Here is a 144,179-nt window from a genome sequence, read left to right on the forward strand (position 1 = left end):
ATCTCTCTGCGATCCCTATGATCTAAGCCGTCGCATTGCCTCGGCAGATGCGGGACCTGAACCGCGGGGAGAACGCATTTGGCCATCTTCACTGAATAAAGCCAAACGAGAACGCAGCACTCTTACTGAGAGAGACTCATAATGAGAGCAAGCAACCCCCTCGAGAGCTGCTTGAGCGTGCTGCCGTCCCAAACAAGATACACACAATTCGTGTGTGTCCCCAGCCGTGAGATAGCGTGGGCATGGGAACACACATTTTTTAAACTGTTCACTTCCCATAATGAGTACGTTTCGAAAGACAGGACAAACAACACCAAATATAACTCACAGTTTCAACCCAGAGCGCTTGCTGAATAGCAAAAAGCTGACATTTCTGTGTGCCGGCGTGCTTTTGTATACATCCGCTTATGCCGTCACACGCTACGTCATCACGCAACGCCAATAGGATTGGATTTGGTTTCATTCATAAATTCAGACGCGCTACGCTGAAGGGCGTTCCCCTAGTGTCGTAACCGACGCAGTTCGAGTTCCCTCGAAAGGGAACTAGTTTTTTAATAGTTTATTGTTTCGTTATCATTTGTGTCTGTGTAATATTTTTTTTATATTTTCTCCAACAGCTCAAACATATCTATACACCTATAGAACAGAGCAAAAAAAAAAAAAGTAATTAATGAAACAGCTCATATCAGATTCCAAGTAATCAAGGCCTTAGGGCATCATTTCATTTTGCATGGGTTCCGCAAAATTGTCAGGTCATACTGTTTAAATAAACGGTACTCATTCTAGAGACCAAAGCTCATCTGTGAACACATTCTGTACTGTAACTGTAATAAAATGCAAACAATGGAATCAGACATCTATTATATAGATTTTGATAAAAGTGATACTGAGGATACAACTGGACCTCAAACACCAAATAACCACCAAGATGAAGGAAAAGCTCAAAAGTGCAGTAAGTACAAAGTTTATTCTGAAGCCGTGATGGTGGTGATAATGTTTGAGGAACTGAGAAATGTTGCATACAATTTAAATTATTGTTCTCTAAGAACAGTACGTTAATGTTAATATTTGAAATGTATTAAAACAGAATCTTTTTTTTTCTTTTTACTTTTTCAGCATATGTTATTGTTTGCATATGTTACCATATTTATATCTGATGATTGTCATTTCTAAAACTCTTTAAAAAATCCCTTTTGAAGGTTTCCATTTAGTTATATCTTATAATATAGAGTGAATTGTTATTCACTGATATGTGTGTGTGTGTTTTGTCTCTGTTTGTCAGGAGGAAGCAGGTGTTTGGTGCTGATGACAGTGTGTCTCGGGTTCATTTGTGTTCTTCTGCTGGTCTTCATCACACTGCAGCACATCACCATCACAGCAGAGAGAGACCTGTTAAAGAGTTACAAGAACACAGTTGAAGAGTTCAATCACACTATCAACAGCTTACAGGACAATTACACTGATCTAATGACTGAAAAAGACCAACTGAAGAACAACTTCAACTCTTTGAATCAGAAGAAACTGGAGCTGGAGACCAGAGTCAATGATCTCAGCGTTGAGAAAAGCCAGTTACAGAGAAGTTTTGATGCTTTAAACCAGAAGAAACTGGAGTTAGAGACCAGAGTCAATGCTCTCACTGCTGAGAAAAGTCAGTTACAGGGAAGTTTTAATGCTTTGAGTCAGAGGAACCTGCAGTTAGAGACTGAACTAAGGAAGTTATCTGAACGAGGTTTGTGCAAATGGATGTATATGTTTATTTGCACTTTACAACACAAATAACAAGTGAAGTGTTTGTGTTTATTTAAAGGAAATGGCTGGTTTTTCATGTCCAGTGAGTCAATGAGCTGGTCTGACAGCAGGAAGTTCTGCAGAGATCGAGGAGCGGATCTGATCATTATCAACACTGAAGAGAAGCAGGTGAGATTAGTTTGTGTGAGTGACTGTTAGTTAATGAGAGGAATCACACTTACTCCTGTTTTTATTAACACAGAGGTTCATAACTTCATTAGCCAAGGAGAGAGTGTGGATTGGTTTGTCAGACTCTGAGACTGAGGGGTGGATGAAATGGGTGAATAATTCACCACTAAATCAAGGGTAAGTGATAAAAAACGCACAGTAACACACTTCTGATTCATTTGCTAAGTTCAATTATTTCAATTCTTTTAAATTCTCATTAAAAAAATGACATAATCACAAGCGTTATAAATTACACAAATTTCCACAACAAAAATCACGACAACAACCAATAAAAAAACTTCCCATAAATAAATTGTATGGATAAATTCTTCTCTAATTTGCTTTTCTGCACTTTAACTTCTGAACTACCCTGGTGTTGTCCCAGCTAACAATTTTGTGTTCTAAGAACGTTTTCCAAACATTCTGTTTTGGTTATGGATCAAGCTTCCTTAATGTTAATAGAACGTCATTTAAATGTTAGTTTGATGTTTCTGAAACATTCTTTTAAACATTTGAACTTCTGCTGTAAACAAGCAGAATCACTGAAGGAAAGAGAAACAAGAACAGAAAAAACTACAACTGACTTCAGCCACAGTCTTAGATGAAATCAACTGAAGATAAAATACATTAAATCTCTGAAGATCTCAGCAGAGGAGGATTAAACAACTCCACGAACAACATTACCAGCTTCACTTATTACTAACCTGTGGTGCATTTCCCAAAGTCAACTATGGTCATAAGTTCCGTCGTTGCCAATGGAAACTGTGGTCATAGTTGGCCAACTATGCTTTTGGGAAATGCACCCCAGATTGACTTTATTTATGTCATTCAACTACAGAAGTTCTTATTGAGAATAAATAGAGGTTTAGATGTTGATGTTTGGTTGAAAAGGTTTCATTTATAGTCACCATTATTGTGATCAGTGTTTGCTTTATTTGAGCTCTTGACCCTTCACAATCCTTATTTTACTTCAACAATTGTGGGTGTTATAAGAAAATGTTTCTGCTCTGATATAGAATCAGTGATCAGACAGATGTGATAAGTAAACCAGACCATTTCGTGATGACGTCAACATTAACAGTCATCATTATCTGAATTTATTTTGTCTCACGTTCTTCTGACTCGGTAAATGTGTTTTCTGACCACACTTATACTGCAGCCAGGGAAAACTAATAATATTATCAATGTTCAAGAGCCCAACTACAGGAAACACTAATCAGCACAATGGTGACTTGTTGTGTGTTCCTCTTTCCTCTTGTGATTTTATACATGAACTTCAGGTGTCAATACTAATGATCACGCTGAGTGCTGTTAATGAAACACAGGGAATTTTACTGTGTAGCGTCTGACTTTAATCCAGATATGTATTGATCCTTAATATTTAAAGGACCTTCGAAGAATGTTGTTCAAAGAATGTTTTCTGCCAACATTATGAGAACATTCATCAAATACTTATGACAATATGTGGTGATTTCATGAACACTCTTTTGAAAGTGTTAAACTCTTACACTTGCAAAACTTTACATACATTTAAGAGAAAAGTTAGGAACAATAACGGACAGGCTATACAATTTACCATGTTCTTTTAAAAGAGCAACTCAACCTTATTAATTTTAAGTGTATAGTCATTCTAATGTTTAAAGAAAGGTTTTCTCCCAACATTATGAGAATATATAAAAAAAAAAAATGTATAAATAATGTTTTTGTGTGAACCTTTTGAGAACATTAATAGTGACCAGATAACACTGAAGAAACACTCTATTAACGTTACTGGAAGAACGTTTGTTCATAAGTTTGAGATAACCTTCACAGTACGTTAGCCAAAGTTATGAGATTGTTCCCTGTTAGCTGGGCTGGTGCTGTGAATATTGTTGGCTCTTTTATGATGAATAGCTTGTTAAGCTCCTCATTTGTTGTTTTTCTGAATGGATACAAACTTTTATTGATAATCTGGGATCTTGAATAACTGAAAATCTGACACACTTTATTCAGGTTTTGGTCCATAGGTGAGCCGAATAGCTATCAAGGAACAAATGAGGACTGCATTGAACTGAATCCTGGAAGAGGCCCTGTGAACAACTGGAATGATCAACCATGCTCTGATAAGAGAAAATGTATTTGTGAGAAATAAGTTTCATCTAGTCTTGTTGTGCTTTTTGAATTATTCTTATTGTGAATGTATAATTTCTAATTGAGGTTTCTGTCTTTTTTTAAATAACTGCCATCTGATCTTCATTTGAATTTGTTAGAAGGAAAGTAAATTGTCATAATTTTCTCATTGCTATAATAAACTCAAAAAATGTTTATCACGATGTGAATGAGGGTGATCTGGGACACCTAACCTCTGATGTGTTCATTATGAGTATATTTGTAAGTCTGGAATTTTCCTTGTACTTAAGTACAAATTAAGTTAAGTAATGTACTTCGCTACTTTAAAAATCACATTCATTACTAAGTAGGCTACTTGTACAATTTGAATTAAATTAATATTCAAATCTTTGACCAGCATTTGGGTATCCAATAGAAATAACTGATCGTAGGCGGGCCAATAAAAACTCTTGTATTTGGAACGGGAAAAAAGCCCGGTTTCTGGAGAGCTATTCGTCCTCGCACGTCCTTCACTCTGAAGGTGTATTTAAGTGTTATCAAAGAACTTTGGCGTTATGGACATGGAGATTCGAGACACTGAATTCATTGAAAATTCCGAAGAAATACTGGATGACAAGTGCCCATGGTCGCACCTGGAGGAGTTGTTCACATACAGAGGAAGGAAAGGAGACAGCGTGCAAATGCAATGCATACTTTGTTTGCCATCTGCAGTGATTTCGGCTTACGAGACTTCAGCCTCTAATCTCAAAAAATGCATTATGGTATGAAGACTTATAACTATATTTATGTGATAAGTTGTTTTCGTTTTTAATGTTGGGTAGACCTCACGATAATTTGACTAAAAACATCACTTGAAACATGAGCTTCAGCATTACCAAGGTGACCGTAAAAAAAAAAAAAAGATTTAGCATTGTAAAGTGGCGCTCAAAGTTAAAATTTATGTCATTGTCAACAAATTGTTTTATTCATATTGAATCCGTGTTTTAAGCTTATAATAAACGGTCTAATAATTACTCTTTCATAAAAAAAACAGTGTCTTGCCGCGACCCACTGGCGTAACAGCTTAACTGCACTGATTGACATTCTGTCTAGATTGCGCATGTGTCAGTGCTAAATGCTGATAACTTTTGAAATATTAGTAGGGTACTTTTGGAAAGCTTTCTTGTCCAGTCAGCACCACAAACATTATTTGCACTCGCACAAATGCTCCCAAATATATTTTTAGGTCGCACAGATTAAATTTCAGGAGCATATGCGACCAAAATGGTCGCAATTTCTAGCCTTGACAAATAATAATATTAGACCATTTTTATAACTTGATTCCCATAAAAATTATATGAAGAAATAAATAATATGAAATAATATAGAGTTTCCTTTGTATACTTCCTCTGTTATATTTTCAGAGGAAACATCCCAGATAGCAGACCAACATTGAATCTACATTGAATCAATGTTAATGCATTAACCAAAAGATCATTGAATCAATGTTGAAAATTAACATTGATTTTTCATCAGGTTTGCACCCTGAAATAATGTTATTTCAACGATGAAAAATCAATAAAAAATCAAATCATTATGGTCATAAAATCAATATTAATTCAACCATAATTAAATCACTTATTTAACATTTAATCAACATAAAAACAATCTAAAATCAATCTTGCTTTATGTACAGCAAGATTCTATGCTAGTTTATTAGGCTTGTACTATTCTTGAATTTTTAAATGACTCCTTTCAGTCAGAGACCATGTAGGTTTGCAATTAAATATGGGTTTAAAATCAAAATGTCATTCGAAGTAAACTACATCTTTCAATTCACAAGCAAATGTATTTATTTATGCCCCCAAAACTGAGCAGGAAATACATTCAGAAACAAAAATGGCATTCCGTGGTGACAAAGACAAAAACAGCGCAGGACTAAGGTAAGAAAGAATGAAACATTACTCTGATAAATATTTAAAGTTCAATTTTATTTATGTAGCACATTTACAACAGACCAAAGTGCTTCACAGAAGAACAACATCAAAAGATATAGCATGCATTAAAAAATAAAACAAGATATAACAAGCATTATAAAATAAAATAAGAGCAACATAACTAAGAGTAATCATAAAACAGGAGAACCAAAATAGAAATCAGAACTCAGATATAAATTAATAAAACCAACCAAAGAAAATAATCAATCAACTAAATAATATAGGTAAGTATTTAAAAGAATTGAAAGTAGGTAGAGAAGGGGCTGCTCTAATAGGCAAATGCTAGGCAAATGCACTTACCTCTACTCCTGGGTAGAATAGCGTACCGTAATTCTAAATGAACTCAGGGGTTTCCTCCACGAGCAATACCCCCAAGCCGCTCAGGGGCGTAACGGAGCCATTTTTGTACAGACACAGAAAAAACAAACTCAGAGGCCTCCTTTTTCTCCGCTTTTCCTTGCTGCTGTAAGGCATCTAGACAAAAAAACAATTGAAAATGTGACTAATTATAAAATTCAAATGTGTTAAAAAATTAAGTGAAACTTGAAATTGTATATAATGTTTAAGTTAAAACACGCGGAATTCAAAATCAAGACTATTTAATGAATTTTAGTATAGAGTAGACATTTCGCTTTAAAGCACCTGCATACACACAGGAGGACTAAATGGAAAAGCAAGTTGAAAAGATTGAAATAGTTTGTGAAAAAAGTAAAGGAAGATATTAACTAAAATTAACAGGGTTTAACAATGTAAGCATTTTACTCACATTTTACACACACACACACACAAAAAATGTGTGTAAAATATATATTTGGGAGTATGTGTAAATAAGAAGTAGGTCCCCTTTAGCACATTATAGTCATATAAAGTCTAAAATATCTTAAAATGTTATAACAAAAGCTTTAACGTTAAGAGGTCCTAAATTTTAGGCCTTAAAACATAATTTGCAGAATTCAATAGCCAATTTAATTTGATAAAACTGAAATTAAGACTTTTAATGACCCACTGGGGACCTGACCCTTACCAAACATGCACATCTTGAGCCTAGTCTCTTTAAAAGCTGTTTTCCTTTTTTGCTCATTTTTTATTTTCTTCCCAGCCCAGTTCATCTGAGAGGCCAGCTCATTAGTTACACTACAGGCCAGCATCCTCCTGATGCGTGCATCCACTGATGCTCCTCCCACTACAGCAAAACGGCCAACCTAGTAAGGTGTCAGGAAAATATTTGCATAGAAAATGGATAGGTTACAAAAACAAAATGTCCTGTTAGAAAACATTTTTTTTAAATGTGCATGGTAGATATGCGTCTTGAATGAAAAAAAACTTGCTTACCATCGCATGTCTGGCATCTTCACTTTCAAGAATCTGCTCAGCTGCTTCGAACTCAGTCAAGTCTTTTAGAGGGAGTGAAAGAGGTAGTGGAGAAGAAATTGGCAGTTGCCGTCTCAGGAAACCCTGGACCTCTAGACGGAGGGCTTTTACTTCTGACACTAGCTCTGCCAGTGTTTCTGCCATTTTAGAATTTGCGATGTCTTGAAAGGGAAAGCAGTTTAAAAAGTAAGATGTTTTCAAGCATGGCAGCTGGTTTGAGCTGGTCCTGAGCTAGAGCTAGTTGCTTAGGACCAGCACTTCACCAGCCTAAACCAGCTGCCATGCTTCAAAACATACCTCACCAGCATGTGTCTTTTTCAGCAGCATCCATTTACAAAATCTAAGACTGTATTAACTTTAATATGCTTTAAGATATACATTTAGTAAATTCCTTAATTACTTGCCTTTAATCATCTGCCTTGGATCAGGAGATTCCATTCTCTGACCTATAATTAGAAAACAAACAAAAATGTAAAAGAATAAGAATATTCAACACATGTATCAGGTACCAATTGGCAGAAATTAATTCTTACCATATGGGAGCAGACTTGGGAAATGTCCCTCTGATGGGCCTACAATAAGGGGAAAATAATGAGGGAAAAACATAGCCATTAGGTTTTGAACCAAACATTGTAATTTTGGTAATACAAAAGTAACTAATCCATAACAGACAGATACAGGCAAAATTCTCAAAAGTCTGTAGATTTTCTTTTTAACTTACCAAAGGCACTCTGGTTTTCATACAGTGGGTCTAAAAATACAACAAATAATGGTTCTACAATATACTGCTTATGTATGTGCATTCAACATTGTTTTTGCAAATAGTTAACATTGTACATACTATAGTAATCTCCCATGCTGTGTGAAGGTGCTGCTGAAAAGAAGCACACAGAGTTGATCAAAATAAGAATACCAGCACTTTGTAAAAGCTGAAAAATGAAATTTCTTTTTTTTTGTATCCCTGTAAAGCTACAATCTGTATTGTATAAAACTCAATATTAATAACGGCGTGTTGACTACACTGCTGTACATACAATTTCGTCCATTTTGTTGCATCTCATTGAAAGGCCAGCAATCAACTTGCTCATCTGCTGAAAGGAGACATGTTAAGTGACACAAGGTCAGGTATTTATTAGCAATATTGCTTAATATTTGTTTAGTCAAGACAAATTTATACATAAAAGCACATTTAAAAACAACAGTTGACCAAAGTGCTGTACTTGCAAAAAAGCAAAAACCATATCAGGCATGCAATTGGGACTGTGAGCTGATTGTATCGTTACGCCCTTAGTAGTTGCACCCCTTATTCACATACAACAAAGTCAGTGGCTAGCCATTTGCTAAAAAATTCAGGATGCTTACACAATGTAGCTTTCCACATCTTGGTAAAGTAGCCCAAAATGGATTACTGAATATATGGTGATCTATAATGTTTTACATAAAGACCATATGCACTTTTTATCTAATGTTATCTAACAAATAGAATCTTATTGTAAAGTGTTTTTAATACTACAATTTCCATTTTTTCTAACAGTCATTTACACTTTAATATATGTAAATTTAATCTAAATTAAGCTTTGGTACCAAAATTGGCAGAGAACCATGGATTTTCACTGGTATTGGTACTGAATAATTACCAATGAAATTTTGGTACCATGACAACACTAAGTAGTACTATCCACTTTAGTAGTATATTTATCGGTAGTTTAGATTTTGGTAAGGTACCAGTGGGTAAAAGTTGATGAACACTGGGCTCATGGTGATGCACATGGGCAGCTTTCACCTCAGAATGAAGAGGGTCACATTGGGCACCAGCAGCAGAGAGTCCCTGGACTAAGAGTAATCACAGTGAAAAAACACAAAATGCAATAATTAGAAAAATTGATTAATTTAGTCAAGGCAGTCAAGATTTTTGCTTGACTATTTACTTTACTGGTTTTGCCTTAAAATAAACAAGCACAAATGGAAGTGTTATTTTAATGTACGCAGGACACATTATTATATGAAACAATCTCATCCTGAAGTTACAATAGGTAGCCTACTGTTTCTTAAGGATTTCCCCATTCCACTGCTCGCACCAACAATTCCAGGTCCTGCTGTAGAGGAAGGAGTTAATTATTGGTGCCAACTAAAGCCTGGGACAGACACTGTATAGTCTATAGTCCTTGATTAACATCAGACTTGTGAAGAAGGAAAAACATATCATCATTAGAATGCTGAAAAGGTATTTAGGATTTTTAGACTTGGCCACACATTACATTAAGTGTGTGATTTTTAGGGTTGTCCCCTAATAGTTGACTAGAAGTGGCTTAGCCGACCAAAATTGTATTAGCCGATTAGTTGCAGAAAAAAAACACCCTTGTGGCGAAGTCACGCAGTCAGTGAGTGACATATCGTTAATGTCGGTTCTTTGTGGTAATGACAGTGTTTCGGGGCAAGAAATCCAAACGTTCGCTTATCATCCATACCTCAAATAAATATAAATAAAATATAAACATGCAATTAGTCAACCAATATATACATATATATATATATTCCTGAATATACAGACTACAATAACCATAAATAAATAACTAAACAAACACGATACCTGGTATCTCAATTCTTGGAGCTTTAGTAAATTTCTTCCTTTTAACCTCGGTGCCTTCCTCCTCTGAGTCAACATCCTGGTCATATATAGGGTTTGGTCTGAAATAAAGAATCAGACAGCATGATGGGCAGAATCGTAAATACAATTTTATCACTTTCTTTATTATTTGTCCATTTAAATAACATTACTTCGACTTTCGTCTTTGTCGACCATCAAACTCCTCATCTGACTGAATATCAGTTGTGTCACAGTTGTCATTTAAATATCTCTGCAGGCTTCTTTGTGCTTTGACATAAATATCTGAAAGCATTCAAAAGACACCCTTAAGAGGGAGGAGGGGGGGGGGGGGGGCTTCAAACTGTACCTCTCTTTAACTCCTGCTACTGCTTCTACTACTACTACTACAAGTACTGTTAGACCTACCTGAAAATTGTTTTTTTATATCTATCTTTGTTCTTTGGTATTTATGTTGGCTTGTTGAATGTATGTAGGCCTATTGTTATATTGGAATAATTCTGTAGTGCTAGGGAACTGTGTCAGCTTGTGTAAAAGTTGAATGAGAACAAAGATGAACAAAAATTGTATGGGTTTGAAACGACATGCGGATGAGAAATTACTCTACTTACCACGACTAATTAAACGTCTCACTGGCTCATAAAATTCATCCGTCATCTGGCTGGAGGTAATTTTTTACTGCAGCATGAGTTTTGGATCTCTCTTTGGTGGAGAATGGTGGCCATGTTAATTTGTCACCATGAAGCCAGTTGTGGGGGACTATTTCAGTGCCACCATTTTTAAATTGAAAAAGACACCATTGCTGCTTGTTCTCCATTTTGATACCTTGAGAAAAAAAAAGCAAAGATGGCAAATGAAAAAAAAAGAAAAAAAGAATGTACAAAAAACCTCTACATCATACGAAGCATAGGCATTGCAATGAAGCCATTTTTGTCAGGATAGAGGACACATTTATTTTGGATGTATGCCAGTCTGCTTACACCAAGATTGTCATGCATCTCCCAGACCTTGTAACACCCTATGAATGAAGACATGCAGGGATATGAAAAGTATGACTCCTGGTGTTTGAAATTTTGATACAGAACAAATATCTGTTCTTCCACCTTAACTATAATTTTAGCAAGAGCAATTGCATCTTTGACCTGTATGCAGTTATCTCCTTCCTGTGTGGATATTGTATATTTATATGTAGTAACTTTTTTGTATTGTTCAGCTAAGCTAAACTGAGGAGGCAATGGGCCATCAAAATGGAGGCTATGTAAAATGCACTCTTTGAATGGGACTGGGATGTGCACACATGGGATTTCAGATATCCTTTTTACTACTTGCTGCAATGGTAAATGTGGCTTACGTAAAATATGCTTGACCTGTCCGAGATAATTCTCAAATGGAAAACCAGACACATTATCCAGAGACCCAAAACGCCTGTACTCATCTGCAAGGTGTATTACTTGGTGTATGGTGAACACAATTTCATTCCTGCCATAAAGCTCTCCAAAATGGTTCACAAAGGAGACAAGCATTTTATGAGACAAGTCAACCATGGCATCAGAGGTGCCAGGAGAGAGAAGAAAACACATCCCAACGGAAAACAACATGAAATTATCATACAGCTCACTTGGAATGCTGTTTCTGAGTACAATGGGCCCTGTATACAACATGAATGAGCGAAGCTCAGTGGCTTTCCATCGATCAATCTCTGTCAGTGACCTGGGCTTACGGTTAAATTCAACAGGTGTGTAGGAACGGAGCATCATAAGTTTCGTAGAAATTTCATTTATGGTCTGAGTAGATAATCGTGTGGGCAGTGAACGTCCTCTTGTCCATATATACAGTAGCTTCCTAGTGACACCTAAACAGCAAAGGTGCATATAGTCTAATGGGAACATTGAGACCATTTTTACAATGCCACTTAAAGGAGAAAGCTTCTGTCTTAGGTGATGTTCATCATCAAGCATTGCATCAAAGTCTTCATCAGTTTGTGGTTTTGAATTTGTTTCAGGGTATGTCATCTTGTTTTTCCACTCCCCTACTTGGCAGCATTTGTCACACCCAGCATAACCATTGTGAGCCTTAGTGTTCTTGACAAATGCACGAGCAGGTGCATCACACACAAATGAAGAGACAATGACTTGAATTAAATTATGCCATTAGTCAGCAAGTGTGTCAAATCTTTAACAAAAGTGCTTAAGTATTCAAACACACTTTTTGGCTTGCTAATTCCACAAAACAGACCAACAATAAACGGGGACATACTGTAATCACAATTGATTAAAGCTAGAATTGGCCAAAACTGAACCTTGGAGCTTCTAAAAAGAGGAAGCCCGTCAATATTGAATTGTAGCTTTAGTGAATGCAAATTTGCTGGCAAGGTCAAAAATTTCAAACGGGACAGCAGTCCCTTTGCCAAGCCAAAGTGGTAGTATTCTCCTCCCTCCATTTTGGTAGTAGGCACATCAACTTGACTCCTAAGGACTGTCCTTGCATCCTTTGGGAGTTGGGGGTGAAAAACCCTCAAAATACTCAGAAGTGCTGTTAATGAAACAAGTGACACAGAGAAAGTTGTGGCCCAATATCTTAAACTCCATAAGAGAAAATCATCTGTTGGAGTATCATTGCCTTCAGTTTTGCAGTCATCTGACTCCCTAGCTGCTGAATTGTGAGGACTGTCAACTAGAAATTAATCTAAACCTGTGCAATTAATGACCTGGGATCCTGGCATTTCAGCAAACTCATCAGAAACGGGACCAGCAAACTCGTCAGAAACGGGACCAGCAAACTCTGAGTTATCACATACATAACCAGACTCCTCGGCAACCAAAACAGACTGCTCGCTCACAATAGGATATTCAACAACATCTTGTTTCTGTCTGACAGCCTCCTGAAACTCCCGCAAAATGTCAGACTCTGTTGACTGTACTATTCTTCTCAAGTGTCGCCTCTTAGACCAACGAGAGGACATTGTTCTGCAAATGGTGCGTTGTTTAGTAAAAAAATGGCAGGCTTACTACAAAGAGAACCTTTTGTCTGGAAAAGAAATCAGCTTTAGAACACTGTAAGAGAAAAAAAAGGATCATTAAAGAAATAATTATGAGTGGTGTTTCGAACACTTCGAAACCATGAATCATTTTGTGAAGCAAATAGTTAAATTGATTCAAAGCTTTGTTACTCCCATCACTATAGGCTTATTGGACTTGAAGCGTCGCTGCACAGACCGATCAGTGTATGACATCAAAGTACAGCAAGAGTGATTACAGAGCAGAGGGGTGTACTGTACTTTGCTGTCATACACTGATATGATTGATGACATGTAGTAAAAAAAAACATCTATTACATGGTAAAAACTGCATTTTCGGGACAAAAGTCCCCTGGTTAAATACTTTACAAAATAAAAATACATACCGGTAGGCGGTAGTCCTTTTAAAGGATTAGTTCACTTTCAAAAAAATAAAATAAATTCCTGATAATTTACTCACCCCCATGTCATCCAAGATGTCCAAGTCTTTCTTTCTTCAGTTGAAAAGAAATTAAGGTTTTTGAGGAAAACATTCCAGGATTTTTCTCCATAATGGACTTCAATAGCAACCAAAATATCCCAATGTTCAAAGAAGGTTCAAATTTAGTGATGGCAATTTCAAAACACTGCTTCATGAAGCTTCGAAGCCTTTACAAATCGTTTGTTCTGAATCCATAGTTCGGAGCGTGTATCAAACTGCCAGAGTCACGTGATTTCAGTAAACGAGGCTTCATTACGTCATAACTGTTTCGAAACGTTTCGGAGCACTTTGGAATTTCCGAGGTTTACAAAATAAAAATACATACCGGTAGGCGGTAGTCCTTTTAAAGGATTAGTTCACTTTCATAAAAAAAAAAAAAAAAAACATTTCCTGATCGACTGGGATCGTGTAGAGACTTTGAAGCTGACATTTGAACTTTCTTTGAACATTTGATTGTCATTGAAGTCCATTATGGAAAAAAAAATCCTGGAATGTTTTCCTCAAAAACCTTAATTTCTTTTCGCCTGAATAAAAAAAAAAGAAAGACATGGACATCTTGGAGAGTAAATTATCAGGAACATTTTATTTGAAAGTGAACTAATCCTTATATTTAGCAATGCCAACACTTATTTGAAAATGTCATGCAAACAAATATTTTTAACTTGGTATTTTATGTTTAATTTAAAGATGTATCTAACACGTTAATGGCAAAATCAAAGTAATACAGGAATGACATTTTTACACTTTGGAACATTATTTTTCCAATATTTTGACATTTTATTTTATGAGAGAGTTTAACGTTACTTTGTATATACCATAGACTTGTATACATACATAACATGATAAATGCAATTACTTTTGTAAATTATTGTAAGGGTGTGGCCAAGAACAGGCAGGACAGGGAGTGAGCAAATGAAAAAATTTATTCTTCCAAAATAACATACAGGGGCAGATATAATGAAAATAATTCCCAAAGTAAAGTCTCTATAAAAATCAAAGACTTAAGATGGAAGTTAACTGAAACTAACAAAAATTAACCAGGCCTAAAAATAAATCTCCCCTGTTAACAAAAAAAAATAAAAATAACTACAAACAAAACAACTAAGGTCAGCAGATCATGATGTTACTGTAACTAGACCAGCACCTGACTACATTGATACCTTCACCACTGCTAGATATACTGCTTAGCCTGTACCAAACAAAAATAGAGGTAAATATCAAAATAAACTTTTCCCCAATCAACAATAATATTTACCTCAAAATATACACTGTATCGTACCTAACATAATTCAATCAACTACTTAAAGCACAATACAACAACAATTCCAAACAATCAAAACAAAATTAAACTGAATGAAATAAAATAAAAAGATCCCCCTCCGAGCTGGATCATGATGGTACAGTTCAATTTCCTCTGGAACAGCACAAGTTTGGAGGCTGAAGCCCCGCCTCTTCCTTTGTTTGCCGACTCCTGGAATGCGGCCGTTCACTCCATGGACCAGAGAAATCCAGGACCCAGGTAGAGTTAAACAGCAAAGAAGAATATAAGTAGTGTGCACCCTTCTATACATTCAAACTTTAATAAACTGTTAACTTGTTAACCTGTCCTGTGTTTGTTTTTTCATACTAAGGGGATTAAATAAAACAAACCATGTTAAACTAAACTTCAAAATAACCAAATTAAATCATGATAGAATTAAAGATGTGAGGAGAGCTACGCACCCGCCACAATTATATTTGACCAAAATATAGTGACGTCTCGTCTTTGACCCTATAGAGCTTCACAGTCCCGCCCGTAGCCCGAGAGAGCTTTGGTGCCGGTGTTCTGACGATTTGTGCTGCCTTGTCGAAAAATGCTACCGTAGCGCGAATCGATAGCAGAATCTGTCGATTTGTGCGGCCTTCTCAAAAAATGCTACCCAAGCGCGAATCGATCACAGAGAATGTCAATTCATTCTCTATTGTTTCCATAATGGTGTAAATCTCACAATATTATGACATCGTTATTTCATTTAAATCAGGGTAAGTGTATGGGGAGCATAATTTGTTATTTTAAAAGAACTAGCAATTAAAGCATTTGATATAACAAGTAAAAATGACATTATTATATGAAATAGAATTATAATAAAATTTGAAGTTATGAGTACTGTATACTGTACTGTTTTTAATTTTAAAACGGTGTGAAAAGTAAAAATTATCATCAAATATTCATCTTTGACCTGTCAAGGTTTCAGTACAAGTCTCCACAGCAAGGATGCATAGATTTATGGGCGTGGTGAGCAGAAGAAAAATGAGTCTGCACATGCGCATAACCAGTAAGTAGCACATATCGATGGGTAGCATGAATCGTCAGAACACCGGAAGTAAATTTCCCATTCATTTCACCCATTGACGCTTTGGAAAATCCGTATCTAAAGAGTTTTACAGCATGTCTGAGGATAACCAGCTACGGCTGAACTCATAAGCATACAACATATCATTTCGAGTGAAAAAACAAAGAGAAAATCCAAAAAAAGTCAAAGGTACAAGACTGTGTACATATTTTCATTTCCGAGCGAAGGAACTACTCATCCCATAAACCAACCTCACTGAAGTCGACTGAAGCCACAACCGCGAAAGAGCCTTTTGAGCACTTCCAAATCTGACGACGGCCACGTGAACTTTTTCCTCCAGTGAATTATATAGTAAATGTGCAGGGAAACTCCTTTTCCTCGATTTACTGAAGCGTATGTAAAACCCATTTGCAGCTGCACAGCTAACACATTGAGCATCTGGCTCGCTCATAAGCTGTGCTGCGACAACTGCACATCCGATGGCGTGGGCGCCTCTGACGTGCGAACAATGAACTAGCCCTACGTCATTAACAAGCCCGCTAAAAGTTTTGAAAACTCCGCCTACTTTGCTCTGGCTTTAGTGCAGCGCAAATCGCAGTGTATCTGAAGGGCAACGCTGGACCCAGTGGCCAGATCCGCGCATTCCGCGTCCTGTCTGAAAAGCGGGCTTGAGGGAACCCTCTGATGGTCTTCGGGGTCCACTGGACCCCAAATGACTTTTGCTTGAATTTAAAAAAATGTTCTCTTTTTGCAAATGGTATGAAACTTCCTACGGCTCTCAACACTTTCTAGATCTACAAAAAAAAAAAAATGAAAATGGAATGTTATCTGTTTTTATGTAGGCGTGACAAAAATAGTCACACTAGTGGTCTTCGGGGTCCATTGGACCCCAAAAAATAAAATGTAATTTTGTAACAGAACAAAAGTTTTTTTTTTTTACAAATATAATTTTACTCTGTTTATTAATGTTTTTACTCAACATTTGTGCAGTTTTTGGAGGATTTATGATATTTTTTAAATATCTATAAATAAATAAATACATATTTATTTATCATTGGACTCAAAATAGACAAAATTCATCATCAACATCAGAAATAACGCAGAACACATAGACAGAAATGAGAGAAATAAAGTGGCACACTTCCAACAATGCAAAAAACATCCACAATCCAAAATTATCATGCTCACACACGCGCACACACAAACACACACATGTAGAGGAATACAATATACAGGAATACATACAGACTATAAAAACTGTTCTCTTATCATTTGTAAAATAAAATAATCTAAAATGCAGAACCACCGCAAAAATAAATTGGTAACACTAAGACATTCAAAATTTACACACACACACACACACACACACACACACACACACCTGTACGGCTATAAAAAAGTCTTATAATTTGTCAAATAAAATCATACAAAATGCAGAACCACCACAAATATAAATTGGTTACACTGACACATGTGCATGTGCCCATGCATACACACACACACACACACACACACACACACACACACACACACACACACACACACACACACACACACACACACACACACACACACACACACACACACACACACACACACACACACACACACACACACACACAGTTCAGATACCAGGATCAAAGAGTTTGAGGCAGATGACCTTTTCTGCTATCAGACTATTTTGTCTGGTTTTGCACATTTGTTTCGAAAACAAAGTCACGTGACTGCAGCTCAGGTATAACTGTGACTTGCTGCAGCTCACAGTTCATTCTGTTACAACATGGCGAAACGGTTCAGTCTGCAGGAGACCCTGGATTTTGTTTTCGACTCTGGCGATGAAGATGTGCAAGATACTGCATCAGAGGACACTTCTGAAACAGATGAAGCTCCTGAAACAGAAGAGCAGGACCAAGATCCCATTGGAACAGATGATGAAACGTCAGATGAAGAGAATGCTGATGAGGAGCCAGGCACTTACCTCTTAAAAAATGGAAACATTTGCTGGACATCATCACCACCCCCTGCAAAGTATTCTAAGACAGCACTACAGATGAGACCAGGGATAACCAGGTATGCATGTTCTCATGCCGAGGACATAAAATCTACCTTTGAGTTATTTTTGACATCAGAAATCCAAGAAATTGTGCTTAGAATGACAAATGTGGAGGGGAGACGAGTGTATTCAAATGAGTGGACGGATCTGGATTTTTGTCATCTGGCAGACATCCAGATTTTTGTCATCTGGCAGACATCCAGGCCTATATATCGGTGTGGTCATACTTGCTGGGGTTTACCGTTCAAACAATGAAAACATGGAAAGTTTATGGCATCCAGATTCTGGAAGGGCGATTTTTGGTGCCGTCATGCCATTGAAAACCTTCCGAAAAATCTCAAGGGTCATCAGATTTGATGACAAGGAAACAAGAATTGCACGACGTGCTAATGACAAATTGGCAGCAATCAGGGTGATATGGAACAAATGGGTTGAACAGCTGCCAATGATGTTCAATCCCGGCCCAAATGTCACAGTGGATGAGTGCCTGGTGCCGTTTAGAGGGCGCTGTCAATTCAAACAGTACATGCCCAGTAAGCCAGCGAAATACGGCATAAAAATTTGGGCAGCATGCGACTCTCAAACAAGCTACGCCTGGCAAATGCAGGTCTACACGAGCAAGTCTGTGAGTGGACAGCCGGAAAAGAACCAGGGGATAAGAGTTGTCCTTAATGTCACTGAAGGCCTGTGGGGTCACACAATATTCTGTGACAATTTTTTTACTTCTCATGCCCTATCCCAGGAGCTACTGAAAAGAAAAATGACAATGGTCGGGACAATTCGAAGAAATAAGCCGGAGCTCCCACCTGCCCTGCTTGCAACCAAGGACAGAGCTCGCTTTTCGTCCATGTTTGCCTTCACGGAGACACAGTCCCTTGTGTCGTACTGTCCTAAAACAAGAAAAAATGTGCTTTTGCTGAGCACACTGCATAGGGACACCTCGGTGAGCAGCAGAGATGACAAAAAGCCACAGATTATCCTGGATTACAACAAATCCAAAGGAGGAGTGGACAACCTGGATAAGGTATTTTATTTTTAATTTTATTTTTAATTTCTATTTATATTGAAATGTGAATAGTAGTTATAAAATGAGTGGCATATTTATTTAGCAGTCAAACAGCTGTTGAACTAAGTGTGTGTGTGTTTGTCTGTGTTTGTAATATTGCAGATGGTAGCCACTTACACATGCAAAAGGAAGACAGCTCGTTGGCCACTGGTGCTGTTTTACAACATGCTTGACATTTCTGGAGTAAATGGCCGCGTGCTTTGGTCCAAAATCTCTCCAGAATGGCACGCAGGGAAAAGCTGCAGGAGAAGGCTATTCCTGGAGGAGCTTGGGAAAGCTCTGGTGGCTCCCCTAATGGAGAAACGTCAGCACTTTCCACGCACCCCAGCCTCTCTCTGCTTCCTAAAAAAAGCTAAAAGATCTCTGGAGGTGGAAAATGAAGCTTCCACCTCACATCAACCAAGCAACCCACAGGAAAAAGATGAGCTGCTTCCTCTGTTCCCGTGAAAAGGATCGAAAAACATTACATACGTGCCATGCCTGCTCCAACCCGGTCTGCGGAAGCCGTTCAGTTTACCTTTGCCTGCAGTGCACTGATGCATAAAAACCTGCAGTGCACTGTAAACGAGACTGAGATGAGACCAACTATTGTTCTATTGTTCCAAACTATTGTTCCTAGTTGTTCGATTTTCTTCCCCATTTACTGTTTTGTTTTGTTTAAAAAAAAAAAATAATACTGCTGTATTTGCTAATTTGTTATTGTTGTTAAGTTGAAATAAAGGAAATCTTAAAATCTTAAGACTCCAACATTTCTCTTTGTAACATGTTGTTCAGGTTTGATTCTAATCATAATGTAACATTATTGTAAAACTGTTGTTTTTTCAGTACAAAAAATGCTAAACTTTGACAAAAAAGTATTTTATTTTTGTTATAGTTGTGATTTTATAATATTTAGATATGAATCCAACTGAATCCAACTTTAGAAACTATATCTTTCAGTAATTCAAATAGCATATAGGCCTAGTGGAGCTCTATAGCCATCTAGTGGTTAAAGTGATTTATTACAAATTTTAACCTGTATTTTCAAAAAAAATGGGCAAAAATCTTACATTAAACCTTGTAAAATTATCCATGGTATCCCCAGGAATGAAAGTTAGAAATCTGGGTCTTTTATAAAGTTTATTTAACATAAAATGCTGTTTTTTTGTAAAAATCCTATTTAAATAAATATTTATTTATTTATTTATAGAAATTAAAAAGAAATCATAAATCCTCCAAAAACTGCACAAATGTTGAGTAAAAACATTAATAAACAGAGTAAAATTATATTTGTTAAAAAAAAAAAATTCTGTTACAAAATGAAATGTTATTGTCTGGGGTCCAATAGACCCCGAAGACCACGAGTGTGACTTTTTTTTTAAGACCATCAGAGCTGACCAAAAATCAACATTGATTCAATGTTTGTCTTTTCAACACTGAAAAACATTGAATTATCAACATTGATTCAATATTATTTTAGCATTTAATTTTCAACCTCAACCAAAATGATGATTCTGATGGAATTTCAACATTTAATCAATGTCACCTTGCTATCTGGGTATCCATCAAAGATTGATCAGTACGATGACATTGCTTTCAAAGAATTAATTACCACACTGCAACCTCAAGCCAAAGTCATCTCCAGATCCACCGTCCGTACCAGAATATGTGATGCTGCTGATGACATGAAGAAGACTTTGATTGCAGAATTGGGTAAAGCCAAATTTGTTGCAACCACCACAGATTGTTGGTCAGCTCATCAGAAAAGTTACCTTGGTGTAACTTGCCACTGGATTGATGAGGAGACCTTAGAAAGAAGATCTGCAGCACTAGCATGCAAACGATTAAGGGGGTCAAACACATTTGACGTGATTGCTGGTGCTCTTGATGATGTCCATTGTCAATACAAGATTAGAGAAAAATTTGTAAGGACCACAACCGATAGTGGATCCAACTTCCTCAAAGCTTTCCATGTGTTTGGAATGCAGAAAGATGCAGAGGTAGATGACGGTGAAGAAGAAATGGATGCTCTTGACGTAAGTGACCATATTGAGTATCATGATGCAAGTACAATCCTTCACAGCAAAATCCCACAGTGTTAAAATGAACACTCCTGGTGTACATATAGGTCCAACTACAGGGTGTTAAAAATGAACACTGAAATAGTGTTGAAGTTAATGAGATAATTAAGCGATGATTGGCCATTAGTGGTGACACCTAATGTTAATAAGAAGAATCATTGAAGGAAAGAGAAACAACAAGAACAGAAAAAAAAGAGAAACACAACCACCACCAAGACAGTTCCTTCCTCTCCATCCTCTCCATTCAAAAATATAATATATGGCCATATATGTACTTATATTTTAAATAGAATGACATATATCTATACATATATTTGATTTATCTGAGAACACAATATACAGGTCCTTCTCAAAAAATTAGCATATTGTGATAAAGTTCATTATTTTCCATAATGTAATGATACAAATTAAACTTTCATATATTTTAGATTCATTGCACACCAACTAAAATATTTCAGGTCTTTTATTGTTTTAATACTGATGATTTTGGCATACAGCTCATGAAAACCCAAAATTCCTATCTCAAAAAATTAGCATATCATGAAAAGGGTCTCTAAACGAGCTATTAACCTAATCATCTGAATCAACTAATTAACTCTAAACACCTGCAAAAGACTCCTGAGGCTTTTAAAAACTCCCAGCCTCTTTCATTACTCAAAACCGCAATCATGGGTAAGACTGCCGACCTGACTGCTGTCCAGAAGGCCATCATTGACACCCTCAAGCAAGAGGGTAAGACACAGAAAGAAATTTCTGAACAAATAGGCTGTTCCCAGAGTGCTGTATCAAGGCACCTCAGTGAGAAGTCTGTGGGAAGGAAAAAGTGTGGCAAAAAACGCTGTACAACGAGAAGAGGTGACCGGACCCTGAGGAAGATTGTGGAGAAGGACCGATTCCAGACCTTGGGGGACCTGCGGAAGCAGTGGACTGAGTCTGGAGTAGAAACATCCAGAGCCACCGTGCACAGGCGTGTGCAGGAAATGGGCTACAGGTGCCGCATTCCCCAGGTCAAGCCACTTTTGAACCAGAAACAGCGGCAGAAGCGCCTGACCTGGGCTACAGAGAAGCAGCACTGGACTGTTGCTCAGTGGTCCAAAGTACTTTTTTCGGATGAAAGCAAATTCTGCATGTCATTCGGAAATCAAGGTGCCAGAGTCTGGAGGAAGACTGGGGAGAAGGAAATGCCAAAATGCCTGAAGTCCAGTGTCAAGTACCCACAGTCAGTGATGGTCTGGGGTGCCATGTCAGCAGCTGGTGTTGGTCCAATGTGTTTTATCAAGGGCAGGGTCAATGCAGCTAGCTATCAGGAGATTTTGGAGCACTTCATGCTTCCATCTGCTGAAAAGCTTTATGGAGATGAAGATTTCATTTTTCAGCACGACCTGGCACCTGCTCACAGTGCCAAAACCACTGGTAAATGGTTTACTGACCATGGTATTACTGTGCTCAATTGGCCCGCCAACTCTCCTGACCTGAACCCCATAGAGAATCTGTGGGATATTGTGAAGAGAAAGTTGAGAGACGCAAGACCCAACACTCTGGATGAGCTTAAGGCCGCTATCGAAGCATCCTGGGCCTCCATAACACCTCAGCAGTGCCACAGGCTGATTGCCTCCATCCCACGCCGCATTGAAGCAGTCATTTCTGCAAAAGGATTCCCGACCAAGTATTGAGTGCATAACTGAACATAATTATTTGAAGGTTGACTTTTTTGTATTAAAAACACTTCTTTTATTGGTCGGATGAAATATGCTAATTTTTTGAGATAGGAATCTTGGGTTTTCATGAGCTGTATGCCAAAATCATCAGTATTAAAACAATAAAAGACCTGAAATATTTCAGTTGGTGTGTAATGAATCTAAAATATATGAAAGTTTAATTTTTATCATTACATTATGGAAAATAATGAATGTTATCACAATATGCAAATTTTTTGAGAAGGACCTGTATTTCATATCATAGAAAAAACATGAAAATATCTTGAGCTTGTGTTCACCACAGAACTTTTATCAAGCATTTAACCAAAAACCCATTTTAAAAAAAAAAAAACATTGACTTGAGGACGATGCACCCGGAAGTGCTAACATGTCTACAAAAATACGTCATCCCTGCATTCTGCAGCTGTGTGTAAAAAAACTGTTAACCACACTTCACACATTTTAAAGTCCTTCACTGTAAAGCTAAAAGTGCTTGTGTTAATACAGTACAGTCATTTGGTTGCTGTTGATCTGATGAGCAACAACACGGTAAGACAAACACACTTATATTTGAATGAAAACTGTTGATAATTTATATAGATGAAGCTCATAAAACACATGATTAATAATCTTCAGATGTGCAAAGATCTTATTAACACTAAGAGCTGTTTAGGGTGATGAACATACACTGTTTATGAGCATATAAGTGATGTTTAATGCTGTATTATAGATATATTTTATGATGTCGGTCAGAATGGCTCCTCCTCTTCCTCTGATCTTTCTGCTCATGATTCACGGTGAGTTAATGTTACATTACTATTTTTTATTTTATTTCTATTTTTATTTTCAAAGACCGCATAATGAGTTTTTAATGGGCAGTTTTCTATGGTATGTTTATGTATTTCCTTTTGAAGCATGGGATTTGGGTGAGGCATGTCAATGGGCTTGTCTATTTTATAATAGTTATGTCACAGTCTTGAACATGAATTGCTAATTTGCTACTTGCTAGTCATTGTCAGGTGGTTTAGGGGAGGGATTTCTCACTCATCACAGCATTTGATTGGACAAACAGATTTTTTTGTTCATTTTCTCAGAAGACATTGTGGAGATATGATAGAGCACTGCCAATCATGTTCCTGGAGATCTACCTTCCTGCAAAGTTCAGCTTCAACCCTGATCAAACACAACTGGACCAGCGAATGAAGATCTGCAGAAGCACGTGATCATTGCAGACAGTGTGTGTGATCAGGGTGGGATCTGAACTTTGCAGGAAGGTAGATCTCCAGGAACAGGATTTGGCTTCCTTGAGGAAAAGGTTTGTGTGTCAAATGATTTTGTCAGCATATAAACATTTTTCTTAAACTTAATTATCATGTTTTTGATTATTTTAGAGGGCAGCTTGTTGTTCATGGCTGATTTATTTGCTCTGGTTTCACTTCTGTTTATTTCTGCAACATCCTCCATCAAAACTGATAAAGAAATTCACACTTAGATCATTTATCACTCAAACGATTCTGAGAAGATTCACTTATAATATTCCATGTAATGAGTCCCTGTTTACAAGTATTCTAAAGTTTTTGTGATCTGTTGGAACTGATTAAAACAATATTTTCATCATGATGAATTCTGTGTTTCAGGGGTTTCTAGTGCTGGTTGGAGTGTGAGTTACAGTCCTTCACACATCTGTGCACTAAAGGACTCAACAGTGATAATGAGATGCACTTATAAATACCCTACTGGACATCAGATCATGAAAGCGTTCTGGACCAATACAAAAGATAAAGAGAAAAATGAAGAGTTTCCAGATCTGTTTAAGGACACCGAATACAGTCAGAGGCTTCAGTATCTGGGAGATAAACAGCAGAACTGCACCATCAGACTGAGTCATGTGACACTGAAGGATTCACACATGTACTATTTCAGATTCATCACTGATAAAGAAAAATGGATTGGTAAATCAGGAGTGTCTCTTACTGTCACAGGTGACTTTGGTGAGGTTTATCTCTTCTTCTGTGCATTATGTTGAATAATAATCAGTGTATGACAGCAGCACTAGATATAATGTGTGTGTTGTGTTCAGATCTTCAGGTGGAGTCTCCTGAGAGAGTGACAGAGGGAGATTCAGTCAGTCTGACATGTAAAAGCAGCTGCACTCTGACTGACAGAGCAACATTCATCTGGTACAGAAACTCACTGAAGATATTAACTGAGATTAAATTCAGTAACAAACTCTCCATCAATCCAGTCAGAAGAGAGGATTCAGGCAGATATCGCTGTGCTGTAGACGGACACACTCACATCTCTCCTGATGTTCAGCTCAATGTCATGTGTGAGTAGAGTCATTTTTTTATTTTTAAAAAACAGAGAATGTGTTTAAATTATATGATTTAAGGGTTTAATTTATGTCTGTTTTAGACCGTCCCATGCGCGTCTCAGTGTTGATGAGTGGATCTGGTGTAATAGTGGAGGGAGATTCGGTGACTCTGAAGTGCATCAGTGACTCAAACCCTCCTGCTCTGAACTTCAGCTGGTTTAAGGAGAATGAAACCTCAGCTGTTGGATCTGGACAGAGTTTCAGTGCACTACAGAGTGGACGCTTCTACTGTCAGGCTCACAATCAACATGGATCTCAGAGATCAGATGCTGTAACTGTCACAGGTGAAGCTTTTATTAACACACTCCTGTATCTTCACATCATTCATCAGTTTGGAGAGTTAATCATGATGATCTTCCTCTTTCAGTTCATCATGTTGCTGGTAGAAATGTGATTGTGATCACAGCGGCATCTGGAGGATTATTCATCATCATCATCCTCATCATCATCATAGTATTTATAATGTAAATTAAATAATAAAGAGTATAAATATAATTTACTTAAAAACAAATGCAGAAGGATATGTCATTATTGTCTATATATGAATTATATGTTTCCTTTTTTGACAGTACGAGAAAAGGAATTAACAGACAATCTGCAATACAAAAGTGTGAGGTGAGCTGATCAAAGAACTACACAATACATATATATATATATATATATATATATATATATATATATATTGTAAAGGTTTGAAATATTGAGAAGTGCAATGGCTTAACTATCTAACATTATTACAAGCAATTAGTTCCATTTGCAGTGTCCATTGTAAGCTCAGCTACACAGTTCAATAAATCCACGTCAGAAACGTTTTGAAATAAAAGATGACAATCTCCGGGTTTTATTCCTTGGTTTCCGATTTACAAAAGAAAACGTGAGATGAATAATACAATTACTTTGATTGCTAATAAAATAAAAGATTCTTAATAGAAATAGCTATAAGTTAACAGTCAGCAGGTAAGAAAACCGTTCGCTTCCACAGCTCTCAATATCTGAGTCACATAATACGAATCAACGTAATGTAGTCGGAGTTGGCCTGTTCTTAGTAGTAGGCTACTCTGTTTTTACCAAATCTACAAGCACATGAATTATTGTATGCTTTTAACCTTTTAGGTATTATTTAACATGTTTTACCATTACATGAACTTCTAAATGAAATTATTTACCTGTTTAACATTAATTCTTATTCACATTACTATGAATTATACTTTGGCCTCTACATATATATATATATATATAGGGCTGGGTACCGAGTTCGGTAGGCCTACTTTTTAGGTACCGACCGAATTGCCTCGATACTACCGAGTATCGAAACATGTCTTGTTTTTCGGTACCAATTTTCGGTACCTAAGTGGTTAATCTCGTCAACGTCAGTGAAACAATAAACATGCAGCATGATTGGCTGTGGCGGAAAAACACTAGTTTATGCGGCTGCCCAGAGACGTGGCTCGTCGCACGTGAGGCTGTAGTGTGTGTGTGTGTGTAAGCATCCAACCCAGATAGATAGAAAATATGTGGAAATGGTCAAAAGTGTACCTATGTACCCGACTCGATGCCATAAGCACACGATGCAATATTTGCATGCAATGATTTCGACAAGATAATTGCTGCCAAGACCGTTAACATGGTAAATCTGATATAAAGGCACTTAAAAGCGCACAGAATACAGAGAGTAGAAAGTTTATAAGCCGTCGACTACAAGAACTGGAGCGCGTCACATATAAACCAAAACTCAGCGTATAGGATACTTGCCTCACAGACATGAGAAATAGTTCTATATATGTTCAAAATATGTCTACTTTTAAACGAAACAATTAGAAATAAATAGTTTGATTACCTAATCCATATAGCACGTGCGTTCACTACTGCAGGGATGACGAGTCAGCATCGCAAATTCGCAATAATCATCTTTGCAGCCAACAAGTTTAGCAAACACTTGTTCATATACATATAATAAACAATTAAAATATCTCCTTGCTATCGTTTCCCGACACATCCATAATCATTAGGCTACTTTTGCCAGTGCTTTGCGCAAGCTTCATGTGTGCTGAGCGCGAGGCATATATCCCGCACCCCAGTAGCCTATATTTAATTCAATTCACATTTATTTGTATAGCATTTTTCACAATACATATCGTTTCAAATGAGCTTTACAGAAAATGCATGTGTCTAAATTACAATTTAGAGTGATCTGTTATCAGAGGTGACTGTGTGTAATGCATTTCAATTAATTTTCATTCAGTTTCATTGTTAAACAATGCATTAAGTTAAGGCAGAAACAATGAGCTCATTGAAGTAAAGAATACATGTTGTTAAATGATTAGGAAACATAGAAAACTTTAGCATTGGTGCTTTTTTACAGACTCAAAATATGAGTGTAAAAAAGTCAACAAACTGAAAAAATAAAAGTTTTTTTTTTTAGGTAATGTTATATTGATAAAATTGGTATCGAAAAAAGTATTGTTCAGGAATCGGTATCGAAGTCAAGGTATCGGTATCGGTATCGAAAATTTTTGTTACGATACCCAGCCCTATATATATATATATATATATATATATATATATGTATATATATATATATATATATATATATATATATATATATATATATATTTTTTTTTTTTTTCTCTGTTTCCCTATAGGACGATGATGGCTCATATGCAGCTCCTGGCCTCAAGTCCAGATCATCTGACCTCTACGACACACTCACAGTAAATGAAATATCAAAAACTACACATGCAAAAGAGTTTGTTTATTCAAAACTCTGGTAATAAATAATCAATGTGTTTTTCCCATAGACTGCCCACCCCAGACCTGATGTTCACCAGTCAGACTCTTCTGAATATGAGAATCTGCCCATAAGCGGGAGATCCTCAGATATTCTCCATATCACCAATAAAGAAGGAAATTTCCTCACAGCTAGTCAATAGATTCAAGTCAGTGTAATCCCTCACGGAACGAAAATATATTTCCCATATTTGAAAGATCAGTATATTCAAATTTAACAGTATATTTAAAAATGTATAGAATAATATATTGTATTAATATGTTACAGTAAATTGAATAATACATGAGGAATTGCCACTTTTCATGTATTAAAAATTATGTGACAATATAATTACTGATATATCATAATGTATGTTATATTCAGTAATACACTTCATAATATATATGGATATGTAAAATATTGCAGATATATTTACTCATGCTCTATAAACACATGTAGAAAAATATATAATGCAATTTATTACAGATGATTTTTAACTATTTACATTTTAAGTTTAATATTTTTGACCTGATTAACAAAACGCACACCTGCAAGTACTTAAATATTTAACCAATGTGCTATTACTGGTCTGAAAAGTGCATAGTTAATACTTTCAATATTCCAGCAATGTGAGTCATAATAATATTTGGCCAATCATCAACCAAACCACAGGTTCTACTATTCAGCACAATGGTGACCCCAAAAACTCACACATACCAGAGAACTCTACACACTAATAGATCTCCCCCACCCCTATATTAATATCGAGCAAAACACATTAAATATCACTTTATTTTAACATTTGCTTTAACAGTCCCTTAACAGAAGCAAAGCATGCTGGAAACTACACATCTGTTGTAACTCATTCTGTGAATGTGTGTGTATCAGTGATGCGTGGGTCAATGTATAAACAACCCGCACCAGACCGACGTTTTCATACGACCTGCCCCTCCCATACGTATAATATAATATTACGTTTATTTTACCCTATAATATCCATTAGGAGAGAAATGTTTCAGGCCGTGACGTGGTGCGCTCAGAGGTGCAGCGGTGAGAGCAGGCAGTTGTGTTGGTCGTGCAAGTTTTGTGGCTATCAAATGTGTAAATAGCATCGCAAGAAGTACACATGACAAAGCCAGCACTTTGGTCATCATCTTTCATTATTTCGGCAAATGTCTCCCACACTTTGCTCTTTCTATTTGTGTATTTGTGGAGCTTCCACTCCCCAGTCTTCACCTTTTCTCTTGCCATCTCTACCTGCATACTGAGCTCGTGCGTAATCTTCCCACCAGTTATTCAGCCAATAAAAGTGATGGCCTATGTATTTCATAGAAAATTGTGTCTAGTACTATATAAATTACAAAGGTTTAATAGGCATCTTTATCTCAAACGACCCGACCGACCGCGAACCGAATATCATTAATATATTTTTGGACGACTCGTAACCGCAGATGACCACGGGCATCACTGGTGTGTATATATGTGTCAACATACATACACATTTATATGGGAACATGTATGTGCAATATATTTACACAATAAAGGATGAAACTTTGTGAATATTAAATGTAATGCTATTTTTGTCTTCATTTATAAATATCTTATATTCATTAATAGCCATACATGGTCAAAGCATTGCAGTTATTGAAAAATATAAGCACCCATATATGGAAATTTATTATGTAATATATCACATTATATTTTGCAGTATATTCTCTTATATTTTTGTTCCGTAAGGGATGATTAATCTATAAACAAGTTTTCCACTGAAAGCTTTTGCTGTAATAAAAAAACGTATAAATTATTAAAAATATACAGACCGATTTCTGCCCATTGTTTCATATTGGTGCTTTGGAGCTCGTATCAACCTGTCACATGATTTCATTAACATAATCATTTCACAATAATTTGACCTAAATCACAGAACTCACATAGAACCTAAATTTGGAGTTAAGTTTAACTTATGGATTATAGCAGCACTTTCATTGTAGAGCATTGCATTTTTACCCTTTTCAATAAAACCCAAATAATCAAATCAATAAATAAACAAAAAGAACTTCAAAATAATGGTTTCAGTGGGCACACACAGACATCAAGAATCAGCCTATGAATCTGAACGATGGGGACAATTATAAAGCATGTTGCAATGCATTCTGGGTGCAACCAATCAAAACTCATTCATGGCTCCCATCATGCATTGCTGCATGAATAAATAATGAGCTTATGTTCAGAGGTGATCTGTTTTTCACCATTGCTGAGATTCATACGCTAATTATTGATGTCCGTGTGTGCCTAAAGTAGTTCTGTTACAACTACAAACACTAGTGAATCATGAATCAGTTATTTTGTCACAGTTAAATTCATCAATACAATCTAATTTAATTTCCTAGCGTTTTAGAGAGAAATGTAGTAGCATGTTTATCTGCCAGTTGTGGGTCTTTCATGCGGAGACTCTCCTCATGTGTTTGCAATTTGAATATAATGATGCATTTAAAAGTTAATCCTAAACGTATCTTTACAAAAGTTCACAATGCTGTTGTAGATGGAATATAATGTAGACAACGTTGAATAAATACCTTTTTGTCCAGTTAGATACTGATAATTAGTGATGGGCAGATCGAGGCTTCGTGAAGCAATGAAACAGTTGAACCAAATGGTCCATATTGTTTCGAGGCTTCGAATCAATCCGACACCCGTCTCAACGGTGACACCTAGTGGTCACTTGCAGGTGTTGATCTGAAACAACCTTGACGGGCCATGAAAATTTGTTGTTTTTTTATTATTGTACTTTTCTAATATGTGAATCATGTAACCTATGGGCTCCTCCCTGTGCATAATGTTATTGGTCCTGCAAAATGAATATTAATAAAAGAAATCAAGCCACAATGTCTCACTTTTTTACATATTTTTATTCAAAAATATTAATTTTTCTGCTGTGGAAGGACTTCGCCTACTTCTTTTTTTACAGATAATTTCTCCAGCTTTTGAAAAAATCCTCTCACAAGGGACACTTGTTGCTGGCATGCAAAGATATTTTTTAGCTAGGACATACAAATGAGGAAAGATTAATGCTCTCTCTTTCCAGTAAGTTAGTGGATCATGAGTTCTGGGCAAATACGCATCGTTGATGTATTTTTTCACTTCCACTGTGGCATCAGCTGTAGCATTGTGTATCATCTGGGTTTGATGGATACGAGTATCAAAAAGTTCCCATAAAATGCCCTGTGTTTCTACTGGTATTGGTGGTGATTGTGATGGTGATGATGTTGATGGTGATGGTGATGTTGATGATCTTGATGGTGATGGATACATCTATGCATACCTTGCTTAGATGGCCCAGCAGTGTCAGTAGCAGGCCTAGGTACAGGGGGAATGCCATCCTCTGCACCCTGCAAAATGGCAGGATGAGTGCTCCTCAAATGGCGCATCATGGATGATGTATTGTTGCAGTAGGCGAGCTGCCGATCACAATACACACATCTCACTTTATTTGGGGTTTCTAAATGGAAATGCTCCCACACCACAGATGTACGGCATCTCTTCTGGGGAGCCTCCATTTTATCTATCTATCCAAATCTATCTAGATATGTATCTCTAATCTATCTATGTAATTAGATATATGTATCTACAATCTATCATTTAGATATGTATATATATAATATGTATCTATAATATATATATTTAGACATGTATCTATAAATGTATCTATAATCTATGTATTTATATAGCCTATGTAGGCTATCTTTAATCTATCTATCTATCTATCTATCTATCTATCTATCTATCTATCTATCTATCTATCTATCTATCTATCTATCTATTAATCTAGATGTCTATATATATTTATATCTATGTATCTATTAATGTGTTACTATATGTATACTCTGTGTCTCTAGCCTATCAGTCAATGTGTTGTGTAAATTTAAATGTAAGCCTAAATATAACTAAACAAATCGCACTATAAATGTCAATATATCACCAAAAATCCGCTATCTCAAAATCAAACTCCTCTCACAAAAACCCACGAGGTCAATATTAGTTGATTTCACTTTTATACAGATGTGCGATTGTGTGGTCTGTTTCCGACCGTGTCAATCAAACGCTGATTCGGCGGATCACACCTGATGAAACATGTAGTGAAAGACTTCGAGGCTTCGTTTGGCCATAATCACGTGACATGGGTGTTTTAAATCACGCTTCGAATCAGTGTTTCGAAACATCTGCGCTTCGGGATCTCGCAAAGCTTCGGAACGACTGTTTCGCGTCAGCCATCCCTACTGATAATTAATCACTCAAATCACCTTTATCTAAAACTCTCTACATAACCGCCGGTCTCGCATATTAGCCGTTAGAGTGTGCATCGATCTACACTTCGGATTCTGACCCGGAAATAGTAGACCATCCGGGTATCTATGGAACACTCATTTCAACATACTACGGTTTGGGATGTACTAATTCACTTATTAAATAGTATTAATTAATTAATTAATTAATTAATTAATTATATAATAATTATAAACTCGTTAGGAAAGAGTTCTATAAACTGAACTGAGTGTGTCAGATAAAAGAGACATACAAACTGTGCAGAGATATGGGTCTCCAGGACCAGGATTGAAAACCACTGGTTTAGTCAATATATTCGAGTCAGTGTAATGATTAATCAATAAACAAGTTTACCACTGTAAGGTCTTGCTATAATGAAGAACCTTATAAATTATCAAAAAATAAACAAACCGATTTCAGCCCATTGTTTCATATTGGTGCTTTGGAGCTCGCATCAACCTGTCACGTGATTTCATTAAACAAGACTTTAGTATGTCACTGTTTCAAACCATTTTTTAAAATTGTGATGATTTGGCGCTAGAGGGCGATGATCCCACAGCAAACACCTGGACTGAAAATGCTGTGTTTTTTTTGTCAGTTGTGTAGAAGCTTGAACAAATGAATGTACAGATTTTCTTGTTTATATGAATACTATAAGATATAAACTTAAATAATTTGACTACAACACATAAAAAACCCCCATTGTACTCTGAACACAATCTTTATTGTTGTAAATCTGTTTTTGATTAAGTTGTTTTTAAAATACAGTGTTCAGAGTCAGTGATGTTAGGGGAGTATATGTATTATATGTATTTTATTGTACTTGTTGTTATTTTATTGTACTAATTGTGCCCTGTAACTTCTTGAAAGTTGAGGCTAACAAGCACCAATTTAATTTAAAGCCTGCAGATTTAAGAAGACTAACCCTGTAACTGTCACCGTTATGTTCAGTTACTTTCATTATCATGGACTTTTAGTTTGTTTTCATGTTCATCATGTGTTCCTTTGTTCAGTTTTCCCGCTCCTCATTATTGGTTCATATGTGTCAGCTGTGATCAATAAAGTTCCTCATTTGTGTTGGCTATATAAGTTGGTCCCTCACATTCATTCTCTGTCCGATCACTGTTTACCCTAAGTGTGTGTTGCCCAGCCTGTTTGCCTGCCTTTTGGATATTTGTCATTAAACTTAATGTTAGAGCTTCTTGTGACCACACATGACAGATGATCGGACTACCCAAAATGGATAAAGTTTGTCGTCCTAGCCATACCTTTTTTTCTTTAGTCAAGGATTTTCTTTATTTGGCCGTCACCAGCTGCCAGGATGGCGATACCCTAAAGACCATATTCCGGATCAGAGGCAATGTTACACCAGCATATCGACCTCCCAGACACCACAGGGCTGGACTGGAGGGAAATCATCTGTGGCGAACAAGACGAGGCCGAGGGACGTGAGAGAACGGTGCGAGGCTGGTGGTGTGAGTTGAACGTCACCTGTGAGACGCACCGGTCTCGCATTTCTTACGGAGGAGCGGAAGCATTAAAGAAGGAGCGACGATACTGAAGATGGAGAGAGGAACAGGCCTGGTTTTATGTTGTGTTTTGTTTCTCTTTTGTGCAGTCGTTCGTGAGGGCTGCTGACGGATCCTTTTGTTTTTGTTTTATATGGAAGCCCTGAACCGCAACGTAAAAAAAAAAAAAAAGTTTAAGATATTTTGAGATTAAAGTCAAAATATTTCGAGATTAAAGTTGAAGATCCCCGCACTTTTTACTATGGAGCCCGGGAAGTCACCTGTGGGAGAAAAAAAAAATCTGTGGCGACGGTTTTGCAATGCAGTTTATAAACCATACTCACAAATTCTCAAACTGTTTCCCTCATTTTAACAAATCATGCCCACTGATTAATAAACCGTACCCACGAGTTTCTAATCCGCGCTCTCAGATTTGTAAACCATGCCTTCAGTTTTTCCAATCTGTACCCATAAATTCATAAACTGTGCCCACGCTTTCGCAATCACATGGATTTGTGGTCCCTCACTCAGTCTGTGCTGGCTGATTCAACCAGGCCTCCTGTTTAGTTGCAGGATGCTTTAAACTTTATTTTTCAAAATGGATAATTTCCTGAAGTTTCTAAAAAAAACTATTTACGTATACCTATTTAGGCTACATATTTAAAAAACGCTTTTATCCAAACCGACTTACAAAAAAGGAACAAAGCACTTCGTCAAATGTCAGTCATAATACAGGTTAGACAATAATAATAAAGGGCGAAGATTATCGCAAATAAACACAAGATTTTGATGCAAATCATTCATATTAAATCGTCTACTCTATTCCAACATATTCCACCATTATTGTGGAGCGCGCAGTGCATGACATGGAGGCGCCGGAGCGATCACTTGCATTTTTCTATCAACAACAGTGGAAACAATTTAAAATAATCCATAATTTCTGGTCATACAGAAAAGAATAATACATCATCCACATCCACTTTTATTTGTGTAAACTCACAATAACAAGAAAACGTTGTGCTTTTGTTAAAATAAAAGAAAACAATCAGGGCGCGCTTTCATGGTCTCCATGAACTGAAGCGCATCTCATAAATGAACCAAAAACAACGTATACTAGCCTCACATACATGAGAAATATAACTATATAAAGCTTGAAATGTCCACTTTTAAACGAACAAATTCGAATCGAAAGCAAATACCGTCTGATTATGTAGTAACCCGTATGAAAGGTGCATTTCTCTCTAAAGGAGCATCCGCTTTACAGCGGAGATGATCTGTTTGCAGTCGACACTGATTTAGAAAACATTAGTTTATTAATAAACATTTTAAATGCCTCATTATTTTTTCAGACACATTTCTAATCATTATCATCTAATCACCTGCTTTTGCGGCCAGATTTATGCGAGTGCTTGAGCGCGGGATTGGCTATATTCCTCCATGCACCCAGTATTTAAGCAGAAATTAATATAAATGTGTGATTAGTCGACCAATTACTTGAATGTCTACTCGTCGACTAGAAAAATATTTAGTTTATGGCAACTCTAATTAATACATTTAGCTTACATTATTTACTTAATAATTAGTATCCAGCTCTTTATATTACAGTAGTTGACTGTTTTTAAGGTGACAATCCTTTATACACGTGAAGATTGTACTGTATCTTTGAGATTCTTGTATTGTATCTGGGTCATTCTATGGAAATGTCCATTTTTCTGTCCCTAGCCTTTACAGAAATATTACACTTGAAAAACACTTTAGGGTTACAATTTATTTATATTTTAAAATAAAACAATGTTATTTGAACAATTTCACCTTTGTGAGCCATCAATGTGGCAATATTTGTTTTTTTTTAAAAATTATAAATAATATTCCAAGCACCACAGAAGTGCTCGTCCCCACAGTCATGTACAGAGGGAAAATGCTTTATTTTGAGGTCAATCTACTTTATTGATAGGGAATTGTAAAAAAAACAAAAAAAAAAACTAGTATGCAAATGGATTAAACTACTTAATGTAGTTAGTATACCACGATTGACAACATGTGCTTTGATACCTTGCAGCAGCCATTTTGTAAAATGAGTTTTTCATGACAATTGTCATTGATGTTACTGTCACTGCGTTATAAGAAAAGTGACTCCCATATATAGATACACTCTAAATTAATAACTTTGAATAGAGTTTATGCCAAATGTAACAATTTAGTCTCATCTACTTAATTATAGTTGAAGAAAATGCTCTTTGGTCTTATGTATGTCATTGGTGATTCATTGTGTCTTTTTTTTTTCTTCTGTCACATTAAATACAATTTCACATGTGGCATGATAATAATTTTACATCCATTTTATTCTGCTACACTCAAAAGTTAAGATTTAAAGGATTGCATCATTACTTGATTTTAACTGTTTTTTCAAATAGTTTCATTGTTCTAGCAAATACATAGTTGTGCAAATGAACTAACATCATTCAAGGACACTTATAACAATCCTGATTAAAATAAATAAAAAAATCTCCTTATTTGTTGCAATATTATTATTTTTCTGTTACTCTGAATACATGTGCTGAGAATAAGATAAATCAAATTTCATAAAAAGCTTTATTATTGCCAAAGAAGTAAGGTAACACCAGTGACAAAAAAAATGGTACATGCAGTCTTTAAATAAATGCACAACACATATAAAAAAAATCATTAAGCTGTCATTTATGTGTATTCATAAAGTTGTTGGAAACTTTTCCTTCAGAGACCAGGAGACGTTGGGATATCTTTCAAGCAGAAGTTACTCTTTATTGAGGACTTTGCTGTTGCAACGCTGTAGTCATCCATGTCTAAACTACATCAGCCCAGTAGAGTTATACCTTTCAAGGGGGAGGGATTACATGGTGGAGGTGGAGACAATCTGAAACATCAGCATGTGAATGAAGTACAGGAATCAGCACATTACCGGAAATTCCCCAGCCCTGATCCCCTCAGTATAACTGTGTAATTCAAATGCAAAGGTGATAATCCAATCAGCCTAACTATTCAATGACTTGGGCAGGCGGCTCCAAGAGCCATTAACGACAAAGAGTGATAGTCTCAGTAGTCTGACTCATTTAACTTACAATAGAGAGAACAGGACTGGCAGGAATCTACTGCTGGAAACTCTGCATTTATACCTAAAATGCTAAATTCAGTATGCAAAACTGTCTCAGTTTATATACTATTGTATTGGAACCTAAATTAAACATTTCATAAATTTGTAATACAACAAAGTCAAAGGGTAATCTAATAATGTGGTCTAAGTTTAAATGTTAGAAAAATAAATCAATTTTAAAATATCTTGCCTGAGCAAAAGTGGACCCATCTTCTGTTATAAAGATGAACATTGACATTGTTAATAAAAAAATTAAAAAAGCACAAAAAATGTTGACCTCTGCTGAAGTCATTTTTTTGTTATTTTGATCTATTTGATGTAAATCTCGAAACACCTGTCGGCGAGTGAAAATCGGGCCTAAAATCGTGCAGTTTCAACTCGGCATACGTTTTGTTTTCTCACTGCTCTCACTACAGAGGAAACTGCATTCATGGCCATATTTAGAGTTTCACTAGAAGTGACACAATATGGTCACTGTAATAATGAAAAGCATAGAAGATTGTTTATTATAAAACCTTCATGAAGATGAAATAGTATTATATTACTCTGTTAATTATTACTGATAAGTGTTTGTTTTATTACCAAAATGCTATTGATTAGTCAAGATTTATCAAATGCACAATTAATCAATTGTTTTCTTGGTTCTTTAGAATGCGGACATCATCAGTATTTTAAACAAGTCACAGGTGTAACTATCGGTAAGCAGGGTACGTGGTTGCTTACAGGCCCGGACCAATCAGGGGCCCGTGTGACTGGAAGATATTGATTGACAGCCAGGGCCCCCTATCGCATTTTACTATTATCACAAATTTATTTGAATAAATAATGACAACAACATATTTTACTGATCATTGAATACATGTGTGAAACGAACAATGATGGATTTTGGTGTAATTTGTTTTGAATTGGGACTGGTGAATTACCGGGTCGGTAAGTGAACATGAATATTCTCACAGAGGAAAGCCCAAAAAATGCAGCTATAATGTAATTGAGCATCTTTTTTTATGTATATGGACCTAGGTCTATGTTTGTGTAGTCATAGCAGTGAGTAACAATGTGTTATGGTGCGCCATCAGCAGTGGTGTTTTTTTGTTTTTTCATGTGTTATGGTGTGCATTCACCAGTGTTTTTTGTGGTGCGCGTAGGCTACTCCTGATTTTGTCAGTCATCTCATCTCTTATGCTGTGTCTCTGTAATCCTATCCTGTCCTCTTCATGGTAGTCTACTCGTGGTCATTGCATCATCAGGTGCTGTAGGCCCCGCCTTGATAATCCTGCATACACTCTCAGAAAAAAAGGTACAAAAGCTGTCACTGGGGCTGTACCTTTTCAAAAGGTACACTTTAGTACCTAAAGGGTGCATATCGGTACCTTAATGGTAGGGCTGGGCGATATATCGCACGATATTGTTATGCGCATCTCGTCAGTAAAGCCGGTTCCTTGATTAGTAGTAAATCGCCTTCACCTGCTTTCAGATGGAGCGGCATTTACTACACAGCACAAACTCCAGTGTTAAATTAAAAGTTAATGAGATAATTAAGTGATTAATTTAGTGATGTTTGAGCATTATTGAAGACACCTGATGTTAACAAGCAGAATCACTGAAGGAGAAAATCACAAATTGTAAGCAACCGTTATGGCGATAAGTGTTTGCTTTAGTTGGGCTCTTAACCTTTATACATTCACTTTAAATTTGTTTGTTTGCTGTCATTTAATTATAACAGTCAAATGAACAAAAGAAAGTGTGATCTGATAGTGTTGGTTATGTTCTGGCATAATCATGCTGTGATCTGAAAATGAATCTAATTGAGATAGTTTAGTTTAATTTATTGGCAACAACTTAGTGATTTTAGAGCATATGTGAGTATTGGTATGTTTCTTACAATCCAAAATATTTAATAAACATTGTTCTGATCAAAACTCCTTCAAATAAATTTATTTAGAAACACAGACATCAATTATCAGCCTGTGAATCTCAACAATGGTGACAATAATAAAGCATGTTGCAGTGGCTGCCCCCAATTACTACTCATTAACGGCTCCCATCATGCATTGCTATATGAATAAATTATGATCTGAATTTTCTATGTAATTTACTTTTCCTAATTGAATATTCTGCTCGTCACCATTGTAGAGATGCATTGACTGAATCTTGAAGTCTGTGTGTGCCTAAAAGAAAGGTTTTTTTTTTTTTACAAAACAACTTTTAAGAAATCCTTTACATTATATCTAAAATTCTGCATATTTATGCAGAATCACAGTTATGCTGTAACAAACAACATAAATCAAAAACATAAAGTTCAAATGATGATTGTCATAATATAACTAACACCATCAGATCACTTTTTTTCTTTGTTCACCTGACAGCTATAACTCAGATAAAGCAGCCAAACAAAATCCAAATTTAATAATATAAGGGTCAAGAGCCCAACTAAAGTAAACAATGATCGCCATAACGGTGGCTTACAATTTGAGATTTTCTCCTTCAGTGATTCTTCAGGTGTCTTCAATAATGCTCAATAATCACTAAATTAATCACTTAATTATCTCATTAACTTCAACACTCTTGAGTGTGGACTCATATATACTCCCAGGAGTGTTAATTTAACACTGGAGTTTTTGCTGTGTACAAAGAGCCGTAGTTAACTGACAAGCTGAGCCATATCGCATTAATTATCGCTGGCGATACGTCCGCGATATTGATGCGATATGGCTCAGCTTGTCAGTTAACTACGGCTCTTTGTAGTAAATGCCGCTCCATCTGAAAGCAGGTGAAGGCGATTTACTACTAATCAAGGAACCGGCTTTACTGACGAGATGCACATAACAATATCGTGCGATATATCGCCCAGTCCTACTTAATGGTACATATTAGCACCTAAAATCAGAGGTGGGTAATTCAGGGGTCAAAGAGTAAAAGCCCTGCCATATGTTTATTCCACCCATGAACTCAGTCAGCTGATTTCACTAATTAGTTATGTCTCCTGTCTGAATTAGCAAATCCAGGCGATTGGAACAAAATACTGAGGAGGACTTTTACTTTCTGAACCTGGACTTTACACCTCTGCATAGCAATGCCACATGTCAGCCAAGAGCAAAGAAATAAACCAGAACTGGACCTTATTGTAGCCAATAATAAACAACTCCACAAACAGCATTACCAGCTTCACTTATTACTAACCAGACTGACTTTATTTCTGTCAGACGTCTACAGAAGTTTTATTGAGAATTAACAGGGTTTTAACTCTGTTTTCCATTTTAAGTCACCATAACAGTGATTCGTGTTTCCATTAGTTGGGCTCTTAACTCTTATTATATATTTTGTTTTTTTAGCTGCTGCGACAGTGTGTTTGTCAAACACAAATTTGGAGCAGCAATGAAAGCTAAAGTGAAATGAGATCAAGTTATGATGGTTATTTGTTGATGGTTTTATAATCCTCATGAAACAGAATGATTCACTGAAGTATTTTAATCTAACAATTATGTTGTTACATTTTTTCACATCACATATCTTGTGTTACTACAGGATGAGATCAAGCAATATTATAACAATAAGTTAGAAAGACCTTAACGAACATGAGCACAAAAAAGTCAGTTTATAATGACACACACAGACATCAACAATCAGCGTATGAGTCTCAACAATGGTGACAATCAAAAGTACTAGTGTGCTGCAATGCATGCTGGATACCACCATAGTACAAAACTCCCAGCATGCATTGCAACATGAATAAATTATGCTGAATTGTCCTATAATTTTGTTTGATTCTAAATATTTGCTATTATTTTTTTCTGTTGTTTTTGTTGTGATTTAGTAGCTTTTCAGTGATGTTCTGAATTAATCTGTTTATCTAACTATTTGTGATTGTCACCATTGTTGAGATTCATGTGCTGATTGTTGATATCTGTGTGTGTCAGCGTTGGCTAATTTTTTTTATTCATTTTTGGTAATATGTCTAAACTGATTGTTACATTGCTGGATCTCATGCTGCAGTAATACAGGGTTTGTGATGTGAATATATTAGTGGAACAAGATAATTGTTAGATTATAAAAACCTCAGTAAATCAGTCTACTTCATGATGATTATAAAACCATCAACAGTTAACCATCATCACCTGAACTTATATCACTTTAGCTGCCTTTGCTGATGCTGATGTGTTTAACAAACACACTGTCACAGCAGCTAAAGAAGACAAAATATATATGAAAAGAGTTAAGAGGCCAACTAATGGAAACACGAATCACTGTTATGGTGACTTAAAATGAAACAGAGTTAAACCTCTGTTAATTCTCAATAAAACTTTTTTATTCAGTTTTATTCGTCTGAAAGAAATAAAGTCAGTCTGGTTAGTAATAAGTGAAGCTGGTAATGCTGCTTGTGGAGTTGTTTATTCTCCTCTGTTGAGATCTTCACAGATTTAATGTTTCTTTTCTCTTCCAGTTGATTTCATTTAAGGCTGTTGCTGAAATTACTCCATATTTAATATAAACATATGTTTTGACTACGATAAGGTCCAGTTCTGGTTTATTTCTTTGCTCTTTGCTGACATGTGGCATTGCTATGCAGAGGTGTAAAGTCCAGGTTCAGAAAGTAAAAGTCCTCCTCAGTATTTTGTTCCAATCACCTGGGTTTGATAATTCACACAGGAGATAGAACTAATTAGTGAAATCAGCTGACTGAGTTCATGGGTGGAATAAACATATGGCAGGACTTTTACTCTTTGACCCCTGAATTACCCACCTCTGATTTTAGGTGCTAATATGTACCATTAAGGTACCAATATGCACCCTTTAGGTACTAAAGTGTACCTTTTGAAAAGGTACAGCCCCAGTGACAGCTTTCGTACCTTTTTTTCTGAGAGTGTAGGGCTGGGCGATATATCGCATCACATTGTTATGCGCATCTCGTCAGTAAAGCCGGTTCCTTGATTAGTAGTAAATCGCGTTCACCTGCTTTTAGATGGAGCGGCATTTACTGTGTTCTGCATAAATATCCAGAATTTTAGATATAATATAAAGGATTTCTTAAAAGTTGTTTAAAAAAAAAAATCTTTCTATCTTTTAGGCACACACTGACGTCAAGATTTAGTCTTGGAAAAGTTAGGGGAGGTGAAAGTAGGGGTTGTGATGGCACAGTGGATAAGACACATGCCTTTGGTGTGAGAGACCCAGGTTTGAATCCACTGTGAGACACCAATGTGTCCCTGAGCAAGACACTTAACCTCTAGTTGCTCCAGAGGCGTGTGACCTCTGACATATATAGCAATTGTAAGTGGCTTTGGATAAAAGCGTCAGCTAAAGTAATAAATCTAAATGTAAGATTCAGTCAATGCATCTCAACAATGGTGACGAGCAGAATATACAATTAGGAAAAGTAAATTACATAGACAATTCAGATTATAATTTATTCATAACGCAATGCATGATGGGAGCCATTACTGAGTTGTGATTGGTGGGAGCCACTGCAACATGCATTATTATTGTCACCATTGTTGAGATTCACAGGCTGATTATTGATGTCTGTGTTTCTAAATAAATTCAAGTGAGAGAGGTTTGATCAGAACAATGTTTATTAAATATTTTGGATTATAATATAAATATGATAATCATATGCTGTAGAATCACAAAGTTGTTGCCAACAAGTTAAACCAAATTATATCAATAAGTTTCATTTTTCAGATCACAGCATGATTATGCCAAAACATAACCACCACTATCAGATCACACTTTTCCTTGCTCATTTGACTGTTATAAATCAATAACAGCAAACTTACAAAATTTAAATTGAAAGTATAAGGGTCAAGAGTCCAACAAAAGCAAACAATGATCACCATAACGGTAGCTTACAATTTGTGATTTTCTCCTTCAGTGATTCTGCTTGTTAACATCAGGTGTCTTCAATAATGCTCAATCATCACTAAATTAATCACTTAATTATCTCATTAACTTTAACACTCTTGAGTGTAAATTTAACACTCATATCTGCATCATATCTTCCATCTGAAAGCAGCTGAAGGTGATTTACTACTAATCAAGGAACCGGCTTTACTGACGAGATGCGCATAACAATGTCATGCGATATATCGCCCAGCCCTAATCTTGCATAAGGTCCCGGAGTCGGCTCATTACGCCATTGAAACAAGTTATGACACAATAGTTAAAAAGAGAAATTTGATAACATTAACCAAATTAAACTTTTCCTTGCACATACTGTATCTCCTCTAAAAAGCTCCCTCACTCCACGTCTCTTGCCTCCTCGCAGTGCATTAAAGGACAAGTTCGGTATTTATTTTACACTTAAAGGACTGTTTTAAGATCGTTGCTGATGGAATAGAACGGTTAAGATTGAAATTTGGACAAATGCTGCTGTCCCGAGAATTTTAGGTGTCTGTGTTAGCACCCCCCCACCTCCACAATGGTTTCATAGGGGCACGAAGAATTATTTATAAAACTCATTAAACTTTAGTTTACAAAGATGTGAAACTCACCGAATGGTCTGGGGTGTTCACTGATATGCTCACGCAAAAATCGCTACAAAAGATGCTTTCCAACAGGTGTTTTACCATTCGTTTGTAAAACTGTGGACCTATTTTTCCAAGCGCCTCACAACCGGACATTCTTCCGTTGAGAGCTTGAATAATAGACACTCCAGCCCTTTGCCAATGTTTGGATAGCGTAGCCTACGATACCGCGACTGTATAACTACAGAAAGAATACAAACAACCCAATTTCCATTTCCGGCGTCGGAGTAATACCGTTACCGCACAGAACATCCAATACAAGTCAATGAAGTTGGACAAAAACTACTATAAAACCTGTTGGAAAGCATCTTTTGCAGCGATTTTTGTGTGAGCATATCAGTGAACACCCCAGACCACTCGGTGAGTTTCACATCTTTGTAAACTAAAGTTTAATGCGTTTTATGACTGATTGTTCCAGTGCCCCTATGAAACCATTGTGTTGGTGAGGGGGCGGGGGGGTTTGGGTGCTATCACAGAAACCTAAAATTCTCTGGACAGCAGCATTTGTCCAAATTTCAATCTTAACCTTTCGATTTCATCAGAAATAATCTTAAAACAGGGTTTTAAGTGTAAAATACCGAACTTGTCCTTTAAATATAGACATAAGTTTGAAAAACATTATAATGATTGAGTTTCACCAGTTTAACTTTTATCACTTTCGTCTAATGTTGTCTCTGATGTTGTCATGTTTAAACTTTGCTTCTTCTATCAGCACTGGTTGAAGTGTCATATCCACGTGTTAAATATAACGTGTTGACCACCAACACTGGTTTCATTCAGTTCATTTGTCACCGGTTATGAGTGTCTGTGAAACGGGTAAGAGCATTATTTACTAATCGATCTTTAGATTCAAAAGTGCATGTGTTAATGCAGTCAGTCATTTGGTTTCTGTTGATCTGATGAGCTTCAACACCATTAGTAACTAAATGAAAACTGTTGATTATTTCTATAGATGAAGCTCATATAACACATGATTCCTGACATGAGAAATATCTTCTGTTCATCTAATGATCAGTTCATTTACACACATTGATGTTGTGCATTAATAATCTTCAGATGTGCAAAGATCTTATTAACACTAAGAGCTGTTTAGGGTGATGAACATACACTGTTTATGAGCATATAAGTGATGTTTAATGCTGTATTATAGATAAATTTTACGCTGATGTCGGTCAGAATGGCTCCTCCTCTTCCTCTGATCTTTCTGCTCATGATTCACGGTGAGCCTCTCTTACATTTCAACTTCTGAGGCGCTAAAGCAACTAGTTGCTGCTCAATTTTTCCTTTTATTCTGATGTTTATAGTGAAGTTTGATGATGATGATGATGATTAATGAGCAGTTTTCTGTGGTATGTTGATGTATTTTCTTTTGAAACAGGAAGTTTGGGTGAGGCATGTCAATGGGCTTGTCTATTTTATAAATATCGTTTAGTTAGGTCACAGTCTTAAACATGAATTGCTAATTTGCTACTTGCTAGTCAGTGTCAGGTGGTTTAGGGGAGGGACTTTCTCACTCATCAGAGCATTAGTTTGGACAAACATCAGATCATGATTATTTTTGGCTCGTTTTCTCAGAAGACAATGTGGAGATATGTTTTTGGTTTCTGTGTCAAAGGACTTTGTTAGCAGAAGATCTCAGAGTGGATAGACATGAACTCAAAGCCATAAAACTCTCATTTTAATATCACTCAGTTTTTAAATCATCAGTGATTATTTTCATAATATCTTTGATTATTTGATAGTGCAGCATTATTATTCTTTTGCTATGATTTCACAGGAACTCTGTGTTTATTTCCGCATCATCCCCCATCAAAGCTGATGAAGTAATTCACACTGAGATCATTTTTATTTTTATCTCTCAGTTAAAAGATTCTGAGAAGATTTGCTTATAATATCCCAGATAGCAACATTGTTTCCACTTCCAGTCTGGTTAGTAATAAGTGAAGCTGGTAATGCTGTTTGTGGAGTTGTTTAATTCTCCTCTGCTGCGATCTTCACAGATTTAATGTCTTCTTTTCTCTTCAGTTGATCTCATCTAAGGCTGTGTCTGAAGTCAGTTGTAGTTCTTGTGTTTCTGTTCGTCTCTTTTTCTGTTTTCTTCTTCTCTTAATTGATTCCGCTTGTTAACAGGCTTATTAAGGCTGAGATGACTCCGTATTTAATATACAAAGACTTTGTGGCTCAGATAAGGTCCAGTTCTGGTTTATTTATTTGCTCTTGGCTGACATGTGGCATTGCTATTGCCTGCTTGTGGCTCAGATCTGGCAAACAGGAGCGGTCCGACCATGGGCCGTCATTCTACGCTGCATGTGGGCCAGATCAGTATTCTACAAGTACCAAATGTGGGCCGGATCTGGGCCGAAACAATGTTGCTATCTGGGATATAGCTACAGTATAACAAGGCGTTGTTTTCAAGTTAAAAAAACCCATCACATAATGTATGTTATGTTTTCCCAAGTTTTTATACCTTTCAATTCACAATTATTTGTATAGCGCTTTTCACAATACACTTTGTTTCAAAGCAGCTTCACAGAAAATGCTCTCTCTGCCTCTGTTTTGCCCTCATCCATAGGGCAAATGGATGGCAAAATTTTGCCCTCTGTTTTGCCACTCCTTTTTTCTTGATCCTTTTGGCCAAGTTAATCAACACTTGTTAATTTTTGCCACTGAGTTTTCTTCTTTGGTAACTAAAAACAAAAATATACCACTACTACTACTACTACTACTACTACTACTAATAATAATAATAATAATAATAATAATAATAATAATAATAATAATAATAATAATAATAATAATAATACAATATTGGCAGGTGATGACCTGATATTTCGGGTTACTTAGTTACTAAGTTACTTACTTTGCTTCATGACCATGAGGTCCTTTGCAGGTGTCTGAATGATATCACATCCTGTCACAAGATATTGACCGCATCACTTTATTCAAAATGGTGCATTTATATTGGTTACTCCGAATGGCATCAATGAAATTCATTTTTCTGGACATTCTTTCTAATAACAAAGCAATGATTTCTACACATAATTCCAATACCATTTTGCACTATGTTGATAATGTTATAAAATCATGCCAGAATAAAAAACTATATAAATTTATTACATTTTAAGATATTTTAATTACAAATGAAATGGCTGCTCCAGACATCCAGACATGTCTGGACTGCGGTCTTTTGCGTCCTCAGTGCGCCTGACTCCCATGCTGGAGACCCCAGCTCAAATCCTGCTTGGAGCGGGTCGAGTAGTGGTCCTGAGGTGAACGGCGGTCTTGATTTTGAAGCCCAAAAATGCACATCCATCCGTCATAAAAGTAACGTTTTACTCCTTACTGCTCCGGGGGTTAATAAAAGCCTCTGAGTCGAAGTGTAACCCCTTCACTGATTCGTTCTTTCGACCCTCCCGGAAAGGACCACACAGAGACGAAGCCAAGACGAATGAACACCCATCACGTGTTTACTGGGAATATGTGGAATGACACCAAACAGACATGAAATACAGCTTATCCGGTCATGTAACTGTCAAAAATAAATATGAAATAAGTAAAATAAACAACGAGAAATACAACAGATACCATGTGCTCCTAATGTGCTCGACAATGAGTTTCGGTATAAAATCAATTATTCATCAACTCTGTCTCTTATGACTCAAATATGAAAATATAATACTTTTAAAGGGACAATATGCAGGAATTCCGTTTTTGTCAAACAGCGACCCCTAGAGTCGCTGTGGAGTACTTGTATTTAGCATATATATATGCATATATGCACATATAGCAATTGTAAGTCGCTTTGGATAAAAGCGTCAGCTAAATGAATAAATGTATGAAAAAAATGTGACATACATGTAATTTTCTTGATGTCATCTGGCATTTTGTAATGTTTACATTACACACACACACACAAAAAATTAAATTATATATTAGACCTAGGCTATGTACTTATTTATTTAGCTCCAACCATGTAAAAACGTTATAAGCCATCAAACGAGGTAGGTGACTATAACGTTATTACTATAAAGTGGCAAACTTATTATTATCCTATTACTATCATCAGTAGTTCATCTTCGATAGCACAATACATACAAATTATGCAGTAACCTAATATTTGCATCCTTGTTTCGTTTCTGAATCTCCCAGATTGATAATTTGCTACTCTACTAGCATTACTTGGTTCATGAAGATAAATGGGGGACCAGATAGATTCCGTAACATTGCCAGGCAGACAACAAATTCGAAAAAATAGAGATAGTGTACAACCGATATATTCAACTTACTAGTCCAAAAGCATGACAGCCAGGTCAGCATCGGTCGGGTAGCCCTCCTCCTCTTTTACTCATGTTAGCGAGCGAACGCTGGACCAATGTTGATCCTCGTCCTGGCTTGTAATTTGTCCCTCTCCCTTTTTCTTTTTATGCTGTCCTCTGACAAAACCTTTGCCTTCATCCTTGTAATTGTTCGTTCGGCCATGACGAAAACATACAAACGGCAATCAAACGCTAGTTGAGCTCCCACGTCAGAATTTGAGGAAGTTGGGGGTGGTGGGGGAAGTGACGTATGCCATAAAGCGGTCGAATTTTGTAGTTCTTTTTGTGTTCGGGTGCCTACCCGCAACCCGAAGTTACATAGTGCCAGTAAAAGCGATACAGACACTGTCAGGCTATGGCAGATGTGTCATTCAACCTATTGTAAGTCGATGTACCATCTCAAGGGTTTTGGTAATATATTATGAAGGTTGAAAAACGACATAGTGTCCCTTTAAAAGAACATTTCTGACCTTAAAGAGAAATAAAATCATCCCGGACAACATATTATTTCTGTTCGACCAGAGAGAGATTTTCCACCTACCATTTTCCTCAACAACTTGCGTAAAACTGAAGAGAAAATGGCCGATTCCACTCGGAATAATTTACCCTAGTCGCCTGTAGGTGTCCCATATCCCTTTCTTCTAGATGCACTTAATACATTATATTTAACGAATATTTTAGGAATATTCTACAACCTGAACAAACATTTTCGCATAATTCATTACAAATTTCTTTTACTCGTTACAGAAGCATTGCGTTTTTGTAAGAAAAATATTCATATTTAAAACTTTATAAACTAAAATAACTATCTTCCGGTAGACGGCCATATGCAAGTCATTTTGCACCAAATGAGTGACTTCTGTGACAATGTATGACTTAGGATGTAGGAGTAGCGGAAACTCTTGCGGTTAAAACAAATAGGGCTTGGTTCCTCTTCTCTTATATTCAAATTGTACGATATTTCTGTTTAAAAATGATCATTTTAGACTTCTAAATCGTGACTGGTGTTTTGTTTTACTCTATCCTCTGTGCTTCTGCGTCATGTTAGACTTTATTCTTTTGGTGTAAAAAGTGTAACGTATGGACCAATCAGACACACACTAATTATTCATTATATACAAAGGTTTATGAAACTCCAAAACTAACAGGCCAGATGAACGAACACAAGGGCAGAAACAGTGTCATTATACAAGGCTGATAAGGAGATTTTACGACCTCCGAGGAATGTGGCCACATGCACAAGAGAGAGACAATGGGAGACAGAAACCCTCTTTAAAACAGACTTTGCTGCATTAATCCTAGACTAACTGATCTATAAATGAACATGCATAAAACTGTGAAAAAAACAGTGTAAATGGTCTCGTGTACTATTAGGTATATATTATGGTATGTATCCTGGTATACAACCAACTAACGATCAATGTAACCTCACCTGTATCATGCCTCCTACCTAATAAATCCTCATTTAATGACTCACACTTTGATCTACATCACCTTCTTCTAGAATGCAGTGTGGATGTGTTATAGCTATCTGAGCATTAATGAAAGTATAACCACGCTTGGGACAAATACTCGTAAATCAACTAAGAGCCACTTTCCCTCTCAGACATGTCACCTTTCTTATTGGTCGAGTTCAACCCTTAGGGGTGGATCTTTTCCAGGATTTATTAGAGACAGTCCACATGTGACCTCCCTCTCTTAGTTCTTTCATCCAGCCGCAACACTGTTTCTGGTGATACTGGGGAACCCCCTTCCCCTCCACGGGGGCCCCAGGGCCCAGCAGGCCTCGATCCAACCAGATATGGGCTCATGCAGGAGAGAGAAGACTCTCTCACAAAGAACCAAGGACAATTTCAAGAGTTTTGGAACAAAGACTCCAACCAACAACGACTACAATCACCCACTCTTCCGACTTCCTCACTTGTCCTGGGTGCTCGGCATGGCCTCAACAGAGTCCCAGGCCTTGACCAAACCAGCGATGCGTTCCTGGAGAAAGAGAACTCTCAACCACTTGACACTGCCGGAACCATCAACGACTTTAATTTTCAACAACTTCAAGAATTGTTCCCACTACAAATGCAAGTATTCAATTCAATTAGATGTGAAAATGAAATTCTGATGGTTCTTCTCATAGTCCCTCTTCTGGTTTCCAATTTCATCCTATCACTAACCTATTTCTGTATTTATGTATATATATTTGTTTAGTGTATTTATGTTTATGATTTAGTTAAGAAAACGTATGCACTGTATGTATTTGGTTCTGATTTGCTTGCAGTACGAAGTCCCTTTACGGTTTTTGATCTTACTACATGCTCAAAACGCTGTACATGCTAAGAAATAATTATTCTTCGGTGGCCATGGAAGATACCATTTTCTTAGAATAAATTAATAATCAAAAGAGTTCGTTGGACGAACTGATTAATTTATTGTAATATTAATTTAGCCATGTCAAGTTAATCCAATTAACTGACTCAAATATTCATAATTAATCATAACAAGTTATTATTATTAATATTTCATCAAGCTAAGTTCCTTACAAAAGGTTTAAGGGTCAAAGACGTATAAAGTTTTTTAAAGTAGCAACAAATAAAACAGCAATTATTTAATTATTTAATTCCCTTAAAACATTTTTTTTTATGTTCATTGAAGTGTCACTTATGCCCTTAAATTAGAATAAAGCCGTTTATATATAGCCATACAAAGTCAATGGATAAATTGCAGTATATTGAAAAATATAAGCACTAGTTTCCCATATATGGAATGTATTATGTAATATATTGCATTATATTTTGCAGTATATTCCCATATATCTTTGTTCCGTAAGGGATGTTCTGTAGCTTAACGATGTTTCTGAGGTGGAAGGAGGCTGTTTTTGTAACATGAAATATGATTTTCGAAAGAGACTTTGCCGTCTAATATAACTCCCAGCCCAGATAGCAACATTGTTTCGGCCCACATCTGGCACTTGTGGAATACTGATCTGGTCCACATCTGGCACTTGTGGAATACTGATCTGGTCCACATCTGGCACTTGTGGAATACTGATCTGGTCCACATATGGCACTTGTGGAATACTGATCTGGTCCACATATGGCACTTGTGGAATACTGATCTGGTCTACATCTGGCACTTGAGGAATACTGATCTAGTCCACATCTGGCACTTGTGGAATACTGATCTGGTCCACATATGGCACTTGTGGAATACTGATCTGGTCCACATATGGCACTTGTGGAATACTGATCTGGTCTACATCTGGCACTTGAGGAACACTGATCTAGTCCACATCTGGCACTTGTGGAATACTGATCTGGTCCACATATGGCACTTGTGGAATACTGATCTGGTCCACATATGGCACTTGTGGAATACTGATCTGGTCTACATCTGGCACTTGAGGAACACTGATCTAGTCCACATCTGGCACTTGAGGAATACTGATCTAGTCCACATCTGGCACTTGAGGAATACTGATCTAGTCCACATCTGGCACTTGAGGAATACTGATCTGGTCTACATCTGGCACTTGAGGAATACTGATCTGGTCCACATCTGGCACTTGAGGAATACTGATCTGGCTCATGCTGCGTGGAATGACGGCACTTGGACTGTAATATTTTCATTATCATTTAGTGAAGTGACTAAATCGAAGTCACTAAATCTCATCCCTGATTAAAAGGGGGTTGTTAAAAATCTCAAATTTTTCATTGTTAATACTGCCATGATTCAGAGCAGATTGTCCGATTTTTAACTTTAAAAACAATTGCTTGAACAACATTTAGACACGCACAGACATCAAAAATTATTAAGGCAGTTTTCATGGTCTGTTGTAATTTATAAAACAACATTTACAGTTTGATGAATTCTGTGTTTCAGGGGTTTCTAGTGCTGGTTGGAGTGTGAGTTACAGTCCTTCACACATCTGTGCACTAAAGGACTCAACAGTGATAATGAGATGCACTTATAAATACCCTACTGGATACAAGATCGAGAAAGTGTTCTGGAGCAAAACACTGGTAAAAGACAATGGAGAGTTTCCAGATCTGTCTGAGGATCCTGAATACAGTCAGAGGCTTCAGTATCTGGGAGATAAACAGCAGAACTGCACCATCAGACTGAGTCATGTGACACTGAAGGATTCACACATGTACTATTTCAGATTCATCACTGATAAACATGATGGAAAATGGACTGGTAAAACAGGAGTGACTCTTACTGTCACAGGTGACTTGGATGATGTTTATCTCTTCTTCTGTGCATTATGTTGAATAATAATCAGTGTATGACAGCAGCACTAGATATAATGTGTGTGTTGTGTTCAGATCTTCAGGTGGAGTCTCCTGAGAGAGTGACAGAGGGAGATTCAGTCAGTCTGACATGTAAAAGCAGCTGCACTCTGACTGACAGAGCAACATTCATCTGGTACAGAAACTCACTGAAGATATTAACTGAGATTAAAGTCAGTAACAAACTCATCCTCAATCCAGTCAGAAGAGAGGATTCAGGCAGATATAGCTGTGCTGTAGACGGACACACTCACATCTCTCCTGATGTTCAGCTCAATGTCATGTGTGAGTACAGATTCATTTAGTCTTTTAAAAAAATAGAGATTGAATTTGAAAAGAGATGACTTGAGGTTTTATTTTTTGTCCCTTTTAGACCCTCCAAAGAGCGCCTCAGTGTCCATCAGTCCATCTGCTGTAATAGTGGAGGGAGATTCAGTGACTCTGAACTGCAGCAGTGACTCAAACCCTCCTGCAGAAATCAGCTGGTTTAAAGGAGGAACGATTGTAGGATCTGGAAGAATCTACAGCCTCTCAAAGATCAGCTCTGATTACAGTGGAGAATACAAGTGCAAGTCCAACAATACACATGGAGAGAAATACTCTGATGATGTGACTTTAAACATCATGTGTGAGTTAATGATGGTTCGGTAAATCTGACATTAAATCATCTGAACATTGTCTGTGATGTTAATTGTTTTGTGTTTTCTGCTTTAGACCCGCCAAAGCATGTCTTAGTGTCTGTCTCTGGTGTAATAGTGGAGGGAGATTCAGTGACTCTGAAGTGCATCAGTGACTCAAACCCTCCTGCTCTGAACTTCAGCTGGTTTAAGGAGGATGAAACCTCAGCTGTTGGATCTGGACAGAGTTTCAGTGCACTACAGAGTGGACGCTTCTACTGTCAGGCTCACAATCAACATGGATCTCAAAGATCAGACGCTGTCACTGTCACTGTAAAAGGTAAAGCAGCTCATATGCTTATATTACTCTTTCTAAAGTGATTCAAATTAATCATGTCAGATATTTTACTCTTTTGTCTCAGTTGCAGGACGTCTGGTGATATTATACACATCCATTGGAGGGGTATGTGGAGCTGCAGTGATCATTACGATATTAGTGGTTTGGTAAGATGTGTGTCTGTGTTACTCTGTAGTGTGTGTGAATGAATGACTGAGTTATAAAGTTGTGAATTCAGTGAGACATCATGATGAACGAGAGCTAAGGCAAAATTTCCCATCCTATCTTTTCACACTGACAGCTACTCAGTTATTGATCAGTTATTGAATAATGAAATCTGAAGCTCATTACTGCAGTAAATCCTTTGATTTCATCACATTCAAACTGGCAGTGCCATGTCCTATAGAGAAATACCATTGGTTTGAAACATGTCTGTGTATTAAACATCAAATCAGTTCTGATTAGTTGTAATTGTATAAAATCATTGTCTTTAAAGGAGAAGCTGGTGTTTGAAAAAGAGAAATGACACACAGGAGTCTCAGGTGAGAAAAAATTATTTGGTTTTCAGAAGTTTACTGATCGGGTAAATTAATTTGTAGCTAAAAAATTGAAAGTCTGAATTAGTGACTTTTTCTAGTGAGTTGCTTATAGACATTATTTATTTTCTCTTTATTCTGTTTTCTCTTTAATGGCTAAGACGAATCAGTCCAGACCTGATCATGACAGACACAACGCTTATGATGTTGAATTGAGTGATCCTGTGTATGAGAATATAACGGTAAGTGTTTCCAACAAAAGACTAAACTTTCTTCACCTTTAGCCAAAAGGAAATGTCAGTGTGAAAATATCTATATTGACAAAGTATATGGAAATTTAAATAACACACTCCTGTTTTTACTTTTACCTTCATTCATAAAGGCTGCTCAACTTGATGATTGTAAACCCAAACTAGACTCGTCTCTGTATGAAAATCTTCCAGTAAGTAAGAATACCCACTAGATAGAGACAAAACCCAATCTAGTAGCCTTTCCTTATGACAAATGTTGTTGATGCTTTTATTTAAATATTAATGTTTCCACTTTCTTTCTTTCTTATTCAGCCTAACAAGAGGCTGTAGTGTTTTGGACACAGTAAATATTACAGCCTTTATGCAACTCGTTGTGGGAGGAGCCTTGAATGATTGACAGGAGTTCCATGATGATGTGACTGAAGTAATTAAGAGATAATTTTATAGATGGATGTGTGATAATGAAAGTAAACGGTTAATGAATTTATATATAACGGTGTAATCAGTAGGTTGTGTTTCTCTTTATGTTTTTTATCATGTATGAAGCGTACTGAATTTGATATTATGAATGTTTTTGACCTTGAGTATTGGTATTGTTCATGTTTCCAATAAAATAAAGAAAAAAATAAGGCTTTAGTGTAAAAATTCCACATTTTTCTGTCATTCAATTGTAACGTTAGAGAGACATATGTGGGCATATGAGGGATTTATTGCCCCCCATAAAGCCCCGCCCCTCTCCATTTATGACCTGTACAGCGTGGCATTTTTTCCCACGCTAGACCCCGCCCCTTTCGGACTGATCATGTGACCGTGGGATTTCTCCAAAGGTTCTCAACCCTCCCCTTCCCTCCCATTTCCGGATGTACACCTGTGCTTGGAATTTCTTCCCACGCTAACTCAATGTAAAAAATGTTCAAAATGATGAAAAAAACATTCAAAAAATATATTTTAATCTTTTTAAAGAAAATGTATAATAAAAGCCATAGTCAGAGGGGAGATCAGTGTGTTTTATTTTATTAAAGGCATTCATACATTATCAGATTTAAAACAATGTGTATCGTTAAAACACATACATACATTTTAAAAATGTTAAAAGCATGAGTTGCAAACATGTTCTAGAATTAAAACATGTATTCAAATGATATTTATGCAAATAGTCTTATTTTCTAAACTAGTTATTTAGCTTTACTAAAAGAAACTTTATGAAAGTCATTTTCAAACAGACACAAATTGTTCTAACAATTCTTTTTGTTTTATAAATACACTTATTTCTACAAATGTCTGTGTTAAATATGGAGTTAATACACAATGAAAATGAGAATAATGCTACCAAATACGTCTGACACAATGTTTTTAAGAATAAGCAGTGTTTTAAAATGCAGATGATTTTTCTTTTGTCAAACCTACAATGCAAATGATCTCACCCCCGTGGTGTTTAACATCCCAAAGCTGAAGAAGCAGTTCTTTATGCAAAAAAGCAAATTAATTAAAAGACAACAATAATACAAATAGTTTAAGTCGACATAAACAAAACACCCCAGATCGTCCCAGAAGTTATAGTAAACATTTACAATATGGAAATAGATTCTGTCAGTTTTGTAATGCAAACACATTTGAGGGTTAACGTTACCTGTCCTTGTAAAGGCTATGGATAAAATTCAAGCATAGTCTTTATGCAACAATCAATACTAGAAAAGTGTGTGCTGTGTATAAGAAAAGAGACATTTAGTATGTGAACACTGTGCATTTGTACTAGAATATAGGTGATCATTGTGCATCAATTTGTAAAGGACAAACAAAAATGGATCGTTATTAAATCCATAAAATTACTAATCTTACATTCTGGCATATACGTGCTGTTGACTTCCAATTTGTTCACATTCTTGCACATGGGGATTCAAAAGAGATTGTTTTTCCCGTTGTAAATTTAGGTATGATAGTATGTTTTTAGATTATTTACTTTGACAGCTAGTATAGAAAGTTGAAGAGTTCGTTGATTATATCAAATTAAATGAAGATTGAATAATCTTTGAATTACAGTAGTTATTTGTATGTCTCATCCATGAAGGTGCAACAATGTTGGGGGTTTTGAGAACCAGAACCAAGATAACGGAGCAGTTGAACTTTAGCTATAGTCTGTGCCCCCTTTATTAATATGACTGGACGTGGTGAGTAATAAAAAATAATAATAATTTTTGAAATCACTCCAATCATTCCATGATTCCTTATTCGTTACTACAGCATCTCAATTAAGTACAAATTAACTGTATTCAGTTGTTTAGGCACTAAACCAGTCCAATACATTAGTCAAACTCATTTTTATGTTAAAATAATCAAGATTTCATGGCTCCACCAGGACAGGACAGCGATTGGGGTCCTCCCAAGCCCACTGTTGTATAGGGTGTACGGGGTTGTCATCAGGAGGCCATAAATAACTATGTAAACTACAGTCACAATGCATCAGAAGTAACTGCAAGTCCTGCATGTCACCAGAGAGAAGTTTTTATTTTTACTCAATCCAGTTACAAAATTTTTAATAAGTATCACAAGGTCAAAAACATATGCATGTTGTTCACAATAGATCCATAACACTCATTTAGAAAGTAGATTGGATGGAATTTCTTTTTATGCAGACTTTAAGTTTACTTTTACCAAAGATTAAAATGTTGAAGTTCAGTCCCTGAAGCGTTTATTAAATTGTCTCGAGTAAAATGAAAAAACAATATACCTAAGCATAACCCTACACATCAGCTTTAAAGCAGTAATCTACATTCTGAATAAACCATTATTATATGTCTGTAACATACATATTCTTTGAGGTGGGGAAAACTGGTTCCAATCACGATTAAACAAAAACAAATAAACATATATCAAGAAGCATTGAGATAATGTCGAGTAACACAAAACAGATCTAAGAACTCAATACATCATGGGCCATTCTACAGAATTTGTTCAAGGTTAGAGTTGGAAACATCTTGAAAATAAAATTGTCTTTTCCCATAAATTTCTTATAGAGTATTCTTTTTGAAAATAGGCCAATACATTTTATCATACATATTTTAAAGTTAAGGATAAATTAGTTTGATATAGCTTACATTGGAACAAACACTATAATAACATCTTAGTTGATGAGTTTATTTTTGACAGAACATAGCCTACTATATATTTAACATATGAGCAGAAACTGGATAACAAAAGCTTATTTGATATTTTAGAATAAAAACTTTATAATCTATCCAAAACTACGAAATGTTGTTTTTCATATTTCATCTGTAACATAGTAGGCTAAACATAAACAACAGCGCCCATCTGTGCCGTTAATTCATTCATTCATTCCATATCGCGATTAGAACAAAGCACAAGAATAAAAAACTTAGGCTACTCACAATTCTCGGCTAGATCCGTTGATCCTCGAAATGAAAATAAACCAACACATGTTCTGAGGTAAATGTCCCAGGATTATTCCTCCCGCTCACAGCCTCGCAAGAGAAATAGCACATTAATCTGATGATTAAATTAGTTGTGTTATCGCGTTTATGAGGGGCGTAGACACGTTTGCATGTGTCGCTTCAGATCATTTGCGTCTGAATAGCGCGCGCTCTCCGTGGGCGTGTCACATTAGCAGAATAATGAGCTGAGAGAACGATAATGAGATCGGCTGACACCTCTGTCTTTTTTTATAGATTACATAAACAGAGAATATTTATTTTAGTTTTTAATTAGATATTTTAAAAGTACAAACTTAAATGATTATAAAGATATGTTGCTTATGCTTGGGTGAATAGTATTTGCTGAGTTTTGTTTAAGTTTAGAGACGTGCTCGAGAAAAAAGGTTAACGGAGATGGAGTGACAGAAAGCACTCCCTGTTTATTTTCTTTATTTTACAAAAGCACAATGTTTTATTTCGATTGTAAGTGGACACATAAAAAATAGACATTCAACAGTTTATTTTTTTATATTTCTTAAGTATGACCAAAAATTACAGAGTATTTTAAGGGTTAATCCTCTGCTGTCGACAAGCACGCGTTTTGATGGATATTTTATTCACATAGCAACAAAATATACTGAACGTTATAGTAATAATATCCTGAAAATAATTACCTCAAAATAATTGAATAGATGGGTGTACTCACACTAGTCAGTTTGAACCGTGCCCGAGTGCGTTTGACCACCAAAGCGCGGTTCGTTTGACTAGTGTAAGTGCTCCGAACCGTGCCCGGGCGCGTCTCGATTAGCTGGCCCTGGCCCGCTTGGAAGAGGTGGGCCAGAGCACGGTTCAGTTGGACTCGGGCGCGGTTCGCATGCAGTGTGAGCGCTAACCGTGCTGGAGCACGGAACAGGACGCGTGATGTACGGGAACTGTAGTCCGTAATCAAAGCTGCAAAGTCCTTGCTGCACTTCAGCTGGTACCTTGCAAACCTCCTCATACGAGCAGCACGATTACGTGAAAATCTTCACGCCACTAAGGCGACACATCTGTTTAACAACAGGCTGTGAGAAGGCTGTGGACCACCGTGGACCAAACGACACAAAATTATCCAAAAAGAAAACAGAGCGATGGACTCCATTGTGTTCAGAGAGCGCCGCTCTTCTTGTTTATCCCGAAACCGTCGCACCATAATGACGTAAGCGTGCTCCGGCACGAATGCTGAAACCCTATGTGAGTGCAGGCCAGAGGGGGAGTGGGGATAATCGTACTCGGGCCCGGTTCATGGCAACCGTGCCTAGTGTGAGTACACCCTAAGACTAACAGTTTGTGCCAGCGGCTCGAATTGATATGGCTGTGGTCCTGTGTCCACAGACAATTCAACATCCTCCACTTCAGGTGAAGGTGGGGGAGAAAAGTCCTCGACTTCAAATGACTGTTGCAAAAGCTACTTGCGTCACTCAAGTCGCTCTACATTTTAGCGAGTCTGACAGCTGTTGTCAATTAATCCCTCACTGCGGGTCTCAGGTGTACAACCCCGACCACCCCAGCTCAGCCCCGCCCTCTGTTCGTCCCCTCTATCTCCACTTTTCCAGCATTTTTCAAATATTACCAGTAGGTGGAGTCAGGCTCTTACCAGGAGTTTAGTTACCCTTTAATAAAACAGGCTGTGACTATATGGAATTATTACCTCAAAATGTACATCCATATGCAAGTTTGAGGGACTTTATTTAAATGAAATACTTAAACATCTTTAGGTATTTTCTTAATTTATTATCCCTCCATGCGCCACTGTTGGCATGCATGCCATAGGCATTTTCGTTTATGTAATATATATTTGTATGTTTTCTCCCACAGCTCAAGCATATACGTAGAACAGAGCAAAAATAAATAATTAAACTGCTCCATATCAGATTCCAGGTATTCAAGGTCTTAGGGCGTCATTTCATTTTGCATGTGTTCTGCAAAAGTGGGCAGGTCAGTACTGTTTAAATAAACGGTACTCATTCTATAGAGACCAAAGCTCATCTGTGAACACATTCTGCACTGCAACTGTAAGAAAGTGCAAATAATGGAATCAGATGTTTATTATGTAAATTTTGAAAGAAGAGATACTAAGGATACAACTGGACCTCAAACACCAAATCACCACCAGGATGAAGGAAAAGCTCAAAAGTGCAGTAAGTTTATTCTGAAGCAGTGATGTGGTGATAATGTTTGAAGAATTGAGAAATACAATTTCAACGATTGTTATCTAAGAACAATACGTCAATGTTTATATTTGTAATGTATTAAAACAGATGTTTTCTTCTTTTTACTTTTTCAGCATATTCTTGTTAGCATATTTTACCATATATTATTTTCTGATAATTGTCATTTATAAAAGAATATTCAGAAGAAAACTATTTAAGAAGGCCTTTCGAATGTTGATTTTTAGTTATATCTTTTACTATAGAGTGAATTGTTAGTCACTGATATGTGTGTGTGTTTTGTGTCTGTTTGTCAGGAGGAAGCAGGTGTTTGGTGTTGATGACAGTGTGTCTCGGGCTCATTTGTGTTCTTCTACTGGTCTTCATCTCACTGTACATCACCATCACAGCAGAGAGAGACCTGTTAAAGAGTTACAAGAACACATTTGAAGAGTTCAATCACACTATCAACAGCTTACAGGACAATTACACTGATCTAATGACTGAAAATGACCAACTGAAGAGTAACTTCAGCTTTTTAAGTCAGAAGAAACTGGAGTTAGAAACCAGAGTCACGTCTTTGAGTGAAGAACTAGAGAAGGAAATATCTAAACAAGGTCAGTACGAATCTTTTTTTAAGTAGATTCTTTTTCCATAATTTTCTTTATCTTTATCCATTTTTTTAAATTGTGTTTCTTTTAGGAAATCTGTGTGGTCTTGTATGTTTGTTCATATCCAGTGAGTCAATGAGCTGGTCTGAGAGCAGGCAGTACTGCAGAGATCGAGGAGCTGATCTGATCATTATCAACACTGAAGAGAAGCAGGTGAGATTAGTTTGTGTGAGTGACTGTTAGTTAATGAGAGGAATCCCACTTACTCCTGTTTTTATTCACACAGAGGTTCATAACTTCATTAGTCAAGGAGAGAGTGTGGATTGGTTTGTCAGACACTGAGACTGAAGGCAGAATGAAATGGGTGAATAATTCATCACTGAATCAAGGGTAAGTGATAAAACACTTATGGAGAAACTTTCCATGAATAAATTGTATGTATAAATTCTCCTCTCTTTTGCTTTTCTGCACTTTAACTTCTGAACTACTCTGCTGTTGCCCCAGCTAACAATTTTGTGTAACATTCAAAGAACATAAAATTATCCAGTTTCCTGAATGTTAATAGAATAACATTCTTATAGAAAATGAACAGATCTTTAGATGTTGATGTTTGGTTGAAAATGTTTTGTTTGAAATTACCATTATGGTGATCAGATTTTCGGGCTTTTGACCCTTCTTTTTTTCTTTACGCAATTGCATGTATTTCAGCATCAATAAAGAATTAGTGATCAGACTTCAGATGTGATAAGTGAATTATACCACTTCTGATGAAATCAATATTAACTTACAGTCATCATCATTTTCAGTAATTCTGTATCATGTTTTTCTGTCATGATAATCATGCTGCTGTACATACTGATTCTGCAACGAGAGAAATACTAATGAAATTATCAAGGTTCAAGAGCCCAACTACAGGAAACACTGATCAGCACAATGGTGACTTCAAATGTGTGTTCCTCTTTCCTTTAGTGATTTAAACATTAACTTTAAGTGTCAATACTAATGATCACGCTGAGTGCTGTTAATGAAACAAGGGGTTTTATTGTGTAGTGTCTAGCTTTAATCCAGAAAATATTTAAAGGACATCCGAAGAATGTTTTCTGCCAACATTATGAGAACATTCATCAAATTCTACACTCAAAAAAATGATATGTTGGCTATAATTAACTTTTTTATGTCAACAGGTCCCACATAACTGAGTTACGTTAAACAAAACTTCAAAACTAACTTTAAAACTAACTTTAGCTGGAAAAAAAACATCTCTGTTACCTTAAATTATATTTTTTTCTCTGTAAAGCTGCGTTGAAACAATCTACATTGTTAAAAGCGCTATATAAATGAGGATGACTTGACTTGACTTGACAAACATAATTTGTTCATGTAACTTCAACTTCATGGAATTAAGTCATTTTAAGCGACCCAATTAATTTCTGAGCAGAGTGTTAAATGAACACTGAAGCAGTGTTAAAGTTAATGAGATAATTAAGTGATTAATTGAGTGATGATTGAGCCGTATTGAAGACACCTGATGTTAAAAAACTGAATTTAAAGTCACCATTATGGTGATTAGTGTATGTTTTAGTTGGGCTCTTGACCCTCATTGCATTATCTTTAGATTTTGTTTGACTGCTGTACATGAGTTAAAACAGCCAGATGAACAAATAGAAAAGGTGATCTGATGGTGTTGGTTGTGTTTTAACATTATATCACAATTATTTGACCTCAATCACTGAGCTCATACAGAACTCAATTTCCAACCTAAAGTTGTCCTTATGGATTATAACAGTACTGTCTAGAGTTGTGACGTTCGCGAACAAACCGTTTCTTTTGAACGGCTCATAAACATGAACGATGGGAGCCGAGTCGCAGCTGGAGGGGAGCCGTTCTTTCTGTCGTTCTTTTTTCCTATGCGTGTTTCACACAATGCACACAAATTAGCTCCTCAGTTATAGGGGAAGGGCCGCACCCAGCGCAGGGGTGCTACTGCCTAACAGCATGATGATAGTAGTTGTGCACGCGCACGCATCCTTTACGTGAGTACTCCAGTAGAAAAAAACCCCTACGTGCCTCTGTCATTGGGTAGGAGCGGAGCCAATGACTTGTGCACACTGCCGTCAAGCTGGCTTCTTAAAACTGGCTAAATATTTAAAAAGAGACGTTTTTTTTTTTTTTTTTTATCAAAATCTTCTTGTGTGATAACAATGTTCTTGTGTGGAAGTGTTAGTGTTTGTAGTAAAAGCTGTTTTGCACAGAAATTCATTGCAGCCGGCTTTGTTTTTGATGTTTATTTGTGAGTAGGTATTGTATGAATAACATAAGTCAACATAGCTTTACACATACACACACTTTGTACTAAAGGTAAATCCAAAATAGTGATGTCACTTTCTAAGCAGAGGGATGTTGTGCAACCCTATAGAATATAGTCCACACGCGACAAATAATAATCAATATTTCAGAATAATTCAAACTCAGATATTGGTGTGTGATGAGTTTTAATTATTTGACTACAAATCTCACCTCATCATTCCTCTCAATGATTATTTCCAGGATAAACTGAGATACCCCCAAGCTGGCTTCCTGAAACTGACTAAATATTTAAAAAGAGCCAAATGAGCCTTTCTTTTGAACGGCTCTTTGAAAGGAATGGATCGCCAAGATCCGGATCCCCTCAAAGAGCCATAAATCCCATCACTAGTACTGTCATTGTTGAGAATACCATTTTTAGCCTTTTCAATGTAATCCAAATGATCAAATCAATAAAAAATAAACAAAAAGACACTTCTTTAAAATATTATATTTATGTAGGCATACACAGACATCAAGAATCAGACTGTGAATCTCAACAATGATGACAATTATAAAGCATGTTGCAGTGCATTCTGGGTGCCACCAATCAAGACTCATTCATGGCTCCCATCATGCATTGCTGCATGAATAAATAATGAGCTTATGTTCAGAGATGATTGGTTTGTCACCATTGCTGAGATTCATACACTAATTCTTGATGTCTGTGTGTGCTGCATACAAATGATTTTATAGAAGGTTCTTTTTTTTATTGAGTTGATCATTTGGAATATCATTGAAAAGGCTAAAAATGGTATGATCTACAATGACAGTGCTGCAATAATCCATAAGGTAAACTTAATTCAATATTGGGTTCTGTTTGAGTTCAGGTCAAATGGTTGTGAAATAATGATTATGTTGAAACACAACCAACACCATCAGATCACCTTATTATTTGTTCATCTGGCTGTTATAACTCAGATACAGCAGCCAAACAAAATCTAAAGTTAATGATATGAGGGTCAAGAGCCCAACAAACAAACACAAACACAAACACTGTTCTCCATAATGGTGACCTAAAATTCAGGTTTTCTTTTCTCCTTCAGTGATTCTGCTTGTTAACATCAGGTGTCTTTAATAATGCTCAATCATCACTCAATTATTCACTTAATTATCTCATTAACTTTAACACAGCTTCAGTGTTCATTTAACACTCAGCTCAGAGTTTAATTGGGTCGCTTAAAATTACTTAATTCCATGATGTTGAAGTTACATGAACAAATTATGTTTGTTTAACGTAACCCAGTTATGTGGAACCTGTTTACATAAAAAAGTTAATTAAAGCCAACATATCATTTTTTTGAGTGTAAGAACGTTTTCTCCCAACGTTATGAGAACATTTAAAAATCTTTCTACAAACAATGTATAAATAATGTTTTTGTGTGAACCTTTTGAGAACAATATTAAATACCAGATAACGTTGAACAAACATTCCAATAACATTACTGGAATAAACGTTTGTTCATAACTTTGAGATAACCTTGAGTATGTTAGCCAATGTTATGAGATTGTTCCCTGTTAGCTGGGCTGGTGCTGTGAATATTGTTGGCTCTTTTATGATGAATAGCTTGTTAAGCTCCTCGTTTGTTGTTTGCTGAATGGATAAAAACTTTCATTGAACATCTGGGGTCATGAATAACTGAAAATCTGACATACTTTATTCAGGTATTGGCACAAAGATGAACCGAATAACTCTGGAAATGAGGACTGTATTGAACTGAATCCTGGAATAAAACATGTGAACAACTGGAATGATCTACCATGCTCTGATAAGAAGAAATGTATTTGTGAGAAATAAGTTTCCTTCAGTCTTGTTGTGCTTTTGCTTCTATTATTTTAGTGAATCATTCTTATTCACTATAAAAAAAATGTAAGCTTGTACAACAACAAAAATCTTAGTACTAATTTCCCCTAGCTTGTTCTTGTTGAATCAACTTTTGTAAATAACAGTTATATGAACTAAAAATAAGTGGTCTCTCCAAGTAGGGCTCACTGCATCCTGCGGTGGACATCCAACCCCGCCCACATCCAAGTGTGATGTCAGAAGCCATTCCCATGTCCAATAGGTAGGGTAGGTTTTAGGTGGGTTTCAGTATATAGGTTCTAGATTAAAAGAGTTTTTGTAGGTGTTAGGATACAGTGATGGGTAGGTTTAGGGATCAGTGTTTGGTGTAGGCAATCAGTACTGTGATTGACGTGACCTATGGACATGGGTGTGGCTTCTGACATCACACTTCGATGTGGGCCGGGTTGGATGTCCACCGCAGACTGCAGCGAGAGGCATCTCGGTATGTGACACACACACACAAAAAAAGTTTAGTTGAGTTAACTTTATTTGACTTTTCAAACATTACTTGTTTTCTGGAGAGGTGCAACTATTCTGTAACAAATCTTTTGTAGTTGAGCCAATTCAAAAAATGTTGTCTAATTTTGTCTGATTATCAAGTTTTCAGCTTCATATAATAGAATAAATCTCAAATCTTATTCCTGACCATAAGTGAGGTTCTTTATTAATATTTTAATTGTAATATTTAATTTTAATTAATATTTATACCAGCAAATCTTTCTTGCAGAAGATCAGACATTCTGAATTTTTAAATACATTACATTGTATTTTTCATACATGATTTGTTGGTAAATCTAATATATTATTCACAAATTATATCTTTTGATCAGGAATAAAAAGGTGATCTATTCCCTTTATAATGCTGTTATCTAGATCAGTGTTTCTCAACCCTACTCCCGGAGTATCCCCAACACTGCACATTTTCTGTGTCTCCCTAATCAAACACACCTGATTCAACTCATCAGCTCATTATCACATGGGGATATATGTGATAATGAGCTGATGAGGAATCACCTGATCATTTTTATGGCTTTCTTTGCAACAAATTATGTGTTTTGCTAAACACCGTTACAAAGACCACAAAATCACATAAAACAAAAAGAGTCAAACTGACCAACTCAAGGAAACGCTCATCACCAAAAAAGGGACCAAACATTTTCAATAAAAAAGCTACATCTGAACCGGTTTATTCTTAATAAGAACTTCTGATTCCAATAGGCAAAACATGTTGAATTGGCTCAACTACAAATGACTTGTTACAGAATAGTTGCATCTCTCCAGAAAATAAATAATGTCAAGTTGACTCAACTAAACGTTTTTGTGTGTGTCACAGACAACTTATTTTCAGTTCGTATAACTGTTACTTACAAAAGTTGAGTCAAAAGCTAGGGGAAATTAGTATTTAAAATTTTTACAGTGTGGATTTTTGCTGAACCAACACAACAAAATCAGTAATTTCAACTTTTTTCAAGTTGTGTATTTTTTACAGTGTTGTGAATTTCTAATTTCTAATAGAAGTTTCTGTCTTTTAAAAAACTGCCATCTGATCTTAATATTAATTTGTTATAAGGAAAAATGTAAAATTATCTTTATATTCTCATTGCTATAATCCTGTTTCTCACGATGTGAATGAGGGTGATCTGGGACACCAAACCTCTGATGTGGTCGTGACTATTATTCTGATATTGAGTGTCTGTGAAACTGCTTTTGAGTTGTATTGCTTTCACTCTGAATAAAATGATCAATAACCATTAGTAATATAGTAAACTGTGTTTTTGTTTTTATTACATATTTCATTCTTGTGTGTCTGTTTATTGCACTATGGATATATTTGCTCCAGTCCAGAAGGGGCAGCAGATAGCAGGTTTATCAGACTGAAGTGATCAGAGAGGAACAGAAACATCAGATTCAGGCACTTTCTGCTGTTTCTGCATCATCAATACAAAGGTCCAGTTTGGGCTGTTTAAGTGTGTTTGAGTTTATTTGAGTGATCACAGATTCCTCTTGTTGGTTTTTGAAGCTGGATAACATGTTGAATATGCAATACACAAACACAGTAGTATGAGTCTGCAAGGAGTTTTTAGTTTGGACTGCAAGTTTTTATTCTTGTTAAAGGCCAGTGTGATATGAAACCACTTCTTGTTTATAGCTAGCAGCATATAACACACACAAACACACACACACACACACACACACACACACACACACACACACACACACACACACACACACACACACACACACACACACTGTTACTGGTACACTTATGTATTAGTGATGCAATATTGTGGGTAGTTTTGTTGTTGTTGTTTGTGTGTGTGTGTGTGTGTGTGTGTGCTATATGCTGGTATATGCTATAATGCTGTTATATGGTGAGGTCGACTAACAGCAGATGGAGAGCTCGGTAATCTACTGCTTTTCCTGCAGTTCCTGGATGTCAACGTTGAATTTACTGTCGAATTTGAACCACTGAATTTGTGGAAGCGAATTTGCAAAGCGAAATAAAATGGACCGAAAACCGCCTGTTGAATATTATAGGTTGTATTTTTAATCAGTTTGAATATTTTGGAAGTGAAATGGGAATGGTGAATATGGATTATGGAAATTTTACTAATGAAAATGTGTTTGAAATGTTTTGAATTTAAATATTCACAGCTTAAATATTCAACCATGCTAAATTTCAGCCCATAAAAATGCAAGCCCTAAAAATACAATGCATTACAATACAAGCAGGGTTAATGCAATGCATTTTTTTTTTCAAGTAGTGCAATTCAACAGGCTTTTTGTTTCAAAAACAGTTGGCATTATTTTACTTCCATACAGAGAGTCCAAGAAACAGAAATACAGGGAACCAAAGAAATGCTCAGAGATGCAGTGGAACTCATCAGTGATGATGAGTCCGGGCAGTGAGTTATGGGAAATGTAGTTTGTGAGGGAATAACAACAATCTGAAGTGGAGTGGCCTCTAGTAGCTCTAAAGGGCACTCTACAGTAGCTGATGATCGTTACATATTGTAAGAGCAAATTATGAAATCAAAATATTGAATGTAGAGACATTAAGAACACACCTGGAGCTTGAACACAAAGTAACTGTCAGGATGAAGGAAAAGATGAAAAGTGCATTAAGCAGAAAATTACTTTAAAGCTGAAATTTAGGACCGAAGCAAAAGTGAAAGTGCAAAAAATTAAACTGAAAACTGAAATTTCCTGTCTTTTTTCATGATAACAGAGGTCTAGGGCCGATGTAACTACCATATACATTTCAAAACAGTTAATCCACAGACATATGCACACAGCCTGCATAAAGTAACTGTGCCTTTTCACAAGCCGTTGAGACTTCCGTATAAATGTGACGTCAGAACTACTCAGTCACCGCCTTCAGTCTCACCCGAACACTGCCCACAATCCCTCACTCCTTTAGCCCAAACCCAGACAACATCATCACTGAGCAACAACACCACGATCACACACGTTGGTCCGAAAAACAAGGTTTTATTGAAGCATAACTGTCAGTAGACATAACCTCATTTCTCCAACAAGGTAAAATTACTCAATAAGTTTGATATAATCTTTTTTAGTTGTATGATAAAAGTCCTTTTCCACCTTGATGTAAATACACTCAAAAAAGAATTGTCTTTTCCTTGCAGGATCTTCGAAGCTTCTACCATTCAGATTTGAACTCAAAGTTAATGGGTTATTTATTTCCTTATTTTATTTATTTATTTATTTATTCCATCATAGTGAAAATGGTAAAACAGTGAAATCTACTGAGAAAAGGAAAATGTGAATCTTCTGTTGTCACCCACTTGTGTTTAATAACAGGAAGTCCTCATCCCACAATCTCTATTTCCCATCATCCTCTCTGTTTCCTGAACATGACAGCGATGTAAATTAACACACAGGTCCAGTTCGGCCTGTTTTAGTGTGTTTGAGTCAGTTTATGTGACCACAGATTCCCTTTGTTGGAGGTTGTAGATGTTAACTTGATCACAGGGAAAACTCCACAATGCTTTGACTATATAACGATGAATATACAATATATTTTCAATCATACAGTAGTATGAGCATACAGAGAGTTTAAGAGTGAGAAAGAAATCTAGATGTATCTGAACTAATAAAAACCACTTCCTGTGTTGGTACTATTTAAAAACACGGCACACATCTTAAAGACCACACCTCATCTGTGAACACGTACTGTACAACTGTGAGTTTGAGCTGATAATGGAATCAGGGACCTTTTATGTAAGCAGAAATATTAATAACAGATCGAGATCTCCAACACAGAGTCGCTGCAAGGATGAAGGAAAAGATCGAAAGAAAAGTAAGCAGAAAGTTTCGTTTGACGCAGAGACGGTGTCGCTAATGTTTGAGCGGATGAGAAATGTTACGTAAAGTTTCAATTATTGTTTTCTGTGAAAAAAAAACTGTCATTGTTTCTGCTTTTATATGAAATGTTCCAAATTTGAGCAAATATGAATTCCAGATGTTTGTCATTGTAAAGGAACATTAAAAATCCCTACAGTTTGTTTAAACACAACGCTTGATTACTACAAATGTTGATTTGAAACATATTTTCTAATAATATGAAGTGTATTCACTGATATGTGTGTGTTTTGTGTCTGTTTGTCAGGAGGAAGCAGGTGTTTGGTGTTGATGACAGTGTGTCTCGGGCTCATTTGTGTTCTTCTACTGGTCTTCATCACACTGCACATCACCATCACAGCAGAGAGAGACCTGTTAAAGAGTTACAAGAACACAGTTGAAGAGTGCAATCACACTATCAACAGCTTACAGGACAAGAACACTGAACTAATGACTGAAAAAGACCAACTGAAGAACAACTTCAACTCTTTGAGTCAGAAGAAACTGGAGTTAGAGACCAGAGTCAATGATCTCAGTGTTGAGAAAAGCCAGTTACAGAGAAGTTTTGACTCTTTGAATCAAAAGAAACTGGAGTTAGAGACTGAACTTAGGACGTTATCTGCACAAGGTTTGTACAAATGTATTTATATTAGGGCTGGGAATCGATAACACGTTTTTAACTAATTAATCGCACAATTTGCTGTGATTAATCGAAAATTAAAAAAGTGCTACGTCAATTGCATTATTTTTTTATTTTATTTGCAAAATAGATTAACGAAGATATCGTTTTGCAAAGATTAACACATTAATTCCCCCAGCCCTAATTTACATATTTATTTGTACTTTACAACACAAATAATGAGCAACTTTTTTTGTGTTTATTGAAAGGAAATGACAGTTTTTTCATTTCCTTTGAGCCGAAGAGCTGGTCTGAGAGCAGGAAGTTCTGCAGAGATCGAGGAGCTGATCTGGTCATTATCAACACTGAAGAGAAGCAGGTGAGGGGCGTTCTAGGATTTTCATTTTAGGGGGGCTCAGCTCACAATGAGTGCATGATTTTAAAAAAAATCTACCATATGTTTTACTGCAAAATAGTGGCAACCAAGCTGAGTTTTTTTTTTTTTTTACCATAAATTTCACAGGTTTTTTTACATTTTTTTTTTTTTTTTTTGCCCGTAAATTTAAGTCCCGTAAGACAAAAGTTTTCCACCATATTATTTACGGAAAATACTGGCAACCACAGCTGCCGTTTTTTTTTTTCTTTTTTTTTTCGTAAATCTCAAGTTTTTTTTTTTTTTTTTTTTTTTTTACAGTGTAGGTCTATTTTCAGTTAAAAGTGGATATATTAGACAACATTTATTAGTTTGCCTGATTATTTCTGTGAGTCTAACATATATGACCTAAAACAGCTGTCAAATATGAAATGTGTAGTTTATTTACTTTCCTCTTTTCTCACACTTGAGCATAAACTACTCGCGTCTTTGAACATAAAGCCCACCTACTTTGATTTGATTGGTCATCTAAAATATTCTGGCATTGACGGGCAGGGACAGACCAATGAGGCTCAGATGAACACACACACCCTGTCCTCTGTTTCTGACGTGCTCTCGATGTGAAGCCGAAGCCTGCTGCTGCCTGTTTCATGTTTTAAAGGGGACTGAAGTGATCACAAAGTTAATCACAATTTTTTAAGAGGGCTAGGCAGAAGTTTAGGGCCTAGTGACAACCCATGGGTGAGTTTTTGTGAGTGTCTGTTAATCAATGAGAGGAATCACACATTCCTGTTTTTATTCACACACAGAGGTTCATAACTTCATTAGTCAAGGAGAGAGTGTGGATTGGTTTGTCAGACGCTGAGACTGAGGGGATCATGAAATGGGTGGATAATTCAGCACTGAATCAAGGGTAAGTGATAAAACACTCAGAAACACTTTGGATGCATTTGTTAAATCCTTTAAATTCTACTTCAATTCTGTTTTGTTTATGGAAATGTTAAAATGTCCAGTTTTCTGGATGTTAGAGGTACGTTTTTTTAAGGTTATGATGTTCCTGAAACATTCTTTCAACTTAATTTTTATTAACAACTTAACATTCTAGTAATGTTGATTTGTAACATTCCAAGAACATAAAAATGTACAGTTTCCTGAATGTTAATAGAACGTCATTTAAAATTTAGTATGATTTTCTTGAAAAATTCTTTCAAACATTTCAACATCTGCTATAAACAAGAAGAATCACTGAAGAAAGAGAAACCAGATCAGAAAAAAAACTACAATTGACTTCAGCCACAGTCTTAGTACTGAAGATAACTGATGTTAAATCTCTGAAGATCTCAGAAGAGGAGGATTAAACAACTTATTACTAGGTTGACTTATTTTTTTTTCAGCAATTGCAGGTATTTGTTGAAGAACAGTCAATTGTTGTTTTCTGAATGGATAAAAACTTTCATTGAACATCTCTGATCATGAATAACTGAAAATCTGACACACTTTATTCAGGTTTTGGCACAACGGTGAGCCAAATAACTATAGAAACGAGGACTGTATTGAACTGGATCCTTCAAGAGACCCTGGGAACAACTGGAATGATGCGCTGTGCTCTGATATGAAGAAATGTATTTGTGAGAAATAAGTTTCATTGTTGTGCTTTTGCTTCTATTATTTTAGTGAATCATTCCTATTGTGAATGTATATTTTCTGATTGAGGTTTCTGTCTTTAAAAAAAAAAGAACTGCCATCTGATCTTCATATGAATTTTTTATAAGGGAAATTTAATATTGTCATATTTTCTCATTGCTATAATAAACTCACAACATCCTGTTTCTCATGATGTGAATGAGGGTGATCTGGGACACCAAACCTCTGATGTGGTCGTGACTATTATTCTGATATTGAGTGTCTGTTAAACTGCTTTTGAGTTGTATTGCTTTCACTTTGAATAAAACAGTCAATAAACATTATTATTATTATAGTAAACTGCATTTTTGTTTTTATTTCATATTTCATTCTTGTGTATCTGTTTATTGCACTATGGATATATTTGCTCCAGTCCAGCAGGGGCAGCAGAGAGCAGGTTTATCAGACTGAAGTGATCAGAGAGGAACAGAAACATCAGATTCAGGTATAGACATATAAGCTGTGTCCCAATGTGAAGACTGCGTCCTTCGGAGGCCGTATTTGAAGGCTGATTGGTCGGATTTGAAGGCCGATTGCGTCACCGCGGCACGATGAGGGCTGTCCCAATTCAATTTCACATCCATTGAAGGCTGTATTCAAAGGCTGGTTGCGTCATCGCGGCGCGATGAAGGCTACCCTGATTCAAAAGCGACGCCAAATGCACCCTTCGTTTACCCGTGAAAAGTGCGCGGTCTATCTTACCCGATCCTACCCCATAAGTCATTGCGCGCCGGTGACGACAGCACTTTTATTTAATGTAAAATTACAGATAATGACTAAAAAAATTAGTTGCAAATTGTAAAAGTAACTAAAAGGATGATTTAAAATGATAACTGCAAAAGAACTATGTGTATCAAAATGTATCATAAGCAGAGCGTGATAGCCTCGTAAAAGTTAGTGTGAATCCTAATTGGAGATTGATAAACTCCTAGGGGAAGAAACAAATTAAGTCAGATATTAAACTATGGTAATTGAGAAATTAACAACTAAAATTGAGTACAGTAGTACGGTTGCTAAATGTAAAATGTATAGAAAGGCATTTGATTAAACAAACAGCTTGAAAAGTGTTGACCAGGAAAGAACTAGAAGCTGAAGTTTTACTTTCAAAAGATATGCTTGTGATTTGGCTGAAACAGTTTGCTTATCTGAATCTGGTGTGTGCTGTGGCTGAAAGTGCCAGTGCGACAGACTCAATCTGAGTGGAAATTTGTAATGTCTAAATTCCCTGATATATGGGCAAAAGACAACTATAAAATTGTTTATTTGAAAACGTATGTAATTTCTGGCAAAGATGCCTTAAGCTGGGCTAGAGTTAAAATATGGTAGATAAAGTTTGATGTTAGAAGTTTATGAGAGGGCAGTGTACCAGTCTTGAATGCCTCAGAGTCTCTCTCATTCAATGCCAGCTAAAAGCTGTTATCTGAGCCTGTGTCATAAGTGATAATAAGCTATTTATATTAAAGCACAGTGTTTCAGTTGAAAACCATAGACACAGAGATGTTAAAAGAAATCATTGCCATTCAGAGGGTAATTTGTATTTAAATGTTAAAAAACTGAATGACTTTAAAGAAGTCTTTAAAATAGTGCAGACCTTACACGATAGAAGTGATGTTTTTGATTTATTTTAGTTTAGGATCATTAACTTCTTTGTCTCATTTTAATGTCCACCATGGAACAGGGCCGATGGCTCCGGCTACAGATGTAACAGTACACTGAATAGACCGATGTGAACTAAATTCACTGACTCTGAGCAGTGCTAGGTTGCTACTTTTAAGATGTTAAAAGGATTTCAGTGATTAAATACTGCTGTTATTAACCTGTCTCCCTGTGTAAACACTATTGGGCAGTCCGAATGGCTCTGGTGACTCTTGAATGTGCCTTTCCTAAGCTCCAGAAAACAACTGATTATGTCGGAGAAAACTGATTTGGTAATGGGAAGAGCGGTTACCAGTGTGCACGAAGGTGATTTCTCAATGACGGGTAAGATCTTCTTTGGCCTAACAGAGGACAACCTAAGGCAGGGGGTCACCGCCGCCACTGGGCATCTCCTGAAGGAGGTGTTTTACAATGCATTAATGTCCTTCATCACATTGCTTTGCTCACAATCCACAAATGCTTTATCTGTAAATGTAATTTCATGCACAGCAAATCACGTGACTTTTGAGACTGTTGTTCCGCGGCCTTGATTCACAAATGCACACAAGCCTATCTGTCCACATTAACTGCAAGGATGCGATATGGTGTCTCCCTCCAGAGGTCGCTAACCGGCCTTCCAGCTGAATCTTTCAAAGGGCTGGATTCATTTATTTTACTGACTTGCGAGACAACTTAAGTCTAAACATTTTTCACTAAATATCATATACTTAAAGGCAGGGTAGGTAGAATTCCCCAAAAATACTTTTTTCCAAATTAGTTTAAACTGTCTTTATATATCAATGCATAATTAAAATGTAAATACTCTGGAAAAGAAATTATAAAAATCGAGTGTCTGTAGTCCTCTCAGGACTGTAATAAACACAGCTCATTATTCCATTCGGGACGAAAGAAATGATTGGCTGGGGCGACTGTCACTCTCCCTCGCTACCATGGATACCACCTCTGCTGATACAGGAGCAGCCCAAATGTGCGCAACCATTTGAAGAGGCACGGAAGCTAGTAATAACAATTATGGCAGAGAAAGAATAGTCAAAATTCTCAGTACCTGCATACAGAGGTAGCGAAGTCAAACAAGTTAAAAAAAAGTAAGGAAGTATTTGAAAAGGCTATGAACAAAATTTACTTTTTTTTTTTTACAAAAAAAACTTTGGATAAATCAAGATATCATATGAGAGTCAATATCGGCGTGGCTTTTCCAGCGGTGGCGACAACTGAGGGATCTCAAGGGGCTGAAAAGTGACTCCATGATGGCTTTATTTCTGCTGGACAGGTAATCTTGCGGTTTTCATTTTGATGGCATTTATTTTTTCATGAAGCATGTATCACTAGCACACGTAGCTACCTAAGTAAGCTACCTAACGTTATGCATCATAACTAACGTTACACTGGCTTAGCTACACTCAAAAAAATGATGTGTTGGCTTTACTTAACTTTTTTATGTAAACAGGTTCCACTGGTTTCACATAAGTGGGTTTCGTTAAACAAACATCATTTGTTCATGTAACTTCAATATCATGGAAGTATTTTTAAGTGATCCAATTAAACTCTGAGCTGAGTGTTAAATGAACACTGAAGCAGTGTTAAAGTTAATGAGATAATTAAGTGAATAATTGAGTGATGATTGAGCATTATTGAAGACACCTGATGTTAAAGGAGAACTCCGGGCAATTTTTAAGTTAATCTTGATCGTTAGACCTTTGTGAGTACTGACTATAGAAAAAAAAAACGAACCGGATTGGTGCTTGCTACGCGGAGCTGCGACCGCGAATGTCCAGAACTCCCACCCAGCTAAAACGGCAGCTATGGGGGCATCGACATAAAGAGCGTTTTTGAACCTCTTAACAGACACAAAATGCAATTAAAATGTCTGTCCAACATGAACAGGGACCCTACATGTGAACAATATGCGTTTAGCAACTTAGCCATTGTTTCAACTCACCTAAATAGTCTTTTAGACGGCAAGCTGTAGTCTCGCGCTGCAGTCCCTTGCTGTAGCCGGAAAAGGTAAACAATGTCCAGGTGGGAGGAGTGTTGATCATGTGCGACGAGTTATGATCAGAGTTGCTTACAAGTGAAGAAGAAATGGTTCGTGTTTGTGCCTTTCCGAATTGTGACAACAGAATGCGAAAATATAAGAGCTTAAATTTTCATCGTCTTCCTTTCCATGACCTCGAGATTCTGCAGTTTGTGGCTAGTTGTATTTCAACTTGATGTGCAAACTCCCGTAGAAGTACTACGCGCTAAAGATTACCGCATTTGCAGTGAACACTTTGACAAGGATGACTACACACACTCAACACAGCGGGGCCGTTTGAAGAAAAATGCCATTCCATGTACGAAGACTCGTCGCACATGATCAACGCTCCTCCCACCTGGACATTGTTTACCTTTTCCGGCTACAGCACGGGACTGCAGCGCGAGACTACAGCTTGCCGTCTAAAAGACTATTTAGGTGAGTTGAAACAATGGCTAAGTTGCTAAACGCATCTTGTTCACATGTAGGGTCCCTGTTCATGTTGGACAGACATTTTAATTGCATTTTGTGTCTGTTAAGAGGCTCAAAAACGCTCTTTATGTCGATGCCCCCATAGCTGCCGTTTTAGCTGGGTGGGAGCTCTGGGCATTCGCGGTCGCAGCTCCGCTTAGCAAACACCAATCCGGTTCGTTTTTTTTTCTATAGTCAGTACTCACAAAGGTCTAACGATCAAGATTAACTTAAAAATTGCCCGGAGTTCTCCTTTAACAAGCAGACTCACTGAAGGAGAAAACCGGAATTTCAGGTCACCATTATGGAGATGAGTGTTTGTTTTAGTTGGGGTCTTGACCCCCACATTATTAACTTAATATATTGTCTAGCTGCTGTATTTGAGTTATAGCAGTCAGATAATCAAATAGAAAATGTGATCTGTAGATGTTGGTTGTGTTTTAACATAGTCATTATATCACAATCATTTGACCTGAATCACTGAACTCATACAGATGCCAAAATCTGAGTTAAGTTTACCTTTTGGATTATTGCTGCACTGTCATTGTAGAGCAGGGGTCACCAACCCTGCTCCTGGAGAGCTACTGTTCTGCAGATTTTAGCTCCAACCCCAATCAAACACACCAGGACCAGCCAATCAAGCTGTTCAGGGTTACTTGAAAATTACATGCATGCGTGTTGGAACAGGGTTGGAACTGAAGTCTGCAGGACGGTAGCTCTCCAGGAGCAGGGTTGGTGATCCCTGTTGTAAAGCATACCATTTTTAACCTTTTCAATGAAATCCAAATGATCAATTCAATGAAAAAAAATAAACTTCTAAAAAAACATTTGCATGCAGGCACACACAGACATCAAGATTTAGCGTATGATTCTCAGCAATGGTGACAAACAGATCACCTCTGAACATAAGCTCATTATTTATTCATGCAGCAATGCATGATGGGAGCCATGAATGAGTTTTGATGGCACCCAGAATGCATTGCAACATACTTTATAATTGTCACCATTGTTGAGATTCACAGGCTGATTCTTGATGTCTGTGTGTGCCTACATACAGTAAAAAAAATTAAAGCTTTTTTTATTGATTTGATCATTTGGATTCCATTGAAAAGGCTAAAAATAGTATGCTCTATAACAGCAGTGCTGCTATAATCCATAAGGTAAACTTAACTCAGAATTTTGGTCCTATATGAGTTAAGTGATTCAGGTCAATTGATTGTGATATAATGCTTATGTTAAATCACAACCAATATCATCAGATCACCTTTTTCTATTTGATCATTTGGCTGTTATAACTCATGTACAGCAGCCAAAAATAATCTAAAGTTAATTGTTTAAGGGTCAAGAGCCCAACTAAACCAAACCATAATGGTGACTTAAAAATTCTGGTTTTCTCCTTCAGTGATTCTGCTTGTTAACATCAGGTGTCTTCAATAATGCTCAATCATCACTCAATTTTTCACTTAATTATCTCATTAACTTTAACACTGCTTCAGTGTTCATTTAACACTCAGCTCAGAGTTTAATTGGATCGCTTAAAATGACTTCCATGATGTTGAAGTTACATGAACAAATTATGTTTGTTTAACGAAACCCAGTTATGTGGAACAAGTGGATCCTGTTTACATAAAAAAAGTTAAGAAAGCCAACACATCATTTTTTTGAGTGTATAACTAACATTTTGGGTTTTTTGAATGCTTCTCATGTTTGTGATGCAAATAATTTAAATATATTTTTCTTAAAACTCACGCTAGTACACTTATTCCGCTCTTCCATCATCTAGTTAATCTGTGTATTAGGCAATCAGTATTTCCTGCCATGTGGAAAACAGCCCAGATCACCCCGATTCTTAAGTCTGAGGATCCAACTACTATCTCGAATTACCGCCCAATTGCAATTCTCCCAACTGTTTCTAAGTTACTTGAAAAAACATTATATAATTAATTAATTAATCACCTTGAATACAATAACCTGCTCAGTGATTGTCAGCATGGTTTTCGACCATTGCGGTCAACTATGTCGGCGTTGCTGCTTTTTACTGAGCAGATACGGGCGTCTTTAAATAAAGGTCAGGTTACTGGAGTCATATACATAGACTTTTGAAAAGCCTTCGCCTTCGATTGAAAAGGTCAATCATCAAATTTTGCTAAATAAACTTTTTTCTTTTCATTTGTCCTCGTCTGCAATAGACATGTTTAAATCAGATTTAAGTGATAAATCTCAGACTGTAAGAATCGGCTCAGTAACATCTCAGTCACGAGTATGTTCTATGAGAGTTCCACAGGGCAGCATCTTAGGTCCTTTACTTTTCCTTATGTACATTAATGCAGAGGTGGGAGTAAGTCACACGTGTTCAAGTCACAAGTAAGTCTCAAGTCCCATACCATCAAGTCTCAAGCAAGTCTAAGTCGCATGTACACGCAACCAAGTCAAGTCAAGTCAAGTCAATGGTTCACTTCAAGCAAGTCAAGTCGAGTCCTGTTAAGGGTCAAGTCAAGTCCAAGTCAAGTTACAATACCAAACAGAAAAAAGTTTATATTGGCCTCAACCTTATTTATTTTTGATTACCTTGATTACCTTTCTTATACATTTATATTGTAATATTAATAATATTCGTATAATTTATTACAGCATGTATTTATGATTATAAAAATTTGGAATTATTATGATAATAAAAACAATTATATGAAAAATTTTGAAGATAAAACATTTGAAGGTAAATTCACAAGTGTGATGCATTAATTATATTGGTTTTATAGTAAAAGTCATATGTTTAACTTTGCTTATATATTTGTTTATGCAATATCACCCAGACATTAAATTTCCCAATTAATTTCCAGGGGCATTTTTTTCTAACTATGCTATAACCATTTTTTTTATATCCATGCATTTACACTGCAATTAAAACACCATAAATAATGTTATGAGATTAATTATTTAAATATAATCATTTTAATATAGAAAAAATTAGATGCTAAAAAATTATAAAGTCTATTTTTTTAATTATGAAATTAAAACCGCCAATAGGTGGCGCCTATTGGTCACAACTAGGTAAACAACTAGGTCACTCAATCACAAAACTACTATTTTTCTGTGGATTGTTTGAAACTACTGTCATTGGAGAAATAGAGCAAAACAGAGAATATTTACAATATTACGTCTAAAATTTCACACCACAATATTCACTCTTTGTTTACTGGACTGTTGTATAAAATCATTATCATCACATTTGCAATCGCGCCAATATTCTGGAAATATTTTTTTAAATATTTTATGTTATAAATATAAAAATAACTCATACTAGGGACATTTTTTCTACACCTTGAATTTTGGGTGCATATTAATTCTGCTCACATTGCCCCCCAACCCCCTGATAACATCTGACCCTGCTTCAAGAGAAACATAAAACATGACAAAGCACCATTAACAGTGTTCTATGCTTTTTTTCGTCATTGGAAAGAGCGACATATTTGGCTTTAAAGCGTGATTTGAAAGAAACAGTGGCAAATGTCAGCGTGAATTTATGCACGTTATACAAAAAATATGCCACCATTAATTATCATTTGAATCTATTGACAGCCTTAAAGCTACATTTGAAAACATAATATTGTATAAAGAGGCATGCTGTCTTGACCACCATTCTCTCTAGATTTAACGTTAGTCAAATTAACTATAAAAAAACAGGTTAAACAAGCCATATAGCTTACTTTTAGACGTGGTGATTGAAGTTCGAGGTTGTGATGGTCGTGTCCGATATCCCTTGCCAGTTATTATGCGTACAGCAAATCTTCTTGTATGAATGTATTTGGCGCTCACCGCGCTGTGTGTTTTTTCTGTGCTCTGTGCGTCACGCAATCGCGCGTAATTCCGTTGCTTTCATTTTGGTCATCAATATTGCGATGATTTATATAAAAATGTATATGAAGTCATTTTCGAGTCATACAGTTCAAGTCAAGTCAAGTCTCGAGTCATTGGGTCTCAAGTCAAAGTCAAGTCATGTAATTTTCTTATTTTAGTCAAGCAAGTCTCAAGACCTTAAATTTGCATCAAGTCATGTGACTCGAGTCCCCCATCTCTGCATTAATGATCTTCCTAATGTGTTTGATGTTTCTAGTACTTTGTTATATGCTGATGACACTATCATTTTTTTGTCTGGCTCAGATATTGATACAATTAATTACAAACTTAACTCAGACCTACAGCATCTACATGATTGGCTCCAGGATAACCATTTAACACTGAATACTAAGAAAACAGAATGTATATATTTCTATTCATCTAGGAAACAACTGTGTATATCAAATTTCATCACCTTTTCTAATCAAAAACTTTCAATTGTGTCCACGTATAAGTATCTTGGAGTCCTCTTGACTCACATCTTACTTATCGTGACCATGTCCAAATTTTAATCAGGAAGTTAAACCAAAAGTTATTTGTTTATAGTAAAATTACTGCATTCTGTTTCTAAAACATATCTTCATGCCATTATATTGTCCACTCTGTCGTATTGTTTACCTGTTTGGTCACTCACAACAAATGAGATTCTTGAACCTGTAGCGAGACTCTACAATAGAGCCTATAAGATCCACAACAGGCTTCCAGGCTGGACTCACCACTGTGTTGCACTATCTTTGAGTACTGCCTTGACATTTCAGAACGATAGAATAAGCCATGGTTTGAACCTTTTTTATCAGATAATTTAAATGGTCATACTGCAGCGGGATTGACTACGCTGGCTCCAAAACTCAGTTCAAGGCTCGAACGCACTACGAGATCTGTTGCAAATGGACTTCTCCCTATACCGGCTTTTAGGAACTGGACAGAGATCTTTTTTTAATTTGCTCACTAGAGCCTGGAATGAGACTCCACAGCACATCAGATCTATAACATCAATAAGACTATTTAAACAAACTTTTGCTCGCCATCTGATGGACAGGTATATCTGTGACCACTGGGATGGCTTTATGGCCTCCTGCTGATGCTTGTTTACTATCGTGGTTTGTGTGCTTGTTGTGTGTTTGTTATTGTATGGTCCTGGAGTTCTGTCATGTTTGAGGTATTTATGTTCTGCAGAACAGGAACCTGCTGAAAATCAGTTTTATACTGAGTCAGGCCCGATTGCTCTTAATCTTTTCCTTTTTAAATAAATAAATTAAAATATAAAAAATAAATAAATAGGCTTGAGCATATTCGTCCACAGTGGACACTCGGATTGTTCCTGAGTCTGCTCCTCCATTATAACTGCCAACTCCTGTGTGGCAATTAGGCTCTCCAAATGGATGAACTGGTGGTAGTTGGGGACAAATTGAAAGCTCTTTGGAAATTTTGAACAATTAATAGGGAGTTTAGGGAACACAGGAGCATCTGGATGTTTTGTGCAGTTTTTGGTCACAAGAGGAGGGCACTGGTAGGAGAACACTGAACCTCGGGGCACAGGACCAAATATGGAGTCCAATAAAGACAGTTCTGATAAATCAGTAAGGACGCAGGAAATCAGAGGTTGGGGAGTGAGTCCTTTGACAGCTTCTCCAATAGCCAATACTGCTGGGTCAGGGAGGTGACCTAAATTAAATTAGACGTTTAGGAAACTTCATCACATTAGTATTACATTTGTTATGAAAGCAATAAGGTATGAGAGGCTATGCTGTTTCATGAATAAAACAAAGCTATTGATTATTCAGAATCAAGGATTGGAACTAACTGTTTTATAAATGCTGTTATACCATGGTCTGTTGGATACTCTATTCTGATTGGCTGGAAGTCTGTAGTAAAATGTGGAGTTAAATGCACAGCTAGTTCCAGTCAGTTCAATCCTTTTTCTATATTAGTGCAAGTAGGGGTAATGTTAGGTGTAGAAATTCTGAACTTCTAGTGTAAGGGGTTAGTTTTATCATAACAATCCCCCCGGTTTCACAGACAAGACAGAATAAATTTCACAGTCTCAAACTAAAATGCATGTATAAATGCATATATATATATATATATATATATATATATATATATATATATATATATATATAAACTACTTAAATGTTCTAATTGAACTAAAGCCTAATCCTGGCTAAACCCTGTCTGTGAAACCAAGCCTTAATTTCTTATCAAACCTGCAGAGAATGTGGCTCCTCACGCTTCCTCATCGACCTATAACACCTACACCTCACGATAACCTCCCTGTTTCTCACACTCGACACTGAATATTGCATGAAAAAAATGAACAATCACATTAATATTATTTTAATGACACATTTTCTTACTATTTTTATCTATTTAACTACTCCTCAGTCTACAATGTAAATAAAGGTAAGTCAGGGCTCTCAAGTTTTATCAAAAGTTTAGAGTGAGATTTAGGGGAGGAGCCACTAATATAAAAATATTTGCAGCAGCGGTCCCTCGACCCAACCAAATTCGCTTAAATTTTTGCTAGCAGTTCAATTTTGCCTATTGTTCATAATTGACCAGCACAAATGGAAATTATAACAATTGTTAAATCTGATAAAAAGACAAATACATCCAAATAAAATAAATAGTTATATTTAAAAAATACAAATTTATTGAAAAATAAAAATAAATTTGACCCCAAACAAGCCAACTGAACATCAGTGCTCAATGTACATTGTGTCATAACAACTTGCCCTGAGCATGTATGTCAAGACCCAAACCCGTCACCTTTACAGGGGTCATCGGATGCCCCTTTTCCACAAGTTGGTATGATTCTTTTAGGTCTTCATGTAAAGTTTGTAACATACTTTGGTTAAAATTTCTCAATGGTTCTGTAAAACAACACCCTTTTTACCTCTTCAAAAACAGCTCTGTTCACAGTGACCCGTTTCGGTGCATGTCTCTTTAAATGATAATGACCAACAACCTTTTGGCTTTTTGAGGATTAAAAAAAAGTGAATGGATTTTTTTCATTGCATTGTGATTGTGTCCACACACTGCAAAGACACATTTATTTGCAAATACCATATAAAAGTGTATTTTGCATCCGATGACCCCTTTAAAATCAGTTGGAGAGTTTTTGAATGCATCAAAAAATAATTTAGCACGAATTTGGCTATACTCCTCAACATCAGCTCTCACTGTCTTTGATCACAGGCAAGAGATATCGTCCAGGAATCGTAAAATCAAAATGCTAAAAAAAATAAAAAATAAATGAAGATGTCCGCAAACCGCATTCATCAGATCATGCTCTTTCAACTTCCACTCCGTGTGTGCGCGTGTTGTCTAGTAACGAACGAGCTTGCAGCGGGAACACATAATTTACCTGGAAACAACTAATTCTAATTTCTGATTGGCTGGTAGCTAGCATTTAACTCTGTATAACTCAAGACAGATGCTATGAACTCGGCAGAGAACTTCCCTCCGTTTGCCTGCGCCTCGTCCATTAATTGTATAGCGGGACAAGTTCCCTTACTCCTCAGCGTGAGAAATACAAGGTGTGGCGTGTGAGCGTGTGAACGGGTTGAAATGCGTGTGTCTCACGCCCAATGCGTGAGACTTGAGAGCCCTGGTAAGTATAGAAATATCACGTTAGCAAAAGCATGCTAATGAGTTCGTTACTTACCTTCGTAATTAAAGATGTAATTTTCGTGGAAGAACTTGTACCCTTTGTTGAGTTTTGAGTGCGGAACGATTGAATAAAGCTCCACAAGTCGAAAAACATCCGCTGATGTAATTGCCGGTAGATTCTTCAGGGAAGTTGTGAAGATTAACGTTAGCACTCCTGACTCCATTTTACCGGAAGTCGCTTTACACAACAAACGCTGAACCGGATGTGCGTTCTAACTTCCGTGAAAAAGGCCTATGATGAGGGAATGGCGCCAGTAGATAACTCTTCTTGCCTCTCATCCGCCTCATATCGTTCATGACTCCTTATTTTACTTTTTAAAAAGTGTCTAATGCCCATAATAGCTACCACCAGAAGCCACAAACAACAATGACAGTCAAGCCCTAAAGCTGTAAGTTAACTGATGGCTCTTTCAGGCTCTCTCTCTCTCTCCTCTGGTGTGCACTCTAAATGCAAGCATGCTGTAACCATAGTAACCATAGTAACTTTGATCTGCTTGAACACATTTTAATCGTCTTTAATAAATGATTCCGAAGGATTGATTAAAAGACCCGGTCAATTGTTTTAAATAAATACAAAATTATTAAAAAATAATAATAATTATCAATAAATTACATTTTTGAGATCCGGGGCTATAAAAAAAACATCCTGGGCTTCACGACGCGCTTGACTGAGAGAAAACAAGCTGTTCACAGTCTCAGGGTTCTCAAGTCTCACGCATTGGCCGTGAGACAGACGCAATTTAGCCAGTTCACACGCCACACTGTGTATTTCTCACGCTGAAAAGGCAATGCCAACCAAGTTGTCCTGCAAGCTTTATATATAACGTTGTATACGAGGCGTAGGCACACAAAGTGAAGTTTCCTGCTGCCAGCACGTATCTCGGCCAGATTGCGTTCGTTAACATAGATGCGCGAACACACGGAAGTTGACGGAACATTCTCGGCCACCGTACGTTCGTTACTAGGTAACCAACAACATCGCGCAAACACATGTCATGATGGAGAAGGTAAGTTGGAAGAAAGCTCGTCAACAATTTTTGGCTAGAACATTTAGCCCATCGTATACATTGTTATTGATGCAGTCAAAAACTCTACAACTACTTTGCTACCAGGCCAGAAGCTTTGGCTCAGTTTGGCTAGCTTACGTTATCTAAAACTAAGGGAAATATTAGTGGGCATGGGAAGGAATAAAGATGTATTTCTTCTTTTCATTTTAAATATATACACACCTTAATACTCTATTAAGGTGATGAATTGCTCTGTCATTTATCAGATTTACCAGTTGTTACAGTTTCAATCTGTGCTGGTTAATTATGAACAATGGGTAAAATTGGGGGGCTGGGCTCCATTAGGGCTCCTCCCCTAACCGCATGTGATCTCACTCCAAGCTTTTGATAAAACTTGAGAACCCTGCAGTCTATTTTGACAATGAATGGCAATCGTAGTGGGCGGCAGCTCGACGGGATATATCGCTACCCTACTTCCGGTCTCCGCCGCCATTTTGTGAAATAGGCCTATTGCCGTATAGAAATCTCAGATTTGATTGTAGGTTTTGCAAGTTGAACATGGGTTATAGGTCGAAAGTTGAATGAACGAGTACCTATGTCCTTTTGATTTATTACATGTTGAGTTATTGTTGCCCATTACACGCTAGCATTCTGCTAATGCATGCTGATTGGTCAGTGAAGGACTGATTACGTCCAGAGATACCGCTTGATGGCATTGTGGCATCCGAAGCGGGACCAGAATGTCTGTGTGTGTGTGTGTATATTCGGCGTGGTCTTTTGAAACAACAAAACAAAAACTCTTTTAGCACGTGGATTTACCTCCCAGCCAGCACAGCCATGTGGGGCCCACATGGGTTTGACCTGGGCTATCTAACTGGGACCCAGACAGTTTTGTCCATGGTTTCCATGTAGGCCCCACATGGGTTTGCCCAGATGAAATTAACACTTCTCAGTGTGCACACTACAGGCTGTTAAATGTAACACATATCAGTTTTGGAGTTGATGAGATAATTATTTGATTGAATAATGATTGAGCCTTATTGATGAACACCTGCTGTTAACAAGCAGAATCACTGAAGAAAAGAGAACCACAATAACTTCTTCTAGTCACAGCCTTAGCTGAAATCAACTGAAGATAAAATACACGAAATCTCTCAAGATCTCATTAAAAAACTCCACAAACAGCATTACCAGCTTCACTTATTACTAACCATGTTTACTTTATTTCTGGTAGATGTCTACAGAAGTTCTTATTGAAAATGAACAGAGGTTAAGATGTTGATTATTTATTGAAAATAATACTTTGGTTTGATGTCACCATTATGGTGTTCAGTGTTTGCTTAAGTTGGGCTCTTGACTTTTTAGTATTAGTTTTTCTCTGTTCAGTTTTATCTGATTGTTATGTTGAAAACAGCAATAGGAAATATTGTGTGTGAGTTTTATACAGTTGATATGTTAATAATTTTTTTTATTGTTGTGATTCTACAGCAAGAGATCCAGCAGATTTTTATCAGAACATCAAATGATTTTTTTAAACACCATTTACACATTTTGGACTTCTGCAAACTAACTCCTAACTTGGACTAACTCCAACACTGATATCTGTTACATTTAACAGCTTGTAGGTTGCACACTGAGCAGTGTTCATTTCATCTGGGCAAACCCATGTGGGGCCTACATGGAAACCATGGACAAAACTGGCTGGGTCCCAGTTAGATAGCCCAGGTCAAACCCATGTGGGCCCCACATGGCTGTGCTGGCTGGGCTGTGTCAGCTGTGTTGTCGATGCCTCGAGAGAAAAGACAGTGCAGAGCGCGAAAGCACCAAAGTGACTGAAGGATTGCCATAAAGCAGTATCTCTGGCCGCACGATGTGCATGACGTCATTGACATTTTAAGCAAATAAGTCACTCTAAAAAAATCTAACACCCAGAAATGATAAATTTCTTTGCATCTCCTTTCGAATACAACATCCAAATTACTAGACAAAAAATTATATCCTGAGAAAAGTGGGTTTTGGGGGGTATAGCTCCATTGACATCCATTCATTCTGCACTCGTCCTGAGAGCGCCCTCATATGGAACCAGAGTGGACCTGCAACCAGTTCAGAAGCCTGTAATTTACTGCGAGTGAAAGTTCTCCCCTTATTAGACATTCTCTGGTGGGACCAAGGGGGTAATCCATCAGCCGGAAACTGAGGCCTCGCGGGAGCCGCCATTGTAGCAGAACTTCACCTGCTGTTAGCATTCCATTGACTCCTATTCATTTTTGCGTCACTTTGACAGCGAATACCTTTACATCTGAAGCGTCCAAAGACTTAATTTGCCCATTATTTATTTCTAAAGAAACACGACAATGTATAAAAGACTCTATTACTTTGTATCTTACGTTATGGCCCCGTAGAAGCCGTTTTTGTAAAAAATAGGCTAACGATTGCGTAATAACCACGTGACTTTCTGTCGCACAATAGAGACATTACCGTATAGACAGGAGGAGAAGCTCGAAGGCAATCTTTTACTGTTTATGAGGCAATTGGGGGGACATAGAGGCATAAAGTCAAGCGATAAGCACATATATAGGGAGTCTATAAAAGGAACGGGACAAATTATTTCAACAACGTTTTTGAGGAATTAGGTGATTCAGGCTTGTCTTGGCACAGCTACTAGAAGATTTACAACTGTCAGACTATCGTAAAGCTCAGTTTGAGCCTGCGCAGTCGTTCAGCCATCAGGCATGAAGTGAGATAATCAGGCTTCAGTCTTCTCCGTTGAAATCAATGGGGTCGCTGTGTCCATTTCTTTTACTGTCTATGGGTGGGACTCATCTCTTCACCCCACCGGGTGACACCTCTCTCATGAATTGATTGGCTCAAATGACCTGTCCATCAAACGTTCGGGGGTCAGCGGCCATTTTGACATCACTTTTTTTTTATGTTTACTTTTCAAATGAAGCTGGACCATATAATGTATCAAAGTTGTGATAGCTCTGTCAGCTAACTTGAAGTGCTACTACTACATTCCATGGATGCTTATTAGTGTTATGGACTTAATACTTCATTGAATTGGATTGTAAGGACCCTTTACAGTGTAACCAAACCATTTTTGTTGGAATGTAATGTATCAGTGGACTAACAGGTGAGTTTCTTCCAGTTTGTGTTTGTTTGTTTGTCTGTTGGTGGTCTGACAAAGAGACATATGTACCCGCCAGAGGTGGGTAAAGTAGCCAAAAATTTTACTCAAGTAAAAGTACTGTTACTTCAGAGTAAAATTACTCAAGTAAAAGTAAAAGTAGTCATCCAAATAATTACTTGAGTAAGAGTAAAAAAGTGCTTGGTGAAAAAACTACTCAAGTAACTCAAGCGTTCAACCAGACAGACAAAAATACAAAATAATCATCTTTAGACAAATTCTAGTTTATCCCATCAATCAAATAAATTTAAAGTAATTACAAAATAGTGTAAATTAAAATAACCCAGGTAAATTCAAGCACTTAAATAAAATATAAATAAAATAAATAAGCACAAGTAACACAAATTTTCAAACCTTGACACTTTTTTTCCAGGCTCTGTAGGCCTAACTAGAACAAGGCAGCCCATAAATTCTCGTGTGTGTGCGTGTGTGTGCGTGTGCGTGTGTGTGTGTGTGTTTCAATATGAGGCCGAGGGTAGAGTTGTGACGTTCGCGAACGAACCGATTCTTTTGAACGGCTCATAAACATGAACGATGGGAGCCGAGTCGCGGCTGGAGGGGAGCCGTTCTTTCTGTCGTTCTTTTTTACCTATGCGTGTTTCACACAGATGCACACAAATTAGCTCCTCAGTTATAGTGGAAGGGGCGCACTCAGCGCAGGGGTGCCACTGCTACTGCCTAGCATGATAGTTGTGCACGCGCGGTCGCGCGCGCATCCTTTACGTGAGTACTCCAGTGAAAAAAAAACCTACGTGCCTCTGTCATTGGGTAGGAGCGGAGCCAATGACTTGTGCACGCTGCCGTCACATGGTTACTCCAGTAAAAAAAAAAAACACACATGCGAGTGCCTCTCAGTGCCAACGTCATAGCGGATAGCGGGTCGTTCGAAGTTCGAACTAAGAAGACACACACGTGACACGTCTGAAAATGAGCCAGAGGAAAAGGAGCAGCATTTGGGTGCACTTTTCTCACGAAGAAAACAGTAAGGCTAAATGCAGCATTTGTCACAAAGTAATTTCATTTAAGTCTGGGTCAACAAATAATTTACACCGGCATTTGAAGACTCAACACCCAACACTGCAGCTCACAGGTTTGAGAGCAGAGCCAGACTCAGACAACAACAGTGACACTGATGTGTCCATTGCCTCCTCTGCCTCCACATCAAGTGCAACTGCAGCCACAGCAGCCTCTGACCCCACTGGGCCCACCACATCGCCTGGCCAGGCACGACCAAAAAGAAAGCAGACATCCATCAGTCAATATTTACCTCCTGTCTTGACCCCATTAAGACAGGAGAAGATAGACGAAGAGCTGGCAAAGATGATAGCCACTGACTTCCAGCCTTTCTCAATAGTGGAGGACACAGGATTCAAAAAATATTCACAGGCGCTCAACCCCTCCTACATTCCTCCAAGTAGGAAGACACTAGCCCAGAAGGTCACGGATATGTATGACACGGAGACAGCATCTTTGAAGAGAAGGGTGTCAAAAGTACCAGCTGTCTGTTTAACCACAGATTGTTGGACTTCAAGAACGACAGTATCATATATGTCTGTAACCTGCCATTTTATCGAGGATTTCCGTGTGGCCTCCTGCCTCCTGGACTGTTTTGAATTCAGTGAGCGGCACACAGCAGACAACATTGCACAACAGCTGCTTAGTGTTGCAGCAGAGTGGGGGGTGGACAAGAAAGTAGTGTGCTGCCTAACCGATAATGCGGCAAATGTTACTAAGGCTATAAAAACCATTGGATGGATGCACCTACCATGCCTGGCCCATACTATTAACCTGGTGGTAAGAGATGCCCTGCAAGTTTCAAAGCCCATCATTGATAAGGTGAAAGAGGCAGTGGAATACTTTCACAGAAGCACCGTGGGGGCACAAAAACTGAAGGAGACTCAACTACAAATGAAGATGGAGGAGCTCCGACCGAAACAGGATTGTCCTACAAGGTGGAATTCCACCTACTACATGTTGAAAAGCTTTATTGCCAGTAAAAATGCCATAATCTCCACCCTGGCCGTCACCAATGCACCTGTCCGCCACCTGTCCCAGGAGGAATGGACCACAGTGCAAGAAATGTGCACAATCTTGCAACCATTTGAGGAAGTCACTGTGGAACTCAGTGCAGAAAGGTATGTAGCTCGGTTGCACAGCAGTATATTTCTTTAGCATGCATGCATGGTACCTGATAGTAAATTATGAATATTTTATACCATATTAGAATTATATCTATTATATCTGTGTAATACACTGGAATATATATCATTGTCAGTAGATTTATGTAGCCTGCATGCCAGTTTCCTGATAAAAAAAAATATGGATATTTGATACCACAATTATATCTGTTTAATACATTGTAATATTTACCATTGTTTCAGCTTTAAAATTGTAACATTAAAGTTTTTTTTTTTTTTTTTTTACCAGCTACTTGACAGCCTCGAAGGTCATAGTGCTGGCCAGGGGACTTCAAAGAGCCACCGCTGATTTCCGGCGAAACACTACAACAGCGGCAGCGCAAGGTGTGATCGACAGTCTGTGTGCGAGTATGTCATCGCGATTCCACAAGATTCATGCCAACCACATACTAGCAGAGTCTGCTGCACTTGACCCGCGCTTTAAGAGGATGGCCTTCCCTGATGGCAGAACAGCAGATGAGACGTTTCAAAGGCTGTCAACTGCAGCAGCAAGAATTAGCAGTGGCACATCCATCCAACAGCAACCAGCTGTGGAAGGACTGGAAGGAGCAGGCAGTGGTGCTGGATCAATAGTTTGGAGCTATTTCCATGAGGAAGTAAGGGTGGCAACAATAATTCACATTTTTGTCTCTAAAAATCTCTAGAATGAAATCAGTTTAATCTGTACATACTGCACATACTGTACATATGCAAATCTACTATTGTCACTACTAATTAAATGCTAAACTGCATTTCATTACTCTGTTCTCTTACACTGTGTAATGACAAAAGTTGAATCTAATTTAATCTAATCTAATCACATAAAAATTGTATCTCCCATTGTTATATCTCCCACCCCTATGAGCAGGTAGCCGGAACAGTGGAAGCCAGGAATCCAACCGCCGATGCTGTCATGGAAGTGCGAGCCTACCTGGAGGAGCCTCTTCTTCCAACACATGAGGATCCCCTCAAGTGGTGGGAGAGTCGAGCCCCTGTTTACCCCAGGCTTAGCAAGCTGATGGCCAAGAAGCTTTGTGTTGTGGCGACATCAGTTCCCTCTGAGAGAATATTCTCGAAAACTGGACAGATAATCTCAGAGAGGAGAAGTCGCCTTAAGCCCAAAAAGGTCAGAGCTCTTGTCTTCCTTAATGCAAATTTGCCCAAGGACAAGAAAGAGATGCAGAAAAAGCCATAAAGTAAGGAACTGCTTTGTATTTATTTACATTGCATTTTGTGTTCATGTTCATGTTATTGTATCTACAGTATATATTTACAACTTTAAATATTTTTTGTTTTTTATCAAAATGTTCTTGTGATAACAATGTTCTTGTGTGGAAGTGTTTGTAGTAAAAGCTGTTTTGCACAGAAATTCATTGCAGCCGGCTTTGTTTTTGATGTTTATTTGTGAGTAGGTATTGTATGAATAACATAAGTCAACATAGCTTTACACATGCACACACTTTGTACTAAAGGTAAATCCAAAATAGTGATGTCACTTTCTAAGCAGAGGGATGTTGTGCAACCCTATGGAATATAGTCCACACATGACAAATGAGGTAATAATCAATATTTCAGAATAATTCAAACTCAGATATTGGTGTGTGATATCTGAGTTTTAATTATTTGACTACGAATCTCACCTCATCATTCCTCCCAGTGATTATTTCCAGGATAAACTGAGATGCCCCCAAAGCTGACTTCTTAAAACTGACTAAATATTTAAAAAGAGCCAAAAGAGCCGTTCTTTTGAACGGCTCTTTGAAAGGAACGGATCGCAAAGATCCGGATCCCCTCAAAGAGCCATAAATCCCATCTCTAGCCGAGGGTGTATGTCAAGATCCCAACTAAAGCAAACACTCATCTCCATAATGGTAACAAAAAATTACGGTTTTCTCCTTCAGTGATTCTGAATCTGTTTGTTAACATCAGGTGTCTTCAATAATGCTCAATAATCACTCAGTAATTCCCTTAATTATCTCATTTACTTTAACACTGCTTCAGTGTTTATATGAGTCCACACTCAGAGTGTTAATTTAACACTGGAGGTTTTGCTGTGTATGTATTTGGATCTGATTCTCTTGCTTGCAACAAGGTTTAGCTACTTTACGATCTAGATTGTGACTACATGCTCTTAGTCGTACTGTACAGTAAGAAAGACATTTCCCTTCCCTGCAAAAAAAAAAACAAAAAAAAACTTCCCTCCCTTCTTTTAAAAACAAAAAAAAAACTATCTGATCTTCATATGAATTTGTCAGAAGGGAAATTTAAAATTGTCCCAGAGCCAAACCAACAGACTCTTTGAGTTTTTCAAGAATTCTTCAAAACCGTAGTGTGGCGGCCTGTACACAGCCAGCCACAATCTTTCCGTCGTAACCACTGCCAGTTGCTGCTCCTCTCTGCTGCTTCAGATAAGTATAATAAACTCACAACATCCTGTTTCTCACGATGTGAATGAGGGTGATCTGGGACACCAAACCTCTGATGTGGTCGTGACTATTAATCTGATATTGAGTGTCTGTGAAACTGCGTTTGAGTTATATTGCTTTCACTTTGAATAAAATGGTCCATAACCATTATTATTATTATTATTATTATTACAGTTAACTGTATTTTCGTTTACACAGTAGTATGAGTCTGCAGGGAGTTTTTTTTTTTTTTAAGTTGGACTGCAAGTCTTTATTCGTGTCGAAGGCACGAAGTGTGAAATGACACCACTTCCCATTTAGTTTTAACACTACTTTATAAATACTACTGATCATTCTAAAGATCACAGCTCATCTATGAAGACGTACTGTCAGACACAGCGAATAATGGATTCAGTGGACATTTATCAAAATGTTGAACGCAGAGATATTGGGAACATATTCGGATCTGAAAGACAGAATCAGGATGAAGGAAAAAATGAAAAACACAGTAAGCAGAAAATTACTTTAACGCTGAGATGATTTCGCAGATGATCTTGTCAATGGTGTCACTAATGAGGAAATGAGAACTGTTACATACCATTTAAAATACTTTTCTCAGAACAGTATGTTAGTGTTTCTGATTTTATATTTAACAAATTATTTTATTAAATTATTTAAATATAAAAATATTTCTTTAACTTTTTCAACATAATTTGGATATTTTTATAATTTGGTATTGTTTGTATTATAAAAGAACATACTGTAAAACCTCTATCTACAGCATTATCTAAACACAAGGGTAATACCTAAAAAGGTTGATTTGAAACATATTTTCTAATAATATGAAGGGCATACACTGATATGTGTGTGTGTTTTGTCTCTGTTTGTCAGGAGGAAGCAGGTGTTTGGTGTTGATGACAGTGTGTCTCGGGCTCATTTGTGTTCTTCTGCTGGTCTTCATCACACTGCAGCACATCACCATCACAGCAGAGAGAGACCTGTTAAAGAGTTACAAGACCACAGTTGAAGAGTTCAATCACACTATCAACAGCTTGAGTCAGAATAAACTGGAGTTAGAAAGCAAAGTCATGGATCTGAGTGAAGAACTCAAGAAAGAAACATCTAAACAAGGTCAGTGTGAATCTATGAAAGCCTGTTTCTGCCAAAACTGAGTAAAATGTAATGAGTAATATGATTCTGAAAGTCATAATAATGAGAACCTTTCTCATGATTTTGACTTGGCATTATATTAAGAAGGTTCCTCATAATAATAACTAAGTAGGGGAGAGAAGGGCACAACCTAACAACCTTTTTTTTGGCTTTCCACTTGGGGTTTAGAGTGTCTTTTTTCCACACATTTCCAGTATTTTCACACATCTGGTCCAAATATTTGGTTTTGATTTATTAATACAATGTATGAATTTTTGTTATTATTTATTTACCCTGAAAAAAAAAAATCAAAGTGAAATGTGACAACATGCCCCAATGAACACATTGCAAAACAACTATATAGCACAGTTCAAATCAATGTGAAATCAAATCAAAGCAATTAAAATAATTATGAAATTGAAGCATTAATGAATAACTTTTAAAGGGGTCATATAATGGTACATGCACTTTTACAAGTTGATTGTACTGAAATGTGTGTTGCCACCGCCTGTACACAACCATCATATAATGATAAAAATCTATCCAGTGTTTTTGTTTTAATCTCCTTATATGTTTTCCCCTGCCTCAAATTGAGCTGTTCGATTTTGTGACATCACTAGATCGGACGCCCCTCCCACAATTGATAATTGACAGCAGCGTTTCAACAGATCCCTGCCCTGAGCGAGCTGTCATCGTAGTCCGCCATTGTTGATACACTGGACCAGAATGGCGTCTTAAGCGAATGTGGTGTTCTGTTCTTGGGTGTAATAATAAACACAGCAGTCATTTTGGTGTTCCTAAATTCAAACCGCTGAAGACGTAGTGGCTGAGTTTTATTTTTGAAGGGAATATTCCCAGCGATCAACGTAAATGCTTTTATGTTTGCGCGAATAATTTCTCACCAGACTGCTTTATAAACGAGCGTCAGGGTAAATATGGTTTTGCTAAGAAGCTGGTCCTGAAAACAGAATCGGAACAACTATTCGTGTTCCTGCTGCGCCTCCAGAAGAAGTGAGTGTAACGTTTTATTAACCTTTAAATATTAATCTTTGCAAATCGCTTGCACGCTTCATGATGAATGTGGCTAATGTTTACACTCAGGGTATATTACGGCATGTTTTCTCTGTAACGTTACGACGTTCTCAATATAATTCATAATCCCATGTTTATAATGAACAACGCATTATGGTTAATGTGTTATTAAAAACCCTGCCAGTACATACAAAATAGATCAAAGTGACATTACGTTAACCAACCATTCAGAAACGTCCTGTTCGAGCCTTAATAGTCGAACTTCTTCGGGGCCGTCATCTTGTTCCGGGTCTGACTCCGGTTCAAATTGATACGGTTGCACAGATGTGTCCTCAGAGACCCCCGCTGACAATCTTGTTCCAAAATATACCATCAACTGTTGTCAAGGCAACACTCCACCTGCGTTATGTCAAAACGCCCCACAGAACAGAGGGGCGGAGTCAGCAAAGCTCATTATCATTTAAAGACACATGCACTGAAACGGCGTGCTGAAAACAGAGCTGTTTTTGACCATGTAAAATTAGTGTTTTCTAACAAAACTAATGAGAATTTTTAATAAAAGTATATTACAAAGTTTTCATTTAGACCCTAAAGATTCATATTAATTTGTACAAAAATGGCATTATATGACCCCTTTAAGTAAAAAGTTCAGTAGTTGTGATAGAAAGATCACTAGCTCTTAACTCTTAAGAGATCTGTTTGAGATTTTCTATAACCCTAACCCTTGTGTAAAAGTTGAGACACACTAAGGTTCCTATTTTAACGATCTAGGCACATAGTTTAAAGCGCAGGTTCAACTGCACTTAGGCCGTGTCCAAATCTACTTTTGCTAGTTTAACGACGGGAAAAATGGTCGGCTCGCCGACATATGGGTTGTCCTTATTCTCTTAATGAGTAATGGGTGTGTTTTGGGCGTAACGTGAAATAATCCACCCAGAGACTCATCTCCCATTCCCTTTAAATGCCGGATTCGGTATTTATTTTCATGACAGAATTTGCAAGAGGAAAGACCGAACGCGTCTCTAGAGATCAAACGGCTAGTGCACGAGGTTAAAGCGAGACCATCTACGGGACAAGCCGGATTCCACCATATCTTTATGTACAAAATAGTAATCTTTTACATTGTAATCCTTTAACTTTTTATATTTAAAAAAGTTTGTGTGTTGCTGCTGCGTGTCCCTGTGTGTTTAATAAGCAGTGTACGCGCGTTGTGGGCTCATATTACTAATGCGCTCTTTAAATAGCAAAAAAAATATTAGGGCTGCACGATTAATCGCAATTTCCTTGTAATCGCACTTTAAACCGATTTGGCTTATCGCGATTTTTAAATTGCAAAGGCTGCGATTGTTTTTTATGCACAGCTTGTCATTGATGTACGGCTCTTAAACGCTGCTCCATCTGAAAGCATTGTGAGTTTGAGTCACTTATAGTGTACATTTGAAAAAGCAACACACGTCAAACATAAGAATCATTTATGAACCTCCTGTCCAAAAAAAGACAACATTTAATAACATGCTTTACTCCAAACTCACTTCATAACGACAGTTGAGCATCCTTCTGTAAGATGATGTGGCTTCTTACACAGAATAAGGCAGTCGTGTATTTATAAGTCATGTTTAATCAAAAATCAAAGCGTTTACATCTTATGTTTATTCAGCTACAGCGATGATGCCCGATAGGGATTTCCTGGAATGATGTGTGTTATTGTACTTTGCGGCGGGGCGTATTTGGCGTGTCTGCGTGAGAGCGCCCTCTGGCGTTCAGATGAAGCAGCATTTACTACCGATCAGCCGCTGCACTGACAAGATGCACATAAAATAATCGCAAATTGCATTGCGGTTTCGCAATTAATTGTGCAGCCCTATAAAATAGTGCGCAATTGACTTTAAACCAGGTTTCAGTTGGTCAATGGCACAGTCTATTTCAGTTCTTCAAAATAGCAACGCAGAGAGGAATAGACCAGCATCCCATGGGCACACAGATGGGCGCAAATGCATTTGCTATAAACAACGTGGTGCAGGATGTGAAAATGATACTTGCATCAGGCTGAAACTAGCAACAAATATTAATGTCACACCTGGCGCTGCATTGCACCGAGTGTATGATAGGGCCCTATAGCTTCGATTATACTCCAGTTCGGATGCGTACTGCACGCATATGGACTACTTGTATTTATACCACTGAAAGTGTATGCTGAGGTCCGCTCGGTGGACGTCTTCCACATATGCGCAGTAGATCGGTGCGTATACTTCCGCACACACAATTTCCCTCCACGAATTATTGCACATCTGGCTGTTTTTGTATTTTTAATGGATTCTTCACACAGCCTCTCTTCAAATTCGACGTCCAAGTTGTTTTTCCAGCACATGCGCAGTTGGTGCTTTTGTAGAATAGTGACGCAAAAAATGCGAGGCATGTGGATGTCTGCAAAGAGCTTCCGTGTATGTTGAAGATTTTATTATTTAGAAAATAAGTAATTTAGCTATAATACACAATTATTTCTTGTATGAGTTATTTCCTCTAATAGGACTCTGCCTTGGTGACTTTGAAAGCTGCAAGACCTTCTGTAAAAATACCCTGTATGTCATTCTATTCTGAGAAGTCACATGGTATGAGATATTTACCCAAAACTTTCTATAGGGTGTGTTACCTTCTATGGAAGAAGAAAAATGTATATAACTCTGAACCCAAAAATACTCTGGAGCGCTAGAAGGCCGGAGGGCCAGAGCGCCGGAACAGCGTTCGAAAATAAAGTCTAATTATTTCTGGCATCAAAGATCTCAGCAAAGTTTTTTTCAGGAGAATTGAAACCACTTCATGTACACCCTCCGATGATGATTTTATATCATCACGCGGACCCTTGCACATGCAGAACGTATAACATTTTTAGACAACGACATTCATACAAACCTCAACAATGGTGACAATCAAGAAAAATATTACAATTTAAATAATAAAAGAAAACAGCTACATAATTTATTCATGCCGCAATGCATGCTGGGAGCCATAAATTAGCCAAAATGAACTAGCCAAAGTTATGAGAACGTGCCCTGTTAGAGTAGCCACACCATTTCGAACGGCCCACTCAATGCGGGACTCAAACCTGGGCCGGTCCACATGGGAGGCGGGCGCTCTAAGAAGGAGGCTAAAGACCACAGTCTCTAGTGTCAATCGCTACACCTCCTTTTGAGATTAGGGGATTGAGGTTTATACTATAAGGGTTTGACAAGACATTTTGTTGACGAGACGAGACACGATTTTTCTACAGAATTTTTAAGAAATCCTCAATAACAAAATTCATGACTGGAAAAATTGCCTGCGGGTGCATTATGAAATGTTTTAACTAATCATCTTGTAATGAATGTCATTTCAGTTCTACTTTCTGAATTATCATATGCATTGAAAGACTGACTGAAGCTCAACTGACTGACATTATAAACTCTTCAGACATTACTACACATTAATTATTAGCCTCCAGAAGTTCTGATCGAGACTGTGTGACCTCCTAACTGCACTCCTTTCTACAAATTGAACATAGCAATACAAAGTTTAAATAACAAAAATAAATAACTTATTATGTGCAAACAAAAAGTTCAAGTGCAACCGTAATCAAAGTACTCTCTGAATATGCAAAGTGCAAACAATGACCAAAACAGAGCCCAGAGCTAAGATCTGGTTACATCTACACAGTCCACAGATAGGTGTGATATTGGGAGACAGGCTATTATACGCAGCCTAATTTGCGCGCATCAGGGAGCTTGTGTTTTACATTCAAATTCATTATTGTACATACTCTGTATATAAGGAGCGGTGGTGCTGAGCGCGCCTTCTTTAAGATAAGATATATATCAGACGTCTGTTGTGCAACGAATCCTCCGTCATCGTCACTTGAACAGTGATCCCCGCTGCATTGTGTGCGATTGAAACTCCTGCTGGATGAGCGGATGTTTACTATAGTTAACAATTGAAGCGACCGTTATCCAACTTAATTGAATGGTTTTTATTTCTATAAGGAAAGCAAAACAACAGAGGAGGCGATAACGCGGTGGGCACCGTGATGTAATGTGAATGTAGCGGTGGCATATTCTATGCTAATTTCAACCTTACGCTCCGTCATGGCGATATCACGAGACAGCTTTTCACTCGACGAGAAATCTCATCACATTTTAATCTCGCGAGATCTCGTTGTACAAGATCTAGTCACACCCCTTATTAGCTCTCACTGGCCTACTACGTCTGTTACACTTCACTCCCATCCGGGTCACAGCACCACTGTTAATTGTTTAGAGGAGTGAGGTTTACACACACAGCTCTTGCTAACCTACGTCTGTAACATTAGCTATGTATACACTTTTAAAAAGTGTGTGTTTCTTTTAGGATTTCTGTGGGGTGCAGATGGTTTGTTCATATCCAGTGAGTCGATGAGCTGGTCTGACAGTAGGAAGTTCTGCAGAGATCAAGAAGCTGATCTGATCATTATCAACACTGAAGAGAAGCAGGTGAGTGTGTGTGTGTGTCTGTTAGTTAGTGTGAGGGATCACAATTACTGCTGTTTTTATTCACACAGAGGTTCATAACTGCATTATTCAAGGAGAGAGTGTGGATTGGTTTGTCTGACGCTGAGACTGAAGGTAGAATGAAATGGGTGGATAATTCACCACTGAATCAAGGGTAAGTGATAAAACACTCACAGAAAAGCATGTGTATTTATTTGTTTTAGTCTTATATATTATTATTTTACAATTAAGACCATACCTCCAGATTGATTAACCATTTGTGGTTCTGAATAATGAAAAATCTGACGCATTATACTTAGGTTTTGGTACAAAGGTGAGCCGAACAGCCATGGTGGAAATGAGGACTGTATTGTACTGCATCCTACAGACACCAGTCTGAACAACTGGCATGATTACCCATGCTCACATAAGATGACATGTATTTGTGAGAAATAGGTTTCATCCATTCCTGTCATGCTTTTACTTCTATTATCTTATGGAATCAATTTATTTTAATCACATAATTCATTATTACATTAACATTAGAGTTACTTTAAAAAAGCATGCAAACTGATTGTCTAAAAAAGTAAGTAAAGTGAAATAGGAATTGTGTGTTGTACTGACAAAAGCTCAGTTAGTATAGTTAACTTACACAAGAGTTAACTAAAAAATAACTGAGAGTACTTGATAATTTACTCTTGACTTAGTATAGCTACCATTGTTACGTTTTCATGCTGAATGTTGAAGTATGTGTGCGAGTCAAGCATGATCAATTGTTATTTGTGGATTTTCTGTGGACATTGCAGCTTTTAACTCTATTTCCCCATGTACGTTAGCAGATACCCTGCCAAAATAATTGTCATTAGACGGTAGGTTGCTAACATGAGTGATTGATTCCCTTAGTTTTAGAATCTCACATGTTAAGTTAAGAGGGTCTGTTTGAAATAAAATGATGACTTCAGTTGGATCACCTCAAGGATGTGTCTTATCTCCATTATTATTTATTTTATATACTAATTCCTGTTCTAGTTATAAAAAATAAAAAAATAAATAAAAAAGATTTATCAAGTATGCAGATGATACTGCCTGTTGTATGGAAGTAAAATAATGTCAAATGCTTTTGAAATAAAAAGCCTGTTGAATTGCACTAACAAGCGCTTGCACCCCCTGCTGGTGAGGTCGACTAACATCAGATGGAGAGTATGCTCGGTAATCTCCTGCAGTTCCTGGACGTCAATGTTGAATTTACTGTCGAATTTGAACCACTGATTTTGTAGAAGCGAATTTGCAAAGCGAAATAAAATGGACCGAAAATTGGCTGTTGAATATTATAGGTTGTATTTTTAAACAGTTAGAATATTTTGGAAGTGAAATATGAATGGTGAATATGGATTTTTTAATTTTTAATAATGAAAATGTGTTTGAAATGTTTTTAATTGAAATATTCACAGCTTAAATATACAACCATGTTGAATTTCAGCCCATAAAAATGCAAACCCTAAAAATACAATGCATTAAAATGCAAGCATGGTTGCAATGCAATGCCTATTTTTTTCCAAGTAGTGCAATTCAACAGGCTTTTTATTTCAAAAACATTTGACATTATTTTACTTCCATATTGTGGACTTCTTTTTAAACTGGTGTGAGAAATCAAATCTCCTCTGAAATTCCTCCAAAACTAAGGATATAGTTATTGATTTTACCAAAAAAAAAAAAAAAAACAGAGAAAAACATTTTAGGAGGAAAGGAGTGAAAACTCTATTAAAATTTTGTACTCTGATCTTTTTCAAAGAAACGTACAAATATTTCTTTGCTTGACAAAATGGTACTCAAACCAATCTATTAATCTTTATTTGGGTTTTCTGAGTAAACAAGACATAGTATGTGAATAGTGCAGACCCCTATTTGTACAATTAAGTTAAGACATTAAATAAAGTTATCTAAAAGGTGTTAGTTAGAACCACTGTTGGCTTTTACAGGGCACAATTCCTGTCTTTTTAAAATGTCTGTTTATTTTCTCATGTATTAACTGCGTTCATGTGAAATTCTGCACTTTGCATCTTCTGTGGTAATGTTTTGCTCCAACACTAGCAGCTCTATTAATATGACCTTATTCTAGCTGTTATCATGTGTTTAATTTGTTGGTCTGAAGTGTTGAGGTGAAATTCACAGTAAAGTACAGAAGTGTCCCATCTAAACCTCTTTTTATTCTCAATAAGAACTTCTGTAGACGTCTGACTGAAATAAAGTGTTTTGAACTGCTTTCTGTTTTAATAAAATAGTAAATTGTCATTATTATCACAGCAAATTTTTTTTTTATTTCACATTTCATTCTTGTGTATCTGTTTATTGCACTATGGACACATTTGCTCCAGTCCAGCAGGGGCAGCAGAGAGCAGGTTTATCAGACTGAAGTGATCGGAGAGGAACATAAACATTAGATTCAGGCACTGGCCCTGTCCCAAATGGCATGTCCCTGGTGGACTTGTGGACTTCCTCAGAATCCACACTTTGGTGACGTCATGTAGTGCAAACCTATAGGGCCCTTGCCGCGAGTCCACCAGGGCGCATTGAGAGGTAATTTCTGGTTGTTGTTATGGACAGGAGCTGCAGGTTCCGGGAAATATGCTGCCTATTGTTGTTGTTGTTACATATAACTCAGTAAAGCCCTGACATTCGGTTCTATGAATCATAATGCGATCACATTATTCAGCGCGCTATTATTAGCCTATGTTTGAGACATCAACCACTGGTCGATGACCATAATGTTTGTATAAACTGTAGGTAATAACTGGTAAAAATGTACACCTAGGTCATAAAAACCGTAATGATACTTGCACTTAAATATTTTCTTCTCAGCCATGTTAACAATTGTCCGTGAGCGAAATCTCCTCCCATGTGTTTTCTGATTGGCCTTTCGCAAGGATTCCTGAGTATTTAAAGTGTGTGGAGCCTGCATGCATGTGGGCTTCACGGAAAACCGCTTCAAGGGTACAGAGGGGGCGCTGCTGAGCACACTTCAGAGCGTTAACATGATGAATGGGACGGCCTACAGACTCGTAGACTCAGCGAGCACGCGCAATTAAGTCCACGAGACCGAAAGTCCACATGAAGTGCGCCATTTGGGACAGGGCCACTTTCTGCTGTTTCCTGTATCATCAATTCAAAGGTCCAGTTCGGCCTGTTTAAGTGTGTTTGAGTTTATTTGAGTGATCACAGATTCCTCTTGTTGGCTTTTGAAGCTGATAACATGTTCAGTGTTCAATGCACAAACACAGTATGAGTCTGCATGGAGTTTTTAATATGGACTGCAAGTTTTTTTTTTCTTGTTAAAGGCCAGTGTGAAATGAAACCACTTCTTGTTTAGAGTTAGCAGCATTAAAAAAAAAAAAAAAAAATAAAAAAATATCACAGCTCATATGTGTAGACCCACAATCCGATGTAAGAGCAAATTATGAAATGAAAATATTGACAACTGGAGTTTGAACACCGAGTAACTGTCAGGATGAAGGAAAAAATGAAAATCTCAGTGAGCAGAAAATTACTTTAAAGCTGAAATTTAGCAGAGAAGCAAGAGCAAAATGAAAGTGCAAAAACTTAATAGAGAGAAGAGTTTTGTTTTGCTAAACATCTTTGGTTGTGGTGTTTGTGGAAGAGTTGTATTATCAGATATTTTTAGAGGTTTACTTAAATTTAAATGTACTTACATTTATAATTGTACTTTTTCAATATGTTCGTATTCAGATATGTTACCGTATGATTGTCTTGTAAAATAATATACTCTATAGCAAATGTCTATAGAATTATCTAAAGATACAAGTAGAAAAAAGATTGCTTTTAAATGATCAACCTAATAATATAGAATTAATTGTCCTTAGTTTTTGTGTGTTTTGTCTCTGTTTGTCAGGATGTTTCTTGAGCTCATTTGGGTTCTTCTGCTGGTCTCCATCATACTGTTCTTGAATGTTTCTTGATAAATAGTCTACATAAAAATCACAAACCACACTGAAAAAATGTTCTGTCCGTTCAACTTAGAAAATGTGTTTCATGGTAAATTGGATTTTTGTTATTTCCAGTTATGTGCCATGTTTTGTAGTCCTTTGTAGTTTTTCTTGTTTATTAGTCTCTCCAGGTTTTTCTAATTAGCCCCGCCCCCTTGTTATCTTGTTTAGCTTGTTTGCCTGTGTATTTAAACCTCTGTGCTTCAGTTGTTGTTTTTCTGTCGTTGTTGCTATTTCATGTTCTTGTCCAGTTCTATTGTATGCCCTGGATTACCTGTTTGTTTTATTAAAGTAGTGCTTGCATGTGGATTCACTCTCCGCTTCGTTCCTGCCTGATCGTTACAGTAACATCTACAGTAACTGCTTTTGTTGAATTTAAATAAATTATTTAAAATTTATTATAACTGAATTCAACCAACCTGAAAAACAAGGTTTTAATGAAGCATACAGTATATGTCCGTATATAACCTGATTTATCCAGCAACCAGGGTTGCCAACTTGTGACACTCACACATTCAGCCTCAATCTCACGGTCTCACGCTCAACAATCAAATCTCACGCTAAATTAGCCATTCTTCTGTGCTGTATTATTTTATTTTTTTCACTTATGTGCACTAATTTCCGAATTACTATAAGCAAGTTACAAACAAGTTACTGACAAAAAAGGACACTGACAGACTAGACAGAGAAGGTTACTTTTGATATGGAACAAATTCTCAGCTGTCAGATTCTGTCAATATTTCAAAAGTTTTGGCGCTTTTAAATGTGACAGATCGCTGTAGCACGTCAGTTCAAACGGCATGTGATGCAGTAGCCTACAACCCCTACACACCGCCTCACTGCTGCTAGGTGTAGCTTGTTCTTCACATGGAAGGGACTCTTGTAGGGTTTCTGCACTGGAATATATATCTTGGTTAATGTAAATTTGATCAGAAGAGAGTGCAAATGTAACGGTGGGCTGGAGTAAATGTCCAGTATCTACCTTTCAGAGAAAACCCCAAAGTTCTCCAGAAGAATAAGAGCCCACCATCTCCGTATGTTCGGAAAGTCGCACTGGAATACAAAAATAGAGAAATCTTGATATTTCAACTGCTGCAACATCATAAAGGTCAATTACTTGAACTGGTAATTACTTATGTAAAATCTAAGGGTGCTCCCAAGATAAGATGTAGAGCATACTGGAAAACAGCACAAATTAAGGAACATTATCTCTGTAAACGTCAAATAAATAAATAAATCTTCCTTATTCTGTATTTAACTTAAAAAAAATTCAAATAAAAACACCACTACACCAATCATTGGTTTAATTATATCAAAACAATGTTCACCATCAACATGAAGACTCCACCGTCTATACCACCAATCTGTTGGGGGATATCCTAAAAAAAAGCAGGAGTTTATTAAGGGTTTGACACTTCAGCAGTCCCAACTTTAGCAGACTTCTTTATAATCAACCTTGTTTTTCAGTAGCACCCATGTGCCAGGTGCAATTTTGGCTGTCATCTTACTGCAACAAAAATACAAAAATAATAAAACAGATATGTTAATATGAAGTTACATTATGCAACACACAGTGAAGCTCTGAATCCATGCAAAAACACAGCAGTCAACAGTATTTGGGTCTTTCTTGTAAAAACTGTCACAGCATGCAAAATCAGATTTACAAAAATTTATCGAACCATCCGTAGAAAAAATGTTTAATAAGTATGACAACATATTCAAGCTTCAATAAGATGATAAAGTTAAGCACAAATTAAATATTTAGCAGATAAATGCAGAACTTAATATATGCGATCATTTTTCACCACATGATGTCAATAACGTTAGACAACTCACCGTGCTCTCCGCCATACTTGTCTCATTGTCAATAATTCTGTCCCTCCCTCACTTCCGGTTCTGGCGCTGGGGTTCTGAAACTGGTGGTGCTACGGGTCTGCAGCTGGATATATCTTGTGTAATCCCTCACAGAACAAAAATATATTTCCCATTTATAAATTATCAATATATTAAATGGTTTAACAGTATATTTGATAATATACATTATAGTAAATTGTGTTGCTTTATTACAGTAAATTGAATAATACATAAGGAATTGCCACTTTTCATATGTTGAAAAATGTGACAATATATTTACTAATATATCATAATGTATGCATTTTTATATTCAGCAATACACTTCATACTATATAGATGTATGTGTGATCAGATATGGCACTGCATGAGTAAAATATTGCAGATATATGTACTCATGCAATAACACATACAGAAAAATATATAATGCAATATATTACTGATATTTTTTTTTATTTACATCATGTGTTTAATTTTTTTCAAGCTGATTAACAAAAAGTATAGCATGATGAATTTTACCAATGTATTGTCTGCTGAGAAGTGCACAATTTTTAGTTTTTAAAACATAATAAGAATAATATGTAGCCAATCATCAAGCAAACCACAGGCTGTACTCTTCAGCACAATGGTGACCCTAAAAACTCACACATACCAGAAAAACTTTTAAATGAAAAAAATAATAGAACATTAAAGCTACACTGTGTGATTTTTACCCCCATCTAGCGGTGTAAAGGTATATGACCATCCAGTGAATATTAGTTTCTGTTCCTCTCAATTCTGATTTCGTTTTAACTCATACGGTGGCCAATGTAGTCCAAGATTAACATGGCTTCCAGTTCGACCTCGTCCAAGAGTGTATAATTGTGTATAAAGTAAAATAAATGAAAAATAACTCAAATTTAAAGGGCCTACATATAACTTATAGCCTACAAATTATAGCGCCATTAAAATATTAATCACGTTATCCGTCATAGAACACGGATTTATGTTACAAGGTAAACAATACTTTTCATCATTGACGCGAGGAAACCTATCCTAGATGTCGTTCTAGCGTTATGCACAGCACACCGTGATATAATTAGCCAAGCAACAATAAAACTTCCAATATACACAAATAGGCTTAATTAACGTTACCAGTCGAGAAGAAAGCAGGCAACGTCGGCGTCCTTTTTAAAATCGTTGCTCGTCATGAGCTCTTTCCATCTTAGAAAGGCCACTCCAATATTTACTTTTGTCTTGTTGATTTGCCTGTTGCGTTGCCGTCTTAATTCTCTTTTTCGCTTCCTTGGCGACTCTGATACGTATCCTCGAGAAAAAGAGTGATCCTCCATCAGCAACAGACTTTCAAAAAGGCTTTCAGGTTTTTATATATCAGTCTCAAGCAATCCCCCTCTTGACATTCGACACGGTACCATCGAGTGTTAAAACGCGAAAGGCGAAGCTTGAATTAACGGGTATGTCCCTCTTTGGCTAATGTACTTTCAAGATGGAGGGGCAATATGGCGACCGACATTAGAACCCCTTACCCGTATGTATTTTCAATGGCATATTATACACTCACAAGAATACTTTATTACTTGAACGAAGTAAATATACATTAATGAGCACATATATTTTTGAAAGAACTAAGTGTTTTTAGCTAAGAATAAACTAAAAAAGTTACACAGTGTAGCTTTAAACACTAATAGATCTTCCGATCTTCCAAAACAAAGCATGTTTTGAAATTGTGATGATTTGGCGCAAGAGGGCGATGATCCCACAGCAAACACCTGGACTGAAAATGTCAGTTGTATAGAAGAACAATGAATACAGATGTTATTTTCTTTTTTATACAAATAGCATAGGATATAAACATAAAGACTTTTGAATACACACATAAAACATAAACATTGTACATTGAACACAATCTTTATTGTTGTAAATCTGTTTTCAATTAAGTTACAATATGTACTCAGTGTACATATGTGTCTACACTACAGGGTGTTAAAATTAACCCTGAAGCAGTGTTGAAGTTAATGAGATAATTAAGTGATTAATTAAGTGATGATTGAGCATTATTGAAGACACATGATGTTAATAAGGAGAATCATTGAAGGAAAGAGAACTACTGACTTCGAGCGATTACACATTATTGCATGTATTATTACCAGTTTGACTTTATTTCTGTCATACATCTACACACGGTCTTATTTAGATTTAACAGAAGTTTAGATGGTAATGTTTTATGGAATGTTTTTTTGCTTTTGCTACTATATTTGCTTTAGGGCTCTTGACCCTTTACTTTTTAGCATTAGTTTTTCTCTGGCTGCTCCAACTCAGTGTTTATAAAGTACATTTGTTGTGGCAAGAGAAACTATGACCTGAGTTTCCCGAAAGCATCGGAAGCCTATTTTGATCATACTGAAGTTAGGCTTAAAATGTTTATGGGAAACGTAGCCCAGCACTGAAAAAAGTGAAACATCAGTGCAATTCATTCAAAATATATATTTACATTGGTCCAATGGAAAATTTTAATGTTCAGTTTATACCTTCTGTTTTCACTTTGCCTCAAAGTAAGTATTACGCCCTCTAGACAAACTTTAAAACATTACTTTTACTTGAATGGTAGTTTAAGGTTAAACCAAAGTTGTGGGGTGTCATGTGATCATGTGACGTCATTACGTCTCGGTACATCTCAGTCATGAAAAATTTTGCTCAATTGTTCCTAGTTCTGCTTTATGTAACTTGAGGCTTGATGCTTTCCGATTCTGTCTTCACAATTGTGATCAAGTTTCTTTGTGTTTAAATAAATCTACAGTTTGTCAAAAATAAATAAATAAACAAACTTAACCAAAAATCTTTTTCAGTTTTCTTATTGGTGTCATATTAACAAAATAACGAGCCCGTTCTCATCCTTTGGCGGCATATGTGACGCCATATGACAAAACGGCGAAATACTACGCACATGGCACCCTTTAGCGTGAATATAACACGCGAACCCAAGGCGTCATAAAGTTGACTGGCATCCTTTAGCGTGAATATGAGACGCAGACCCTACCCCACACCTAAACCTACCCATCACAGTGCGTGTTATATTGACGATAAAGGGTGCCATGTGCGTAGTATTTCGCCGTTTTGTCATATGGCGTCACATATGACGCCAAAAGGATGAGAATGCGTTAAAATACCTTGCATTTACAACAAAGTTCAATTGAAGGAATCACATGTTGTTCAAGGATCATTCACAGCAAAATCCTCTGAGTTAAAATAACTCATCAAAGTGATAATCTCTTGGTTAGAGTGTTAAAGTAACACTGAATCAGGGTTAAAGTTAATGAGATAATTAATGGATTAGTTAAATAATGATTGAGTATTAGTGATGAACACCTGCTGTTAACAACCAGAATCACTGAAGGACAGAGAAACACAACAACTACAACTGACTTCAGCCACAGTCTTAGGGGCTGTTTACACGACACAGTTTTCAACTAAAAACGTAAAACTTTTTTTTGCGTTTTGGCCCTTTGTTTACACAACAACAGCGTTTTGGTGGCCTGAACACTTACATTTTTGAAAACGGTCCTCTGTGTAAACAACAAAAATGCAAATCACTGAAGACGGAGACGTCATGCACATTACGTGTTCAGATAGTGTTTCATCATCATCTACTGGCCTGGCAGCAGAATACAGCGTTTTTAGTTGTTTTCACGGATCTGAATGAGGATCGTTTTGACAATGGTGTCTGTTAGTAATAATTACTGACAAGGTTAGATATAAGTGAAGCTGGTAATGCTGTTTGTGGAGTTGTTTAATCCTCCTCTGCTGAGATCTTCACAGAATTAATGTCTTCTTAATATTCTGGCCGATTTTTCTCCTTCTGACAATCCTAAGTGAAGACCCGATAATCTTGATGGCTCTACAGATTCTCTTATCAGATTTTCCTGTAGCGTGAGGTGTGTAAAGAGTGACTGGATCCGCCCGATCGCGAATCGTTAATATTCAACATGTTTAATATGTATAATTAGAAATCCTGGTCCCACTTTATATTAAGTGGCTTTAAGTACTATGTACTTACATGGAAAAATAAGTACAATGTACTTATTGTGTTCAGGTTGAATTTTTAAAACACTTTTGCTGCTATTGACGTGTGATACTGGTAAGGTTAGGGTCAGGTGAGGTGGTATGGGTAGGTTTATGGGTGGGTTCAGGTGTAAGGGTAGGGTAAGCTGTGTAATTACAAATGTAATTGAATAAATTAATTACAGCTGTAATTACATGCAGGTATTTTCAAAATATAAGTACAATGTAAAAACATGTATGTACACAATAAGTCCATTGTATCAAATTATTAATTTCAAAGCCACTTAATATAAAGTGGGACATAAATCCTGATGTGTGGGGGAAAAACATGAAACTATATAAAGATAAAAAAAACATATGCATTCAAATACTGATAAAAAGTATATTTTTGCTTTCTAAGCTTGTGCCTAAAACTGAATACAAAAAATACTGAAAAAGAGTATTATATACCAATGTAAGATTACACTCAAAAAATATTAAACAAAATTAGACATACATTACATCAGTCTATAGCAAACAATAGCAGTCATTATCTCACAAAGGGTCAAAGGGAACAAATGAGGGTCAATCCCTGTCAATCATATGTGGCTCCGCCCACAAAGCTCAGGATTGGCTCTTTATACAAGAGCTGTATATGTGTCTTCATTGGGATCAGAGATCTATAGGAGAGACAGAAGGATTTACATCACAAAATAAAAAGTCAATATTAGCTAAATTTATAGTATTATATATATATATATATATATATATATATATATATATATATATATATATATCACTCAAAAAAATGATGTGTTGGCTTTACTAAACTTTTTTATGTAAAAAGGTTCCACCGGTTCCACATAACTGGTTTCGTTAAACAAACATAATTTGTTCATGTAACTTCAACATCATGGAAGTCATTTTAAGCGACCCAATTCAACTCTGAGCTGAGTGTTAAATGAACACTGAAGCAGTGTTAAAGTTAATGAGATAATTAAGTGAATAATTATTGAAGACACCTGATGTTAACAAGCAGAATCACTGAAGGAGAAAACCGGAATTTCAGGTCACCATTATGGAGATCAGTGTTTGTTTTAGTTGGGCTCTGAACCCCCACATTATTAACTTTATATTTTGTCTGGCTACTGTACATGAGTTATAACAGCCAGATGATCAAATATAAAAGATGATCTGTAGATGTTGGTTGTGTTTTAACATTGTCATTATATCACAATCATTTGACTTGAATCACTGAACTCATACAGAAGCCACATTTTGAGTTAAGTTTAACTTATGGATTACTGCAGCACTGTCATTGTAGAGCATACCATTTTTTTTGCATTTTCAAAGAAACCCAAATGATCAAAACAAAAACTTCTTCAAAAAATCTTTCAACTAAACATTTGTATGCAGGCACACCCAGACATCAATATTTACCGTATGAATCTCAGCAATGGTGACAAACAGATCACCTATGAACATAAGCTCATTATTTATTCATGCAGCAATGCATGATGGGAGCCATGAATGAGTTTTCATTGGTGGCACCCATAATGCACTGCAACATGCTTTATAATTGTCACCATTGTTGAGATTCACAGGCTGATTCTTGATGTCTGTGTGTGCCTACATAAACTATATGTTTCTTTTTAAAGTGTCTTTTTTATTGATTTGATCATTTGGATTCCATTTAAAAGGCTAAAAATGGTATGCTCTACAACAGCAGTGCTGTTATAATCCATAAGGTAAACTTAACTCAGAATTTTGGTTCTATATGAGTTCAGTGATTCAAGTCAAATGAGTGTGATATAATGATTATGTTTAAACACAACCAACATCATCATATTACTTTTTCTATTTGATCATCGGGCTGTTATCACGTACAGCAGCCAAACATAATCTAAGTGAGGGTCAAGAGCCCAACTAAAACAAACACTGATCTCCATAATGGTGACCTGAAATTCAGTTTTTCTGCTTCAGTGATTCTGCTTGTTAACATCAGGTGTCTTCAATAATGCTCAATCATCACTCAATTATTCACTTAATTATCTCATTAACTTTAACACTGCTTCAGTGTTCATTTAACACTCAGCTCAGAGTTTAATTGGGTCGCTTAAAATGACTTCCATGATGTTGAAGTTACATGAACAAATTATGTTTGTTTAACGAAACCAGTTATGTGGAACCAGTGGAACCTTTTTACATAAAAAAGTTTAGTAAAGCCAAAACATCATTTTTTTGAGTGTATATTCTTTTTTTTTATCTAATCGTTTTAATAATTTGTTTCTGAATCAGACTGTATGTTTGTTCCTGCATGCAGATCATGAAGACACATCTATCTGTCACAGTTTCTATCAGTTTATATTTGTCACGTACAGATAACAGCAGATCGATTGATTTTCTACTTCTGTAAAGTCATGTTGTGTTTGGATGATTTACCTCTTTCACTGTGAGATCTTCAGCTTTAACACTCCTTCGTTTCTTTCTGTAATAATGACAGAAATTAACAGCATATGGATGACTAAATTTGAAATCATCAATGTTGTTTGTTGTTCTCACATTATAAACAGGATGACGATGATAATGATGATGATGAGAATGAATATTGCTCCACATTCCACTGTGATCCCAAAGACTTCATGCCATCTGGATCTAAGATGCTCTGAAAGATTGAAACATTATCAGCTAAGATTATCAGTCCAGACTGAAGAAAGATATACAGGTTTGCTCTTACAAAGCTTCACCAGTGACAGTTACAGCGTCTGATCTCTGAGATCCATGTTGATTGTGAGCCTGACAGTAGAAGCGTCCACTCTGTAGTGCACTGAAACTCTGTCCAGATCCAACAGCTGAGGTTTCATTCTCCTTAAACCAGCTGAAGTTCAGAGCAGGAGGGTTTGAGTCACTGATGCACTTCAGAGTCACTGAATCTCCCTCCACTATTACACCAGATCCATTTATCAACACTGAGACGCTCCTCGGAGGATCTGAAACAGACACAATTTAAATCTTAAAATATTTAATTCAAACAAAATCTTTGTTTTTTAAAAAGACTAAGTGAATCTGTACTCACACATGACATTGAGCTGAACAGCAGGAGAGATGTGAGTGTGTCCGTCTACAGCACAGCTATATCTGCCTGAATCCTCTCTTCTGACTGACTGCAGCAGGAGTTCATTGTTTCTGTCTCTTCTCTCAGTTAATGGCTGTGAGTTTCTGTACCAGATGAATGTTGCTCTGTCAGTCAGAGCGCAGCTGCTTTTACATGTCAGACTGACTGAATCTCCCTCTGTCACTCTCTCAGGAGACTCCACCTGAAGATCTGAACACAACACACACATTATATCTAGTGCTGCTGTCATACACTGATTATTATTCAACATAATGCACAGAAGAAGAGATAAACCTCACCAAAGTCACCTGTGACAGTAAGAGACACTCCTGGTTTTCCAATCCATTTTCCATCATCTTTATCAGTGATGAATCTGAAATAGTACTTGTGTGAATCCTTCAGTGTCACATGACTCAGTCTGATGTTGCAGTTCTGCTGTTTATCTCCCAGATACTGAAGCCTCTGACTGTATTCAGGATCCTCAGACAGATCTGGAAACTCTCCATTATCTTGTACCAGTGTTTTGCTCCAGAACACTTTCTCGATCTGATGTCCAGTAGGGTATTTATAAGTGCATCTCATTATCACTGTTGAGTCCTTTAGTGCACAGATGTGTGAAGGACTGTAACTCACACTCCAATCATCACTAGAAACTCCTGAAACACAGAATTCATCAAACTGTAAATGTTGTTTTTATCGGTTACCCTGAGCTTGTGAAAAAAGTAGCTTTGCATCACATCTCTTGAATGGGGTAGAGTCTGTGATGGGGAATAAATTGTAGCTCATATTGGGGGAGGGGTGTGTGTGTGTGTGTGTGGGGGGGGGATATTTACTATATACACACATATCCACAATATACTAACAATATGAGCAGTGCACAGATGTTTGGAACAACACAACATTTACAGAGCAGACAAAAGTTAAAGAAATGAAGTGTAGTCAGAACTCAACATAAATGTTCCATTAGGGGTCAGTGCTGATCTACAGTTTAATTATTACCCCTATAGTGATATATCCAAGGGGGTAATCCATCAGCCGGGAACTGAAACGTCGCGGGAGCCGCCATTGTAGCAGAACTTCACCTGCTGTTAGCATTCCATTGACTCCCATTCATTTTGCCGTCACTTTGACAGCGAATAAATTTACATCTGAGGCGCCCAAAGACTTAATTTGTCCATTATTTATTTTTAAATAAACCAGACAATGTATAAAATGCTCCATTACTTTGTATCTTACGTTATGGCCCCGTAGAAGCCGTTTTTGTTAATAACAGGCTAACGATTGCGTCATAACCTGCACGCAACTTTGTGTCGCACAATAGAGACATTACCGTATAGACAGGAGGAGAAACTTGCAGGCAATCTTTTACTGTTTATGAGGCAATCGGGGGGACATAGAGGCATAAAGTCAAGCGATAAGCATATAGATAGAGAGTCCATAAAAACAACGGGACAAAATATTTCAACAACGTTTTTGAGGAATTAGGTGATTCAGATTTGGTTTGCCACAGCTACTAGAAGATTTACAACTGTCAGACTGTCGTCACACTCAGTTTGAGCCTGCGCAGTCACTCAGCCATCAGACAGGAAGTGCAATAATCGGGCTTCAGTCTTCTCCGTTGAAATCAATGGGGTCGCTGTGTCCATTTCTTTTACTGTCTATGGATATATCAGTATTTCATCACTATGACCCCCTGAAACAGACTCATAACCAAGACATTATCAGCCGCTTCTACAATTACTGAAATAATTCTACTGACTAAAGTAAGAAAATGAGCGGAGGGTGATGAAGATTTGCCATGACAGATGTTGTACAGCCTTACTGAACAAAAATATATGTATGGTTTATATTATATGCCCAGTCAACACGTTGATCTCACAGTGATCTCTCCATATGATCACAATGTGAGTTCACAGTGAGCTAAAAGTGTAACCGCACAGCGCCCTCACTGTGTGCTCATATTATGGCCACAATGTAAGTCGACCCAGATAGAAATGTTGCATTGTGGCACTGTTATTGGGATTCACACACTGATTCCTGAGGTTTGTGTATGTTTCAATTGAGGGAATAAAAACTCAATTAATACAGATTTATTTTTTTATATTAAATTCTGCAGAATTTCTAATTAAATTACTGTAGAAATCCTAGTCTCAGTCTATCATTGTCCTGACACTCTTATGTCTTTGAATTAGCAACTTACAACTTTGAGTAAAACATCATTGATACATTTAAGGTAATCGTTTTCCTCATTTAATGACATACAGTGTTATATTGTAAACACATTTTTCAATAAATAAACAGCAGCAATTCATTATGTGTTTTTCAATATATTATAATATATAACACAATATATTGACACAATATATTATTATTCCATATATTATATTGATCATAAATATATGTAAATAAATGGAAAATAATGAAACACTTTGAATATGATATAAGTAATATTACGTTGATCAGTGAATATAAAGTGAAGTGTTGCTGTATATCAGTCACTCACCATGAATTATGATCAGAAAGATCAGAGGAAGAGGAGGAGCCATTCTGACTGACACCATCATAGCAACACCTACAACAACCAAATAATCAGTTACTGCACCTACAATTAATATGATCTCTTTATTAACATATGTAAAGGGTCATAACATACGTTTTTTTCATATTTTTAACATTTAGAAAAGAATGAAAAGCATTCAGATCAGCATGAAATAATGCAACTTTAACAAACTTATTCTAAAAACAAAAACAAAAATTCAAAACGATGTAATAAAGACACAAGCCAAGAAAAGCAGAGGCGTCAACCTGGAAAATCTGGAACAATTACACAATAGCGGTGAGAATAATTCAACATTATAAACCCCCAAACATAATGCAGTGACATCATCAGTCGCTTGTACACATGAGTGAAGATTTACTGCACAAATAATAAAATTCACTGAGAACTATTTAAACAATATTACTTTGAAATTAGCTGTTACCTTATCGATGTGTGTGTTCCTGCTGTTTTCCTGTGAGAAACTGAAAGTAAACAGAGCTCTGCAGGAAAGGCCCTGATTTACAGGAAAAGACATCAGGAGTCTCTCTCGCTCTCTCTCTCTCACTCTCTCTCTCTCTCTCTCTCTCTCTCTCTCTCTCTCTCTCTCTCTCTCTCTATATATATATATATATATACATATATATATATATATATATATATATATATATATATATGGGGAGGCTGCAGACCTGGAGCCGGCAGATATATACGCCCCTGGCAGTTTTACGCCCTGACAGTTTTACGCCCCTGTTGTTCCTGATGCGTTTTATTATTATGCGTACAAATTATTACTTCCCTAGCATGGGTAGGTTTAGGCTTAGTTGTGGGGGAGGGGTTAGGATTAGTTATGGGGGAGGGGTTAGGATTAGTTGTGGGGGAGGGGTTAGGATTAGTTGTGGGGGAAGGGTTAGGATTAGGGGTGGGGGAGGGGTTAGGATTAGTTTTGATGGGGAGGGGTTAGGATTAGTTGTGGGGAAGGGGTTAGGATTAGTTGTGGGGGAGGGGTTAGGATTAGTTGTGGGGGAGGGGTTAGGATTAGGGGTGGAGGTTGACCATCAAGTTTGTTTTTGTCCAGAGCAAAGCAATGCTCCCCAAAGTGATGTAAATAAACAAAATGTGATTCAGGCTGTAAAGGAAGCAGAACCAACCTTAGGTACACAAAAGTTTAGTGAACGTGCAAACACTGATAAAGAAAAAAGTACTGAGGGTAAGAAAAAGAGAAATGAGCTTGATCTAAAGGTAGTGGATGGTGAAATGATAACCTCCTTTCACGCTCGTGATGCTCATTTAGTGGGCGGGGCCTGATACGACTCAACGTTTGCATATAAGCTGTGTGGAAGGCTTGTTGGTCGAGTTCCCCCTCCTGCTTCCTCTTGTGATAAAGCGTGTGCGTGTACAAGCTTTGCCTCAACAGTAATGTGTTAATGCCAGTTGGCTGAGTTGTGCTGCAGTGTTGGGTAATCCAGAGGTCAAAAAGTAAAAGTCCTGCAATATGTTTATTCCACCCATGAACTTAGTCAGCTGATTTCACTAATTAGTTCTGTCTCCTGTCTGAATTAGCAAATTCAGGTGATTGGAACAAAATACTAAGGAGGACTTTTACTTTCTGAACCTGGACTTTACACCTCTGCATAGCAATACCACATGCCAGTCAAGAGTAAAGAAATAAACCAGAACTGGACATTATCGTAGCCAAAACAATATGTGTATATTAAAGATGGAGTCATTTCAGCCACAGTCTTAGATGAAATCAACTGAAGAGAAAAGAAGACATTAAATCTGTGAAGATCTCAGCAGAGGAGAATTAAACAACTCCACAAACAGCATTACCAGCTTCACTTATTACTAACATAATTAACATAACATATTAATATATTAACATATAAACATATCAACATGATTACATAATAACATAAAACAAGCATGTGTGAGTAAAAAGGATATACTTTTTTTTATTTTTAGAAAATCGTCGAACGTTTTGCTACACTGTTAACCCTTGCTGTAAAAAAAGGCCCAATTCTTACAATATCATACCATTTTCCATTAAAACAGTAATATACCGTAGAAACAAAACTAGCCTACAGGAATATACTGTGAATTAACAGCTCTCAAAGTCAACACTCAGAGGCTGTTTTCACAATCACACCCTATACCCTCATTCACTATTCCCTACATTAATTATCTAATATGATCCACTTGAATGAAAAGAAGGGAGTGAATTGAGACACTGATGAACACCTGATAAGCAGAATCACTGAAGGACACAGAAACAAGAACTGAAAAAAAGAAACACAAAAACTACAACTGACTTCCAGCAACACTGAGTGTGAAAACAGTTTACAAACCAGTTTAACATTATTTCTTTCATACATACAAAAGTTATTGTTGAGAATTAACAGAGATTTAGTTAATAATAAAGTTTGTTGTCACCATTATGAAGATCAGTATTTGCTTTAGTTGGTGTGGACTAAAGAAGAACTTTAGTTCTTCTTTCCCTGAATTTCTTACCATTCATTTCTCTCTGACTGCTGTGACAGTGAGTTTAAAAAGCACATTTGTTGTGGCAAGTAGGGGTGGGCGATACTGCAAAATTCGGTATCGATCCGATACCAAATAAATACAGGGCCAATGTCGCCGATATCGATAACGATACCAATACTTTTTAATTTTAAAAGCATGCACTTGAACTTACATGCACTTTCCTGTGCTAGAGCAGTGTGTCATGATTTATGAGGTGAATGCATCATTAATATGCTAAATCTGAATACGTTTTCATGACCACTAAATATTTTGTGATTTGTGCTCTCAACTCGCCTGTAATTAGTCAGTGACTTTTACCAAACTACCCCAATTATAGTAATGCACTATTGTACACTAGCCTACTATTCAAAAATGTGGAGGCTGTAAGATTTTTATTCTCTTCTGCATTTATTTGATCAAAAATACAGTAAAAAATGTAATATTATTACAATTTAACATGTGATTTATTCCTGTGATCAAAGCTGAATTTTCAGGATCATTACTCCAGTCTTCATGATCCTTCATGATGAGAATTCATTTTAATATGCTGATTTGCTGCTCAAGAAACATTTCTTATTATTATCAATGTTGAAAACAGTTTAATGTTTTTGTGGAAACCAAATAATTTTGCATAAAATGTATCATGATGAACAAAGTTGAAAGAACAGCATTTATATGAAATAGTTCTTTTTAATAAAAAAAACTGTAAAACCCTTGACTGTCACTTTCGATCAATTTAATGCATCGATCCTTTGTTGAATAAAAATATTAATTTCATTAAACAAATCTTACTGACGTCAACATTTTGAACCGTTATGTAAACTCTTAATTTGTTTATTGCGAAATAACTCCCGATTGTTTCTCTGTCATCTAAGCAAGGCTTCGTTTCCCAAACGCACTGAGACAGAAGCACCAGCTTTGAACGCTCTCTGTGCTTGATTAGTTTCGTCTTGTATCCAGATGACTAGGAGAAATAGTTCTACCCTACACAATTATTCGCTTACATTCGCTTATTTTTAAACTTAGAAGCTTTTTTTACGCACTGAATTGCGTTCTAAATTAATACAAATTACTGGTAAAAAAAACACATTTGGATCGATATTTTTATGTGAGGATCGATCCTTTTCGATACCACGTCAGTATCGAAAGTATCGATACTTCAGGATGGATCCGCCCACCCCTAGTGGCAAGAAAAAGTCAAGAGGAAGTTGATCTGGTGTTTTTGGCTTATGTGATGATGTCACAATCATCCTGGACATATCTGATTTTCAGACCTTTTCTGTATAAATTCTTTGATAATAGAATATATTCTAAAATAATGGGTATTTCATGTTTTTGTGGAAACCAAATTATTTTGCATAAAATGTATCATAATGAACAAAGTTGAAAGAACAGCATTTATATGAAAAATATATATTTTTTAACAGTGTAAAACCCTTGACTGTCACTTTGGATCAATTTAATGCATCGATCCTTGTTGAATAAAAATATTAATTTCATTAAACAAATCATACTGACGTCAACATTTTGAACCGTTATGTAAACTTTTTATTTATTTATTGCGAAATAACTCCCGATTGTTTCTCTGTCATCTAAGCAAGGCTTGGTTTCCCAAACGCCCTGAGACAGAAGCACCAGCTTTGAACGCTCTCTGTGATTGATTAGTTTTGTCTTGTATCCAGATGACTAGGAGAAATAGTTCTACCCTACACAATTATTCGCTTATTTTTAAACTTAGAAGCTTTTTTTACGCACTGAATTGCGTTCTAAATTAATAAAAATTACTGGTAAAAAAAACACACACTATGTGTCACAGAACGCTCGACGACGCCTCCTCCTGGTTTCACCAGATCCCTCTCTCCGGTGTATTAGGACTTAATTTCCCTCTATCCTTCCCTGCTCATTATCTCCTGATTAATCGCCTCTTCATTGCATCAGTATCACCTTTGTTCCCTTAGCTCCCCTTTATCTGGACTGCTCTGCTCTTTGTTAATTTGTGAAGTCTTGTTTTACCTACACGCTGTCTCTAGCTCGTTTTTCTCGTACTGCTCTGATATCTTGACTTGGACTTCTAAACTCATTTTTGAACCTATGCTGCCAGCCCCTGACCTTTGCCTGTTTGATGTACGATTCTTGGATAGCCCTTACCAGTGTGCTGTGTTTGAGTTTGCTGCCGCCCTTGCCACGGGCTTTTGAGTTTTATGACTGCTTTCCTTTGTTGGCTTACCTGTATCAATAAAATACTGCAAATGGATCCGACCGCCTCAGCCTCTTCGTCACAGAAGACTTCACCACAACAGGATCCAGCAGATTTCCATCGATTGGCCTCCGAGGTATCCTCTCAAGCGAATGTGCTGGCCGCCCATCAGCAACAGTTGGTAAAATTGACAAATCTCACCGAGGAGCTCGTGAGATCCGTCCCAGCGCTATCCCCGCCGAGCGCGGCTGATAATCAATCAGCTGCACCTGCTCCCGTTCCTCCTGCCGTGAGTAATAATTCAAACCACCCTAAATTATCCCTTCCTGAAAAATTTGATGGCTCACCCTCTACCTGTAAGGGATTCTTGCTGCAGTGCAGCTTGTATTTTGACCAGCAGACACAGTCCTTCTCCACTGACGAGAGCCGCGTTTCATTCATGTGTTCTCTACTCACCGGCCGGGCTTTGGAGTGGGCTACTGCACTCTGGTATGGAGGTCAGCTCTCTTTCCCCTCTTATGATGAGTTTCTAACCCAATTTAGAGAGGTGTTTGAACATTCGGCGGGAGGAAAGGATCCGGGAGAATTACTGCTCACGTTGCGCCAGGGGAATTCTACCGCAGCGAACTACACACTCTCGTTTCGGACTCTGGCAGCCCAAGCGGGATGGGAGGAGGAGCCTTTAAAGCTCCTGTATCGCAAGGGACTTAACCCGGATCTCCAGGGAGAGCTGGCGTGCCGCGACGACGGTAAATCTTTGAACCAAATTATGGAGCTCGCCATCCGCCTGGACAACCTGATTCGCGCCCGACGCACACCCATCAGATCCAGTCTCTTCGAGTGTGCCTTCCCCAACGCCGAGTCGGAACCCATGCAGATTGGTTACACACGCCTCTCTACGGCGGAACGGGAGAGGAGACGCCGTAATCATCTCTGCATGTATTGCGGAGAGGCGGGTCATCTGAGGGCCACCTGTCCGGTTAATCCAGCGCTCAAGAATTCTGCTGCGGTGAGTTTTAATCACTCTTCTAAATTATTCTCTGTGGACAGTTCTTTGAAATGTAACGGACAGACTTTAAACATAAGAGCCTTGATCGATTCTGGAGCTGCTGGAAATTTTATCGACCTTGCATTTGCCAAAACTCATCGTGTTTCTCTCCTCGCATGTGAGTCTGGTGTGACCGCCGAAGCGCTGGATGGTCGCCCCCTGGGGTCTGGAGGGGTGCAATACACCAGCAACCCCTCACGCTCAGCTTCGGGACACAGCATTCAGAAACTATCCAATTCTTCACGATTCACTCACCTATGCATCCTGTAATCTTGGGGCTTCCTTGGCTAGTGAGACATAACCCCCAAATTTCCTGGTCTGACGGGAGAACATCCAGGTGGTCCGAATTCTGTCAGATAAACTGCACGACTGCTGTCCAAGGTACTGAGCTCCACAGCGCTGCACTCAAGGGAGTGGATTTTCTGGAAATTCCCTCCGAATACCACGATTTAGCCCTGGCCTTCAGCGAAACTGAAGCTTCTCACCTTCCCGCTCATCGTGCTGGCGACTGTGCTATTGAACTTTTGCCTGGGTCCGTACCTCCACGCGGAAGAGTTTACCCGCTGTCACAACCTGAAACAGAGGCCATGAGGGCGTACATTGACGAACAGCTGGCTAAAGATTTTATCACTACCTCTACATTTCCGGCCTCCGCCGGAATCTTTTTCGTTAAGAAGAAGGATGGGGGTCTTCGGCCATGTATTGACTATCGTGGTCTTGATGAAGTGACGGTCAAATACCGCTATCCTCTCCCGCTGGTCCCAGCAGCCCTAGAGATGCTCCGTACTGCCCGCTACTTCACCAAGCTGGATTTAAGGAACGCTTACAACTTGATTCGCATACGGAGTGGTGACGAGTGGAAAACGGGCCCTACGAATATCGGGTAATGCCGTTCGGCCTTTCTAACAGTCCCTCCATTTTTCAATCTTTTGTAAATGACATTTTCCGGGATATGTTACATCAGGGAGTTATTGTCTACATTGATGATATTTTGATTTATTCTAATTCCCTTGAAGAGCATGTCCAGGATGTCCGTGCGGTCCTCCAGCGCTTGATCGATAATCAGCTCTATGCCAAGCTCTCTAAGTGCGAGTTTCATCAGACACGTATCTCCTTTCTGGGCTATATCATCAACGCGGACGGAGTCCTTATGGATGACAGCAAGGTCAGTGCCGTGGTGAATTGGCCCCAACCTTCTTCAGTTAAGGAGCTGCAGCGCTTTTTGGGCTTTGCTAATTTTTACAGCAGATTCATCCGCAATTTCAGTGTAATTGCGGCCCCTCTCACATCTCTGCTTCGAGGGGGGGGGTAAATATTTTAAGTGGACAGCGGATTGTACTGCGGCCTTTGCTCAGCTCAAGGAGAGATTCACTTCCGCTCCTATTCTCCGTCACCCGGACCCTGAGAGGGAATTCATCATTGAAGTGGATGCATCGAACACAGGAGTGGGGGCTATCCTGTCTCAGCGCTATGGGGATCCGGCGAAAATGTTCCCATGTGCTTTCTACTCTCGTAAGCTTAACTCTGCTGAGCGCAACTACAACGTGGGAGATCGCAAACTTTTGGCCATGAAGTCCGCCTTTGAGGAGTGGAGGCACTGGCTGGAGGGAGCTCGCCAGCCTTTCACTGTGCTCACTGATCACCGGAATCTTGAGTACATCAGGTCAGCTAAACGTCTGAATGCTGGCCAGGCTAGCTGGTCCCTGTTCTTTTCAAGATTCGATTTTAAGATCACCTACAGGCCGGGCTCCCAGAACGGCAAAGCTGACGCCCTGTCCCGCCAGTTTGACGGTCCGTGTGAGAAATCTAAACCTGAACCCATTGTTCCCACTACTCTAATCGTGGCTCCGGTCCAATGGGACATCATCTCTGAAATCACTGCGTCTCTAGGTAGTCATCCCGCTCCACCTGAATGTCCCGCTGGCCGTCTCTTCGTTCCTCCAGGGCTCCGCCACCGTGTGCTTCAGTGGGTTCACTGCACCCCCAGCGCGGGTCATCCAGGTATCGCAGCTACTATACAGCTAGTCACCAATCACTTTTGGTGGGTGTCGCTCCAGTCGGATGTCATAAAGTTTATCCATCAATGTTCTGTTTGTAACACTGTTAAATCCTCCCATCTCAAACCCGCTGGACTGTTACAACCTCTGCCAGTACCACAGCGCCCCTGGTCGCACATCGCAGTGGATTTTGTTTCGGATCTGCCTCCCTCACAGGGGTTTACTACTATTCTCTCCGTGGTAGACCGTTTCTCTAAGTCGTGCCGTTTCATACCCCTGACCGGCCTGCCCACGGCCTTACAAACTGCTGAGGCTCTTTTCAACCACGTGTTTCGTCTCTTTGGTTTGCCCGAGGACATTGTCACTGACCGTGGTCCCCAGTTTACCCCCCGTGTCTGGAGAGAGTTGTGTGCCAAGCTCAATATCAATGTCAGTCTAACGTCTGGTTACCATCCTCAGGCCAATGAGCAGGTTGAACGTCTGAACCAAGATCTGATTCGTTTTCTGAGAACGTACTGCCACCAGAATCAGCAGGACTGGAGTCGCTTTCTGGCCAGGGCGGAATATGCCCAGAATTCTCTGTTAAAGCCTGCCACTGGTCTAACTCCTTTTAAATGTGTTTTAGGTTTCCAACCTCCCCTCTTCCCGTGGGCCGGGGAGCCGTCCGACCTCCCAGCAGTAGATGCCTGGCTCCGGCGCAGCGAGGCCACCTGGGATGCTGCTCACGTTCACCTGCAGCGCGCCGTCCGCCGTTATAAGCATCAGGCAGACCAGAGGAGGCGTGGGGGTCCCAGGTATCGACGCGGCCAGTGGGTGTGGCTTTCTGCGCGAGATCTCCGTCTCAAGCTCCCGAGCAGGAAACTGCCTCCTCGTTTCGTCGGACCGTTTAAAATTCTTCGTCAGATTACACCAGTTTATTTTCGTTTGGCTCTCCCTGCTCATTACAAGATCTCACCTACATTTCATGTGTCCCTTTTCAGACCCGCTGTCGCCCCCAGGAGAGAGAGGAGCCGGGAGGAGGCCGCTCCAGTGCAGACTCCCCCCATTGAGGTGGACAGTGCGGAGGCTTTCCGGGTGCGAGAGGTCCTGAACTCCAGACGTCACGGCGGGGAGTTACAATACCTTATCGACTGGGAGGGGTACGGTCCCGAGGAGCGCTCCTGGGTCAGGTCTCAGGATATCCTGGACCCCACATTAACAGCTACTTTTCACCGGGACCATCCAGATCGCCCTGCTCCAAGACCCCGTGGTAGACCCCGCCGTCGACCAGGTCCTCGCTTCCGGAGCCGCTCGCAGGGGGGGGGGGGGGGCTCTGTCACAGAACGCTCGACGACGCCTCCTCTTGGTTTCACCAGATCCCTCTCTCCTGTGTATTAGGACTTAATTTCCCTCTATCCTTCCCTGCTCATTATCTCCTGATTAATCGCCCCTTCATTGCATCAGTATCACCTGTGTTCCCTTAGCTCCCCTTTATCTGGACTGCTCTGTTCTTTGTTAATTTGTGAAGTCTAGACACGCTGTCTCTAGCTCGTTTTTCTCGTACTGCTCTGATATCTTGACTTGGACTTCTAAACTCGTTTTTGAACCTATGCTGCCAGCCCCTGACCTTTGCCTGTTTGATGTACGATTCTTGGATATCCCTTACCAGTGTGCTGTGTTTGAGTTTGCTGCCGCCCTTGCCACGGGCTTTTGAGTTTTATGACTGCTTTCCTTTGTTGGCTTACCTGTATCAATAAAATACTGCAAATGGATCCGACCGCCTCAGCCTCTTCGTCACACTATGTGAGGATCGATCCTTTTCGATACCACGTCAGTATCGAAAGTATCGATACTTCAGGATCGATCCGCCCACCTCTAGTTGTTGTTGTTCCTCTTTTCTTCAGTGATTCTGCTTGTTAACAGCAGGTGTTCATCACTAATGCTCAACAATCAATTACACATTCACTTAATTATCTCACTGCAACACTGTCATTGTTACTTTTTACTCGTATTGTGTGCATTTTCCTGTGGGGTTGAAAGGGTTAAAAGATAAAAAGACACACCCACAAAATATATTTTAACAGCAATTAACTGTAAGTTATAAAACAGGTTTATACTGGCAACACTGTTGCCAGTAGTTTACTGTAAACAGAGATGGACAGTATTTTAATTACATGTATTTGAAATACGTATTTGATTACTTTTGAGCATTTTGTCATTTGTATTTTCCCTAACAAAAAAAAATCAAATGTAATTTGTATTTAAATACTTTGAGAGACTGTATTTTGTATTTGAAATACTTATTTAAATAGGCCTATGCCATTTTATTTTTGTATACAATAACTTTAATCACCAGGCTTAATAAGACTACCAGATAGCCTGTCACAATTTTTGGGCAAGATGCAAGTAAAGCATGTGACATGTTCCTGTTGGATCCATTCCATTGCGTGACCAAGATCAGAATAAAGAAGCTGTTTTTGTGGACATTCAAACTGCTTTAAGGTAAAGTATCTAGTAAAATATACTATCAGATATTCACTGAATTCATTGAATGTCATTAAATGATGATTAGGTGAGGGATGGATGTATGGATATCCATCTATAGAGATGCACAAACAATACTGAATTATGTGTGTTACACACAAGCGTTACAACTAACCCCCTTTGTCTGTTACAATTAACCCCACATGTAGGGCAAATTGTAACATTTGCACTTCTGTCACTTTCAGTTCAACTGTATGAAAATGGAAGGTCCTAGAAAAAAAACTTTAAGTGTTCATTTGTAGCAGAGATGTGTATTTTGCTTGTGTAAACAAGATTTAATCTAACTTAATTTTTTTTTAAATAATTGAGCCAAAACCAAAATGTTAGGTTGTGCCCTGCTCTCCCCTACGTCAACTACACACGTGAGGAAACTGTAAAACACTAATATCTTTGTGTCTTTTGCTTGTTCAGTGGAGTGCACAGGAGTTTGTCACACATATGTCCAGTTGATTTCAGATTTCTGGCTTTAAGTCAGTTATAGTTGTTGTGTTTCATTTTCTGAGAGTGTAAACATGATGTTGAATAAACAGCACATTGCAACATTGATTCAATGCCATTACCATTTATTTATAGTTCATCAAACACACCTGAACCAGCTCATCAATGTCTTCAGGATTACTAGAAAGCTACAGACAGGAGAGTTTATCAGGGTTGGAGCTAAACTCTGCAGAGCTGTGGCCCCCGGGACTGAGTTTGCCCATCTCTGGTCTAAGTAATTTCCTTTTCCTAATTGAATATCCTGTTTTGTCACCATTGTTGAGATTCATACACTGGATCTTGATGTCTGTGTGTGTCTAAAATAAATAACTTTTAAAGTTTTTTTTTATAGGAATAACTTTTAAGAAACCCCTACTATAATCAACAATATTAATCTAAGTCAGAAATAAAGCTCTGAATGAGTTCAGGTCAAATGATGATTATGTAAAAACACAACCAACACCACCTAATCATCTGTTCTCTTTGTTCATCTGGCTGTTATAACTCTGTTACAGTAGCCAAACTAATCTAATGTAAACAGTTTAACACTTTAACACTCTTTAGTGTGGAGTCAAATAAACTCTTAGGAGAGTTAATTTAACCCTGAATTTTTTGCTGTGTACACAGCGGATACATATTCTTGTTTACACCTTGTGTTTTAATCCCTTTTAGTTGCCCACTTTCAACTACTTCTGCCCTGATTACTTTGAGGGGAGGGTCTACACAGTTACATCTAATTAGTTAGACTTACTTAAAAAAAGCATGCAAACTGATTGCCTTAAAAAAGCTAAGTCTAATAGGAATAGTCGTACTGACAAATGCTTTATATCACTAGTGAGTAACTAAGTATAGTTCGCTAACACAAGAGTTCTAGTAACCAAAAAAAGAACTGTAGAGAGTACTTGATATTTTAAGTTAGCTTTTTTCATACTAATGAAGTCTGTGTGATCTATTGCAAGATATTGTCTCAAATATAGAGGGATTATATCAAACCAAGTCCTTATGACATAAGTATTAGTAATACAATTTTGAGATATTTTGAGATCCACCCTCAAAAGTGCACCCGATTCCACAGAAAAGAGGTGTGGAGTTGCATGTCACGGCTGATGCTCAATTGAAACAAACAGCCACTTCTCAAGATGAGACGGTTGAGAGAGTGTATGACACAATGTTCATCTTTCAGCATCTAAAGGGTCTTTCACACTGGCAGCTTAGTTCAAGACGGGGCACGGTTCGCATGAAAAATCGCTAATGTGAACGCTGTCATGGGACCCGGGTGCGCACTGGGGTACTGAACCCGAGACTACCTGGAGGAGGTGGTCTGAGTTCGGTTGCTCCCGAACCGTGCCACGCCTCAACTGAATGTGAAAGCAACACGGACTCGGGTGCGCATTTGTTCAGGAAGTAAAGTATCCTGCGCATGCGTTTTAGCTTATTGTGATTTATTCAGTTAAATAAAACACTTGTAAGGGATGATAGTGTTGATGATTTACCTTGGATAAGAGCGGGAGTGAGCCTGCAGTGAATTCGTGCATTGCGCGTGGAATCAGGGCAACAAATTTGGAAATCCTCTGTCTCCTCAAAAGAGTCCATTTGCAAGCAGCAGAAGTCCACCTTATGTGACACATGCACAGTAAACCTGTATTGTTCACTCAGCTGCGCATAATAGCAGCGAATTAATAAAAAACACAATATTGACCCGCGTTCTGTTTTCTATCATGCGCCGTGCACGTTTGCGATGACGTAATATGCACGCAAACGCACCAGGGTTCGATAGAATCAAGTTGAGTGTGAAACCAGACCAACGCTGCGGGGGGCGCCGGGAACAAACACGCTCGGGGTCGGACCGCAGCAAACCAGTCCAGTGTTAAAGCCCACTTAGTGTTTCCACAGATATTGTATTATAACATCATAAAATAATGTAGTTAAATCAGTAAGAATAATGCATTTAAAGCTGTGTTAAAAAAGTATACATGAGTAGGAAAAACTCTTTAGCTTTTATAATGTGCCAAAGAAACAGGATTGTGAGAACACTGAAAAAAAAAAAAGAATTAAGAATTTTTTTCCTGCTTTCCCTGAGTGATAAAAATATGCTTTTTTCAATAAAAAATGATTGAATATCATCATGACCTGAAGGTGGTTGTTTTTTACAATTATACTAAAAGGCATTTAACTTGCTAAAAAAATACTATTAAACAGACAACATAAGGCAAGTAGATTGTGTGCCTGGAGGTCTTAGAAATATGTGATTAATATGCAGAGGTGTATAGTCCAGGGGTCAGAATGAAAGTCCTGCCATATGTTTATTCCACCCAACTGATTGACAGTTGATTTCAGCTGATTTCTGTCTCCTGGCTGAAAAACTGCTAATTAGCAAATCCAGGTGATCGGAACAAAATACTGAGGAGGACTCTGATAATGTGATCTGTTTCTCATCTTGGCCTAACCTGCCTGTTATCTGATTATTAGTCCATTTGCCCCACCTCCTCTCCCCCGTTTTCTTCCTTTTTTCCCAATGTGTTTGCTGTGGATGTTTTCCTAGGTATCTGTCGTGTCTTGCCTGGCTTGCCTCACCCCATTCCCATCACCGCCAACCCTGGATTGTTTTTTTGCCTCACGGGTAGTTTATGTTTCTCTTTATTTTTTTTGTTCTGACTTTAAATAAAGCCCTTTCGTTTCTCTGGTTCGTCTCTCTCTTTTCTTCCTAAACCTAACAGACTAGAGCAGCAGCACACGTGTTTAAATTCAGTCGACCAGCTAACTTTACTTTGTCGAGTTTGAAATTTTAGTTTCACTTTTATTGACTCCACACTTCTTTTCTGTGAATTTTTGAAGGTGGATTATCCTGGTCGGAGCAGCTTTTATTGATTCATTCCTAGATAAAGCTGAGGGCTAACAGGACAGCGTGTGAAGTGAACACAGATGCAGACCATAAAGTGTGTGATTGTCGGGGACTGGGCTGTGGATAAAACAAAACTTCTGATTAGCTACACCACTGGTAATTATCCGAGTGAGGACTGCACTGTGTTTGACAGATATTCTGTAAATGTAATGGTTGATGGGAGTCCAGTGAATCTGGGACTGTCGGATACATCAGGACAAGAGGATTACGACAGGCTTCGACCACTTTCCTACCCTCATACTGATGTGTTCTTGATCTGCTTCTCTCTTGTGGATCCTGCATCGTTTGAGAACGTCCGTGTAAAGTGGCATCCAGAAATCAGACATCATTGCCCCAACACTGCCTTCATTCTAGTGGGGACTAAACTTGATCTGAGAGACGACAAGGACACCATTGAAGAGCTGAAAGAGAAGAAACAAACTCCCATCACATACAAACAAGGTTTGGCTATGGCTAAAGAAATAGGAGCTGTGAAATACCTGGAGTGCTCAGCATTAACACAGATGGGCCTTAAGACTGTGTTTGATGAAGCCATTCGTGCGGCCCTGGACCCGTCCTCAGTGAAGAACCGAGATAGAAAGTGTTTAATCACCTGAACTGACTGAACACACCACACCATCTGCAATATGAGCTCATCTAACAGGAGAAAAGCCAAGGATGATGGGAAATGTGTGTTGGGGAAGAAAAAAATAAATGTCATTCAAGAAATAATACACACTGTATATGTGCTGTGTGAATATGGTTTAATTTATGATTGAATGAAAAACACACTGGTTTATAATACATTGGTAATACATATGTGTTATTGTTGCCGTATTGATTTAATCAAGTATGAATTGGTTTATTCAAGTATATTCTATTCATGGGTCAGTAAAAAATAAGGATGTTCGTGATGAAACATTAAAAATATGTTATTTTAAACAATCTTAGTATTCATAAATATTTGCAACAACAAATGTATTTAATGTTCAGTGTAAGTAAAATTGCACCTTGAATACACTGCTTACACAATGTAATTGTTATTGTCAGAAAGAAATATCAAACGTATTTCAAGGTGAAATACAAATCACTTCAAAGTAGCAATACAGTCTTAAAGTTTCATTTCAAATACAACAATTAAAGCACACACTGAATATGAAAATAAGATCTGTCCAGAGTAAGGAACGGACAGTTTTTGGGAGAGAAAATAAGTTGCATTTCCTGAATCTGTGTTTGTCTCAATTCACACATCAACCACTAGAGGACCCTTCAGTCCTGTATAACCAGTAAAGACACTACAGCCTTTAACTGCATGAAGTTAATAACTAATCAGGTTTATTAAAGCATTAGCAGTAGTTTTAAAGGGGTGTTTGATTATGATTTCAATTGTTTAACTTTAGTAAGTGTGTAATGTTGCTGTTTGTGCATAAACTATATCTGCAAAGTTACGAAGCTCAAAGTTGAAAGCAAAGGGAGATATTTGCTTTTAAAGAAATGGCTTTTTAAGGACTTCAACAAACGGCTGGTAGGGACTACAGGACATTCTTCCCAGGTTAGTGACGTCACCAACCCTAAAACTTACATAAACCCCGCCCCCGGAACACGGTTTATAGATTATCAAGATCAATGTGATGTTGCTTCGACATCATGTTTCCACTCAGAAAATTAAACACAACAACTATAACAGCCTGAAATCAACTGGAAATAAAAGAACCAATAAATCTCTCAAGATCTCAGCAGAAGTGTTTTTGAGAATTAACAGAGGTTTAGATGTCGATGTTTTAGTGAAAATGTTTGGTTACCATTATGGTGATTAGTGTTGGGCAGTTTGACTTGACTTTTACATGTGAGTTTGTATCAGTATTTACTAAAACACATATTTATGCAAAGAAAGCCAGAAACAAAACATTAACAGTGGAAACAACTTTCAGTGCTGTAATTCCCAAATCATACCACTGATCAAAAGAGACCATTTTTTTTATCAATAAATTATATTCACAAACAATAATTTCTTACCACAGATCAGACATTCTGATTTTAGATTTGTCAAATATTTTCAAGACTGATTTTTTAGAAACACATACAAACATCAAGAATCAGCATATGAATCTCAATAATGGTGACATCTTTCATGCCACAATGCATGTTGGGAGCCACTATAGTATAAAACCAGGATGGATTACGGCATGAAGCATGACACCATTGTTGAGATTCATATGCTGATTCTTTTTTTGATTTAAAAAATCTAAATTAATATATGAATATAATATATTAGCACAAGTGCTACAACCTGGTATAATGCATCTCTCCTTTCTAAGGTTATTGTATATTTTACATTGTCCCTGTCCAAAAATAAATAAATGAAGAAACTAACCATTCAGAAACGTCCTGTTGCATTCTACATGTTGTTACATTTTGTTGAGTCTCTCCATCATTGTCTGAATCAGGTTTGAACATAAAAGGCTCTGTGCTGGGAGCAGCAGCTCATTTGCATTTAAAGGAACAGACACAAAATGGTGCGTTTTTGCAACCTCAAAAATGGAAAATTTTAAATGCTATATAAAAATATCTGTGGGATATTTTGAGCTACAACTTCACATACACACTCTGAGGACATCAAATAATTATTTTACCTCTTGTGAAAACGGCATTATACCACCCACATTCATACATAATACAACATAATGCTCTATCACTCATTTAACGCTGCTGTAGATTATTGAAGGCTCTTCCACAGTTTGTACATCTGATCGCCTAAAAACATACAAACAGGACAACAATGATGTTACAGATCAGATTATGCTGGTTAAACTGGTTAAACCGGGGGTAGGTAAGTTCGGTCCTGGAGAGCCGCTGTCCTGCAGAGTTTGGCTCCAACACTGAAAAAACATCCTCATCTGCCTATAGCCTTAGTAATCCTGAAGACATTGATTGGCTTGTTCAGGTGTGTTTGATTAGGGTTGGAACTAAATTCTGCAGGACAGCGGCTCTCTAGGACTGAACTTGCCTACCCCTGGGTTAAACTAAGATCAGAGGTGTATAGTCGAGGGGTCAGAAAGTAGAATTCCTTCCATATGTTTATTCCACCCATGAACTGATTGATAGTTAATTTCAGCTGATTTCTGTCTCCTGTCTGAAAAACTGCTAATTAGCAAATCCAGGTGATTGGAACAAAATACTGAGGAGGACTTTTACTTTCTGAACCTGGACTTTACACCTCTGCATAGCAATGCCACATGTCAGCCAAGAGTAAATGAATAAACCAGAACTGGACCTTATCTGAGCCACAAAATATGTGTATATTAAATATGGAGTCATTTCAGCCTTAATAATCCTGTTAACAAGCAGAATCACTGAAGGAAAGAAGAGAAGAGAAGAAGAGACGAGCAGAAGCACAAGAACTACAACTGACTTCAGACGCAGCCTTAGATGAAATCAACTGAAGAGAAAAGACATTAAATCTCTGAAGATCTCAGCAGAGGAGGAATAAACAACTCCACAAACAGTATTACCAGCTTCGTCTGACAGAAATAAAGTCACTCTGGTTAGTAATAAGTGAATCTGATAATGCTGTTTGTCCCGGTTCAGAAAGTAAAAGTCCTCCTCAGAATTTTGTTCCAATCATCTGGATTTGGTAATTAGCAGTTTTTCAGCCAGGAAATAGAAATCAGCTGACTGAGTTCATGGTTGGAATAAACATATGGCAGGACTTCTACTTTCTGACCCCTGGACTATAAACCTCTGGTTAAGATAGTGCTGGTTAAGGCCTTGTCCACACGGACACAGGTATTTTTATAACCGTGACATTTTTTTACGCGGTTCGGCCGTTCGTCCACACCGAAATGCAGTATCAGGTCACTGTACCCGAACATTTTTGAAAACCCCTGCCAGGGTGAGGATTTTGAGAAATGCTGGTTACAGTGTTGTCGTGTAGACAGTAAAACCGGGGGTTTTGCCTTGCGACGTCAGAGTGTGCGCCGTTATCTGCTGTGTTTGACGTCAGATTGTGTGCCGTTATCCTCTCTTGACAGCGCTTGATAGCGTGTTTTTGCGTTTTCATGTAAATGTAACAGGGAAAAGAAATTCATGATGAATTGTGCCAAAATGCCTGTTTTAGCTATAAAGCAATTTCATTGTTTAATGTTAATGTGTATTGAATACATCTAAGTAGAGGTTTTATTTTCCTTAAAAGTCAAATATATCTCTAGAAATGTGTTTAAGATTCTTTTATTTCAAGTTGGAGTGATAAATATCACCAGTGACAAATAATTGGGTTTCATGTGTTATATGTCACATGTATATGGAATCTGTCATCATTCTTTCCTTTCTGTATATTCTTTTGATTATATTTATATATGATTTTCAACGGTTTTGTGACCGAGGGACTAACAATTCATGCCTGTTTTGGTGTTTCCTCATGTATCTCCAGGTAGGATGTATTATTGTTTGTATAATGTTATGTTTTTTGTGTTCACGAAAGCATATGAAAAAAGAGTTCATAATCATGTCAAAGTCATTTATTGAGTGTTAAATTAGCAGTTCCAGCCGAGCAGTCACGGTGTGGGTTTTGTGTTTAGTGTTTTGTGTCTTGTTCCTTGTTCTTGTCTGTCACTTGATTCCCTGTTTATCATGTGATCCTGCCATGTGTCTTGTCATTTGTTAATTGTTTCCTCAGTGTCCACAGGTGTTCCTTGTCTTGTTTATTAGTCTCCCCAGGTGTCTTGAATTACCACGCCCCCTTGTTATATTGTTTAGCCTGTCTGCTTGTGTATTTATACCTCTGTGTTTCAATTGTGGATTGTCAGTCATTGTTGCTTGTAGCTGTTCCTGAGTTCCTTGTTCATGTCCTGAGTTCCTTGTTCTGTTATTCGCCCTGGATTACCTGTTTCATTAAAATAGTGTTTGCATTTGGATTCTCTCTCCACTTAATTCCTGCCTGTACGTTACAGAACGACGACCAGTGATTAATCCAGCAGCATTAAAGGGTAATCTCCGGCAAAGTAAGCGGCTCCGTCTGATTCTTATTCCCAGGATGGCTGTCGTCATGCCTGCCAAGTCTGAGTCTCTTCACGTCATGCCTGCCAAGTCTGAGTCTCTTCGCTTCATGCCTGATTCGCCTGATCTCCACATCATGCCTGCCAAGTCTGAGTCTCTTCGCGTCATGCCTGATTCGCCTGATCTCCACATCATGCCTGCCAAGCCTGAGTCTCTTCGCATCACGCCTGATTCGCCTGATCTCCACATCATGCCTGCCAAGCCTGAGTCTCTTCACGTCACACCTGATTCGCCTGATCTTCACATCATGCCTGTTCAGCCTGATCTTCACGTTATGCCTGATCTTCATGTCATGTCTGTTCAGCCTGATCTCCACGCCTGTTCACGTGATCTTCACGTTTATTAGTCTCCCCAGATGTCTCGGATTACCACGCCCCCTTGTTATCTTGTTTAGCCTGTCTGCTTGTGTATTTATACCTCTGTGTTTCAATTTGTGGTTTGTCAGTCGTTGTTGCTTGTAGCTGTTCCTGAGCTCCTTGTTCTTGTCCTGAGTTCCTTGTTCTGTTATTCGCCCTGGATTACCGGTTTCATTAAAATAATGTTTGCATTTGGATTCTCTCTCCGCTTAATTCCTGCCTGCACGTTACAGTCGAGGTAAATGGCAGTTTTGTGACCGAGGGACTAACAATTCATGCCTGTTTTGGTGTTTCCTCATGTATCTCCAGCTCCAGTAAATGCGCTGCTTGAGTGAACTCAGCATTCTGTCTTCGTGTGGTCCTTTCTGGGGGAATCAGTAAAAGAATCAGAGGGGTTACATAGACGGAGATTTTTTTTAAACCGAGCATGTGTGGACGGGATTTTTTTTTTAAACGCAGGAGGTAAAACTCTGGTTACAAAAATACCCGTGTCCGTGTGGACAAGGCCTTAGTCAGTGTTGGTTAAGCTGGTACTGTTTAAACTAGTGCTGGTTAAGATATTCCTGGTTAAGTTGGGAATGGTTAAGCTGGTAATGTTTAAACTAGTTCTGGATAAGATAGAGCTGGTTAAGTTGGTGCTGGTTAAGATAGTGCTGGTGCTGGTTAAGACAGTGCTGGTTAAGTTGGTGATGGTTAACCTGGTTAAGATGGTACTGGTTAAGTTGGTACTGGTTAAGTTGTTTTTTCTCACCTCACTGCAGCATCAGGCTGATGAACTCTTTTATCATCATATTGACTTTCATTCTCCTCTGCTCCCTTCGTCTCTGTCTTTCTGTGACGTTGGACAGTTGCATACAGGATCTCCTCAGTATCTCTGGATTCAGGAGTTTTTCCTCTGGAATTTTTGGGTTTCACACTGGCATATAGACCGTCACCGACTGAATCCGGTTCAGAAAGAGGCTTATCATGGACTGAAACTTTCCGTGATGCATCAGAATAGAGATCATTCTGAAATACAGGAACATTTGTAATTATTATCAAGACATGTAAATCAGTTTGATCTAAAGTGTAGATTCACAGTCTAGAGCAGTTTCAAGCTTTTTAGATCAAGTGGCAGATCAGATCAAATCACAACAATGTAGTTATGTAACATACAGACATATAATTGTACAGCAGAAGAAAATGACAGAATCAGTATTTTATGTGACATAGGGCCCTATTTTAACGATCTGAAACGCAAGTGTCAAGCGCAAAGCGCAAGTAACTTTGAGGGCGGATCTCGGCGCTATGTTGCTATTTATCTGGCGGGATAAATGACTCTTGCGCTCGACGCAAATCTAAAAGGGGTTGGTCTGAAGTAGCTTCATTATTCATAGGTGTGGTTTGGGCGTAACGGAAAACAAACCAATAAGAGCGTCAAATCACATTCCCTTTAAGAGCATGATGTACGAGGTGCGCTTGTTCCATGGCGCAATACTATTATAACGGTGCATTTACCAGGCGCGGTTCAGAATCGGTTCACAGCCGAGGAGATCGAGATCAGGGCCATAAAAGAAAAAGAAGTGACATTGGAGATGGGACAAACCCACCCAAATTAGCTTCGGTTAAACATGCATTTAATAATTTGGGTAAATGTGTAAGCTTTATGCCTATTTTTCCCATCGTCATGGACACAACAATGATTTCCCTCGTGTTTTAATATTTTTCCTTATAATAATGTATCATTTGCAAAAAGGAAAATGCATCTGTGTAGATGAGAGAATCATCTACAGTGTATGCGCGTTGTTCACACTCTGTATTATGGCCAAGCATGCGCACTTAAAATAGCTTCTGAATGTACAGGGTTCCTGCACACTTTTTAAAGTCAAATTTAAGGCTTTTTAAGACCTTTTTAAGACTTGAAGAAATCAAAATTAAGACCGTACATTAGGGGTGTGCAATATTGACTAAAATATATCTCGATATTTTAAACGTTTTGTTGATAATAATTAGATGATATTTAACTGATTGTGTTTTTGTGCTGGTGCAATGGCTGGTTTAGGCCTGTTGTTGACAGCAGACTCACGAAGATATTCATATTTTTCATATTCTATGCAGTGGTCAGTTCACAACAGTGACAGAAATGATTAATTAACGTGCAATATTTGCCACCTTAAATTGATTTCCAGGGGCATTTTCACCTATATATGGACATTTTTTCTAAACTTATTTAGAGTTCTGCATCACCTTTTATGTCAAATACTAACATTCAAATTATTCAAATTAAATTATACAGTAATTATACAATAATACTTAATTACACAATAATTATACAGTACCACCGTTACCAGTCAAATTAAATCATTCAATCAAAATCCATCTTTGCAGTTCAGAGGTGACACAGAAGCAGCATCAGAAGAGGCATTAATATTTACACTCCATTTACAATTGCATAAATAAAGCTATGAGATAGTTTAAAAAAAATCCATATTCAATATTTAAATATGAAATGATTTCTAATTTTAACGTTTTAATTAAAGGGTACTTTAAATATGAAACTAAAACCGCCAGTAGGCGGCAGCAAGTCACTGTCTTAATACCGTAAGCGAGTTGAGGGAGTCATTCATTCATTCAACCGATTTGTTCAAACGGCTGATTCTTTCGGGAGAAGAAACAAGTGATTGTTCATTGAATCGTTAAAATGACTCGTTTAAAACTTGGATTTCAGTCAAGAAATCATCGGTGTCTGTTGCATTAGACTCTGCTATGGTTTCATTTTGAAATTCTCGTCAGCGAAATAAAGGGAAAACAAATAATATTGTCAATATGGTGTCTAAAAAGTAACTCACAATGTTAATTTATTTTTAATTTAACTATTGTATAACAAAATATCACACTTGTGCACGGGAAAACGGCACTCTTACTGATGTGATATTCTAATATAAGAACATAATATAAATATAAGACAAAAACTAATTTGGGGACATAGGCCTACCTATAACTGCACTGACACATCACGCAGTGAAAGCACGAGAGACAAATGCGATGTCAGCTCACAGTGCCTCGTACATCGTTAAAACAATGATTACAATATCATAGTAGACAATACACATCGCACACCCCTACGCACAAAGAATGAACTTACTACTGAACTGACATTTGCCAACTTTCTTCTCTCCTCTCTCGCGTGCAGGAGACAGACGTTATTCTGCCGGCCGCGAATGTGATGCGAATTGTCACGTGAACAAGCAAATCCACAAAGATAGAATAATAAAAAATAATACTACGCTAATTAGATAGTTTTAATTTGGAAAACATTTAGATATGTCTAAGTCGAAGTGTCATCTAAAATTTAAGACCTTTCATAAGTAAAAATAAGACTTTATAAGACTTTTTATGGCCTTAAATTTGAAAAATCTAATTTAAGACTTTTTAAGACTTTTTAAGGATCCGCGGGAACCCTGATGTATGCGCAACGCGCCACTGACTTTAGACTAGGTTTTTTCTGGTCAGTGGCGCAATTGTTTTCTGGAACTGCAAAATAGCACCTGGGATTGTTTGCGCCGGAACACGCCTCCTTTTTTGCGCCGAACCCCCCAGGGAGCACAAGTTCATTCCCTAGTTTGCCGGCGTGCGTCTGTGGAGGGAAAAGTCCGCTTTGCGCGGGTGCAAAATACGAATGATACATGCGTCAGTGTACAAAGTCAATTGCGCTGGGTGCAAGATAGGACCCATAGACTACTGATGTAAATGCTAATGATTATCAAATGATTAGACAAATAATCTACATCAAAATATCGCAGATATATCGGAAATTAGAATTAAACCATGGAAAAATATTTTTTATTCTTCATGAGTCACACCACATGAGGACGCTTCACATAGAATTTGATATGCATTGGTCTTAAGAGTGCAAAATGTCAGTTTATAAAAGTTTATTGGATTGTGTTAATAAAGTCTTTGATAATGTTAGTTTGCCATCAGTCCGTTACAGTCTGAAACTCAGATAACGGCTGATGGACTGATTTTCTGCTTCTGTAAAGTCAAGTTTTGTTTGGATGATTTACCTCTTTCACTGTGAGATCTTCAGCTTTAACATTTCTTTGTTTCTTTCTGTTATAATCACAGACATGAACAAAATATAATTATTTTTTGTGAAGATTACTAATAAAACACAAATTAGCCATTTTATTCTACATCAGACAAAAACTGAACTTGTACAATCACTGATGTTTTTTTATTGAACTCACAGTATAAGCAGTATGAAGATGATGATGAAGATGATGATGATGATGAATAATCCTCCAGATAACGCTGTGATCACAATCACATTCCTACCAGCAACATGATGAACTGAAAGAGGAAGATCATCATTAACTCTCCAAACTGATGAATGATGTGAAGATACAGGAGTGTGTTAATAAAAGCTTCACCTGTGACAGTTACAGCATCTGATCTCTGAGATCCATGTTGATTGTGAGCCTGACAGTAGAAGCGTCCACTCTGTAGTGCACTGAAACTCTGTCCAGATCCAACAGCTGAGGTTTCATCCTCCTTAAACCAGCTGAAGTTCAGAGCAGGAGGGTTTGAGTCACTGATGCACTTCAGAGTCACTGAATCTCCCTCCACTATTACACCAGATCCATTTATCAACACTGAGACGTTCCTGGGACGGTCTAAAGACAACAATTAAAATTCAACGAATATTAGAAAATGATGAATTTGGATGTGAACAATATGCAGGTGATCATTAACTCACACATGACGTTTAAAGTCACAGCATCAGAGTATTTCTCTCCATGTTTATTGATGGACTTGCACTTGTATTCTCCACTGTCATCAGAGCTGATCTTTGAGATGTTGTAGATTCTTCCAGATCCTACAATCGTTCCTCCTTTAAACCAGCTGATTTCTGCAGGAGGGTTTGAGTCACTGATGCATTTCAGAGTCACTGAATCTCCCTCCACTATTACACCAGACGGACTGATGGACACTGAGACGTTCTTTGGAGGATCTAACAGAAATATACAAAAACATTAAAAAAAAAAAGTAAATTTGAGATCACTGACTCATTATTTCAGCAGATGGACTGAGATAACAGGATTCAAGATCCACAGATGTCAGGTAGTATTTACAGAAAATTCAGCATTTATTTATGTGTGACTGATTCTTCTCGCATTGTTTTGATCCAGCGTCAGCGATAGGCGCTTGTGCTAACAAATATGCTAAAGACAGCAGCTACTGTTACATATATTTAAGTTATATAGCAGCAGTTATATAGTAGTCTCCAACCCCAATCAAACACCCCTGAACAACACAACAAAACCCCCAGAGTTAAATTAACAAGTCAAGTGATGATTGAGCATTAGTGATGAACAACTGCTGTTAACAAGCAGAAACACTGAAGAAAAGAGAAACACAAGAACTACAACTGACTTCAGACACACACAGCCTTAGATGAAATCAACTGAAGAGAAAAGAAGACATTAAATCTGAAGATTTCAGCAGAGGAGGATTAAACAACTCCACAAACAGCATTACCAGCTTCACTTATTACTAACCAGACTGACTTTATTTCTGTCAGACATCTACAGAAGTTCTTATGGATAATTAACAAAGGTTTAGATGTTGGTGTTTAATTTAAACTAATAGTTTGAAGTCCCCATTATGGTGATCGGTGTTAGATTTAGTTGTGCTCTTGATCCTTGACTTCTGTTAATTTAGTTCTCTTTCAGCAACTGCAGGTGTCTTTTAACTAAAACACTTGTATGTTGTAAAGAAAATAGATCAGTTGAAGGAGATTGTTTATGATTTATAGTTGATTGATGAAATATGAGAACTACAATACATAAACACAATAAGGTGAACAAAGATAATTTCATGAGCTAAAATATTTATATGTAAGCATTATCCGGGCTTTCAGACACACATCAACACTCATCATGCAAACATCAACAATGGTGACAATCAACAAATAAAATTATTCTGCTGCATAATTTATTTGTGCCGCAATGCATGCTGGGAGCCATAAATGAGTTCTGTATGAACTCATCATGCACTGGGGCATCTTACCATTGTTGAATTTTATATGCTGATTATTTAAATGTATTAAGGATACAAGTCCTGATCAATGATTATTCTTCAGATGCAATAAGGGAAGGTAAGCCAATTCATGATGATCTCACCATAAATATGTATTTAACTAGCCTGGCAAGCCAGACCTATCAAGATGTTAGGTCTGGGAACTCACAATTGGCCTACCTCAATCCGAGGGGCGGGATAAACAGTTGTCCTCTGCACGCAATAGGACAGCGCTACAACCAACTAGAGCAACAGACGGCTGTGGCTGAGTGAGTCCCATGCGTTTTCCCACCAGCGGATAGTTGATAGGCCTATGTAATAAAAGCCTATGTAATACTTTTGCCGTATCCCGTCGTCAAAACTCCGAACACATCTTCCTTTTTTTAAGAATGACTTAAGTGACGTTCTCTTAACTCCAAGTCATCCAGTCGCGGCCAAAGCTGATTCGAAAGACCGCTGTTCGCCAGCAGCATCTTCTTTGTTTTGAAGTAGCAGATCACCTATGGAAATCACGCGTAACCGTCACAACTCTGCCGTCATTATGTTAAGCCTGCCCACCAACTCTATACACGATGTGATTGGCCTGACCAGAGTTTGGTTTTTCCAGCTCTATTGCCAACGGAGAGTTGCTAGACCACACTTTGCTGCAAAATATGTTTTGCTTCCGCTAGGGTGCGTCTAGATTTCTAGGCTAGTATTTAACATCATTTGATCTGAAAGTGTTTTCTGAACACACTGTTAAAGCAGCAAGATAAAACTATCAAGGGTAAAGAGCCCATCTAATGGAAACACTGACCACTTCAAATGTTAGTTTCTCTTTCCTTCAGCGATTTTAATCATTAACATCAGGTGTCAATACTAATGCTCACCCTGAGCGCTGTTAATAAAAATAATAAAACACAGGGGATTTTACTGTATACCATCCAACTTTAACCTTGTTTAAATCCTGGTTCAGAATGAACGACTTTAGCCATCCTATAATATCATTACAAATCACACTGTGCAACATTGATCTATTAAACTTGGATACGACATGTATGTAGACTGTACAATGATGACACCTATTGACTCGTAGGCTACGATGCAAGTTTCTACAGAAGAATAAAACTTCATCAGCATCTGAAGACAATGATGAATCATACTTTGGCAGTTGTAGTTTTTATGTTTGCTGAAAAAAGAGGAAGTCGCGAAAGAGGAAGGGAAAAGCTTGAGGTTAGCAATTTTAGTGCCATGTCGGCAGTGGTGGAAAGAGTACTGCAAAAACATACTCAAGTAAAAGTACCATTACATTCCAAAAAATCTAGTGTGAGTAGAGTAAAAAGTACTTGTCCAAAAAACTACTTGAGTAAGAGTAAAAAAGTAGCTTATTTAAAAGTACTCATGAGTAGTGAGTAGTGAGTACTGAGCTGCGGATTCTACCCCTTATAATAAACACTGTGCACTACAATTTATAAATTTTAAAAAATTGCACATACTGTAATTCACATTATATTTTGTTCTTTGTCAGAAAGATTGAAGAATATCTATCATCCATCTTTTTAAAAAAGCATTTAAAATGAGGCGAAAGAATTCAAAAACCTTTAGAAACTCATATGATAGTTCAGCATCACACACACCATGAGATGGATTAAATAGAGAGATTAAAAAAATACCCAATTTCTCTCCAAAACTGCACCAATGTTAGTGTTTTGATAAATGAGAATCACTAATATTATCAGATTACCTCACCTAATGCACTGAAAAAGGCTAAGATAGTGAGCTAACACTAATTACACACTTTAATTCCATGCTAAGTATTAAATATGTTACAATTTGAACGTAAATGCACATTGTTATAGAAGGGTGGCACCATCCCTTACAGTTTACACGGCTACATTTACTCACATTGTAATGCTGATAATATAATTTGTAAGGAAAATTCTGCATTAAATAGGGAAGTTATATCCAGGAAACTTTTACAAAAGAAACAAACAAACACACACACACACACACACAAATGCATGTCTCTTTGTAGTCTCGGCGAAGCTGTTTTATCAGCAGCATCCACACACACAAAAAACAAAAGTTGTATGTTTTTGCGCAAGTGCACTTGCCAAATGAAGACGGGTTGTAATGGATCAATCAAAAAACGTTATTTATTAACGAGCTGTATTCACGCACTGACAGAAATGCAGTTCAAGTTAACGCCATGGTTCATAGAGTGCACTGATTCTGAATCTGGCGGCATGGCGAGCGCGAGACTCGGCGGTGCACAGATCGTGACACGCGTCTCTCTATAATGTGATTGTGAAGTAAATGGGAGTGGGAATTCACCGCATTATGAACTCGTAACGCAATACCCCCAACCTCAGACCAAATGTTAGGCCCTGTAGACAGGCCAGCCTATATAAATATTATATTAAGCAGAAATGTGAAATGTACCTTAGCATATAAGAGGAAGATTGTATTGATGCGTGAAGAATGCACTTCCACAGCAGTCACGAGTAACAGCAGGAACAGGCGGTTAAAGTTTCTATGCTTAATTTGATTTGATGACAGTCACGAGACCGATTATTCGATCCAATCACGTTGATGGATAAAAATTAAATAAAATTAAAACAAGCATGTAATGAGTAACGACCACAAACAGAAGGAAAATAGCGGAGAAAAAGTACCGATACATCACTTAAAATGTACTCAGGTAAAAGTAAAATTACACAATTTTTAAACTACTCAAAAAAGTAAAATTTCTGAAAAAACTACTTAATTGCAGTAACGTGAGTATTTGTAATTCGTTACTTCACACCCCTGTTGATCACATAATTACTTTATTATTACTGTACTATTTTAAAGTTTAGAAACACAATGAATGGATTGTAAAACTGTCAAACTAAACATTTATCATTATGCTCAAATAATATTTTTTAGCATAATGCTAAAATTAGCATTACTTTCTAGTTGATATAAATCTTTGATGTAAACTCTTGCCAAGGTTTTAATGGTGCACTGCTTAGTAAATGTTTATAATGCGTTAAAACATAACGTATTAAACATACTGGAGACATGCATCGATTTTTTTGTTTTGTCGACTGTATATTCAGGTTTCAGCAGTTCTCTGCTCAGCACACACAGGCCTGTGCTACGGTTCTCGAGTCAAATGGTTGTTGCAGTTCTTGAATCACCAGTGCAGAACCGAGAACTGTTTCTTTCGGACACGTTCGATACGGAGAACCGATGAGCTGGAGATACTGCGCATGCGTGATAGCACCGTCTCTAAACAGAACTTTCTTTCGGCCAACTGATGATGTGCTGAACATGAGCACGCAGGACGAGTGAACCGAGGACTTAAATGAGGGGCTGAATTCGGCGAAATGTAAGTTTATTTAATAACAAATAAAATGATGAAGACCATTTATGCACATTATATCTTTAAGACATATAAAACATCTGCGTTTGCACATCGCCTGTAGGCTACAGGGTTCGTTTGCAAAACGTAAAAGTAAGAAACTTATACAAGATGATTATGACGATGAGTACTATTATTTAACTGAAGTTATGATTACAAATGACTTTATTTTAATGTATTTTAACCGCTGGGATGATAGAATTGACGTCATTACGTGATGATGTAAAAGAACTGGTGAACCGTTTTTTTTTGTACCGGTTCATTGAATCGAACTGTCCGAAAGAACCGGTTCACAGAAAAGAACTGGACTTCCCATCACTAGGAATAGGCGGTTAAAGTTTTCTATGCTTACCGGTAATTTGATTTGATGACAGTCACGAGACCGATTACTCGATCCAATCACGTTGATGGATAAAAATAAAATAAAATTAAAACAAGCATGTTACAAGTAACGACCACAAACAGAAGGAAAATAGCGGAGAAAAAGTACCGATACATCACTTAAAATGTACTCAAGTAAAAGTTAAATTACACAATTTTACTCAAAAAAGAACACTTTCTGAAAAAAACGACTTAATTACAGTAACGTGAGTATTTGTAATTCGTTACTTCACACCCCTGCATGTCGGGTCGATTTCATGTTGTATTTTTAATGGCTGGTCAGTGAATGTAGGGTGTAGCAGCAAACACACTGTGAGATGATCATGCTGAATATCTGACAATTATTATATAATTATGTATAGAGAATTATCATAGGTTATCTTTGGTCGCAAGATCGTGACAATGGCCATCTTTGAACCTCTCTCACTGTACGACTTAGGACCAGCGATTAGGATCCACAATCACAGAAATCACAACGAAAATCGTGCAGTGTGTTAGACAGAAAGTTAGTGACCCTTACTATTTAAAGGAAATTCGAAGAATGTTTTCTACCAACATTAGGAGGGCATTTAAAAAACCTGCAATGTATAAGTAAAAAAATATGCTTTGTTAACCATTTAAGAACATTATTAAATACTAGATAACATTGAAGAAAAACTCTATGACTGGATTTGACTGATTTGTTCATAACTTTGCCAAAGTTATGAGAACGTTCCCTGTTAGCTGGGAAGCGCTTTGTGAATTAAAATACCTGATCTGAATCTGTTTTTTGGTTGTTGTTGTTTTTTTTTGTGCTTAGATAAAAAAAAAAAATGTCATACTCACACATGACATTGAGCTCGACATCAGGAGAGATGTGAGTGTGTCCGTCTACAGCACAGCTATATCTGCCTGAATCCTCTCTTCTGACTGGATTGAGGATGAGTTTGTTACTGAATTTAATCTCAGTTAATATCTTCAGTGAGTTTCTGTACCAGATGAATGTTTCTCTGTCAGTCAGAGCGCAGCTGCTTTTACATGTCAGACTGACTGAATCTTCCTCTGTCACTCTCTCAGGAGACTCCACCTGAAGATCTGAACACAACACACACATTATATCTAGTGCTGCTGTCATACACTGATTATTATTCAACATAATGCACAGAAGAGGAGATAAACCTCACCAAAGTCACCTGTGACAGTAAGAGTCACTCCTGGTTTACCAGTCCATTTTCCATCAGGTTTATCAGTGATGAATCTGAAATAGTACATGTGTGAATCCTTCAGTGTCACATGACTCAGTCTGATGGTGCAGTTCTGCTGTTTATCTCCCAGATACTGAAGCCTCTGACTGTATTTGGTGTCCTTAAATAGATCTGGAGACTTATCACCCCTGGTAGGCTCGTTGGTCCAGAACGTTTTATTGATCTGATATCCAGTAGGGTATTTATAAGTGCAGTTCATTATCAC

General features: G+C 37.5%; 4 protein-coding genes, 1 long non-coding RNA gene and 1 pseudogene across 11 annotated transcripts in view; 4 read left to right on the forward strand and 2 right to left on the reverse strand.

Moving 5' to 3' along the window:
• The first annotated feature begins 788 nt into the window (after positions 1–788).
• Positions 789–98,818, forward strand: LOC143710449 (C-type lectin domain family 4 member E-like). 4 transcript variants are annotated; one of them, XM_077201411.1, is made up of 6 exons: positions 789–952; positions 1,283–1,729; positions 1,808–1,917; positions 1,991–2,094; positions 3,949–4,134; positions 71,135–71,443. In XM_077201411.1, exons 1-5 carry the CDS (start codon positions 835–837, stop codon positions 4,085–4,087), a joined length of 918 nt encoding a protein of 305 aa, XP_077057526.1. In that variant the 5' UTR covers positions 789–834; the 3' UTR covers positions 4,088–4,134; positions 71,135–71,443. The 4 variants fall into 4 exon arrangements, with proteins under 4 accessions (XP_077057526.1, XP_077057528.1, XP_077057529.1 ...); XM_077201413.1 differs by having other exon boundaries at positions 1,286–1,729; XM_077201414.1 differs by lacking the exons at positions 1,283–1,729; positions 1,808–1,917; positions 1,991–2,094; positions 3,949–4,134; positions 71,135–71,443 and adding exons at positions 59,624–59,923; positions 98,188–98,309; positions 98,378–98,481; positions 98,627–98,818.
• Positions 23,463–53,213, forward strand: LOC143710489 (B-cell receptor CD22-like). The gene is made up of 14 exons (XM_077201434.1): positions 23,463–23,520; positions 24,361–24,705; positions 24,804–25,052; positions 25,139–25,381; positions 25,465–25,561; positions 25,667–25,712; positions 27,740–27,808; positions 27,896–28,015; positions 44,497–44,566; positions 51,539–51,886; positions 51,985–52,233; positions 52,322–52,576; positions 52,663–52,905; positions 52,988–53,213. The coding sequence occupies exons 1-14, from the start codon at positions 23,463–23,465 to the stop codon at positions 53,071–53,073; spliced, it is 2,478 nt and encodes an 825-aa protein (XP_077057549.1). The 3' UTR covers positions 53,074–53,213.
• Positions 53,398–54,151, forward strand: LOC143710473 (uncharacterized). Its single transcript, XR_013194567.1, has 4 exons — positions 53,398–53,444; positions 53,600–53,680; positions 53,821–53,880; positions 54,002–54,151. It is a non-coding gene; the product is annotated as an uncharacterized LOC143710473 (long non-coding RNA).
• Positions 98,819–106,047: 7,229 nt separating the features above from the next.
• LOC143710440 (sialic acid-binding Ig-like lectin 14) lies at positions 106,048–114,391 on the reverse strand. 4 transcript variants are annotated; one of them, XR_013194550.1, is made up of 9 exons: positions 114,293–114,391; positions 113,815–113,883; positions 111,611–111,967; positions 111,273–111,521; positions 110,944–111,186; positions 110,759–110,861; positions 110,639–110,684; positions 107,269–108,876; positions 106,048–107,110 (listed from the first exon to the last, which is right to left on the reverse strand). XR_013194550.1 is itself a non-coding variant. In XM_077201396.1 (8 exons), the coding sequence occupies exons 2-8, from the start codon at positions 113,873–113,875 to the stop codon at positions 108,835–108,837; spliced, it is 1,092 nt and encodes a 363-aa protein (XP_077057511.1). In that variant the 5' UTR covers positions 113,876–113,883; positions 114,293–114,391; the 3' UTR covers positions 106,048–108,834. The 4 variants fall into 4 exon arrangements, 2 of the variants coding, with proteins under 2 accessions (XP_077057511.1, XP_077057510.1); XM_077201396.1 differs by having other exon boundaries at positions 106,048–108,876; positions 111,620–111,967; XM_077201395.1 differs by having other exon boundaries at positions 106,048–108,876.
• Positions 114,392–127,534: 13,143 nt separating this feature from the next.
• On the forward strand, positions 127,535–128,110 carry LOC143710456 (ras-related C3 botulinum toxin substrate 1 pseudogene; annotated as a pseudogene).
• Positions 128,111–133,177: 5,067 nt separating this feature from the next.
• The window catches only part of LOC143710490 (B-cell receptor CD22-like), a 14,571-nt gene continuing 3,569 nt past the window's right edge, over positions 133,178–144,179 (reverse strand). Inside the window, exons 2-8 of the mRNA XM_077201435.1 lie at positions 143,903–144,179; positions 143,556–143,804; positions 137,643–137,897; positions 137,317–137,559; positions 137,134–137,236; positions 133,656–133,799; positions 133,178–133,265 (exon numbers count right to left, since the gene is read on the reverse strand). The exon at positions 143,903–144,179 is cut by the window's right edge and continues 68 nt beyond it. Coding sequence (XP_077057550.1) covers positions 133,178–133,265; positions 133,656–133,799; positions 137,134–137,236; positions 137,317–137,559; positions 137,643–137,897; positions 143,556–143,804; positions 143,903–144,179 — 1,359 coding nt within the window. The remainder of the gene's footprint in view (positions 133,266–133,655; positions 133,800–137,133; positions 137,237–137,316; positions 137,560–137,642; positions 137,898–143,555; positions 143,805–143,902) is intronic.

Source organism: Siphateles boraxobius, unplaced genomic scaffold, assembly GCF_051911475.1.
Source record: "Siphateles boraxobius isolate OS27281-9 unplaced genomic scaffold, OSU_SipBor_1 47, whole genome shotgun sequence".
Classification (NCBI taxonomy): Eukaryota; Metazoa; Chordata; class Actinopteri; order Cypriniformes; family Leuciscidae; genus Siphateles; species Siphateles boraxobius.

Excerpts from the sequence above, each read along its gene's own strand:
- LOC143710440 (XM_077201395.1), bottom strand. The coding sequence starts at position 113,875 with ATGATGGTGTCAGTCAGAATGGCTCCTCCTCTTCCTCTGATCTTTCTG. Across the intron at positions 111,522-111,610 it reads TACTGTCACAGGTGACTTTG|ATCTTCAGGTGGAGTCTCCT; the intron begins GTGAGGTTTATC and ends TGTTGTGTTCAG. Across the intron at positions 110,685-110,758 it reads ATCGTCATCCTGTTTATAAT|AAAGAAACGAAGGAGTGTTA; the intron begins GTGAGAACAACA and ends TCATTATTACAG.
- LOC143710489 (XM_077201434.1), top strand. The coding sequence starts at position 23,463 with ATGATGTCGGTCAGAATGGCTCCTCCTCTTCCTCTGATCTTTCTGCTC. Across the intron at positions 24,706-24,803 it reads AGTGTCTCTTACTGTCACAG|ATCTTCAGGTGGAGTCTCCT; the intron begins GTGACTTTGGTG and ends TGTTGTGTTCAG. Across the intron at positions 52,906-52,987 it reads TGTCACTGTCACTGTAAAAG|TTGCAGGACGTCTGGTGATA; the intron begins GTAAAGCAGCTC and ends CTTTTGTCTCAG.
- LOC143710449 (XM_077201411.1), top strand. The coding sequence starts at position 835 with ATGCAAACAATGGAATCAGACATCTATTATATAGATTTTGATAAAAGT. Across the intron at positions 953-1,282 it reads AGGAAAAGCTCAAAAGTGCA|GAGGAAGCAGGTGTTTGGTG; the intron begins GTAAGTACAAAG and ends TCTGTTTGTCAG. Across the intron at positions 2,095-3,948 it reads AATTCACCACTAAATCAAGG|GTTTTGGTCCATAGGTGAGC; the intron begins GTAAGTGATAAA and ends CACTTTATTCAG.